The sequence below is a fragment of the Malaclemys terrapin genome, chromosome 4, assembly GCF_027887155.1.
Source record: "Malaclemys terrapin pileata isolate rMalTer1 chromosome 4, rMalTer1.hap1, whole genome shotgun sequence".
NCBI lineage: Eukaryota > Metazoa > Chordata > Testudines > Emydidae > Malaclemys > Malaclemys terrapin.
The window spans coordinates 136,629,949-136,774,127 of NC_071508.1; the positions used below are offsets into that span (position 1 = coordinate 136,629,949).

Here is a 144,179-nt window from a genome sequence, read left to right on the forward strand (position 1 = left end):
TGGGAGTTTTCAATGAGAAAGGACTTCCCGACTGGACACATTTCTAATGGGAAAATAAAGTGTAGTGACCATCAATAGAATAGAATTAATTGTGATATTCTTAGGGTACAATGGATACAGAATAGAAAGAATCCTGTCATTTCAATATTGGATTTGAGTCAAATACTAGCCCCCTTCACTTTCCTTCTCCCTGTTCTGCCAGACCTCCAAATGATTGCAAATTAATGCCGTAGTCTCCAGACAGGGGAGTTTACACAGCAGACCACCTGGATTCTTTGTGCCAGGAGTAATTTGAGAGGAGGAAGGTGCATAGAGGCTGCCTCTGTATCTTGGCAGAAGACAGTTTGAACTAAAATACATGGACTATGTCCTCGCTTACTTGGAGCTCCTTAAATCAAAGCACTGTGATTCGATAGCAAAATACATAACTATGGGCTTTATCAATCATATCTACAAGTATGCATACAGCACTGACTAGAAACGCCTAAAGTCTTGTCTCAGCTTGCTTTGGGCCCAGTGTAAAACCTGTAAAGGAGTCTCAGGCAATAGACTTTTCTTCAACTGTTCCAAAGTCCTTGTGAGGACTCTCGAATGGATATCACCCATGGTGCAACTTGGGCCACACCCCTCCAATGCCCGCTTTTTGCTTCAGGAGGCCCTTCACCAGGTCAAGGCAGAGAAGACCTGCAGAATGTCAGCCCCACAGATGTTTGGGATGTATAGCTGTCGATTAATCGCAGTTAACTCACGTGATTAACTCAAAAAAATCAATCGCGATTAAAAAAATTAATCATAATTAATCGCACGGTTAAACAATAGAATACCCATTGAAATGTATTAAATATTTTTGGATAGTTTTCTACATTTTGAAATATATTGATTACAACACAGAATACAAAGTGTACAGTGCTAACTTTATATTATTATTTTTGATTGCAAATATTTGCACTGTAAAAATGATAAACAAAAGAAATAGTATTTTTCAGTTCACCTTATATAAGTACTGTAGTGCAATCTCTTTATCATGAACTTACAAATGTAGATTTTTTTATATAACTGCACTCAAAACCAAAACAATGTAAAACTTTAGAGCCTACAAGTACACTCAGTCCTACTTCTTGTTCAGCCAATCACTAAAACAAACAAGTTTGTTTACATTTACGGGAGATATTGCTGCTGGTTTCTTATTTACAATGTCACCTGAAAGTGAGAACAGGTGTTCACATGGCACTGTTGTAGCCAGTATTGCAAGGTATTTATGTGCCAGATATGCTAAATGTTCGTATGCCTCTTCAGATTTCGCCACCATTTCAGAGGACATGCTTCCATGCTGATGATGCTTGTTAAAAAAATAATGCATTCATTAAATTTATGACTGAACTCCTTGGGGGAGAAATGTACGTCTCCATTCTATTTTACCCACATTCTGCCATATATTTTATGTAATAGCAGTCTCAGATGATGACCCAGCACATATTTGTTTAAAGAACACTTTCAAAGCAGATTTGACAAAACGCAAAGAAGGTACCAATGTGAGATTTCTAAAAGGTGTGGAGCATGCTTTCAGAAGTCTTAAAAGAGCAACACTCCAATGCGGAAACTACAGAACCCGAACCAACAAAAAAGAAAATCAACCTTCTGCTGGTGGCATCTGACTCAGATGATGAAAATGAACATGTGTTGGTCCGCTCTGTTTTGGATCATTATCGAGCAGAACCCATCACAGCATGGACGCATGTCTTCTGGAATGGTGGTTAAAGCATGAAGGGACATATGAATCTTTAGTGCATCTGGCACGTAAATATCTTGCGACGCTGACTACAATGCTGCCATGCGAACGCCTGTTCTCACTTTCAGGTGACATTTAAATATTTAAATTAATGGTATTCTATTATTGTTTAACAGCCCAATTAATCATTCGATTAATAAACATTAATTTTTTTAATCAATTGACACCCCTAGTGGGATACCATGGTTGTGTCCAGTAGTTCCACTAGACTGTAGCATTTTAGGCATATGTCCACACAAAGCCAGAAGGTGAAATCGGGTCCATGTTGGTCAGTGGGAGTTTTGACATTAACTTCAATGGTCTACAATATCTCCCAGAATATGATCCTTAATTTCCACTATGCTTAATACACTTCATACATTGCCAGCTGAATCCTGATGTCCTAATGCAGAGCTAACCCAAGCAAAACTCAATAGATGGAGAAGAATTTCAAGGCGCTTTACGTGCTTCCTATATAGGGATCACTCCTACTTATTTGAAAAGTAGCTACTTTGAACACAGCAATAACACCACCTCATGCCTTTTCAATCTGCAGTTTTAAAGGAAATTTCCATGTCAAACCTGCATTTTCCTTCAGTATTTGTGTTTGTGATGTTACCAACTCCTGAAGGGGGAACAATTAACCTGGAACTGAGCCTTGTGCAATACTCGAAGGGACTGAGTTTTCAAGGGGGTCTGATGTGATATTGTGCTTATTTTTAATTGCTAGGTTTAGACACATGTTTCATTAATGATGTGGGCTTATGAACGTCACAGATTTTATTTTGCAAAGTTTACCTTCAAACCAAGAAATGAAATTCTGCATGGCATTGGAGATAACCAGTCTGAGACTGAGAATCAATTAGACAGAGCCAAGTGAGGGAGGGACTGTACTAAGCATAGCTGGATCATCCTGAGAAATTAAGCAAATACCCCAAGCCCTAGCAAATTTATGGTTGACACGATAAACCACAGAAGTAGCTTTTAGTGATTGTTCTTCCAGGACAGGTTTCTAATTGAGAGAACAAGCTCAAAGCCTGAACAGTGAAACACTCGATATCCCCTGAAGTCTGCTTGATAAGACCCTAAGATGTAGGGATGTCAGTGTTGCCAAAGGGATTTTGAATTTTTTTTCTTTGTAAATTGGACCTTATATACAAAAGATCTTGGCTGTGGATGAGTGGGTCTGTGAATGCCTGTAGTAAAGATGACCTTAGATAAGGGAGGCAATTAGGTTGGAATCCACAACTGTGATTTTCTGAAAGTATGGCTTGTTTTTACCTAACTCTGGGACTCAAAAGAGGAAATGATGCCATGGTATTGAAAGCTTGCAAGGAATTACTAGGACAGCCCCCAGCCAAGGCCGTTGATAAACTGCAGCAGCAATACAGTTTCTAAAGAAAGGAGAAAACATCTAGAGAAGCCTCAGGTTAGTCCATTCCCAATCAGAGCATGTCCCCACAATGCTTGAGAAGGTGAGATTGTAGAAAGTGAGCAGCAAACATTTACAGTTTATGACCGATGCTGGAGACAACGTCCTGACTGAAGAGTGGTGGAATGAACTTATGGGAAGACTGGAGAAAGATAATAACCTTGAAACCAGAGCAGCTGCAGGCTGAATCAAGAATGTACAGTAATGGTAGAATCAACCCACTGGGCAGGCAAAGGACTATCGCGTGAATGACAAGGTTCAACAGAAACCAAAGGAAATGTCCTGGGTTTGTTGAAATGACCTGTTGAGCATGTGTCTGAATCAACGAATAGGGGGAAGGTGTCTGTTCGGAGCTTCCTAAGACTGTGGTACATATGTCCAAGATAGTGTTCTTAGACACGATCTTTTGTGACAGATAAAACTACTCCTTTCAATATAGTCATCCTAAAGAAAAGGGGAACAGGAGGACAAAATGGGGGCAGGGCAGAAGAAAGACAGCTATCTTCCAGTCTATCTTCTTAGACAGTTTTGTGTTGTTCCTCAGTGGAGAGGGCAAAAACCTAGGCAATATGTGGAAACTCTCAACAAGTCTAATTTAATTTCATACATTTCAAGGCGCTCAGGGAATGGATATAACGTTTTGGCACAGAAGACAGAGACTTTGCAGGTCTGGAGCAGGTCAAAGGTCATTTTCTGTTTAGAATTTCTCCACACAAATCCCTTTCCTTGTCCAACCTGTGAAGAGAACTTTTTAAAATGCAGCATTTATGCTATATGCACTCCATCTACTGAAGCAAGAGACCAGGAGTTCATTGGAGGTAGAGGATTCACTTCAAGACTTGCACTGAAATGACGGAAAAATGCTCTAAAGGACACGAAGAATTATCGGGGTTGGCCCCCAGGTAGTGTAAGGTGGGTTAGTCCCCTTTGACATCAATGGAGCTATGCTGATTTACATCAGATTAAGTTTGGGCCAATGAGGGGAAATAAAGCTATAGAACTTTGTCTGTACTGGGCTATCTCGATTATCACTTCAAAAGTTTTTTTTCTCTTACTTAATTGGCCTCTCAGAGTTGGTAAGACAACTCCCACCTGTTCATGCTCTCTGTATGTGTGTATATATATCTCCTCAATATTTATTCCACTCTGTATGCATCCGAAGAAGTGGGCTGTAGTCCACGAAAGCTTATGCTCTAATAAATTTGTTAGTCTCTAAGGTGCCACAAGTACTCCTGTTCTTTCTGTGACAGCACTCTGTCGAAAGTTAAACATGAACGCTCTTGTAGACATGGGCAGATACCTGACTTTTCAATTCATTTCAAGTTCCAAAAAAATAGTATTCATTTTGGATCCACCCAAAAATGAAATTTTTGGTGAAAGTTCTGGAAAAAAAATTAATTTCAGGCAGAACAAAACATTTCATTCTCATTTTAGCTGTTTTTACTCAAGGAAATTTGGAAACAAAGGGTAAGATTCACAAGGGAACTTGGGTGCCATTCATAAAACAGAGGAGGAAGATTTTGTTGGTGGTATCCTTCTTCCATTCAGTAGTCAGTGCACTCACCTCGGATGTGGGAGATGCAGGTTCAGATCTCTGTTCTGGAGAAGGAACTTGAACCAGGTCTTCCCCTTCCCAGGTGAGTGCCCTAAGCACCAGGCTATTGCTTGTCAGGGAGTGCTCAATCTCTCCTTTTGAAGATGTTCCACTTTGTAATTAATTAAATATTAATTGGAGCAGGAACTGTAACCCGGGAGTCCCTACCCACCAGGTTAGAGAGTCATCCTCACTCTTTCTCTCTGGCCAAAAAATATTTAATCATGAATCTAGCCCAAACAATCCACACATTTCGTTTCAGAAAGGTCAAAATGAACTCTTTTGACATTTCTGATCACTATTTTTCTTTTACTGAAACAATTTGCTGAAATCAACACAAATTTTGCAAAATATTTCAGTTGACTCAACTCTGCATTTTTCTGTGAAAAAAAATTTCAACCACAAATTTTTACCCAGCTCCCCACCTTGCTTTGGCAGCAGCTCGCCAGTAGCATGGCCTCCACAATAACTAAGAAAGCTCAATAAACCCTGCAGGATTAAGCTCTGACCCTGGGCCAAAGACACCTTACCATCATAGTGTGGAACATTATAACTTCCAATAAGGAAGCAACTAAAAGGGTATCATCATAGCGAATCAGCAATTTGATCTATCCAGGCTTCCAAGGAAGGAGCTCACCCAACATTAGACTCAAGGTGAATGAAGTTGGTGCAAACTGAAAAGAAAGAGAATCCATTCCCAAATGGAAATGACATTTAAGAAACTTGCAGAACTCAGGCACCAAGGAAGACTGAAACTAGGATCAGGTCTGCTTTGCCAGGTGTCTTTTAATCTGTTGGTGTATTCCAGGTCTCTCCCCCAGCCCCTATGAAAACAGATCCTCATTAAGTGGTCTAACATCAGAAAATCCACTAAAACACTTACAGCAAATGAACAATATTCTTGTTATTCTTAATTATTGTGCATATTACAGTAACACCTAGATATCCCATTGTGCTAGGCACTGTACAAACACATAGTAGGAAACAGCCTTTGCCCCAAAGAGCTTACAGTCTAAATGGACAAGGAACCAGCAAAGGGAGGTGCAGTGTGACATAACAAACAAGCAACATGGCCACAGTGATGACAGCAACATGAGAAAGGTGTATGAGAGAGGGGAACTATCAAATGATATATATGTTTCACGTACATTTGTTATATGCACATTTTGGCTGGATTGTCAAAGAATTCTAAAGGGGTTAGGCAGTAAAACCCCAATAAATGTCAATCGGATTTGGGCGTCTAACCCACTTAGGGTCCTTGGAAAATCCCGCCCTTTCTACACACACTTGCCCCATTGTTTGTTCTTGTTTTAATTTAAATGTACATAGGGCTGCATTCTGTTCTCAGCTACCCCACAGTATCTCTATGGTAATCGATCCATAGCAATGAAGTTATTATACAGGGGTAACTGAGAGCAGAATCTGGTCCTTTGAATCTGGAATATGAACAGCGCCTAGAATGGGTGTTTTCCCCTCCTGTGTCTAGTCACATTGCAGGATTGGGCTAGGCAGCGCTGGAGCTGACTTTGTAGGATTGGACTTGGCTGGGGAAGAGCTGACTTCACAGGGGAACAGGCCAGGCAGCAATCAAGCTGGTGGAGCTGATTTCGTGGAACAGGAGCAGGCGGCCGGAGTGAGCTCTTGTCCTATGGCCTTTGCTGGCCTGAGGGCACACAGCAAAGGCCTATTCCAATGCGCAGCTGCCAGGTGCAATCCTACAAAATGAGCTCCACTCTCAAGCTCAATCCCGCAGAGGCAGCTCTGAACCGGGCTCAGAATCTCTGGGACAAAGTGAAAGTCCCGCACACAACCTCTGTGGTTTCAGACAATGTTCATCTGGTCCTCTTGCTGCATTTGGGCTCTCTACCTAATCAACGTCAGCTCAAGAAGAGTCATTTTCCCCACCCTATACCTTTGACAATATCTCCCCCTTTCACAAATACATTTCCATGCGTCATCTCATGTCATTTCCAAAAACAGAACACAAACTCCAAACAATACAACAGGAAACACTGCACAGAATTGCACTGGGGCAACACGATAATTGAAAAAGCAACAGAGGGTCCTGTGGCACCTTTAAGACTAACAGAAGTATTGGGAGCATAAGCTTTCGTGGGTAAGGACCTCACTTCTTCAGATGCAAGAAGTGAGGTTCTTACCCATGAAAGCTTATGCTCCCAATACTTCTGTTAGTCTCAAAGGTGCCACAGGACCCTCTGTTGCTTTTTACAGATTCAGACTAACATGGCTACCCCTCTGATATGATAATTGAAGTAAGTGAAGTCTCTCAGAGGTAGCTTTCTTGTCCTTTCTTCTGGCTGGAGCTAACTCTTATCTTTCCCGTTAAGCATTCCAGCTCTGGGGCTTATACACAGGTACATAGGACATGCCACAGCGGATCAGACCAGTGATCCATCTCATCCAATATCCTGGCTCTGACAGTGGCTACTACCAGCTGCTGCAGAGGAACGTAAAAATTATCCCCATGGATAATTACAGAATAACCTGTCCATATGTGGAAGTTAATGGTGAGGGGCTGCCATAACTTATTGCAGGGGTTGAATAAGCCCCCTGCTGCTCTTAGGATCTGGGCACTGAAGAAGTTCGAAAACCACTTATGTCCCCAACTTCACCCCAGCTGTGCCTGAACAGATCTGGCTTTTGGGTTTAAGTGTCTTGGGTTTTGTAGTTGGTAATAAAATGCTGAGTTCAGTGTTGAAATGTTCACTGCACTGGGTGACTGTATAGACAATAGGAGTACTTGTGGCACCTTAGAGACTGACAAATTTATTAGAGCATAAGCTTTCGTGGACTACAGCCCACTTCTTCGGATGCATATAGAGTGGAATAAATATTGAGGAGATATATATACACACATACAGAGAGCATGAACACGTGGGAGTTGTCTCACCAACTCTGAGAGGCCAATTAAGTAAGAGAAAAAAAACTTTTGAAGTGATAATCAAGTTAGCCCAGTACTGTACTTTTTTCTCTTACTTAATTGGCCTCTCAGAGTTGGTAAGACAACTCCCACGTGTTCATGCTCTCTGTATGTGTGTATATATATATCTCCTCAATATTTATTCCACTCTATATGCATCCGAAGAAGTGGGCTGTAGTCCACGAAAGCTTATGCTCTAATAAATTTGTCAGTCTCTAAGGTGCCACAAGTACTCCTGTTCTTTTTGCGGATACAGACTAACACGGCTGCTACTCTGAAACCTGTATAAACAATGTACCATAAGAGAAATTCATTCTTAAAAAAATCCCCAAACTCTTTTAAATGCAACTTGGGATTCATCCTGCTCACATTGAAATCGATGGCAAAGCTGCCACTGATTGCAAGGGGAGCAAAATTAGGCCTTTGGTTTTTGAGATGAAATATATAATTACACTGTGCAGAAAATGAAATATTCCATGACAGCTTCAGAGTTTAAAAGAAATAGATCTTAGCAGATGCTGATCTGCAAGATAAACAAATTAATTCAATTCAATTCAGCCTCCACTACAATTGTACTCCTTTGTTCTTTGATTTAAAGTGCCAAATACAGCACGTATATGGCATACATGACAAAAAACACATGCCAGGACAGACATAAATCTGCAAACAGAAAACATATCCAGTTGTCCTGTAGCTCTGTTGTGTTTGTCTATCATCCTTTAACCTTTAGAACCTTGGCTTTTATCCAGGCTGGAGAGCTACAAAAAAAAAAAAAAAAAAAAAAGAATAAAAAAAAAGCAGCACTCCATTTTCAAAGCTTTAACAGCTTGTAAGTGAAATGATTGCCTTTGATGCTGAAATCTCTCAGGATTACATTAGTGTATTAGGTTGTACTAAGGAAGCAGATTTAGCTTTGTTAGTTTAAAATCTCAGACTCCAAATGGAAAAAAAGCATGTATTATTAAAAAATATTCAATGCAATTTTTGCTCCCTTGCTCTGTGCCTGTTGTGGAATCACTCACTCAGTCATAAGCATACACACGTAGTCATGATATGAGAAATATCTCTTCGTTATTGCAATATGAAAGGCTAAGCTCATTGAGTTAAGATAAATGCAGGAGCTGGATCCTCAGCTGGTGTGAATTGCTGTCACTCCACTGAAGCTAATAGAGCTACTTCGGTTTACACCAGCTGAGGTCTAGCACTGGAAGTGATATTTGTTTCTTAACAAAGATTGCATTTCTGCAGCCAATGCAAATTCCTCTTAAGACTTCTGTGATGGGTAAGGTGGCAAGGTCAATACCACAAGATTTCCTTATTTGGGCAAAGTTAGGGGTCTTCTTGATCACCAAGTCAATGTGTGTGGGTTCACCCCACACCCAATAACTACAACTGTCACACATGCAGACACTCTGCAGTCTGACTTCTGGAAATGTGCCAGACCAGGTCAAAATCCTTCCACAGACAAGTAAACTTCCTCCAGAAACACAAAGCCTTTAACATGGCATTTGGTCAGTGCTCTGTGCTAGCATTTGACATGCGTATAGTATAGTACCTCGCAACCACAGCAGCTCATCTGTATGTCTCCTACTTTGCCCATATTTAAGGCCCTAATAACAGAGTAAGTTCTGCCATGCTGCTGGCAGTGACTCAAGTTGATTTTATATACAGAGCCTATTGTTGTTCTCCTTCCTGTAACCCCATCTATTGTCTGTCTTTGGACTGTAAGGGCCTCAGAGCTGGGATTTTCCTCAAGTGACTGGGAAGGGCCGGGCACATAATGGGTATTACCATATATAAATAATTAATAATTAAGATCTGGTTCATAAAAAGTGGGAGTAACAGTACTGGAATTAGGTTCATATAAAAAATAGATAAAGGCTCTCTTGTGAAGATGACCAGCTTTCCAGGAAAAGAATGTATTTAAACAACAGCGTTTCATTTACAGGTCTTAGGGAAAAGCAGCTCTGTGACTCCTCTGACTTATTTCAAGTTTAGAGCAGGATATAATTCAGATCCTTTAATAATTAAAAGGCTTGTGAGTCTTCTTAGCCTCACAAAGAAGACACAGATAAGCAGCTTTCAGAGTACTAGAACTCAGACTGCTGTTATAAGGGGCATTTGTGCAATATTCTTCCAGTGTTTAATAATGAATTGTACAATTTCATACCCAAAAAAGAATATTAATACAGTTGAAAGGCATAGATAAATTTCTTAACATTTTAGTTTGAGGCCTTTAAATGTCTTTAATTGTGAATTTTAATCTATTATGAACCAAGATCGTATATGCTTTGAATATGTGAATACACTGATAAATTCAAAATAAAACAGCTACACAGTTTAATTCTGCACACAAGATGCGAACAAATTCAAAGTCAAGAATGAAACACAAAACCCATGTGGAATGCAATTCCTGGTTCAAAGAAAGGGATGGATATAAACAAATTTCTTGGCTTCTTTCAGTCCTCGAATTTCCTAGGACCTGGTGTTTCAATGCTGGCTTTAAATGCTAATTTTATATATAAAATATTAAAAATCACAGGAAATTTACAAGGACTAGTCTGATCTAAAGCCTTTGTAATCTGAATACAGATGGCCGGCTGATGTGCTAATATTGTATCAGTTTATAATACCTCAGTGCTGTGCCATATCAGATGCTGCTGCAATGGATCTTAATACCGCCGTGTTGCATGAAAGGGTCGTTACCCTTTTGTGATCTAAAATAATATTGTAGCTTGAAAAACAGGTTAAAGGGGAGGAAATATTTTGTGCTTAACCTGCACAGATGGCTTCCATCAATTCCACGATATAATTCTAGTAACGCTGTGTTATGTTATATAATAAAAACCCATGTTTCTTTGGGAATAAAATGAGACAAGTTGTGAAGTGAACAGGATATTTGTTGCATTCTGCTACTTTCTTGAAAACAAGCTGTTTGCATTTGTCCTTCGTGTATCTTGTTCAAAACACTTCTGCCTGAAAAATGTCAGTAGCATTTAAAGCCCTTATGCAAGAGACAAGTAAAATGATTAGCCCTAAAGCTTGCTGGGCCTGATTTTCAGAAGTGTTGAGGTTCCCACGGCTCCCACTGGACTTCAGCGAGATTAGTGGGCGCTTCCTTTTTTTTTTAATTTAAAAAACCTCCTTGCTATGCATACAAAAATGTAAATGCATGATCTGGTACTCAATCAGGTGCAGAAATAGCCTGTGCATCTAGGATAAATGGTCAGCATCAATCCTAAGTTCATAGAATCACAGAATCATAGAATATCAGGGTTGGAAGGGACCTCAGGAAGTCATCTAGTCCAACCCCCTGCTCAAAGCAGGACCAATTCCCAACTAAATCATCCCAGCCAGGGCTTTGTCAAGCCTGACCTTAAAAACCTCTAAGGAAGGAGATTCCATCACCTCCCTAGGTAACCCATTCCAGTGCTTCACCACCCTCCTAGTGAAAAAGTTTTTTCCTAATATCCAACCTAAATCTCCCCAACTGCAACTTGAGACCATTGCTCCTTGTTCTGTCATCAGGTACCACTGAGAACAGTCTAGATTTATCCTCTTTGGAACCCTCTTTCAGGTAGTTGAAAGCAGCTATCAGATCCGCCCTCATTCTTCTCTTCTGCAGACTAAATAATCCCAGTTCCCTCAGCTCTCCTCATAAGTCATGTGCTCCAGCCCCCTAATCATTTTTGTTGCCCTCCACTGGACTCTCTCCAATTTTTCCACATACTTCTTGTAGTGTGGGGCCCAAAACTGGACACAGTACTCCAGATGAGGCCTCACCAATATCGAATAGAGGGGAATGATCACGTCCCTCGATCTGCTGGCAATGCTCCTACTTATACAGCCCAAAATGCCATTAGCCTTGTTGGCAACAAGGGCACACTGTTCTTGTATTAGGACTTGAAGCTGATCAGATAAAATGGTGTTTTAGACTCCTGTCCTGTGAAGAGTTATGCATGTGCTAAACTTTAAGCATATGCTTGGTCTCACTGAATAATGTGACAAAGTTTAGCATAGAATCGGGGTCTTAGAGCACAACACATTTTACCAGAAAATAATTCTAGTTCACCAAAGTGAGGTTTTTTAATTTACTATTTAAAAAATATAGTGAATATCTGGGGCTTTTCTCCCCTGAATGACCATAGAAATGTGATCCAAGCTATGTTACTTTATCAGAAAGAGCATTTGATCTCATTCATGGGCCACCTTAGTGATGAGGACTCTGACATGACGTAGCATTTGGGAAGATTAAAAAAAAAATGAAGCAGCAGAGGTTTTCTCTAGTTTTATTCTCATGGATTATACCTAACAGGAAAATTTAAAGAAACTGAACTAACAGGTACAAGGCCACATGCTTCAGTTCTGAGGGGCAGGAAAATACAACACTGGAATCAAAATTCATTGAAAGTATACAAAAAAATAGAAAGGAAAGATGTCCCCCTGTAGCATGCCCTTGGATCTGGTTAGAAAGAAGTTTGTTGTGTACCATAGTGGACATAATAATTTTAGAACACCAGTATTCGGAGCGTCAAGCCATGGAAATCCTTTCGGGGCAGCAGTCCAGCACTCAGACCCAGCATAGGTATTTGAAAGTGGCAAAGGAGACGCAGAGCTTCTCAACTCACTCACAATTACATGACACTAGCCTCAGTGGAATTACTCCTGATTTACACCAGTAAGGAAGTGAGATCAGAATCAGGCCCAGGGCACATGTGAATACCTCCCACACCAAAGAAAAAAGAAAGAGGCAGTTGAAATCAGAAAGGGACCACATGCTGCATCACATGTATAACTGGAGCCACCTACTACAAGGACTAGAGAACTAGAACCCAGGTCTGCAGATGATTGATGCTTCCACACCACCACAACAGAGTTCCCATCCATGTGCTGTAAACCCTGTGGGGACTAAGCATCACAGGAAGTACAGCCCATGGAAGACCCGATTGGCAGCAGCCTTCCATGATCTCTGATTCGTCCAGGTGTACTATTTAAAAGCAGAGGGAATTCCAGGAAACTGTCTGCAACCTGGCAGCCCCTGTTGCGTAACAGACCCTGCTCTTGGGTCCTGCTTTGGTCTCTGGCTGTGTTTTCTGGCTCTGACCTTTGGCTCGACTCCTGACTCTGGCTGTGGTCCTGTGGCTAGACTCCTGGTTTCTGACTCTGGCTCTGAGTCCTGGCTTGACTCGTAGTGCTGACTCCTGCTCTGACCACTAGGCCTAACTCCTGATCCTACCCACTAGGCCAGACTGACCTCATCCCCTCGTCTTTATTGACCCAAACCGCACCCTCAATTATCATGGTGATCCTGAACCTGCGCGCAGAAGGTGCTTCTACCAGGCCATGTTTGATGGGGCATCATGCTAATTAGCATGTTGCCACATGACAATGGCACACACAGGGAGGCACTATTCTGCGCCAACCTACACTCTGCACCCCACACAGCGCAATAATGTAAGACCTACTGAGAGCTCTGTAAGGACTACTGAAAGGTTCCAGGAGGTAAGAAGGGGATCTATGAGGTCTCAGTTTCTTTATCCCTTGTAAGAAGGTTTGTAGCACACAATGATACCTTACTCCAGACTCTGGTAAAGTGGAAATCAACACTAGCTAAGCAAACTCTGATCATCCTACTTAGAGACTTGAATTAAAAAGCTTTGTCAGGCAGTCTTGAACGATCGACAAAGGACAAGGCATTAGGGATCAGTCATGTATCACTAGAAGGCAGGTCACTTGACCTTAAATTTCATCTCCTTTTTATGTTTACTGTCCCTCCCTGACTTTTGCAGTGAGCAGCGCTGTATTAGTAACTGCGGTACATTTACACACCCTTTCTCCAGAGGAAAATGGCTGAGTCTCATATTAGTGTTCAGTTGTGTGCCAAATTCTGTGCCAGAGTATGCACGGTCACGCCGCTCTGACCTCTGCCACAGCTAATGCTCATACAGCACTTGGGAAATCTAAAGCCCTCGGTAAGGTGGCACTTACTATTCTGATGTATTATTATTTTCAAAGTGCTCACCGGGGAAACCAGGGTCCCATTATACAGGAAACCAATAGCATAAGAAAAGGGATGAAGATAAAGAGAAATACACTCGAAGGTGAAAAACCACAAAATAGTCCGGAGCACACAGAGCGGGCCAGGGAGTTGGCCTGTGCTCCCTCTTTGTACTCTCTCCATTTCTGGGCCAGCTATGCAGCAGTTTGGTTCCCTGCCCTAAGTTAAACCAGCTGCTCCAGCCCCCAGGGGCTGAACCAACCACCAGAGATGGGGTAGAGAATTTCTAGTCATGCTCTGGCCATAGCCCCTACAATAATAGCAGGCAACAACTTTGTCCACTCTGAGTCCGTCTACATTGGGGTGATTCTCCCAGGGCCAGGGGAGGGAGGGGTTTACACCAGCTCTGTGTCCTGAACCTGCTGACAGTGCAGTCTGGGGCATGATCTGTGCCAATGTATGCAATGACCTACAATCATAAAGTGCCCAGTTTTCAATGAGGGCTCAAGTGGAGATCACCATTTGAAACTCAGGCCCTAAAACTTACCTTAATATATATCAATGTTACACAGCCAGGGTGGTCCAAAACTGCAGGGTGGGATTTTCAAAAGCACTTAAGTGACTTTGCAGCACAAGTCCCATTGGCATTTATTGTTATATTTTAAAAGGAAGAGGAACTGGAGGTGACTTAGGGCTTGTATGCACTTAAAACGCTACAGCAGTGCTGCTGTAGCACTTCAGTATTGACACTACCTCCGCCGATGGGAGACATTCTCCCATTGGTGTAGATAATCCACCTCCCAGAGAGGCGGTAACTAGGGGAATGGAAGAATTCTTTCATTGACCTAGCACTGTCTACATGGGGATTTAGGTCGGTTTAACGACACCACTCAAAGGTGTGGATTTTTTACATCACAGAGCAACGTAGTTATGCTGGCCTCATTTTCTACTGTAACCAGGCCTTATTGTCCTCACTTTTAACCCACACATAAATCTGAAGCCCTTGTTTTATTACCAAGAGGAATTTCCTAAAATAAAACGTGCAAGAAGCAGCCCATTAAAAGTGTATGAGGATGTTATTAAAGAAGCAAACCTTCTGGTTATCAGCACCGCAAGTGCATTCTTCTGGGGTCAGGTGGTAGTGGGGAAACCAGTGCCTCTTTCAGCAATCCCACAGAGATGTTTGCAGAACGACTGCCATTTGTCATAAGAACATTTCTTAAATTGTTCCGAGCACTTTCAAGTGCCTGATAGTGACGTGCCCAGTTATTTTACTGATTAATGCACGAGTGAAAGTATTAGTCAAATACCACCTCCATACAACGGGTAGCCCCAACAAAGGAACCAGAATTGCCTCCTGTGTGGTGGTGGTGGGGGCATTGCAGCATGTTTTATTCAAGGCTGTGCCATTTTGCCAGCAATTCTATTAGTAGTTTTGGCCCTTGAAACTGTTCCCTTTCCTCACACGAGCTGGTGGAGCAGCTGCAGCCAGCCAGTTGGAGGGAGCTCATCCTTTCCCATGGAGAATCAGCATAGCAACCACTGTGTGCTCAAAGCAACCGAAGGAGGTAAAAACAACTGGTTTCAAGCAGTAGCCAAGAGCAAGGCTGGTGCACCTGCCAGAGGTTCACGGGGAAGTAGTTTTAAAGATGGCAGATGGTTTGTCCCGCCTGCAAGTCATTGACAGTGACTCAGGCGCTTCTCGGCCAGATGGAGCCAGTTACTCCTTTTGGAATGGGTTTAGAAGCCCTTGAAACTACAGAAGTGACATGGAAGGATGGAGGAAAGCTGTATGAAATAATCCCCAGGAGATTGTATTAACAGCTAACTCCCGTTATGTTAATTGCCCTCATGTTGTCCTGTCCTGTCCACAGACCACAAGGTTTATCAGAAATCAGAATTCCATTTCAGAACAATGTCACACAAAAGCAATAATCATGCAGGGGTGGTGGGGGGATATTATCAGTCAGATCAAACAGAACATTCACACTTACAGTCAAAGGAACATGTAATCTACACGTGTAATCCAGAGCGGTGCCAAAGGCTCATAGCACAACACTGAACCACACAGAAGTTACCTTGTTCAGTATTTCACTACAAACCTGAAACTCAAGCCATGTTTGTGGAAAGATCCACTAAGGTTCCAATACTTTTCAAGTGGAGCTGAATCAAGGTTTTTTTTAATGTTTTATCGATTGGTTTACTTTTGTATGAAATCATATGATTCTGATGTAAAATCAGGTGAACCGCTGCTTTTTTATCCAAAGTTTCTCTTTCAATCTGAGGGATCACAACCCAAGACGTCATTTGCTTTTTGCTGAGCACTGAACAGTGTAGCCATCACTGCACATTCCCAAACCCATTTTCACACGAACCCATGAAGAGCAAAAATCGCTGATTTCTGCAATGGAGAGTCTGAAAATTGTTACTTAGACCACCATTGGTATTGAAGATTTTAAAAGATACCAAAGCCAGCACAAGATATTGAGTATCTGGAACACTACAGAAATATATTGTTTAAAAAAAAAAATCAGTGCATTCCCTATGACAAGAAATACACTTAGAAACATTTATGAGACAGATCTGGAAGCTCTGAATATGAGAGCACTGAAAAATGGGACCAGTTGCTGGCTTTTCCTTTTTCCCACATTCTTTATTTGGAGAGTGGTTAAAAGGTTCTCTAGTGATATGTTTTTAATTAAAGAATGTGACCACTAAAAAGGATTAAACAAACCAACAATTGACTTGCCCTGGCAGTGCAGGAATTTGTGTAAGCATCACGATTGGTACTATCTTTTTATTGTTTATGAGACAGTGAAATTCTCATAACTGACAGCCTATCAAAATCAAAGGGAGCTGTTGTGAATAATAGATTTTTTAGTTCAGTGACTAAAAAATGGTTTGGGGCTGACATAAGATGAATTTTTTTTTTTAAATCCTTTTTGCAAACCAAAAAAGTCAAAAAATTTCATTTCAGGTCAAACAAAATGTTTTGTTTGACCGAAAACAAAATGTTTCATTTTCAATTGAAGTACAATTCAAAAAGAAAAGTAATTTCAAATTGGAAAATCAAAATGTTTTGTTTAGAAAATGTCAAAACAAAACATTTTGATTTTTTTCAGAATTTTTGTTTGTTTGTTTCCTGACTGAAACCATTCGGCAAGTTTGATATGAATTCCTGAAATGTTGTGGTCGACCCAAATCTGTTTTTTTCTGCTAGAAAATTTTGCCCAGCTCCAAAGGAAGCCTTTCCATTAAATCCAATCGGCTTTGATTCAGGCCTTAAGTGACTGTCCTGGTTTTCAAAGGCTCCTAGAAATGCTGAGGTGCTGCTGAGTTTATATTTGTTTCATCAATTGTTTTAACAGTGAGCATCATACAAAACATTAATGGCTCAACCCTCCTTCCCTGAGCCAAACCCAAAGTAGCTGGGCTCGACATGAGCAAGCATGACAAGACTGGGGAAGGAAGTTATCTTCCCGAGAGGTCATGGATCCACTCTGCAACTTAGCCTGAGCCTCTATCTTCTCCCACTTGCACACCTTAGCTCTTCTGGGGACAGTAGCCAACAATTGTGTGTAGCGACAGATCCTTCTGCTGCCACAACCCATTAGAGGAGGAGGTGCAAGCAGGTTCTGGGGAGCTGAGTAAAATTCTGATCCCTTAGAAGTCAGTGGAAGTTTTCACTCCGGTGGAATGGAATTTAGCTCAGGGTGCTTAGGCTCTCAAACTGTCTCTGTCAGCACCTCACAACCCTATCAATTCTGCTGAAGTCATGGAGGAAAAGGCATGATTGCCCCTAGACACTAAAAACTACTATACTACTCTTTCATCTGTGCATTTATCAGCATAAAATGTAGGACGGGCTGTACCGTAAGAGGTAATGCTACAAAGGCCAATTCACACCTGCTAACACCAGGCAAGCAGCAGCAGGTGTGTCATTTAAACTGATTTTACAACTGGGTGTGCCTTTAACCTATGTATAGAGCCACAACAATACTTTGCATTGTTCCTAGCAATTGTCCTAATTAAGGAAAGATACTATTTATCAAGCGGTTGAGTAAGTGGATTCTTCTAAGGCGGGGTGGCCAACCTGTGGCTCCGGAGCCACATGCGGCGCTTCAGAAGTTAATATGCGGCTCCTTGTATAGGCACCGACTCCGGGGCTGGAGCTACAGGTGCCAACTTTCCAATGTGCTGTGGGGTGCTCACTGCTCAACCCCTGGCTCTGCCACAGGCCCTACCCCCACTCCACCCCTTCCTGCCTCCTCCCCTCAGCCTGCCGTGCCCTCGCTCCTTCCCCCCCCCCCCCGAGCCTCCTGCATGCCACAAAACAGCTGATCGGGAGGTGCGGGGAGGGAGGGGCAGGTGCTGATCAGCAGGGCTGCCGGTGGTTGGGAGGCGCTGGGAGTGGGGTGGGGAGCTGCTGATGTATTACTGTGGCTCTTTGACAATGTACATTGGTAAATTCTGGCCCCTCCTCAGGCTCAGGTTGGCCACCCCTGTTCTACTGTATTGGTATTCCCCTTTTATTGAATGGCCTCCAAGTCCTGGTTCTATTGGAGTCAATGGTAACTTTACCTTTGTTGTTAGTAGGACCAGGATTATGTACTGAGACATAAGACTGAAGGGCAAGTGACTGACCACCAGAGAAATGTATTACACCTCTAGAAAGGAACTAGGTAACTTGTCTCAGAATGGTCAAGTCTAGTAGATCAGGCATTAGACTGGGATCCAGGACACCTGGGTTCTAGTCCCACTGCTACTACTGACCTGTGTGATCTGGGATAGGTCACTTCCTCTCTCCCTGCCTTTTCCCTCTGTATTATGGTCAGGATTGTCTCTAATTATGTGTATGTTCAATGTCTAGTACCATGGGCCCCATGTCCCAGTGGGTGCCTCTAGGTCCAAACTTAATACAAATAATAATGATAAAAATAGGGGGAAATGGTAGCCATGTATTTAAAAGACACTGATGACATCTTAGGACATAACTAATGGCCAGTCTAATAGTTACATTTTGCCCAGTTTTGCAACTGCGTATATTTTTATTCCCATTGGCCGATACATACGTCCCATAGCCACACCATAAATGTTAAAATATATTTAATACGACAACTCTGCTTGATTAAGGTTTCCTTCTTTAATTATAAATGTAGCAGATGTAACTGTATAACGGAATGATGGTCAATCTCATTTTGAGCAGTAGATTATATGAAATGTGAATGAGTTGTGTTATCCGGGTTTTATAATAACCATTTACAAATTTAGAGGGACTACCTGTTTTGTTTTTAAGTGTTTACTCTGCAAGGACCAAAGCTGCACGTGTGGCAACCTAAAAAAAAAACGGTATTTAAAATGCAGATGTGAATTTAAAGATTGCATTAGCAACACTCACTCCTTGCTGTTGGTACTTTGCCCAGACTTGGCAGATGTAAATCTAATTTGCCTTAATTATGCTTTTCTAAAAGAATGCTGATTAGAGAAGCTGTACACAAGTCTCTAGAGTTGCCTTTTTATACATATGAATCATCTACCATTTTGAAACAACAAAAACCTTTCCCATGTGTTTTCAAACCTTCCCACTTATTTTATAAAAACACTGCAGGAATTAACAGTTAAGAAAATAAGAGAAGACATTTTAATTTTTCTCAGAACCTTAATTTCTACTGGTGAAGAGCAAAATGAAGGCACTTGAAAATAAAACAAGGGATTATTAAGATGCACCTGTTGGATACAAAACTGCATCACATAGAGTATGGCTTGTTGTATCTTATCCACCCTCTGCCATTACTGATGTTTGTGTTCAATAGTGTGTTTGTTGCAGATATAATATAAATGCAAACAGCACAAGCCCCAGAAATATTCCCCATGGAATTAACCCCCCACATTTAGAAACTGTGTAGCCTCAAACACACGGCCAAAAAGATTAGGGGCCAAATCCTCAATTGGTGTAAATTGGTGTCACTCCACTGAAGTGAATAGCTCCACCAACTGAGGATCTGGCCCCTAAGTAGCTAAAGTGGCTAAGGATCCAAATCAGAAACTATACTGAGGAAATGAAATAAGACACATTTTCTGTCCCTCTCCCCAAAACAGTGGTCTTACATCTTTGTATGTACGATGTATGATTATTTGGCGGGGGAGATAATGTGCATGCGAAACAATCAAGTGGCATGTGGTTCTTTAGTTTTTATTTTTTTGCTTAAAATGGAATTAGAATATATTTTCATAACTTCTTTTCTAATTGTGTTCAAAATTGGGAGGGTTGGATGCGCCAAACAAGCAGGTGGCAAACTTGGAGCGCTAACTTGATAGAACTTTAAACTAGAAGAATTCAAATTGGTAAGAAGACATTAGTTTTAAGTTTCACTTGCATCTGAAGAAGTGAGGTTCTTACCCACAAAAGCTTATGCTCTCAATACTTCTGTTAGTCTTAAAGGTGCCACAGGACCCTCTGTTGCTTTTTACAGATTCAGACTAACACGGCTATCCCTCTGATAGTTTTAAGTAGAGAGTATAATTAACCATTGGAATAGCTTGCCGAGGGATGTGGTAAATATTCCATCGCTTGAAGTCTTTATATCAAAGTAAGAGCTTGTCTACCTAAACAATTAGACCATGACAAGCTGGGGTATGAATCTACCCAGCACTAGCTTTCCATGAACTCACTGTCCGTGTGGACTCTGCTGACGTTAACAGTTCGTTAACGCACTTTGAACTGGTCCCATTTCAGAGGACTAGATCAGACAGTATTAACTAACTGGCAGTATGTGTCAGCAGGATCCACCTAGACAGTCCATAGCAAGTTAGCGCAGGGGAGATTCACATTCCAGCTTGCCATGAACTAAATGTTTGTGTAGCCAAACCCTGTAGTTCAGCCACAATGCCAAGTCAGGGTGAGCTGAGGGCACTAAGCACCTATCAGGTTTAGGCTCAAAATTACATAGATTACCGAGCAAGTGAAAACAGACCTGGAGCAGGGAAGGGAAAGAGAAGAGATGAAAGAGAAAGGGCCAAATTTCTGCTAGTGTAACTACTGAAGTCATTGGATCTCCACCAATTTACACCATTGGAGAATCTGGCCCAAACTAAGGAAAAGAAAAATTTATCTTGAGGAAGCACTATTTATAGACAATTCAAATAGATAATTTTTAAAACATAATCAACTGTGAGAAAGGGCATAGCATGTCGGAAGTGAGATAAGTGACAGAAATCAAGCAGAACGAAGTGATCTTAGAAGTGGATTAGGAGCCTGATTCGAAGCCCATTGAAAGTTTTTGACGTCAGTGTGTTTTGGATTAGGCCTTAGCAGAAGAAAAAGGAGGCATTTTCAGAAACAGGAGTAGACATTTATAGCTTCTTTAAAACCAACCTGCAAATCAGGTGTGGGGTTTAAAGACAGATAACTAAATGCATCATCACAAAATGATGCCTGTGCAGGAAAGCAACATGGATGTCTACATTATAGCTCCTTTCATAATTCAAATAACCAACTCTTTCATCACTATCAAAAGAGAGTACTTTTGGGGAGGTGACAGTTTTATATCAGAAAGAACATTACTTAGAGTAACTGTGGTTCTTTGAGATGTGTTGTCCAAATGGATTCCATTCTTGGTGTATACATATGCCTCATGTGCGCAGGACTGGATTCTTTTGGCCAGCAGCATCCACTGTACCTGCCCCTTAGATGTCCCTCATGCCCCTCACCTGAGGGAAGAGTGGAGCAGGCCCAACCATTGCTCAGTTCCTTTGTCAATATACAATTCCAGAGGAGGAGGACTCCATAATAGCGGGAAAAGAGAACAGGTCGTGAAATCCACATGGACATCTTGAAGAATCAGTTGCTGTGAGGTAAGTAACTGCTCTTTTTTCTTCAAGTGATTGTCCGCATGGATTTCACTCTTAGTAGTGAATAAGCAGTTGTTGGTTTGTTTGGAGGTGAGTAGTAGGAATTCTACTTAAACAATAACTACATGACATCCAATCTGGACGCCTCTGCCAAAGAGCAGGATCTTGTGAAGGCATGGACTGAGCTGCACGTAGCTGCCATAGAGATTTCAGAAATAGAGACATTGTTTCTAGTGGAATGAGCTCTAATGTGGCTATATGGATCTAACTTGGCTAGATCCATAGCACGTTATACAGTTGGAGACCCACGTAGATAATCTATCTGCCCCAAAATTCTCTCTGCAAAGGGCACAAATGTGTTCCTCAATGTTTGTGTCCTGTCAGTGTAAAAAGACAGTGCCCATTCTATCTCAAGTGTAGCTTCCCTGAGTTTGAGTGAGGTGTGGGGAAGAATATTGGGGGATGAATAAACTGATTCAGATGGAATTCTGAAACAACTTTGAGCGTGCACTTGGACTGAGGTCTGAGAGTGACTGTGTCCTTATGAAAAACTACATAAGGGGACCCAAAGTGAGGGCCTGAATCACCCCTATCTATTGAGCTGGGGTAATGGCCAGTAAAAAGGTCTTGCTGCCACGGGTGGCCAGAAGGAACTGAGGGACGGCCCATCCCCTCCGCCCTTTATGCCCTCAGATGAAGGGGCCATGAGGGCATCTAGGGTGCAGGGGCAGCCCCAACAAATACTGCTGGCCACAATAAGTCAATCTCCCATGTATGTGGCACATGTGCACCAAAAATGGAATCTATGTGGACAATCACTAAGAAAACTTTATAATTTTGAATCTGTCCCTACATTGGGGACATGCAAATGTAATGGAAGAATTTTATAGCTGTTTTATTAAAGTAGGTGAAAGCTTTAGTTATGAAAAGCAACTCTCTCAACAATTTGATGCAACATATATATCCAGTAACAAGTCCAATTACTATAAGTGTATGTTAAGCCTAAGACTTGCCATGCAACCATCACCAAAGTGACTGAGCTATCTGATCAAACTTATTTGTCTGTGTTGGTTAAAGTAAAAGGCTTATTCAACATTTATTAAAATTGAGAGAAAACTTCAGTAAATACGTTCATTTTCAGGTGGATGCAATGAACAGCTGCTTGCTAAGATGTCGGTTTACAATAGCTTTACTTTCATGCAGAAGCTATTAATTTGCATAAAACTTACAGCCTCTGGATTCATGGCCACTCTAGATTCTTTATAGTCTTTGGTTTGTTGACTTTTCTTTTTCCATTTTCACATAATAGACTCTTTAGAAAAGTCCTTAATATGCAAGTTCAATTTCCTGAGCAATCACATTAACCAATAAAGCACCTGAGGCTACAATTCAAGAAGCTCTATGCATCTTTTACAGCCTGAGTTCATATGGTAACGTTATCAATGATCAAAACAGTGCACATCCTTTTGCTGTTGTCTTTGCAAAAAACAACACTCCCAGAATTGATCTAATGAGATGAACGAAGACTGGAACAAGGAAGGAGAGTCAAATCTCAGTAGAAAGCAGCTGCTCGCCCCTCGGGTCAAAGCAGAATCTGATGTGAAACTGAAGCCCAGCAATGAAGACTGAGAGACTTGGCTAGGAGATCAAAGCCCAAGTACTCTGATTGCCACATGGGTATATGGCAAGTAGTGTAGAAATAGTATTATAGCGGTGGCAATGAGTGGTGTTATAGCTAAGGCTGTGTCAGCATTTCTGTTATAAGGCCCAGATCCAACTCTTTTTGAAGTCAATAGAAAGGATGCCACTGATTTTACTGGGAATCAGATATGGTTCTAAATCATATTTTTCAGGGGGTTGTAATTTGGCCACACAAATTGCTGTCATCTGATGCTTGGGAAACAGGCTAATGCACCTTGGATTAAACATTTTTGAGAGAAGGTTTAGAAAAAATATTTTGTCTCTGCATAAAGTTAATAAATAAAAGTGATTTTGTACAGTTTCAGTCTCTTACATCCTTGTGCTTGCATTTTTGTATTTTAATATTTTGCAGGCCATTGTATTATATGCTGTAAACAAGGCCCTTTTGACATTTTGCACACACTTTACAAGAGTATTTTCAGATGTACATATATTTATTAGTAGTATTAGCTCCACATTACACAGATCGACAGGCTATTGTGTAATAACTTTGAAGGAATCAAACACACATTGTGGGGACAGCAGTCTGTAAAAAAGGCATTAAAATCTATATCAGGTACAATAATTATTTATTATTTGTATTCCAGTAGTACCTAATTGCCTCAACTGAGACCAAGCCCAATTGTGCTACGCGATCTACAGATTCATAGGAGGAGGATGAATGCCCTGAGGAGCTTACAATTTAAAATATGAAAGGCAGACAAAGTGAATCTACTGCTCATGACAACTCCAGGAACCCAAGTCCTCTGTTGATCCACAGAACAGCTACAACACAGGCAGCAACAATACAAATGTGCTTTCACCCTAATGTGGTTAGACTTACATCTAGGGACAAGTGGATAGTTCATTCTCCATGACCTCTCAATACTTAAGCTCTCTTCTATGATAGCCAGCAATGCTGCTAGTAAATACCAACATCAATGGTAACTTCTGTGATTTAGACACCTATTTAGAATGGAACTAGTGCCACCAGCTAACTTCACATCAGTCACTGGGTACAATTACTCACTAGTAGTCTGCAATGCATTTGAACCAGTTAACTTATATACACAAGGCTGCACATCCTACTGCAAGTCTTCACAGAATGTCATTACGTTCTCGTCCACTTAGCACATATAATATTACTATGGTAATTAATGTTAATAGAGTGAATAACAAGAATCGATGCACAATCAAGTGGCAAGATTTGATTCTTTTCCATTCATGCACTTAGCACATTTACATGACAACTGGCCTACATCAGATCTATGATAGAACAGATATTTTATAATCATATCCATCTGTATTAAGAGATAGGATACATGCACACCACTCCCACTGACTTCAATGGGAATTGAGCATTAAGGGTAAAATTTGACCCTAAGTAATCCAGTGATTATCCCTAAAACAAATAAGGAAGCATTTGTACCAATGTCAACTCAGACATTTTTAGATATTTGAAAATGAACACCATTTAGGTCATTTGCAAATGTCTCACTTTGTGCATGCTTATGAAATAAAACGTCACCATATTTAGAAATATATGACGTTTCTTCCCATTGGGTCTGTGCCTGAGGGAGCAGTTCTCTCTGTGGCAGTGTGTACAAAGGGTTAGGAATGTGGGCAGGTAAGTCTGTGACTACCCAGGTCTACTGGCCAAAACCCTGTTTGTAGGGACAGCAGCAAATACTACGGTGGAGAAGCAGCCATCAGTACTATAGGTCATACTGCGGTAGCAGCTACATTGTTGCTCTGCGGCTTTGAGGGATGGTGGTAAAGGATTTCCACCAAAACAGAGATCCTTTGCATAAAACATATTTACTACACTTTGTACAGGGGACCAAGATTTGTTCCTGAGACTCAGGGTGAAATCCCAGCCCCACTGAAGTCAATGGGAGTTTTGCGATGGATTTCACTGGGGCCAGGATTTCACGCTACATTTTAATTTTAAAATCCAGAGAGATTCTATCTGTGATCAGTTTTTTGGGATGCATCTCCCCCTCTTGCTTCAATAACAAAGTTTTCTCTACCCATATCTCAGTGGTCCATAGAACAAACAGGAAGGCATTTGTCAAGTTAGAAAATCATGGTGCTCATTTTTATTTTTCTAGCAGCCCCAGAGCAACATTGCTTTGGAACCACATGAAGCTGAAGATAACGCCCATTGTCTTAGGGAAGTGCTCATCAAAAGCAAATTTCATGGAGTCCTGTAAAGGTACTTCTACAACTTCAATCAGCTCTCCCTCTTCAGGCTGGCCTCCACCTTCTCCAGTTTTCATCTGATCTGTTACCTCTGCATAAAATAAGGTTTGCTTAGAACCTGTCACGCCAACTCCGGACCTGAAAAAAAAAAAAAACAGAAGAGGAAAAACTTCACATTTATTTAAGAAAAATGTTATTTTGTACCGAGGAAACTGGGACCCTGGTCCTCAATTAGTGCCCCTGAGCAATACCAAAATAAAAATAATTCATTATTAATGAATTTTAAGTATTCAAAGTGACAATGTAGAACCTCTTTTTATTCATAAAAAGTTAACTAAAATTGTCATGCAGAAATATTAGTGCACTTTTGAATTCAGTTCCACTTTAGCACAGATATGTCTACAACTATATTCTGTGGCTGCACTGAATGTTTATTTTGAAAGGAGGAATAATTGATATAACAAATGGAAGATTCTTCAATTGACTTCAGTGGGAATTGGTTTGGGCCCTGATCTATAGAAACCTGCAAACAATAGGGTGAAGCTCCCCAGGGGTATTTGCATGTTACATTTGTTTGCTTATTTTTATAAGAAATTTTAGATTTCTGATGCTTAAGAAGATTAGGTCTATTCACAGCTGGAGTCCTCTATTCACATACTGGATAGGTGCAAGAATGGAGTGACAGTGTGAGATTCTTTTCTCCACCCCGCCTAACCCTTTTGACTTGACCCAAATGGACCACCCTAAGAATGAATGCATCTAAAGTAATTCAGCCTCTCAGCTAAATTTGTTATCATGGATTTACTTTAGGATATCTTAGATTATGCAGTCTTTCTTCAGCTAGACCACTTGCTGTGCGTTATACTTCTTATTTGTTAATCCTCTATTTCTTAAGAATTATTTCATTTAGATTTTTTTAAAATAAGAGATAAGTACATAATCCACTCACTTGGTCCTTCCAGGAAAATAGTCACATTGCAATTGCAACTTCTGCATTTCCTGGGATAACCAATGACTTTTAAGGCATATTGGGGGCTGATCCAAAGTCCACTGAAGCTCTGGATCAGGCCATGAATGCTGAATATTATTGTACATAGGATTCAAAGATTTGTAGTAGATTAAAAATTATTTATTCAATACATATAGTTTTATTATAGTTCTAATAAAATAAAAATCTTATAACATATAAACCCTTTTTACTCAATCTCTAGATAACTAAATCTCCCAGTTAGTCCAAGGTAAATCATATCCCTAGCAGGAATTCAAGCCAGGCTGTATTCTTTCAATCTTCTAAAACAAATCTAATTATTTTGGCTGGACAATATTAATTAGTCAGTTTGTTGCTATATCAATAGCCACAATTTTTTTTCTTAATGAAAACAGAATTGGAGTCAACAAGCGGGATTCTCTTCCTAACTCTCCCACTGATGTACTGTGTGACCTTGGGCAAGGCACTTCAACTGTCTGTGCCTCAGTTTCTGCATCTATAAAAAGTGGACAATGAAACTTACTTATCTTTGTGAAAAGCTTACAAGAGACTAGGATGAAGGGTGCTATGTAAGTATTCGATCTATTCTCTGCTTTCTCTGTGATTGTACTATTCTTCTGATACATTCCTTGGCCAAAGATAACGTGACCTAGTGGGAGGTAGCAAGAGAAGAGGCTAATGGGCTTCCCCCTTTCTCTCCCGCCTCTTACTGAAGAATGTGACCTGCTTTCTCAGTAAAACTGAATTACTATTTACTGTCCCTAATGACCTGGTTTTTGCAGCCACTGTCCTTAGCGTTTGTATCCTATTATGGTGGCTATCACTGCAGGATTGTCAATTAAAAAAAGCTATCCAGCACTGACAATGATTCACAGACTTGATGCACCACTAGCACAAGATCAAATGCCTTCTCTGGACTCCCCCCTGCCCTTTGCACCCTTTTCCCTTCTCTAATGGGAAGCTGCTCGGAAGAATAACCCCATCAGGCATGCTGCCACTCATCTCAGTTGCAAGTGACGATCCAACGGGCAGAAGACACAATAGAAATGCAGTCTTTGAAAGCAGCAGGATTTACACACTGGGCCCACCATGCTGGTTTAATCATTCTAATCTCATTATAAAAGTAAGGTAGACCCATTTTTCATGAAGTTGCTACCAGCACCCAGTTTTCTAAAGTTGGAATGCCATTTTTTATGCTAATATGCTATCAGTGTTCTCTCTGCTGTAATGACGATGACACACTTCTATATATTTTCTTGGTACTAATAAGCATTAATGCATGGTATTAAAAAGCAACACAGGAGATGAATCACTGATTAAGAACAAACAGGGTTATTTCAGAGGCCACCACAGGCAAGCCCTTTAAATCCTAGGAGGAGTCCAAGTTGTCTGTAAACATGCTGGCCCCAGTTTATTCACCTTGTTTCATAGGTGTAGCTTTGGGAGGGCAAGTAAGGGGGTTGTGGGCCCCTCCCCTCAAACTGCAAGCCTCGAGCAGGCATGGAATTTGCACCCCCATGCGCGGCCCCATTGGCCTGACTGGAGCTGTCTCCCCAAATATAGAAGTCAAACTATGCCTTGGCTTGCTTTCCACCACTGAGCTCCACCCTAAGTGCTATCAACTTTTCCCAATCCTACCTCAGTCTGTATAACAAAATCGTAACTTAAAAGACTTATTTGCCATGGAATATTACATTGTTTTTATATCACATTTATTTCAATTATTGGCCCTCATTTTCCTATCTCCTTCTATTATCTGTTATCTGTGTGTTGTTTGCATGAGGGGCACTCTGTTTTTGAGTCTATAAGAGGTGGGGATATTCTTTTTTCTTGCTGTTCTTTATATAGGGTATGATTTGTTTTTCATCTGTTATTTTTTGAGGAATTGTGTTTTTAATAATTACAAAAGCACACAGAGCCTGGGATTTGGTATTTTTAAGTAGAAACCTAAAGAAATGAAAATAAATGTTGGATTAATTTAGACTGTAAAATCTTCAGGGCAGGGAATGTCCCTTGTTAATCTCTGTATGTGCCATGGTAAATTACAGAACTACAGAGGTGTTTAATAATAAATGAATAAATACATAATAAAACATTGCTGGTGGCTATCTTGCCTTCTCATCTAGATTTGCTCTCACCTCAACTTGATTTACACAAATTCTTTTTAGGACCAATTCTAGCAATTTGTATCATATTATATTTCATCCAAAAAATAACAAGTGGGAAAAACAGTTTTGAGTAGAAAAATATATCCCCTTCCCTTTTAACCTGCTTCTGAAGTTCATGACCTTTTTCAAGAAACCAAACTGGTGCAGATCTGTAGATAGACAATGAAAGCATTAGATGTAACCTAGTCAGTTTGATATTATGCAAAGGGTCAGTCTGCAATCCACCAAGTTTAAAAACATATGACCCTTATATAAAAGACCCTTCCATACAAACTCTCTGCCTTAATTATTTACAGGGTAATCTCTTCCTATGCTACCCATGACCTTTTGCTTTTGAAATAGCTGCAGCTGTGGAAATCACTGAGTTCTCCCACCATGTATCTTTTCTTTAGCGTAAAAGAAAATTGTTTCCTGAGTCACAGCATCATGAGAGATTCAGTTTCTTGCCACAGGATCTCAAATAGCTTATTGATTTCACGTCAGGATATTATTACTTATATGATACTCCTCCTTAGTACAGGCTGAGCTCAAAATATCAAGACTGGCTGTTATTCTCAAACTTAAAGTGTTTTTAAATGATGTTTGGCCAGGATCTCATATCTTTCCTATACTGTAGTACCTGGAATTGCACACAGTTTGGGTCATATCTTGCCATTTATCTACGCATAGAGCTTGCCACTGAAATGAATGGAACGTTTGGGATAAATAAATTAATGGTAGGATATGGCCACAGCTTCATTTGTTTGTTCTTCTATTTGTATTCTCTCCAGTCCATTTTAAGACAAGCTTAAATTGCATTTTGAGTTATTAGTTTTAAAATAAATATCTGCCTCCAAATAAGCAATATACACGAACAAAGGATCTGATAAATGCTTTTCACTGCAGTTTATTTTACTCCTCTCTCTAAGACTTTATATTTGTAAATCTATTTATATTCTAATTCAACAGCTCCTCTCAATTTTAAACTGACTAACTTTGAATACTTTGTATAATATTACATTATCTTCGGTATAACATTAAATTGACTAGGTTATGCCTAATGCTTTCATTGTTAAATTATAGATCAGTCTCACTTTGGATTCCAAATAAGGTCATCTACTTCAGGAAGAGATCAAAAGAGAAAGCAATATATTTTGCTGCACAAAAAGGATCTATTTCCAGTATTTTCCCACTTACTATTTTTTGTCTAGATCAGTGGTGCCCAACCTTTTCTTGCCACGCCCTCCCTTAACAGTAATGGAATCTGTCCATGTCAGGGGTGGCCAACCTGTGGCTCCGGACCCACATGTGGCTTTTCAGAAGTTAATATGCAGCTCCTTGTATAGGCACCGACTCCCGGGGCTGGAGCTACAGGCGCCAACTTTCCAATGTGCTGGGGGGTGCTCACTGCTCAACCCCTGGCTCTGCCACAGGCCCTACCCCCACTCCACCCCTTCCTGCCTCCTCCCCTCAGCCTGCCATGCCCTTGCTCCTCCCCCCGCAGAGCCTCCTGCGCGCCATGAAACAGCTGATCGGGAGGTGGGGGGAGGGAGGGGGAGGCGCTGATCAGCAGGGCTGCCAGTGGTTGGGAGGCGCTGGGAGTGGGGTGGGGGGCTGCTGATGTATTACTGTGGCTCTTTGGCAATGTACATTGGTAAATTCTGGTTCCTCCTCAGGCTCAGGTTGGCCATCCCGGTTCATGTCTTCTCTCCCCCGCCACCCTCTCATCACTGCACACTTGGCTCAGCAGAGGAGCTTGGTATGGGGAGGAGCTGGGGCTAAAAGCAGAGCTGGCCTGGAGGCAGAGAGGGAATGAAGACAGAGCTGGGCTGGGGGTGGAGCAGAGGGAGGAGTGGAGCGGTGGCTGGGGCCAAAGCTGGGCTGGGTGGCGCTCTCTCTCCCCCCCCCCCCATAGGGGCTGGCCTGGGTCCCTCAAACATTCCTTTGTGCTCCCCTAAGGGGGGCGTGACCCACAGTTTGGGGACTACTTGTCTAGATGATTTGGCTTTATTATCTTCTGATTCAGTTAAGTGTCATCGTCTTCTCATGGATCTAGGCTAACTGCCCTTTATTAAAACAGATATTCCTGAATATTGACCACTGCCATCTTTTACAATATTTCCAACCTGTCTTGCATCCTCTTGTACTCTCCCTTTCCTTAGAGAACTATCAAAAAATCGCCACCAAAAATGTTTTATTTGCCTTGCTATTTCCCACAGAATTCCCAAATGCAACTCACTGGGCCTGTTATTTTGAAGCAGTTTTAACTGCCTCTTCTGCTCTGATGAAGTCATAAAGCATTTTAACATTCCCCTTTGAAAATGTATATTAGTCTCAGGGATGTGACCTTCAGCAGTTGTTTGTTTTTTTTGAGGGGGAGGGGGAAAGGTTCCAGTAAAAAAGGAAAGACTTCTTTAGGTTTCTAGTAATATCAAACTTCAGTCATTAACACTTTCCTGTTATCTATCCTCTTGCATGGCTGTTTGCACTTACTATACAAAATATTCCAATAATTTTGGGGTGCCTTTATTCTCTTTGATATTTTTATTTCAGTGACATCTGCCACCTTCCTGCTCTATATACTGTCCATACATTTTTTCTTCTTAGCCTTTTCCTATAATTTCAAATAAAAAAAATTGCTTTCCCCCGATCACACAGTGAGCCTCCTAAGAACAGAGATAAAAACTGTATTTAGTACTGATACACACAAACATATACCTTAACTTGCCGAGCACTAACGTGCTACACAATGTGAGACAAGTGCAAAGTGAGGGGTATACAAAAATTATGAATGCAGGAAACTTACAGTGCTGCAGGATTTGTTCTTGTGGTGTAAATTATTCTGTAACTTCAATTTCATAATCCTTTATTCCAATCTAAATAATTTTTGACAATAAAAGTGATAGGACACCAAATGTGTGTAGAATGTAAGAGACTTGGACTAAAAATGAATGTAGTCCCTTAAAATGAGTGCTATATACACCGATAAAATACTTTTTTTTGGGGGGGGGGGGGGGAGGACAACCAGTGTGGATGCTTATATGTAATAATGACATTATGCACTTAGGTTGTGTATATCGGTTAACAAGAACCCTGGGAAATCCAAGCATCCCTTCATGGGCTCTTTCTTAACCATCTAAGGGTACGTCTTCACTACCGGATCGGCGGGTAGTAATCGATCTATCGGGGATCAATTTATCGCATCTCGTCTAGACGCGATAAATCAATCCTCAACCGTGCTCCCCGTCAACTCCGGAACTCCACCAGAGCGAGAGGCAGAAGCGGAGTTGACGGGGGAGCCGCGGCCATCAATCCCGTGCTGTGAGGATCTGAGGTAAATCAATCTAAGATACGTCGACTTCAGCTACATTATTCTCGTAGCTGAAGTTGGGTATCTTAGATCGATTTTCCTCCCTCCCCCCAGTGTAGACCAGCCCTAAGTAAGTGAACAGCTCTGGATAAAGAGGTGGGTGAAAAGGAACTTTCAGGTTTTCAAACATTCCTTTTAGGCTGTGTCTACACTTACGGTGGCATATTGGGTACAGGAGCTATGTGCTGTAGTGAAAGGCAGGCTGTATCTACATTTATCACTGCGGTGTGTCCTGCTGCTGGAGCCCTTTCCCGGCTGCCTCCCCCCTGCCAGAGCCTTTCCCTACCACTGGAGCCTTTTACTGGGGGAGGGAAGGGGAAAGGCTCTAGCAGCAGGGAGACAGCAAGACACTACACTGCTAAAAATAACGGTGTAGATGTGGAAAGCGCTGCTTAGGCATGTAGAGCCGTGTAGGGTATATACCTTGGAGGTTCAGGCGTGTAGGGCCTGTGCTCACCTAGACCATTCCCTGTTGAAACATTTGCAATACTGCACAATAAACAAACTGGCTTTGTTAGCAATGATGAGATTCTGTATACAATTTCATTCATAAATCTGGTATGCAGTATATAAAAGCGGAACTACTAACTTTTTCTTAAACAGTGATTCATTTTAATTTTACAATCAAAGTGCTACATGTTCACATTCTTTGTAGTTTCAATGTACATAATTAAGGTGAAGTTCTCTATATGGAACTTATCTATTTATAAAATGCAACTTTTATTTGGATGCAGAATCTGTTATGTAGAGAATTCATACTGTCATGTTTACAAGCAAATACAGTATCTCAGTGGCCTTTGTACTGCATTCCAAATCTACTCAGACAAATTTTGTGCAATTTCCACTGTAATGTCTTAAGACCTTTACACAGTTCTAATGTTATAAGCAGCAGGTGCAGGAAAGAAAAAGAATAGATGCAATTAACACAAAATTATATTACACAGTACTATCCACAAACAGGTGTACTAGCAGGTGATCTTTCTAATCATAATACATTTTATTGTACAACAGCTATTCACCACAATGCAATAAGGTAAAAATGGATTCTATTCATCGGTTACTATGTAGAAGGAATAATGCCTTTGAAAATACTAAAATGCACAATACTAGCTCCATAGGATAAGGGCTGTGTTTTTTCTTTTACACCTTCTATTTACTGTAAATGTTCACATTTGGGAGGAATGTGGGGTGGGAGCGAACTTGTACCTAGTTCTTAAAGAACATTGGGCCCTTACATCAGAATCCCCATATACAGATTTCTGAGACCCTCCTGGCCAAGGTAATTGCTACCAAGAAGGTGACCTTCCAGGAGAGATACGACAGAGGGCATGATGCCAACGGGTCAAAGGGAGGGCCCGTGAGCCTTGACAGGACCAGGTTTAGATCCCATGGGGGAATGGGTTCATAAATTTGAGGGTAAAGTCTCTTTAAGTCCTTGAGGAAGCAAAGGACATTTAGTGTGAAAAGACTGACCTACCATCCACCAGAGGGTAGAAGGCTGAGATTGCCTCTAGGTGTACCTTGACTGATGAAATGGCTAGGCCCTATTGTTTCAGATGGAGCAAGTAGTCCAGCACAGACTGGAGAGGTGACCGAGTCGGTGAGAGGCGACCGAGCCAGTAAGAGGCCTTTTGGGGATAACCACAGAGAGAAACGCTTCCACTTGGCAAGGTGAGTAGCTCTAGGAGGTTTCCAACTACCTAGCAAGACCTGGCAGACTTGTTCTGAACAGGCCAGCTCTGCCAGATTTAACCATGGAGTTTCTGCACAGTCGGGTGGAGGGCCTTGAGCAATCAGCCTTGATCTTGTGAGATCAGGTCCAGGACGGGAGGGAGTGGCAACAGGATCGCTACTTATAGGGCAAATAACAGGCCGAATCAGTGTTGATGCAGCCATGCAGGGGCTATAAGAATAACCCTTGCTTTGTCTCGCTTGACTTTCAGTGGACCTTGTGCACAAGAGGAATGGGGGGGGGGGGAGAAACGTGTACAACAGGTGCTTTGCCTATAGGAGTAGGAAGGCATCTGTTGAGTGAGCCCGGGCTGCAACTGTGTAGCGAGCAAAACTGCTGACATTTCCTGTTCTGCGGTCTACAAGAGGACACTCCCACCTCTGAAAGATGGACCTGGTTATGTTATGAAGGGACCACTCATGGTGAGAAGAGAAAGATCTTCTGAGATGATCTGCCAAAGTGTTCCAGGCTCCCGGAAGGTGAGAAGCTTCAAGGTGGATGGAGTGCTTTGTGCAGCAATCGCACAAGCGAATGACCTCTTGACGCAGGATGGAGAAGTGTGCTTCTCCCTGCCTATTGATGTAAAACATGGCTGCTATGTTGTCTGTAAGTGCTCGCACAACCTTGCCTACAATCTGGGGTAAAAACACCTGGCATGCTAGGCAGACCACTCTGAGCTCTCTGACGTTTATATGCAAGGAGAGCTCCTTCTGGGACCACAGCCTTGAGTCCTGAGGTGCTGCAGGTAAACTCCCCACCCTAGATTGGATGCATCCGAGATTAGGAATACTGATGGCTGGGGAGTGACACATGGAATGTCCGATCCCACCAACTGGCTTACGTTCTGTGTGACAAATGGTGACAGCCCAGTGAGTACACCAAGGCCAGCCAAACTTGAAGGGATCTGAGGCGCAGTCTCACATGCTGCACCACGTAACTGCATGCCACCATGTGACCTAAACGTTTGAGGCAGAAACAGGCTGTTGTGATGGGGTGGGCCTTGACTTGATATATCAGAGCCAACATTATCTGGAAGCAAGCCACTGGGAGGAAGGCTCTGGCCCAGGTGTAATCAAGCACCACACTGATAAATATCTATCCTCTGGACAGGGATAAGAGTTGACTTCTGCTCACTTATCAATAGGCCCAGGGCTCAGAAGGTAGTCTGTAATAGACCAGTGCTGGCTCTCACCTGGGCCTTGGACCAGCCCTTGATCAGCCAGTCATCGAGGTAAGGGTAGACTCGTACCCCGCCCTTCTGAGGAAGGCCACCACCACCGCCATGCATTTTGCTGACAGGCCGAAGGGGAGGACAGTGAATTGGGAGTGTGCGGGCTTCACTAGGAACCTGAGGAACCCGGAAAATGGAGATGTGGAAATAGGCCTCTTTCAAGTTGAGGGAGGCACAACAGTCTCCTGGATCCAGGCAGGGAATGATTGAAGCCAGGAAGACCATACAGAACTTCAGCTTCTTGAGATAACTGTGAGGCGATGCAAGATGCAAGAGACCCCTTTGGCCTTCAGGATTAGGAAATAACGGGAGTAAAACCCTTTCCCTCTCAAGTTTTGAGGCACCTCCTTCACAGCCCCTATCCGAAGGAGGGCTTGCAACTTCTGGACTATAAGTTGCTCGTCAGAAGGGTCCCTGAAGAGGGATGGGGATGGAGGTGGGGAAAGGGGGAGGGAGGGAGAGAAGAAAACTGAAAGTTGAAACCTTCCTCCACTGTACTCAGCACCTAACGGTCTGAGGTGATGAGGGACAATACCAGGCTGAAGTAGGAGAGTCAGTCTGAAAACAAAGGGGGAGCAGGAGCCGGTGTGGGAACGGATATAGTGCCCTTGGGGACCCCTTCAAAAGTTCTGTTTGGAGCCACCAGGATATCTGTGTGGGCCCAGTAGAGAGGCTGAGGAGGAAGAGGGCGGTTGCCTGCACTTATAACCCCTGCTTTGTTTCTTAAACATGTCTTGGTGCAGTGGCGGAGCTGAGAAGTGGACTGGTTGTTGAGGTCTGAAGTGCTTCTTTGAGGAACCAGGGCACAGAGGCCCAGGGACTTGAGGGTGGCGCTAGAATCTTTCAGGTGATGGAGTTTTGCTTCCATCTGTTTGGAGGAGAGAAGTTCCCTTAAACAGAAAGGCCTGAATGGACTGCTGAACCTCCAGTGGTAGTCCCAAGGATTGGAGCCAACAGCACCTTTGCATGACTAGCCCCAATGCCATTATTCTAGCAGCTATGTCAGCTGCATCTGGAGAGAGGCCCTGCCTATAGTCTACCCTGCCTCCACCAGAGCAGATAAGTCCTGTCTGGACTCCTGGGACAGTCAGTCCTTGCATTCTGACACGGAGTCCCAGATGTTATAATCATACCTCCCAAGCAAGGCCTGCTGGTTGGAGATACAGAGCTGCAACCCACCAGTAGAATAAATCTTTCTACTAAATCGATACAGCTTCTTTCAATCCTTCGCCTTGCGAGTCGTGCCCTGCAGCACTTGCCTGTCTCTTTCATTGGCCACTGCGTCCACAAGGGACCCGAGAGGGGATGGGAATATAGGTACTCATACCCTTTGGTGGGAACAAAGTACTTTTTCTCTGGTCTTTTTGAAGTGGGGGCAGAGAGGGTGGAATCTGACATAGGGATCTGCCTGAATGCATAACAGCCTCAGGGGTAGGGCCACCTTTGACAGAGCTGCTGCAGCCAAGATGTCGATCAGGCTGTGAAAGGATTCTTTAAGCACCTCCACTTCCAGCCCTAGGTTAGACGCCATCCTTTTCAATAGCTCCTGATGAGCGCTGAAGTCATCCCGAGGCACCGAGCTCCTCAACCCCCACACAGCTTCGTCTGGGGAGGAGGCGGCCTGCACCAGGGGGTATTCCTCCTCTTCTTCTGCACTGCCCACATCACGTATCCCCAAGTCCTGTGCATTGGTACTGGGTTGGGTACTATAGTCAGGGTTAGGTGTTGGATGGTGTGTTGGAGGGGCCTTTCTCTCAGACACCACCGAGTATGAATGGCTGGAAAGTGGTCCCAGTACTGGAGGAAATCCCCAAAGATTCCAAAAAGGCCACAGGACCTGCATAGGCTACTGCCCACTCGGCCAAGTGCCTGGAGGGGTACCCACACCAGGATCTGACAGAATGTAGGCCTGTGGCACCTGGCATTGGCCACTGTCGGAAGACTGGATACTGGGCTAGATGGACCTTTTGTCTGACCCAATACGGCCATTCTTATGGGTACTGGTATCAGCCCCATGGCTGGGTGCATGACTCCATCTCTGACTCCCATGACAAGTCAGCTTGTGGGGCCATGGGGAGGCAGTACCCGTTACTTCCACTGGCTGGTGTCGAGGGTCCAGGGAATGGTGCCAGAGCAGGGAAGCCTTTGATGACATCCGCAGGGTTGGTTTCCCTCTGATCAGTTCTGGAGGACCCATGCTGGATAGAATCTCAGGGCAACATGCTCCCTTCTGCTTGCCATCCTCACTGGTGCTGGATCTTGCCCTGCCGGGGTCGGCAGTACCAGGAGTGCCATCAGGTCCCTGGCCATGGCGAATGCCTCCGGGGTGGATGGCACCATGATCCCACTGGTGCCACAATGTCCCCCCAAGGTCAGCAGTTGGTCCTGCACCAGATTACTGGCACTTATGAGCAGGGCAAAGTTGATGCTTGTGGGGCAGGGGCAGAGAAGTGGCCCAACACAGGTCGCACCCTGGTGCGCTCCCCATGCTTGTCCTTCCTCAGTTCCAGGGAATGTCCCCTTTTGGGCCGCTGCTTTTTGTAATTCTTTCTCAGCACCGGTGAAGGAGAATGGTGCCAAAAGACCTGTGCTGCTGGAGGAGCACTCCGCACCAATGCCAAGGTACTCGGTGCAGAGTCTGACCGGCTTGGCTGTGACGATGGGCTGAGTGAAACTTCCATCAGGAAGTCTCCCTGTCCTTTATTGTACAAGGCTTGAAATGGCGGCAGATCTGGCAACGCTCTCACACATAAGCTTCCTCCAGATACTTCAGACAGCTGGAGTGTTGGTTGCTCACCGGCATGGGCTTGCCGCAGGAGGCACTGGCTTTGAAGCCCAGAGACCAGGGCATGCCAGGCCCCAGGGACAGAGGATGCCCTCTAAACAAATGAGAGAGTCCAACTATTTACACAACTACTAAAAAAAATAAACAGAAGGCAACAAAACTTGAAAAGAAAGGAGGGAATAACAAGAACCACTCATGAACGTCTTGCCGAAGCAAGAGAAGCTGTTCCAGTGACCATCACGGGCTGTAAGAAGGAACTGAGAGGATGTAGGGCCAGCCGGGCCCCTTATACCAACGCATGAGCATGCAGCACTATAGGATGCTAGAGACAGCCCGATGGATACCATTGAGGGAAAAATCTCCAGTGACTGCATGCAGTGCGTGCGCACACCTACGATGGAATGGACATGAGCAAGCACTCGAAGAAGAACAATCAGTAATTTTTATCTTGTTCTGCTGAATTATTTAAATCTAAAGCACTCTACAAATATTCTCGGTGAAGACTTTGAAAATGTTAGAACTCATGGGAGTGCTAGAAGTTAATAGATATCTTGCAGTCAGGAAGAAAAATTCCATTATTTTTTCTTCAGTGCAATAAAACAAGCCTTGAGCATGGCACGGAGGGGGTTGAAGCCTAAAAAGCTAGTTCACAGATGAACTTCATAGAAGTTCAAGTTTGAAACCATAGTCAACCACCTGGGGACCGGGAGGAAACTTGTCACCATCTAATAAAAGGGAAAACACAAAAGACCTGGTCACTCATAGGACACAGAAAAACTGGTATTTCTTTTATAAGATGATAATCATACTGCTTTTTGCTGCATCCAATGGAATACAGGTCTTATTCTCTTACACACCTCTAAAGCTCCAATGATGGAGCTATAAATAATGACACACAAAAACACTATGTTAAAGTAACATTTTTAAGTTGCAAAGCCGAGCACTCAAAAAATAGTAAATAAGTGGGATGAGACACTTTGCGAGTGGGTTTCATAGATACCTGCTCTCTGCAGAGGAATGGTGAAACTCAGAAATCATGGATTTCATTCAAGGCTCTGAAGGGGACTGTATTCTAGTGCTCCAAACCAGCGGGGTGCTAAATTTCTCAAAGAAGAGGGCACCAGAAATTTTTTTAACATAGTCAAAACAACATATGTTTCACTAGCCTGGTTTTCAGAAACGGTTGAACCATTTTGGCTGGTGGGGGGGGGGAAGGGGGGGAAAAAAATCAGCCTGAGGCAGACACTCAGCATATAAAATTTCAGTCCAAATGCTTAAAGTTTGACAAAATTATAAGCAACTGAAAACAGAATCTTTATAATAGGAACTGTTGGGCAGTCTTAGTAATACATGGGACTACCAGCCCCAACTATAATACTCAGATACCATAAAGCTAGACTGATTATGCAATCTGCCCTGAGTAAGGGATGATACATAAATGCAAAGCCCCCAGAGCAGACCAGACAACAAATTATGTCTCTAAGAGCCATAATTCACTTTCTGTTACACTCATGCTCCTGGACTACAACAGATTACTTTCTCCTCTGTTCTGTATCAGCTGTGAGGTCCAGAGTAAAGGCTCTGCTCACAACCCCCTCACCCCCACCCTCCTAATCTCCTCCCACCTGTGCAAGTGTGGGAAGCCTAGGCAGGGGATTGAGGTTAAAATTTTATAACCTCTGACTACCTATGTAGGCCCATAGGGCAAGCTGCAGTCTCACCCCCAATAGCTGTCATACTGTTGAGTAAGAAGGTGTCACTCTTGCATAGTCACTTTTCTAGTCATAACTTTAAAATGTTCCTAATTTTATTGTACTAAAACAGTGGCTTCATTTATGAAAACAAATAAAACCTAGATTAGATTACTGTTCACTACTTAAATTCAAACTTTCACAAGAAGGAAATTCAGAATGAGCACTGACATGCGACTGTTTACTGTATGTCCAGACACCTTCCTCTTAGTTCACATCAAACTGATTTCACAACTGCACTCCTGTTGAGATGCTTCCCAGGAACAAAGCAGTGGGGACTGAAAATGCAAAGCTGTACAATGTGAAGAACTCTGCACAGTACTGACCTGAAATATCAGGTCAATAAATACTTAATGGAAAAATTATATAGATCACTGAGATGATAGACTATAATAATGGATCTGATCAATGTACTATATGTTAATCCCCAAATCACTGAAAGAACACATACTAACCATTCTAATGTCTTATGTCAGCATTTTGTATTGGCTATTATAGGGTTGATAAAGATACTATCTAGAATGCATTTCAACAATCTGAAGAACAGCTATTTTTTCAAACACTGATATTGGTAAGCTCAGTATTCTCCCCACTTCCTCCGGAGGTACTCAATGTCCCTGACAGAGGGGACCAATTCTCACACTCTGCCCTTACAGCCAATACTCAAGGCTCATGTTGGGCCACCATGCTGCAAGCTGAGGAAGAGTGAACAGGACCCAGACATGAATGCTGCAAAAGCCCTTCTCCCCAACAGGAGCTGAACATATTCCTTCTAAGGGAGCAAGAACACAGGATTTGGAATCAACTCTGTCTCCCATGTGGCAGTGCAGAGTTATAAAGAGTCCAACAACAGGTGAGTTTTTAATTGAAACAAACCACCAATACCCTATTTCAAGGTGCAAAATAAAAGCCAGAAAAATATCAGCTTTAGGGTCACAATCCTGCATTTTGATTTACAAAAGTGAATCACTCAGCCTGTGTGGAGGTCCACCAAGTGGGGCTCCAGGCAGGTGAACTGCTGTGCCAATGAGCACCACAATGTAGGACAGGGGCCTTAAAGATTAATCACCACACTAAATGTATTCTATTTGTGAGTCACACTGCAAGTAAAACCTGGACAACTCAACTAAAAAAAAAAAATTCTGTAAAATTAAAAGAAATTTGTTAACAGAGAATGTATGTTGTTTCAGCTAAATGTGAATTCTTACTATTGAGTCATAAACCCTAAAAATGGAGGGTTTACAATGGAAATAGGGTCACAACTTATTTTTTTAAAAGATTTTTTTAGATATCTGTGTCGGTACAGCACATCAATGTCACACAAAATACAAAATACTATGAACAGCTTTTGTTAATTCTAGAAAGCACTGTTTCTTTCAGTAAAAAAAAACCCTAATAGAGCTTCAAGGAGTTGCAAGAGACAACTCCTGTGATTCACCCCTCACCCCCCCTCCCGCCCCATCAGAAGCGTTGCTTGTTAATCCAGCAGGAAATAACATTTGCCAGGATTGACAGCTGTGGATTTGTATTCAATTCCCAAATTAAAAACCAATGACAGGGTCTAGTTCAATAGAGCTGTCAAGTAAAAATGAAGTAAGTAAAAAACCTGCAGCCATTCTCTTGTACATGTATTTTGGATAATGGTAACAGATGCCTTTAACAATGCTACAGCCTGGTAGGGAGATATAATGGCAATAAGGCTGTGAAAACATTTTCTTCTGAAATTATTTAATTCTTGACATTTCTTTAATTCTGAACAGCACAAATATATTCTCCTCTTATTTCTGATGTAATTTATTAAAATATTTTACACATGTAAAAATGTTCATAACAGCGCCAGCAATAAAGTGATATAAAATGTATCCTAATACATATTTCATATGGCCCTGATCTTGCGAACAGATCCAGTGGCACAAACCCTCATGCTGGGGTCCCATCAGTGTAGGCTCACAGCCCATGTTGTGCAGCTCAGTTTTTAATTAGAATAATGGAAATCTAATACAATAGGTCAGCTAACCTATCATCCTGTGAGTATAGGATTGTTTCTTACAATACACTTTCTAGCACTTCAACCACTCAACATTTAAGAGCCCCAAGCAATGGGTTTTCCACCAATTCCCTTGGGGTTCTCTATTCCCCAGTCTAATCGTTTTTACTAGCCCAATTTTCCTCAATTTGAATTTCATCTAATTAATCTCAGTTTATAGCCCTTATCTCCCTAAATAATTCTTCTCCTTTCGTGGTGTTTACACCCTTAAGCAATCGTGGATGGCTGTTTCTCCCAGCTCATTGATTTGGCAAGGAAATTAATTTACCCCTAAGCTATTCTAACAATTGTCATTTGAAAAAGATTAAATACAAAGCATCAACTTGGCTGCTATTTACCTGTACGAAGTGATTCTCTTCAGGTTTGTAATGGGAATGTCATAACCACACTCTTCTAAGACTTCGTTGCATGCAATTTCCTCCAAAGAAAGTCCTGGCTTGTCTACTAAACCAGCGCAGAGTTCATAGGTCACGCCTTCTGTAGCTGGTAAGGGATCCAATAGAGGACACCAGCTATCTTGGTCTTTACTTTGAAAGTCTTGAGGATGGTGCCGTTCCATTTCACACATGTAAACAGCTAAAAAAATGCAAAAGAAAAAACAACTGTGCGTGGAAAAGTCTACTATTACCCTTACTCCAAGTGAATTTCACCATGCAATTTATAACAAATCCAACTAATAGACACAATAAATCATGTAGGACTACATTCTAAAAGGTGTTCAGCTGCCTGCATTGGTGTGTGTGCAAAAATCACATTAAGACACAACTTTTGCACATTATCACTTTTACACACAAATGATGGGTTTTGTGTGGATAAATTCTATGATTTGCATACCAAAGTGACAGGCCACAATAACTACCCAGATAAGCGACTGGAGCATGCAATATTTCACACCTTTTGAAAATCTGTTTCCATAATATATCATAAAGGTACACACGTGCTATGAGATGTAAGTATTTGAAACTGCTTAATTGTGAAGCATTTACTACTGATGGGGTAATCCATAGTTGATTTTTAGTTAAAATGAGAAAAAAATGAAATAGCAGTGGAATTTTTGTTTTCTATTTCATTTCTGTGAAATGGTCCTTTGAATATTAGTTCTGCTTATATTGATATGGATGTCTCATACATACTACCAAAACTAAGTGCAACTGGTTGAACCCAAAAATCTATTGTTCAAAACAACTTCCATTTGTTGGCCAATGTACATATCAGTGTTTATTTTAATCTATGCATTTATCTCTGCTGGGAAGTTGGTCTGTACATTTTGTACCATGTGCACAATGATGAATCTTTCAGCCTGTCAACTCAGCTGTTATTTGGACAGGGTTATGAAAAGCATGTATGTTTGTTTGAAAAATCCTCTTTTGAACATATAGTTCTTTGCACAGATTCTTGAGTGGAATTTGCAAAGGACCTTTTGCATTAATCTAGAAACAGCTGTCACTGTAATACACTCCTAAAGGAAATACTAAGGGCCAGATTCTATAGCCTATAGTCAAAACTCTCACTGATCTCAGTGGACATTTTTCCTAAGTAAAGCCTGCAGGATTGGGTCCTAAAACACAGAGAAGCACTACCAAATATATAGAGCCATTCAAACTTTCTTTTACAGATGTAGCTCTATTTGTCTCTTCTTTGCAAAGTTTCCCATTTTCACCCCCTATCTTTTATTAACAAATTTGATACAGGAAAAAATATGATATTTAAATGTTATAAGATATCCAGCATGAAAACTGTTACTTTATTTAATAATCTGATATCCAGCATGAAAACTGCTGTTTTATCTAATAATCTGTGACATTTATTATACCTTAATAATGTTTAAAATATATTAATATATAATGTAAGTGTAACATGAGTTTCAAGTAAATGATAAACATGCACATTTTTTTTCTAAGTCTCATTCCAAATGTTAAAACTCTGTTACATAAGAGAGTACAAATTTAATGTTAGCAACTGAACTTGGTCCAATGTTTCATTGTCCCTTTTCATCTTTGGTTATAAAGGAATATTACTCCCGAAGAAGTAGCCCACTACTGAGGGTATTTGGTTTAAGTCAAGGAGATCCTGAAGACACATCCTTAACTGGTGTAAACTGCCATAGCTCCGAGAGGTATGACAATTTACCCGAGCTGAGGATCTGGCTTTATTTGTTGGATCTCACTGAGCAAATCTGGGGGAATTTTTAATGTGCTTGCTCCAACATCCCAAATCTGAGTTTGGCTCAGATGGTAAATATGGGAAAATATCCAAAACGTTTCTGGGAAAATGCCATGACATGGTTAGTGAGGTCAGATTCCACCAGTCTTGACTTCAGACAAAGCAGCTCCGATACACACAACCGCAGTTCAGCTCAGAATTACTCTAACAAATTTCACTGGTCCGTGATGTGCTTTTCATGGCAGTGAATTTGGTAGAGCCCTAACCATGAATCATTAATTATTAATGATTAATGATCCAGCACGTAGGCAAGATTTGTGGATTCTCTGAGTGGAAAGTCCTAACTATGTGAGTTCCTTCCAGTGCAGCCGTGGCACAGGGAAGAGAGTTGAACTGCCTTAGTCAAACCAGGTGATATTGTTACCCAAAACAAGCCCGTTCAAGTAACTGAAACAAAAGGTTTGCTTGCTCTCCAAGGAAAAAGAGGGGGGAGTCAGCAGTATAGATTTGGAGAGGCTCCTGGAATTTAGCAGATCAGGGAGGGAACTGGTTTGCTGTTTAAACTTTTGATTTCTTTTTGTTTTCACCAATTGTTTTGGGAGCCCTAAGATGTAAAACCTGGCTGGTGACAAGCCTTGGGTGCTATGTATTTTGAGTCACTGGAACAGCAAATACATACAACCCACTGAAAGGTTGTTATACGTTAACTTGAAAATCCCATGGTGTATGTTTAGTGCTACTAACCCAAGTCTTCTCCAGTTACATACTGTTTAATTGTATTTGGAAAGATGTGGTCCGTTGACTATCAAATTAATGATATCTAGAGTCTATCTCAACGGGGCATCTGTAAGGGACTAAAGTGGAAACCACTTCAGCATTCTTTTAGATTTTCATTTTAGCAAAAGAGTCAATTAGTCCTACCCTCTCGTCTGTCTGAGGAGGGGCAGACACATGTATACAACAGTCACACTTGTAGTAGACACACCTAGTGATTTAAACTGCTGCTGATCATTCACAAATTCTCAAATATCCATAGAAATGTGCCCTTCCCCTATCCTCTTTCTGTTGGGATTCTGACAGGGGAGCAAATAGGACACAGAGAATCATCACTTAATTTATGCATTTTTACAGACAGCATGGCAGATCAACCCCAGGCAATGGAAATCTAATCCTATCACATATACTCTGGTGGGAGTGGGTATGAGCAGTAGCTGAACTGGAATGTTTGACTGCCCATTTGCATAGAAGGCCAGCCATTCGGAGCACATTCAGGGCCCTCTCTGATCTCTGTGAACATAACATCAAAACAGCAGGCTTTTTGGGAGACTAGGCCCTCTAGAGCCAGCAGAATTTGACATTTCCATGGAGATGGCATATTGGAGGTATCCACTTGGCCAGAACACTTGTAGTATTTCATTTATTCAGTTCTCTATTCCCTTTGCTTATGGACCAACCTAATTTCATATTATCTAGCAGTTTAATTTGTTTCTCTTGCCATGAGAAATTCATCCTGAAAAGAATCTACATCTCTACCCCGATATAACGTGACCCAATATAACACTAATTCGAATAGAACGCGGTAAAGAAGCGCTCGGGGGGGGCGGGGCTGTGCGCTCCGGCGGATCAAAGCAAGTTCAATATAACGCGGTAAGATTTTTTGGCTCCCGAGGACAGTGTTATATCGGGGTAGAGGTGTATTTTATTACATTTTTTAATTTGCAAAAATAATTAACTTTATTATGCATTAGACCTGATTCAAAGACAAAATGTGTCCAGCTCTGTCTTGCATAGTATTAAAAGGCTAATGTGTACATGGAGCCTTGTGCCCTCTGCACAGGAGTGAATTTCGTAAAGTCATTTGAAAAAAAGCATCATGAAAGATATTTGCAGTTACAGCCGCCTAAGAATGCCTCAAAGAGAGTATTAGCCATACTAGCAGTTTCTATTTGGTTGCAAATAAAAGACATAAGGATTTTAAATAAGCATATAAATAAATCCTATTCCTTACAATAGGCAACAGAGTGCTGAATGAAAACATGAGCTACAAGTTACAATATTGTTGCATTACACTGAACTGCCTGTCAATCACTATAGGCAAGTGCGGATGGTAAGACACTGCACCAGAAAGTTTCCAATGACATCTACCAGAATGGTCTTGAAACAGTCTCTTAGCAACAGAGATAAAAAGAGAAATATCTTTTAGATTCTCTCTCTTTTTTTTTTTTTTGGTTAAAACCAACATGCTGAGGAAAAATACATCTTATTTTTAACCTCCAAAAAATAAATACTGGCAGAAGTTATAACAATTGATATAAAAACGCTAAAATTAATTTAAATAGATTATTTCTTAAGGTATCAACACCTCTTACAAGTAAGAGAGCCAATAATCTACCTATTACATTGGAGTATACCATAAAGCAAAAATATACTTGAGCATAATATATCAATATTCCCTAATTTTGAGGTTTCTTTTAAATTCCCAAGTATATATTGCCTCACATTAGATAAGATTATATATTTTTTTAAAATAAGGAACATAAAACTTAATGATTCAGGGCATAAGCCATCTGCTAATTACCATAGGTCAAGAAGAAACTTCCTAAAGGAGCAGCTTATTCCATAATTGCTCACTACAGGGCTGCTTGCAACTTCCCCTGAAGCATGGCAGTAGCTCAAGTCAAAGACAGACTAATGGACTATCTGGATCACTGGTTTCATCTAGTAAGGCAATTCCTATTCTGTGGAATTCTGATCTAGTGAATAGAGTGGGCTATAGGACAAAGGAATAGAATATGGAACAAAGATTTTATCACCACAACTATCCATACATCCCCCAACTTTTAACTGCTAAACCCTTAATAGCTTGCTTCACTTGGGAGCAAAAGTAAAGCTAAAGAAGAGGATTACCTGGGCGGAACTGCTTCACCACAACAAAGCATTGCCGAGAGGAATTAAATATCAGGATTGAGACACTACGGAAGAGGGGGAAAAAAACAGATCAATGCACTCTGAATAAACCAGTATGGATTAATGCAGTATTATTAACCTTACATTCCATGAATTTTATTTTTTAACTATATAGACATGTATGATGTACAATGCAACAAGGGCCTGATCCAAAATCCACTGATTTCAGTGGATTTAGAATCAGGCCCAAAAACACAGGTGACTTTATCCACTCTTAAGTCACTTTGCAGAAGAAAAAAAAAAAAAGACTAAGACTACAGTTATTAATTATAAAAGCAGGAAGAGCTTCCAAAATCAAGTTATTTCTGATATTAGGGACAGATATAGGCTGTAAACCTGGAATCAAATCTTCATGGTTGCACCCTAGCACTCGCAAGGAGCCCCACTGAAGTCAAGGACTAAAATTGCTTGTCTATGGCTTTAAAACAGACACCATCAACCTGAAATCTAGTTATTTGCAAAATTAAGTTATAAATCATTTCAGCTATTACCAGTTTTTTGTGGTTTCACAAATTTTTTAAAGATTTTTCTCCCCTGTTTCTATATGAAAACCTCACATACAAGTGACTAGCTCACGATACTGGGGAAACAAACTGACTCTTCACGGAGTACCGAAAAAGTAGAGAATTATTTTTCGGTCTCTACTATAATGGAAAGAAATTAATCTGAGGTTTTATTTGTAACACACGACAAGTTAGCAATCACACTTTCATCTGAAAATGTTAATTGGTGTCCCTTTAAAACTCAGAAAAGCAAGTTTATACCACTCTCATCATCATAGTGTCAGCCCTTCATTTGCAATGCCAAGGTGCAGTACATATCACTGGAAAGATAATTTACTATTCAATGAATCATACAGTTTTTCAATCCAGTGGGTTAAGTTAATGATGGAATATTTGCAGGCTGCAGTCAAGTATTCAACAATATTTGAAATGTAATTATGATGTATATAAATTTTTACTATGGATTTACTAACAAACACTTGCTACTGTGTTTTTTTTTTTAAACAACTACTAGGAATATAAATTACTAAAGGGACAACCAAGATACAAAATCTTTATGAAACTTCAGCAGTATTTTAAATTCCATCTTATGTCAAAATGATTATTTAGAGCATTTCTATAACAAGAGTAAGTTATCTATATAGAAATCTATTTTAAACTAGACCCTAATGTACATATTGGGGCACTAGATGCTGGAATTTGGCTGACCCCTGTGCAGGGACATAAGAGGGCAAAAACGACTCCTCACCCACACCGATTTTAATCCCATTTGGAAAGATAACATAACTCCAGCAACTAATGCACACCTCCAAATCTACAATGTTGTGCAACAAAGAAAAAAAATGTCGCCAATACTCCCAGTCATGAAGTCCAAACCTAGGCAAAGTGAACCTTTGTCACTGCTCTTAAAGTCCGTAACTGGGCAAACCCACCTGAAACATGCAAACCATTATGTAAACGCACATTTACAGGACATACATGGAAATGTTCAGCTGTCATTGGAGAAAGTTGATGATAGGCCTGCCGCCAGTGAGTGCTGTGCTCCCATTAGAAACCTGTGTTTGGCTCAGCTGAGGTGATACACAGAGACCTCTATTGGATACTGATGGCTCCTGCCCCAGATGTCATTTGCAGGGTAATTTAAACTGAGCAACACAACTTTTTTGTGCTATTGTGCATGACTGGATATTTTTTTCTATTTACAGATAGAGATTCTCTCTTTGGTTGAACATTAGGCTATTAGCCAAATATTGTGTAAAGACAGGAGGACTGAATTTAAGTCTGAAGCTGTTAAAGATTTCAGTTTGCTGGACTGTGGTATATTATGTATCAGGGGGTAGCCGTGTTAGTCTGTATCTACAAAAACAACAAGGAGTCTGGTGGCACCTTAAAGACTAACAGATTTATTTGGGCATAAGCTTTCGTGAGTAAAAACCTCACTTCTTCGGATTCCACAGCATTGTTCTTTGACCATTTTCAATTTCTCTTTCTTTTTTTGGATACTATTCTGTCCCTATAAGAGTAATTTTTTGTTTGTTTCTCTATTGAACTTCTGCGATAGACTGTACCTCAAAATAGCACCCTAAACCCCAATATTCACCACTGTTATATGATTATGTATTACAATATGTTTTGTACAAAGTATGTCTTGTGAGGTATCATTTGAAAGTTATAATCTGTTGAACATCACTGTTTGGTGAAAATGTATCACTGTATATGAAGTCATGAGATTTTGCTATATGTTTATTACTGAAACATGTTGTTAGACTGGGAAATGCCCATAGACCAGCTCTTCAGTAGCAACAAAGGAGTGTCCAATATCCAGCCAGGTGTTAAGCAACCATCACTGGCCATTTACGGCTCTTCATCAGCAGGGGAGTTGTAAACAAGAGATTTACAATTCTCATGAAAGACAGTTGCTTGAGCACATACACTATGGGGCTGTCTAACCCCCATGACACAGCAAGGATGTTTCAAGCACCTGGAAGAGAGTATAAAATAAGGGACAATGACATCAACACTTCACCTCTCTTCCCCCACCTACACTGAAGGCAACAAGATCATTTGGAAGACAAAGAAACATTTGGACTGGGGGCAGTGTTCCCAACTGGAAAGGTTACAGACTGTTTTAGGGTTTTTGGGTAAGAGAAACTTTATTACTTCAAATTTGATTTAGCTTGATAAAGTTTAGGAATTAGACTGTGTTTTTCTCTTTTATTTATTTTGTAACCAATTCTGAACTTTTATGCCTATATCACTTATAATCTATCTTTTATTAGTTAATAAACTTATTCTAGTGTTTTATCTAAGCCAGTGTGTTTTTGATTGAAGTTTGGGGAATCTACTTAGGTTACAAAGGCTGGTGAATGTCCACTTCCCTTTGACGGAATAACAAACTAATTAATGAGCTTTCATTGCTCAAGGTGGTCTTGAGCAGTGTAAAAGGCACATTTCTGGGGTGCAATGCTAAGGCTGGGGCTGGGGGGAGAATTTGCTGGTGTCGCCCTGTATACAGTTCATGAGTGGCTGGGGAGAGGATCTAGGTACTTTGCTGGGCATGCTGATGGCTGAATGAACAGAGCCTGTAGGGTTTGCTGTTCACTAGCATAGTAGTGTAGGAGACAGCCTGGGCTGGAGAGTTAAAGGGGGCACAGTGGTTCCATAGTCCAGACTGCACCCTGGGGCATGTCACAACTTCCCTTTTATATTGTGGCTACAAAACAGTGTAAGTCACCTGAGAAGTTGAATCAACAATGTAAAGTTAGACGGGATAGTGGAGACCCCTTGAAGGCTAGACTAGCTTCTGAGGTTGTATAGCCTTCCTTACACCCCTAATACACGTCCAACCTTGACTTTGGTTGGGCCTCCTTAGCATCTGGAGAGGAAGATATCATATTAAATAACTTGCATCTACTTAGAAGGATCAGCTATTAGACATTTTCCTAAGATTCAATCATCTGAGATATCTATGGAACAGATGGGAAACTTAAAAACAATCTGTCAAAATTAAGGAACAAGATCAAATTAAACTGGAATGGAATAATACCAAGTTATTACAATTGTCTGTCTCTCACACCATCTTGAGACAAAAAGGCACAGAGATGCCACAGATTTGTAGAACATTTTTCTTCATTACTTTTAATTTTCTCAGAGACTGACAAAATTCTGAACACAATGTTTAATGTTTATAGCTTTTTTTAAATTATGGCAGATGAATTCTAATGTTTCCTTACACAGCTTGGGAGTCACAACCTAATAGGTTAAGATTTAAATCTCTCAGAGATGGATGCGTTTGCTACAATGCGAGTGCAATTTGGTATCATTTTTTTAAAAATCCATCAAACCTCATCCTTGAGACTTTCACAGCTTATGATGAGGCTTGTACCTTTTTACTTGTGAAATTCCATGCTGCTAAAATCATGGGATCAGGTATTTGAAAAATCCACTAAGTGGGGGCCAGGTCATCCAACTGGATTTCCATGGGTAGATCCCTGAGCCCACAAAGAGCCCCCACTGAATTCAGTGGGACTCCATATGGGTGCAGCAGCCAGGTGTGTGGATTCAGATGCAGAATCTGGCCCTCTAAGGGTACAAAAACATCCTTATGTTCCTGAATTTTAAATCAGTTAAGCATGCAGAGAGAGAGAGAGAGAGCATATTTATTTTAAAAAATTACTCTGAAGATTTTTTTGGATGGTGTATGTATATATATATATATATATATATATATATATATATATACACACACACACACATATACACACACACACACACACACACACACACACTGTGGAATGGGCCTAATGTGTTGTAAAGGCAGAATTGTAATAGTCTTTGATTGACCAAATACTGTAACACATTTATATGCATGTTTGATGTTTCATAGAAATTTCTTAAAATAGCATTACAGTTATCCTTGGTTTAAAATAGTATATATACACACACAATATAGACTTTAAATGATAAAAGTAAAAACAGTAAAAATGGAAATGTACACAGCAAACCTTGTGATTAATGGTTGGCAGCATAATACATACAAAATTTACCCAACCCAAGATTTATGTTATGAGAGCAATGACACAGACCCACAAGAACAGGAAAATTGTAGACTTTCCTTGAAATGTATGAGGTCTGCACAGAATTTAATCTGATAATGACATAACATAGACATCTAGTCTAACAATAGATTTTGTGTGCACACATGGAAAAAAGATGCACTGAATTTATTTTTGTTGTTGTTCCTTCCCTGGAAAATTTAATGGTCATTCCCAAGGAAAACTCATTCCAGGTATAAGATGGTAGCTCCAGAACCAGTCTCCATTTTAAAACAAGTTACAGAGTGAACATATGACTAATATACTGCCCTCGCTCACCCTGTGGAAGGAGCCTACAGGAAAAGAAAACTCCTCAAAATGCTCCCAGGATCATTCCAGGAGCAGGCTAGTGTTTGCTTCCCCTCAGAATGAGATACCAAGCCCCACAGATCACCTTGGATCTGAAGGAGGGTTAGGATTCTTCACAGTAACTGTGACTGCAGCTGCCCTAAGGACTAAACTTAGCAGGGAGGAATGGCAGAAAAGGTATCATAATCTAGTACAAGTGATGACCCCGCAGGGTTGGTGGGAGATCGCATGCCCCCTTCAGCTGCTCATGCCAAGTGTCCATTCCCCCTGTGGTTCCCAAGAAGCAAAGCTGTGCAGGCAGAAAATCATCTGCTCCATTTTTGTGCAGGGTTCACTGGGATGGTCTGGGCCACTGGTTTTATTTTTCCATAAATATATGAAAAATTAGTGGTGGCTTTATCATGATCTAGGTTCATTTGGTCCTATCTCTGCACAGGGGACTGGACTTAAAATAAATGATGACTTGGACTCAGTGTTTAAATATGGCATTTGTTCAGAGAGAGACCAATACTGACAGGCCACTAATGACACTTATATAGCACCATTCAGCCAAGAATCTCAAAGCTCATTTCAGTCCACCACTTAATACTCCTGAGAGCATTCTGTGCCAAAAAATTAAAAATGCTGCGCACAGTATGGAAATTTCTGCAAATTTTATTTGTCAAATAAATGTGGAGGCTCCAACATGGCATTGGGGAGCACAGGCCACTGGCTGCACAAAGGTGGGAGATCACTGTCCAGCTCTCCCCTCCAGGACACGGACTTAGCAGTGAGGCTGCACCCAACCCTGACATAGCGCAAGGACCGGGCCTGCCCCAGAAACACCCCGGGGCCCTACCCTTCTGTTCCAGGTGCACCAGGAGTGGGCAGGCAGGTTCAGCAAGGCAGGAGCCAAGTGTGGAGGGGCTTAGTGTGGGGTCTCCAGGTGTGGGTTGCGAGGCATCTGTATGGGGCAATCTGGGTGCAGGCAACTCAGTGGGGGATCCAGGTGTGGGGAGGATCTGGATGCACAGAGGCTTGCTGGGGGGTTCTGGGTGCAATGGTAATAGGACTCTGCAGGGGAGTCCAGGTGGTAGTGGTTTGGGCTCAGCCGGGGGGAGGGGGGGAATCTGGTGTGGGAGGATAGAGCTCAGCAGGGGTGCCTGGGGGGCTCAGTGGAGGGTCCAGATACTGAGGGAGTGGGGCTCAGTGGGGTGGGGATCCAGGTACAGCTGGTTGGGGCTCAGTGAGGTGGGGGTACAGGTGGCTCGTCAGGGTACTCCAGGTGCAGGGGGAGGGGGGCTCATCAAGGAGATTCTGAGTGCGGAGGGGTGAGGCACAGCGGGAGGGTCTGGGTGTGAGGGGGTCTGGATGCATGGTGGTTGGGTGGATGGGGGAGCAGCTCCCTGTACAGGGATCCCTCCCCTTGCAGCTGAGAGCAATGTGTGCAGGAAGTGTGCGTGTGGAGGGAATTTGAAGAGCTTCCTGCAGCCATGGGAGAAACCTGGGGGTGGGTCTGACCTGGCCCCAGATGCCATGCGGGGAAGAGGAAGTCCCATCCTCCCCAGCCAAGCCGGGACTAGCAGCTGATCCAACGCAGGGTAGGAGCCCACAGCTAGGTCTTCCCCAGTCCCGCCCTCTGCCCCACAGTGATTTACCTCTCTGCCGGCTGCCCTGGCCACCTGAAACATACTGCTGGGGAGGGTCGCATGACCACTCTTGTGTCTTCCCTTTGCTTCCCCGTCAGAAAGTCATTTTTCTGCAGGAAGCAAAGAAATCTGCTGGGGACATAAATTCTGCGCATGCTCAGTGGTGCAGAATTCTCCCAGGAGTAAAAATTTAAATTTCAACTCCTTTAGTTTCACACTCTGAGACAGGCAGGTATTTTGCTTCTTAGTTTTAAAAATGGGTAACTTGAATTACTTACCCCTGGTCACACAGGGCTGGGAACAGAACACAGGAATCTAAAGTCCCAGTCCCTTGGTATAACTCTTTTTAAAAAAAGATACTCCCAAATCTAAGACTCTCATTAATAGGAAGGATGGTCACTCTAAATGCACCTTTTATTGTACAAGAACGTCAGCTATACATTTTATAACTGTATTATTGGGATAGAAAACTTTTTGAGTTATCTATCACCTTAACAAAAAATCTGGCCCAACTCTAAATTCCCTGTAATGGTGGAAATTGACACATTTTATGACATTCCTAGACGTGGCATCTCCAAAGGCTATATTAAAAAAGGTACAGATCTACCGGGTCCGACACTAAGAGGAATACAAAGTCTGCTTAGTCCATTCCACTGAAATATTTTTTCAAATGCAAAACTCAAATTTGCTTTGCCAAATCCATTAGCATGTTTATTTCAGGATTGTCAGTATGTTTTTTTGGTATGGGCCCAATTTCACCATGTAGTAATTTGCTTCATAATCTGCTATCTTGATTACTTGGGTTATAGTTAATCCATAAGCAATTGCTAGCATTTACTAATTGCTTTTCATATGTTGGAAACAAAAACTTGAAAAATCTCTTAATGGAAGAAGGGCCTTTAATGGCCCCTAGGTAGCATATCAATGGGAACTTTAAATGCATATGTGCAAAAAATATATAATAAATAATAACAGCAGCTAAAAGCAGCAGGGTCAGCGATGGCTCATGTCTTCATAAGAATGAAACAGGATTCCCAGAGGCTGGAGACCAGGTTTCTATAGGAGCTTACACTAATACTATACTAAGTAGTTGATGAGGTAATAAGGGCAAAGAAACTGACCTTTCCTTAACTCTAATCATCAAGGCACCTCAATATCACATCCTGTAGACATCTAGGATAATCTGATCAATCTGGAATGATCCAAGCTCCCCCAGTACAAAAACATTAAAAGCAACCACTTACTAGTTTTCCTCCTCAGACACTCATGACTGTTTTACTAAAAGGTTAAGAATCCAGTAGACTTTTTAATTGATAATGAATATGATTCTTGCAGGCCACTTTCAAATAACATTCTGAAGCACCTGGTGAGGGCATTAGGCAGAATACATTATTTTGAGTATTACTGAGCATTGTGTGGGCACTCAGTTGGCATCGGTCTGAGAAGAGAACAAAAAAAATTGTCAGAACTGAAAATGCCTACGAAAAAAATACCAAGATGACATGCAGGAATAAATGGAGCAAAGAACAGAATCAATCAGAATCTCAATTCTCAAGTGATATTCAGTGTTAAGAATCTTCTTCGTACAGTACACAGAAAAAAGCCAAGCACAGCATGCAACCACAGAGATCTTTATAGAAATGACCTTTTATAGACTTGATCCTGGTGGAGCACTTCTGGATACAAAAAACTCATGTAAAATGTTTTTGCCTAGCTCGGCTTGAAAGGGAGCCAACATACCAGGACCAATAAACCAGATAAGAAAAAATGAAGGGGAAATAAAATATTTTAGTTTTGCTTCAAATATTTCAGTTTTAAAGCATGATCTTGTTTTTTCTTGAAGTTTCAAGACTTTGGCTTTCTTTGTTCACCCCCATATCAGAAAGTGGAGCTCAAATTCTCCATGTGTTCTTCCTATTGAGTCCATCTTTAAATGTAGTAAGAAATAAAGTAGCTTTGAGAAGTAAGCTACAGTAAGAGAGGAGATGAAGAGAAACTGCATAATTTTACCATTCAACTAAGAAATAGCTATAGATGCAATTTTAAAACTATTTCTTTAAAAATGAAATTAGAATTTCTATTGAGGTCTAACACAATCCCAAACCTGTCACATTCTTAAGTATTTTTCGGGGTACAGACTTCAAAGAAGCTCAGTTCATCTAGAATAACCTATCCAAAAAACATTTTCTTTGTGAACACAGAAAAGCGGGCAATTGCATGCAGACCCTAGGTTACTTCTCAACTCAACTTAATTCTTCCTTTCTTCAGAATAATATTTGGAATTTTCCCTGAAACTTATAACGGGATATCTTAAGTGCTATCTTCTTTCTTTTATCAGGCACCTAGAAGTTAAAGCCAGAGAAAACATAGTCTTTAAATTTTCAGAAGACTTAATAAAGCTGCAGCCTTTGATTTATCCTTCGATGCAACTCCTTTAGTTTCCCAGAACTTTAACTGTAATATAGATAGCCTTGAGATTGAATGCGTGTGTGTATGCATAATCTTTATTGGTTCATTTAAATCTTCCTTCAAAGCATTTTACATTTTTCAAAGGCCAACACCAATCCAAACAGCTGCTGAAAATGCAGCCTATCACAAAAGCAAAGCTATAAGCTTCTGACAAAAACATTCAGCCTTTCATACTAATCACAGATAAAGTGGATTTGGCAAAAGATAATTAGAGAGGTCTAAAAGACTAATGAATTCTGATGACATTTCCAAGCTATTTTCGAACATCGTTTAAACGTAGTTAATATTAAATAAACTCTGTATACAAAATGAGACAAGCACATTTACGAAAACAAACATTATTTTGGAAAAAATGAAAAGGAAGATTTGTCTCACTGTAAATCTAACTGCAACAGGAAGTTGCTCATGACACCATAAAGTAGGAAGCATATGTTTGGTTAATCACTAGGCTGGTGGGAGAATGAACTGTAGCAATTATTTAAGATGCGTTAACAATTCCATCAACATATACTTGAAATATAAATTTTAACTATAGTACCTACTTGTTAAGCACCAAGTTATACACAATTTTTTAAATCAGTCCATCTAAGAATGATTTTCAGTAGAATTTTTTAAAACATAAGCGGATGCTCACTACCACCCAATTCCCACATGATAAAGGAAAAAATATAGATACAGTCAATTTTACCTCATTACAGTGACTGAGCCTGACCTGAGGATGTAATCAGGTACTAGCCAAAGCATAGCAACCCTCCTGTAAAACTGCTGGCACATAAACAGAAGCCTTACCAAGCCTCAGCTGAAAACCAGGCCCTCAGTACACGTTATTTGAGAATATTACAGGCAAACAAATAATGTAATTATTATCTGAGCTGAAATATGTACTACCCACTTGAAACATGATAATGAAAATGCCTCTAGTCATAATCTGGCAAAACTGAGGGCATTAAATTACAGAGAAAAATATGATTTGTGGTATAGCAGCATGACATGGCACACAGCAGCACGTTAGCCAGCAAAAACATAAAACTGATGTATCATATTATTTTTCATGTTAAAATAAAGTCATTCTTATAGAAAAGGAAGACAAGTGAAATTTCACAATATATCATAATACATTCGTACATAACATAGGAAATACACATGGGATGAAACTGACTTCATTCACAGACAGCACCAGTGATCTAGCACAGGGAATAGGCAGAGGGATGGTAATCTGCTCCCATAATGTGCTCAGAGCATATGGCTGCAATGCAGTCTCCACAGCTGCTTGCTGCAGCCAATGGGCTGGAAAAAGTGACCACAATTCCTCCATGCCTAGGGTTACCATACGTCCGGATTTTCCCGGACATGTCCGGCTTTTTGGGCTCCAAATCCCCGTCCGGGGGGAAAGCCCAAAAAGCCGGACATGTCCGGGAAAATCGGGACATGCCGGGCCGGCCGTGCGGGTGCTCGGGGGCCGGGCTGGGGGCTGGGTCGGCGGAGCGGGGCCGGGCCCTTGGGGGCCGGGACTGGCCGGCGGAGCGGGGCTGGGCCAGGGGCTCCGGGGCCGGGCCGGCGGTGCGGTGCCGGGCCGGGGGCTCCGCCAGGGCCGGGCCGGGGGCTCGGGGGCCAGGCCAGCGGTGCCAGGCCGGGGGCCGGGCCGGCGGCTCGGGGGCCGGGCCAGCGGTGCCAGGCCGGGCCGGGGGCTCGGGGGATGGGCCGGCGGTGCCGGGGGCCGGGCTGGGGACCGGCGGTGCGGTGCCGGGGGTGCTCGGCCGGGGCCCAGGGGCCGGGCTGGGGACTGCAGTGCTGGGCGGGCCGGGCCCGGGGCTGGCACCCCAGGGCCGGGGCCAGCCTGGGCCGCGCCTCCTCCCCCCACACTCCCCCTTACCTGCTTCAGGCTTCCCGCGAATCAAATGTTCGCGGGAAGCAGTGGAGAGGGCGGAGACTTTGGGGGAAGGGGCGGAGTTGGGGCGGGGGCAGGGCCCCGTGGAGTGTCCTCCTTTGGGAGGCACAAAATATGGTAACCCTATCCATGCCACTTGTGTAGTTCTAGCGACCCATAATCTTGCCTGCCCTCACGGCATGAAAGGGGTGCAGAAATCTCCTATTGAAGCTGCTCCTCTGGCAGTGCCCCTTCTCTCTGCATTGCTCAAGGCCTCTGCAGAGCTTGGTGATGCAAAGGGGCCAGGTCAGACCCCCTTCACCGAGTTAAATTTAAAGCATGTTGTAGTGAACTGAGTACATATCTATTTTTTCCTCTTCCTGTCTAGAATAGCTTTAAGAGTATGTTTCAAGAACCTTTTTCTCTATACATGATAGCAGTTGAGAAGTACAGACAATTTCTGTGGGATCTGCAGGAGACTATAGAGTGTAATGCTGATTTCTTGGACTTCCTACAGACCTTGCAAATCCTTCCCTGCAAGCCCTTCAGTAAAACTGTATTTTTCAGCAGTCTTTACAACAGCTAAAGGATGGAGACTTTTTATTAAATATATCAAGTAAGATAGTGATTACTTTTGTAACTATAAAGTGAATTTATCCCCTACTGAATTCTAAAAGGTGGTGATATTTGTTCCCCTCTTTTAAAATATTCAGGAATGACTTCATAAGATTTTCCATCAAGAACATATATTTAATTCAGGGACTACTAATGAGCCACTGATCAATGACATTTGACTTGTGTTTAGGATTTAGGTAGAAGCCACAAGAGTACTGGTAAGAGAATGGTCTTTATTGCCTGTCTCTAGTCACATGACATTGTTCAGAGTTACAAAAGACTATAACCCAGTTACATGGCAATATCCACAGACTCCAGTGACTAACGTTACAGTGACTTCCAAGTTTTTCTTTTTACATGAAGTGTGCTTTATATTGATTTTTCATCTGTTTAAACTGGTGAACTTCCATCACCTTTGCTTTATACCAATTCACATCATAACCTGAAAGCTATTCTCTTACTTGTCAACCACTGCACTGTATGCTTATGTTCCAATTCTCATACACTATTTCTTGTTCCTGTTTTTATCACTGCGTATTGACCTTCATAAATTCTGTATATTGTTCTACAAAGTTGATGAACACAAAACTAAAGTATTACATTTCAAACTCTTAATGTATTAAGTATAGCAGTATTAGGGTGAGGGATGATCTAAATGGGAACACCAATCTAATTTTAGTGGGTCAAGATAATTTTAGTTTTATTACTTCAGTTTATTTTTACAGGCATTAATTATTAATTTGTATTATTTTAACTGTTTTCATTTCTGCGAGGAAGCCATTACACTTTTGTAAGAGGGACACTGTCAAGTCAATTTATGGATTTGGGAGCCTTACTTTACACACTTTGGGTGAAAATGCTGACCCCATTTACGTCAACAAGGCCAGAATTTCACTCCTAGTTTTGAAAATCTTGTCCTCCATTAACAATGAGCCTTACAAAAAACCCTGGGATGACTTTTAACTATAAAGATCTATAAGCAATGCTATTTTAGCAAAACAATGCAGATCCTGATATTTTAAAAAAGCAATTATTTCTGATACAGCCCCCACTAAAGAGTATCCTGAAATATAAACAAAAAATCCCATTTAAAAAAAACCTGTATATATGTTTTCCCCATCATTCTCCTGTTGATGCTTACAAGCATTTTTCCAGAAAAGAAACTGACTGACTGACAACACAGAGGAAAAGTGAAATGACTATGAACAATGTGCTGTCAAATGCACAAAGTTTAGATTAACTGGACAGGAATTGTCATTTACTGTATGTGCAGGGCCTACCACAATGGGGCCCAGATATAGTTGAGGCCCCTGAGCACTACCACAATATAAACGTTAAATAATAACAACTGAAAAAGAAATCAAAGACTTTTTTAACCTAACTTCTTTCGGTTACCATACACTTGGGTGTTTCTTCTAACTATAGGACCCAATCTTGCAATGAGATCTGCTAACATTGACCCCCTCTGCCTCACAAAGCCCTGTTACCTTCAAGGAAACTCCACAGGGGTTTGCACTAGCAGATCTTACTGTAGGATCAGAGCAATAGTAGATTACAATATTTTCAGATAGAAAGGTGGCTTTCAAGTTGATAGGTTTCTTTTAATAGTTGTCAGCAAGGAACTGAAATACTGAATAAATACTTGCATCAAATACACATATGGACACATTAAACTCATGCTTATCCTGATTTCAGCAGAAGCCTGTCAAGTTCTCTGGGGCCCCAGCTGAGCAAAACATTTAAGCACATGCTTAAGTCCAGCTCTATTCAGCAAGGAACTTTGCTTTAAGCACATACTTAAGTGCTTTTCTCAATAGGGATGGAATGACATCTGCCTATGTATTTGTACAATGCCTACTAGAATGAGGCCCTCATTCTGAATGGAGCCTTTGGGTTCACCCACAATATAAACAGAACAACTTCCTTTTATATTTAGTTCCAAATTGCTTTATTTATGTTATAGTAATGCCTAGAGACACTAAGGACTAGGGCCCCACTGTGCAAGGCAATGCACACACAGATAATCTAAATAAGTGGACTAACATTTAAAAGTGCCGAGCACTCAACAGCTTCCACTGACTCTGATGCAAAGTAATAAGTTTCCAGCACTTTTGAAAATCAGGCCCCAATTTTAGAGAGCACCTAAGCACTTGGCTAAACATCGTTCCTGAGCAATGATGCTTCCCTGAATCAGGGTCATTTTTAGGTGCCTACATATTGATTGGGTGCCTAATTTTACACTCTTTGGGTGAAATCCTGATCCCACAATAGTTAATAGGAGTTTTGCCATTAACGTCAATGGGGCCAGGATTTCACCCCAGTTTGAAAATGTCCTTCATTAACAATAATGAGCCTTACAAAAAACCTCAGGATGTCCTCTAACCAGGGCCGGTGCAACCCATTAGGCGACCTAGGTGGTCGCCTAGGGCACTAGCATTTGGGGGGCGGCATTTTCTTTGGTGGCGACCGCAGCGGCCAGATCTTCGGCCGCCCCAGTTGTCGTTGGCATTTAGGTGGAGGGAGCTGGGGCAGGGGGGCGCGGGGAGGACCGTCTGCAGCAAGTAAGGGGGGCGGGGTGGTACGCAGGGGAACCGCTCCCCACCCCAGCTCACCTCTGCTCCGCCTCCTCCCCTGAGCACACTGCCCTGCTCTGCTTCTCTCCCTCCCAGGCTCGCGGCGCCAAAGAGCTGATTGAGGTGGGAGAAGTGGAGCAGCGACGGCATGCTCGGGGAGGAGGTGGAGCAGAGGTGAGCTGGGGTGGGGAGCTGCCGCACGGCTCCCCGGGCAGGGGGTGGGGAGCTGCCACGGGGGGGGGGAGGGGGCACCTCAGGTTGGGGGGAGCTGCCGCAGGGCTTGGGGTGGGGGCGGAGCAGAGGTGACCTGGGGTGGGGAGCTGCCGCACGGCTCCCCAGGCCGGGGGGGTTGGGGAGCTGCCACGGGGGGGGCGCCTCAGGGCAGTGGGGGTGGGGAGCTGCCACAGGGCTAGGGGAGAAGGTGGAGCAGAGGTGAGCTGGGGTGGGGAGCTGCCGCAGGGCTCCCCGGGCAGGAGTAGGGTGGGGAGCTGCTGCAGGGGGGGCACCTCAGGGCAGGGGTGGGGGAGCTGCCGCAGGGCTCGGGAAGGGGAGAGGGCGCAAGGTGGAAGTTTCACCTAGGGCACGAAACATCCTTGCACCGGCCCTGCCTCTAACGACAAAGATCTATAGGCAATGCTATTTTAGCAACATAACACAGACACTGCTATAACATTTTGAGCTTATTTAAAAATGACTTCCTATAGTTTATAACTATTCTCTCCCCTCCCCCTTTTTACAGTTTTAGTCCTTCTCTGGGCATCTGCAAAACAGCTTTGTATGGTTTGAGATATTAGGATTCAAATCTAAATGTACAGACTAGCAAAGGGAACCACTACTACAAAAACAATTATCGGTTTAGTTACAATCTGGTTTTGTTGTATTTTTATTCAATTTTAGAATATTATAGGCTAATTTAAAAAGCACTTTTCACAATATTAGTGAAATGATAAAAAAAGAACATTTTCCCCCCCTCTCTTACACATAATTTACAACAAAATAGAGCACATTTATTTCATGCCACAAAAACAGAGACAACCAAACAATTACACATTAGCAACAAATCTTCAACTATAAAGAAAAGCTTAGCCATACAACCAGCACAAACATCCACAAACTGTTCTACTAAAATAAGGTAAAATAAGTTTTCAGTCAATTTACAGCATTTTGTACCCGTTTATGACTATAATCTATTTGATCATACTTGGTCTCATATTAATGGATAGGGCTTATGTAAGAAAACTGAAATCTTGCGAATAAAGGAAGCTTTTATTGTTCCTGTGAAATGATGTAAGTTGAATTTAAATTGTTTGTGAAATTAACATTATGCATTCTACATTCTACAGTTTAACGCAGTAATCACTAAGAAGTTAGGATGGCAGCTGTTGTACATGTTAAGCTAACAAATGTTACGTGACCAGAGATGACTGGCGTGACATGTGGCTGTAGCCCTTTTATACAGTCATGTTCCCAACTATTTAAAAAATGTCCACAAAAGGTCCTTTAAAAATAATATTCTCAAGAAGTTTGTGGAAAACTGGTCCTATAATATTTATCCCCATCCAGCTGTTTATCATTTTGTTAGTATACACAATCTAAGATTTACATTAAAAAATAATCATATAAGAAGCAATTGCCTTTGAGAAAAAAAATTATTAACACTATGACCTGAAGCTGGACTAGTTTGTCTGGAACCAGAGGGCAAGTATTACATGTCCAACAATCATCAGTCCAATTTTTTGTATCTATGATCATAAATCTACATACACACCCATAAGTAGAGAGAAATCTGTTTGTCCTCTAGATAGATTCCAACAGTCTGTGTGAACTGTAATATTCAAATATCAATCCCTTTTATCCTTATCCTCAAGTATTGCAAAGACTTTATTTTTGATGGATCCAGATATGTCTAATTTTCAATATTCTTTCTGTAACTTGTACCTTTGTATCCTCCATTTTGATAAAAATGAATATATGCAAAGGCCTGCTTGGTTGCTCCTACCGCTTCATTCATCTCTCAAGTAGCTACATATGATGCCATTTACTAGAAGGGTCCAACTGAGTCTAACACTGGACAATTTCCTGAAAGCAATTGTTTTACCTGATGATCTCACAACATCAAAGCAGTTTCCCATTTGACTTCCAGTAAGGTCAGTTCAGTAAAACATTTATTACTTTAAACAGAGCTGGGAAATTCGTTAGTCTAATTTTACCCTTATTTTTTATTCACGAATTTTTCAAATATCAGACCTGAATTTTTACAAACTTGTTGGAAATTACTCAATGAATGTTTAAGCAATGGACAGCTCATGAGTTGGGTCTGCTGCATGTATTCTCTATTTGTTATCCGCGTTATGTAAATTGGGTGGCAGGACTAGGGAATTTTTATGAGATTGTAATCTTTTCTTTTCAAGGTCACTTGAGGTAGGCCTTGCCTGATACATCATTGCTAGATTAATTAGGCTACTGTAATAATAGGACTTGATCAGACTTAAAATAGAATTTCTTACATCACATGTAAACCAAATAATTGCACATGGCATATTTTTTGAACAGCACTACATTAAAGCACACTAGGGACCTTTAGTGTGCACCAGCAGGGTCTACATCAGTGGTTCTCAAATATTGGTACTGGTGACCCCTTTCACATAGCAAGCCCCTGAGTGGGATCCCCCTTATAAATTAAAAACACTTTTAAAATATATTTAACACCATTATAAATGCTGGAGGCAAAGCGGAGCTTGGGGTGGAAGCTGATAGCTCATGACCCTCCAATGTAATAATCTCGCGATCCCTTGAGGGGTCCCGACCCCCAGTTTGAGAACCTCTGGTCTACATGGACCAAAAGTGTGCTTCAGAATTCACACCCCCAATAGCGTGCATTACCCCATTGTGTAAATCATTCTTTTTATTCTCTGTCTTAAACTGTGGGTCTGAGAGGGCATTTGATTGAAGGTGGCTAGTATTTGCAAGCATCACAGGAGAAGTGGGCCTTTAGGAGGAATCTAAATGAGGAGGAAAAGGGATCTGGCACACTGGGATTGTTGAAGATAATATTGAATGAAATATGACATGTAGATAAAAGAAAATAGACATGAGCTCATTTGTTCAGGTTTACCTGTCATGTGTCCTCATAAAGTCCCAAAACTTCTTAGTGCCATTCTAGAAAAAAAAAAAAAAAAGGAAAAAACAAAACAAAACAAAACTCATCAATACAATTAGTCCCCAATGAAAATTGGCTACCTGAAATCAAATATCATTTTAACAACAGCAACTTCCTTCCTTGACAAAACTGGCTGAATCTGGAATATATTTATTGATTTTTGACCACAACAGTAGTGTTGCAGGAACAACTATTTAATTTTCAACTAGAAACTGGAAAGGGCTAAGGAAGGGACTAAATGCTTACCTACCACTTTGTAAGAGCAAAGGCAAATATGTTGCAAACATGTGCCTAAAATAGGCACCTAACTCTATATTTAGGCACCTAAATCAAAGATGCCCGATTTTCAGAAGTACTAAGAACCCATATCTCCCAGTGACTATTCTGACTTAAGTACCCACATATGGCTTAAGGAGACTGGTTTTGGGCACCCAATGTTTGACAATCTGGGCTCTAGTTTCCAGTATAAGGATGTTCACTTACAAGGATATGCTACTGAATATTCTTATCCTGATTTATAGATGGCAAAAGCATGCACATAACAGCTAAAAATATTTGCAACAGAATAAAATCTCTGTATTGTTACCCTATGAAAACTGATAATCAACTAGCTACTATGCTACAATTCACTTGTTTACTTCCAAGATAATCTTGGGCCAAATTCAGTAGACCTGTGCTTCCAACATCACAGCTGAATTTTATCCCCTAAACTGTAATAATTTCCCCCACAGATTTAATTGGTATGTGGACACTTGTTTTACACATATAACTTCACATTGTATAGTCTGTGGTATATCTATTAAGACACCTCAGCTGAACTCAACAAAAAAATAAATCCTTTTCCATCACCTTAAGTATAAGTTCTCAGATGGTGTAAATCAGCAAAGCTCCACTGAAATCTAATGGAACTATTCCAGTTTGCATCAGCTGAAATGTGGCCTACAGATTTATTTCCTTAAATCACATTTTGGGTTTATATGATAAATTGGGAGCCACCTGAAGGAACCACCTCTTTTGGTAACTGCCTCTCTCTTTAATTGGACAGGCAAGAGGTAGACCTGTTGAGGACTTGTATATCTAAAAGATACTGTGATGGGGTGTACCTTGCCCTTCATGGCCCCCTGCTGGAGAACCTGTGGTCCTACTACACCCTGCCCCAGGAAGGAGCAAAGGAGGTGGGGCCTCCAGGCCTTCCTATAGAGGCCTTGTGGAAGCAGCCAATCAGAGCCCAGCAGGCTCGGCTAAAAGGAGCAGGTCAGCTCCTGGCTGGGGCCAGTGGGGTAAGAAAGTGTTCCTTTTCTCTGGCCACAGGAGATTGACTGGCTGCGCCCCCCCATCCCCGATGCATCAGTGACTAGGGACAGCGATGGTTGAGGCCTGGAGAAGGGTACTTACGCACATACTGTTTGCGGATCGCGCCACCACTGGAAGGATTTGAGGACTGGAGGAGTGAGTGAGACCAATTTGTCTAGGTGGTCTCAGTTCGGCCTGTATACCAGGGCTAGCTAAGCCTGAAGGGGATGGAGCTGTAGCCTGGCATGCTGTACCACATACGTGCAAGCAGCCATATGGCCGAGCAGTTTCAGGCAATTTCTTGCCATATTAGTGAAGAATCTTCGGAGATCCTCTATGATGGTGCCCGTGGCGAGGAAGCGAGATTCCGGGAGGAATGCCCTAGTCTGACCTGAGTCGAGGAGAGCTCTGATTAACTCTATCCTCTGAGTGGGGTTATGGTTGACTTTGCCACGTTCAGAATGAGGCCGAGCCTGTGGAATGTCGTCCGCACCAGGCTCACGTGGGCCTCTACGTGGGCCCGGGAGCGGCCCTTGATTAGCCAGTGGTCTAGGTATGGGAATACTTGCACTTGTCACTTCCTCAGGAAGGCTGCCATGACTGCCACACACTTGGTGAACATCCGGGGGGCCACCGAGAAGCCAAAGGAGAGGACCATGAACTGATAGTGGGTGTTTTTGACCACGAAACAGAGGAACTGTCTGTGGGATGGGATCATGGACACGTGAAAGTCCTCATCCTTCAAGTCGAGGGGGTATACCAGTCCCCTGGATCCAGGGAGGGAATAATGAAAAATGAAAGCCAGGAACTTCAACTGCTTCATGAATCTGTTTAGGTTTTGCAGGTCTAAAATAGGCCTGAGCCCACCCTTGGCCTTTGGGATTAGGAAAGACCGGGAGTAGAATTCCCTGCCCCTGAATTCAAGAGGGACCTCTTCTACTGCCCTGAGTTGTAGGAGCATTTGCACCTCCTGCACTAGAAGTTGCTCCTGAGAAGGGCCCCTGAAGAGGGACGGGGAAGGTGGGAGGAAACAGAATTGGAGAGAATATCCCAACTCTGCCATGCTCAAGACCCATTGGTCTGAGGTGATTTGAGCCCAGGCGTGGTAGAAATGGGGTACAGGATTCACAAAGGTAGGGGAAGGATTCGGGATCTGAACTGGTGCGTGACCCCCTTCAAAAGTCTGGTTTGGAGGCTGAGGGCTACTTTGCTGCACTTTGGCCCTGGGTTAGAGGAGGACTGAGAAGGCCTCAGTCTATTACTCCTACCCTGCTTTCTGCTATAGTCCTGCCTAGGAGGATCCAAGTACAAGCAAGGGGCGGGTTGCAGTTTAAATGGCTTTCTTTGATGGGCCGGCATATGAAGCCCCAGGGACTTCAGGGTTGCTCGCAAGTCTTTCAGGCTGTGGAGCCTAGTGTCTGTTTGCTCCAAGAAGAGTCCTAAACAGTCAAAAGGCAAGTCCTGAATAGTCTGTTGGACTTCGTGCGGGAGTCCCAACACTTGAAGCCATGAGCTCCATCTCATTGCTATCGCAGTTGCCATCATATGGCTTTCTGAGTCCACCAAGTCAAGGGAGGCCTGCAAGGAGGTCCTCACGACAACCTTGCCCTCCTCCAGGACAGCCACAAACTCCAAATGGGAATCTGCTGGAAGCAGTTCCTGAAACTTGGACAGCATATTCCAGAAATTATAGCTATAGCGGCTAAGGACTGCCTGCTGGTTGGCAATGTGAAGCTGGAGCCCCCCGGTACAATACACTTTCCTACCGAAGAGATCCAGCTTCTTCACCTTCTTGGATTCAGGAGTCAGCCCCAGTTGTCCCTGCCTTTCCTTCTGGTTGGCAGCCTCTACCACCAGAGTACTGGCTGAGGATGAGTAAACATACCCTTTGGAGGGCACAAAATATTTCCTCTCCACCCCTTTTGCCGTGGGGGGAAGAGAGGCGGGTTTTTACCACAACACCTTAGTGGTTTAATGTATAGTCTTAATGAGGGGCAAAGCCACCCCTGAAGGATCTTCAGGGACCAGAATGTTAACCATAGGGTTGGTCTCCTCGACACCTTCTTTGCCTGCATGCTCAAATTTTGAGCCACCCTCCTGGGCAACTCTTGGTACGCCCTGTTGTCCATGGTAGGCAGTGTGGTGGAAGTGCCCGCCACCACTTCATTTGGGGAGGATGAGAAAGATGCCCACAGGGGCACTGGGTCTTCCTTACCCTCTGGTTTGCAGGGATCCCCTTGCACTGAAATGCCATGCCGGGAGTGCTGCTGATTTCCAGGCCCGCACCCTTCTCGGTACTGGCCCTGGTGCCAGGCTCCGCAGCAGTGTCAGCCTGCGTACCCATCTCCTGCCCTTGCGGGTGGGGGGACAACCCTCAACTGAAACTTATCTAAATCTAACTAAGACTATTTGAACTAACACACTAAAATTTTAAACTATTTATAAGAAACAATGAGAAAAAGTCTAGAAGGGGATAACTTGCTGTTAGCAAGAGAGAAACTGCTCCAATGACCGTCAGTGGCGTTAAGAAGGAACTGAAGAGGCAGCGGTTCAGCAGGGACCTATATATACTGCCTTGAAGGCATGGATCCAGGGAGCTCCACAGCCAACCCACCGCGTACCACTAGGAGAAAATACTTCCAGCGACTGTGCATGCGGTGCGCGCACACCTACTTGGAATGGACATGAGCAATCACTCGAAGAAGAATTTCCTTTCTACAATTGCAGAGAATGTTGTAGTATGCCCTTTAGCGCATATGACAGGTGGGAGTGCAGATCTTAGGAAGTCATCCAGAGGCCAGAGTCATCTGCATGAAGCCCCTGGGCTTTTATATTTGCTCCCCAGCACCAGCCTTCCTCTGCCTCAAAAAGCAGTATACCTTAAATGGAGTCATCATGCCTTCATTTATGTCCCCCACTATTGTTGCTCACCTGAGGAATTCCTTTGAGGAAGGTAGATATTCAGATTATGGAGAGGGAGAAGAGAGCCTGAATTAATGTTTATGAAGCATTCATTTAAATTTAGGCAATTAATCTCTGTGGGATTGCAATCCTCCTGGCCTCAACTGCCCTCCTGTTCTTTTGCAAATTACAGCACCTGACTGCCATGAAACACAGAGTTGAGGAAAATTATACTGTGGAACTGGTACCATGTTCTCCTGTGCTCCCAACACAGATGCACCAAATCTGAATCCCTTCTGCTCGTATATGCCCCCATTTACAGTAATGGGATCTGGCCTATGAACTGTACATAACTTTAAACAGAAAATAAGAGACTCAGAAATAAAGGAGTTATCAGGACAGGAAGTCCATGTTTTCTGTGAAAATGACTAGCATTTGCCCACATACAGTTCATTATCTAGATGGCAAATACATTGAAAGGTTTACTTATTATTACTGACTTTTTAAGGTACAGTGTCACACCCATAAAAGGGTTAAACTAATTTACACTGAGTCCTTCAAGCTGCTGTTCATCATCATGCATTGATCAGATAGTGCTGTAAGTGTATCTTGTGGCTATATCTAAATAATAATCCATTTCATATATCCAACCTGCACCTGTCCAAATAAATAAATCAATAAACAAATGAAACATTCCAACATCCGATTGTTTACAGTGGCAGAAACTCAAATGAGCACCATTCACTCCTATTGTCCAAGTCTAAGGTAATTTGAAGTCAACTGTATGGAGTTGAGTTTCTATCGTGCCAAATGCCTGGCTCTCTGCTAACAGACTAGCATAAAGGCTGCTAATTATTAATAGCATGTAAACAGTTACCAATGGTTCCTATACTGCTCTATGTACTTTACAGTACATTAAATCTAACCAGCTTTGTCTAGCAGTAAGTAGTATCATTGTACTGATTTATTTCCTCTTTTTAACACAAGATATATAGTCACAGCATAAAATGATGCATAGTTTTATACATATAGAAGTCATCCTAAACAAGCTATTTGCTACACAGACTGCAGTTTTTAAAGTTGCACTGATGAAGCAGGTCACTCTATTCTTGCTTCTCCGCATGTGTGCAAATAACCCATTTTTGCCTTTGATGGTGTTCTACCACTGCTACTGTGGAGTTTGGGTGAACTGAGGGTATGTCTACACTATGAAATTAGGTCGAATTTATACAAGCCGGTTTTATAGATATCGGTTTTATACAGTCGATTGTGTGTCCCCCCACATAAAATGCTCTAAGTGCATGAAGTCGGCGGACCGCATCCACAGTACCGAGGCTAGCGTCGACTTCCAGAACCTTGCACTGTGGGTAGCTATCCCACAGTTCCTGCAGTCTCCGCCACCCATTGGAATTCTGGGTTGAGATCCCAATGCCTGATGATGCAAAACAGTGTCGCGGGGAGTTCTGGGTACATGTCGTCAGGCCCCTCCCCCTCCATCAGAACAATGGCAGACAATTGATTCATGCCTTTTTACCTGGGTTACCTGTGCAGACAACATACCACGGCAAGTATGGAGCCCGCTCAGCTCAGCTCACCGTCACCATATGTCATCTGGGTGCTGGCAGACTTGGGGCTGCATTGCTACACAGCAGCAGCCCCTTGCCTTTTGGCAGTATATGGTGTATCATGACGAGTATCCGTCATCGTCGTATTCCAGTTCAATCAGTCTGCTGCCAGCTTAATATGTAAAAAAATAGATGGACCAGATTTGTTCTGTATTCATTTGCTTCCCCCTCCCTCCGTGAAATCAACGGCCTGCTAAATCCAGGGTTTTGAGTTCAATCTTGGGGGGGGGGGGTGCATTCTGTGTGACAGCTGTTTGTGTTTCTCCCTGATGCACAGCCACCTTTGTTGATTTTAATTCCCTGTACCTGTATGCCATGTCGTCACTCGCCCCTCCCTCCATCAGTTTTGCGCCTTTTTTCAGACCAGACACCATAGCACTGGGATCATGGAACCCGCTCAGATCACCGCGGCAATTATGAGCACTATGAACACCATGCGCATTGTCCTGGAGTATATGCAGAGCCAGGACATGCCAAAGCAAAACCAGGACCAGCCGAGGAGGTGATTGCAGCGTGGCGACGAGAGTGATGAGGAAATTGACATGGACATAGACCTCTCACAAAGTATGGGCCCCAGCAATATGCAAATCATGGTGTTACTGGGGCAGGTTCATGGCGTGGAAACAAGCACAGATTGGTGGGACCGCATCCTGTTGCAGGTGTGGGACAATTCCCAGTGGCTGCGAAACTTTCGCATGCGTAAGGGCACTTTCATGGAACTTTGTGACTTGCTTTCCCCTGCCCGGAAGCGCCATAATACCAGGATGAGAGCAGCCTTCACAGTTGAGAAGCGAGTGGAGATAGCCCCGTGGAAGCTTGCAACGCCAGACAGCTATCGGTCAGTCGGGAATCAATTTGGAGTGGGCAAATCTACTATGGTGGCTGCTGTGATCCAAGTTGCCAGGGCAATCAAAGCCCTGCTGATATCTAGGGTAGTGACTCTGGGAAACGTGCAGGTCATAGTGGATGGCTTTGCTGCACTGGGATTCCCAAACTGTGGTGGGGCGATAGACAGAACCCATATCCCTATCTTGGCACCGGAGCACCAAGCCACCGAGTACATAAACCGCAAGGGGTACTTTTCAATGCTGCTGCAAGCCCTGGTAGATCACAAGGTACGTTTCACCAACATCAACATGGGATGGCCGGGGAAGGTACATGATGCTCGCGTCTTCAGGCACTCTGGTCTGTTTCGAAAGTTGGAGGAAGGGACTTTCTTCCCGGACCAGAAAATAACTGTTGGATGTTGAAATGTCTATTGTTATCCTTGGGGACCCGGCCTACCCCTTAATGCCATGGCTCATGAAGCCGTACACAGGCAGCCTGGACAGTAGTCAGGACCTGTTCAACTATAGGCTGAGCAACTGCCGAATGGTGGTGGAATGTGCATTTGGACGTTTAAAAGCGCGCTGGGGCAGCTTACTGACTCGGATAGACCTCAGCGAAACCAATATCCCCATAGTTATTGCTGCTTGCTGTGCGCTCCACAATATCTGTGAGAGTAAGGGGGAGCCATTTATGGCGGGGTGGGAGGTTGAGGCAAATCGCCTGGCCGCTGATTACGCGCAGCCAGACACCAGGGCTGTTAGAAGAGTACAGCAGGGCGCAGTGCGCATCAGAGAAGCTTTGAAAAACAGTTTTGTGACTGGTCAGGCTTGATGAACCCTCTGCCCTCCCGCCCCGGTTCACTCTACTTCCCTGTAAACCAACCACCCCATCCTCCCCTCCCCCCTTCGAGCACCGCTTGCAGAGGCAATAAAGTCATTGTTACTTCTCATTCATGCATTCTTTATTAATTCATCACACAACTAGGGGGATAATTGCCAAGGTAGCCAGGGATGGGTGGGGGAGGAGGGAAGGAAAAGGACACACTGCAGTTTAAAACTTTAACTCTTATGGAAGGCCAGCCTTCCGATGCTCGGTCAATCATCTGGGGTGGAGTGACTGGGTGGCCAGAGGTTCCCTACTGTGTTCTTGGGCGTCAGGGTGAGGAGGCAATGGGACTTGGGGAGGAGGGCTGTTGGTTACACAGGGGCTGTAGCGGCGGTCTCTGCTCCTGCTGCCTTTCCTGCAGCTCAACCATACGCTGGCGCATATCAGTTTGATGCTCCAGCAGCCGGAGCATCAACTCTTGCCTTCTGTCTGCAAGCTGACGCCACCTATCATCTTCAGCCCGCCACTTGCTCTGTTCAGCCTGCAATTCATCCCGCCACCTCTCCTCTCGTTCATACTGTGCTTTTCTGTAGTCTGACATTGACTGCCTCCATGCATTCTGCTGTGCTCTTTCAGTGTGGGAGGACATCTGGAGCTCCGTGAACATATCATCCCGAGTCCGCCGTTTTCTCCTTCTAATCTTCGCTAGCCTCTGCGAAGGAGAAACATATGCAGCTGGTGGAGGAGAAGGGAGAGGTGGTTAAAAAAAAAAAAGAGACATTTTAGAGAACAATGGGTACACTCTTTCACGTTAAATTTTGCTGTTCACGTTACACAGCACATGTGCTTTCGTTACAAGGTCGCATTTTTCCTCTTATATTGAGGGCCTGCTGGTTTGGTGTGAGAATTCGGCTTGTAGGCAGCCATGGTAAGCCACAGTCTTTTGGCTTTTTTAACCTTCATAAAATGTGGGAATGGTTTCAAACAGCAGCGCCCTCATTTCCCATACCAAGGGTTGGCCATTTAAAATGGGTTTGCAATGTAAAAGGAGGGGCTGGGGTTTCTGGGTTAACATGCAGCACAAACCCAACTACCTCCCCCTCCCACACACACCCAATTCTCTGGGATGATCACTTCACCCCTCCCCCCGCACAGCGTGGCTAACAGCGGGGAACATTTCTGTTCAGCCGAGCAGGAATGGGCACCTCTGAATGTCCCCTTAATAAAATCACCCCATTTCAACCAGGTGACCGTGAATGATATCACTCTCCTGAGGATAACAAAGAGAGATAAGGAATGGATGTTGTCTGCATGCCAGCAAACACCGGGACCATGCTCTGCCATGCTTTGTTATGCAATGATTCCAGACTACGTGCTACTGGCCTGGCGTGGTAAAGTGTCCTACCATGGCAGACGGGATAAGGCAGCCCTCCCCAGAAACCTTTTGCAAAGGCTTTGGGAGTACATGAAGGAGAGCTTTCTGGAGATATCCCTGGAGGATTTCCGCTCCATCCCCAAACACGTTAACAGACTTTTCAGTAGCTGTACTGGCCGCGATTGCCAGGGCAAATTAATCATTAAACACACTTGCTTTTAAACCATATGTAATATTTACAAAGGTACACTCATCAGAGGTCCCTTGTGTGCCCTCAGGGTCTGGGAGCACGCCTTGGGTGAGTTTGGGGGTTACTGGTTCCAGGTCCAGGGTGATAAACATATCCTGGCTGTTGGGGAAACCAGTTTCTCCGCTTCCTGGCTGTGAGCTATCTTCATTGTCATCATCATCATCTTCCGCGTACCCCGAACCCACTTCCCTGTTGCGCGTTTCTCCATTGACGGAGTCAAAGCACACGGTTGGGGTAGTGGTGGCTGCACCCCCTAGAATGGCATGCAGCTCAGCGTAGAAGCGGTATGTTTGCGGCTCTGCCCCAGATGTTCTGTTTGCCTTTCTGGCTTTGTGGTAGGCTTGCCTTAGCTCCTGAATTTTCACGTGGCACTGCTGTGCATCCCTGTTATGGCCTCTGTCCTTCATGGCCTTTGAGACTTTCTAATATTTTGCCATTTCGTTTACTGCTATGGAGTTCAGCTAGCACTGATTCGTCTCCCCATATGGCGAGCAGATCCCGTACCTCCCGTTCGGTCCATGCTGGAGCTCTTTTGCGATCCTGGGACTCCATCATGGTTACCTGTGCTGATGAGCTCTGCGTGGTCACCTGAGCTCTCCACACTGGGCAAACAGGAAATGAAATTCAAACATTTGCGGGGCTTTTCCTGTCTACCTGGTCAGTGCATCTGAGTTGAGAGTGCTGTCCAGAGCGGTCACAATGAAACACTGTGGGATAGCTCCCGGAGGCCAATAACGTCGAATTCCGTCCACACTACCCCAAATCCGACCTGCAAAGGCCGATTTTAGCGTTAATCCCCTCGTCGGAGGTGGAGTAAAGAAACCGGTTTAAAGGGCCCTTTAAGTCGAAAGAAAGGGCTTCGTCGTGTGGACGTGTCCAGGCTTAATTCGATTTAACGCTGCTAAAGTCGACCTAAACTTGTAGTGTAGACCAGGCCTTAAGCACGGATAACTATGTTCATTATCATTCCAACAGAATAATCTTTCCATTAAATTAAAAATACATCACACTTTCATTTTATTAAAACAGATACACACATTTATAAAATAGTGCCATTTACAAACCTTATCAAAGAATGTTCAAAATATCTCTCAATGATATAATTATATAGATTAATTATAACAGACTTGTGCAAGGTTTAAACACAGATGCTGTGAAAAAGGTGAATACATAAAATCTGAAATATATTTAAACAATTATTCTTAGAACAGGAACATAAGAATGGCCATACTGGCTCAGACCAATGGTCCATCTAGCCCAGTACCCTGTCTTCCAGCAGTGGCTGGTAAACATGTCTTACACAGAAAAGGATATAGTGTATGTTATGTTAGCCTTTACCTGTTTCAAGTGGCAGCTCTGACATTCCAACAACATCCTAGGATAATATATATTATGTGAATTGATAAATCACTAAGCACGAAGTAACCACATCCCTTTTCGGTATTCAGTGATCAGGCTCTATTGTGGCGCAATACTGCATTAGTCCACATGGTATGTTTAAGTCAAGAGTTGTATTTCAGGAAAGCCAGTATGTGAGACAATTTCAGTCTCATATTACTTGAGAGATTATTTACATAGGGAGAAACTAAATAGTCCGTTTTTTCCTGGAAAAGCAAGTCTGAAAGAGACCTTTAGCAGTGGGAAAACAACTGTTTAATATAAACCTATTGTTAATTAAGCTCCACAAGTTCAAAAACCAGGGCACAAATTTTGGTCAGTCTTTTACTTTTTTAAATCCCTTTCACGGGTGGAGGGGGGGAAAAAAATCAAAATATTAGTCCGTTTAGAGTTTACAAAAAGAAATAACTGGAATTAAGAGGTTATTTAAATCCTTTTAAGTATGTAATGGAATTTATGGCCTTAGACTTCATGACACAAAAGATATAGGCTGGGATTTTTGAGAGGGATTTCAGCATTTTAGCTGCCTAATTCCCAATGAAATTCCATGGGAGTAGTGCCTATCTATGTTAGTCTCCTTTGTGATTTCCAAACAAAATAAATGTTGCTTGCCTAACTATAGGTGTGGTTTGTTTTCTTTATTAAAAAAAAAAAAAGTTACCCAGAGGAAGAAATAAAGTATTCCTGGTTTCCAGGAGGATGAAGGGACAGGTGTGAACAGAGGAGAAAAGTAATGGTAAAAATCCATTCCAAGACTAAGGCAGAAACCACACCTGCTTTTGGCAAGCTCCCACTTAACCATACAATCTTGGCTTCTCATCTTATGCATTTGGAAAGGAGAATTTGAAGAACTAAGACCCCGAGCCAAAGCCCAGTGAAGTCAATGGAAACCTTTCTACTGACTTCAAGCAGCCTTTGAATCATGCCCTTCCCTGTTCCCTATTTTCACCTCAACTTTCATCCGTTTCCTTTCTCCCAACTCTCATGTTAGTATCATGCAGGCTCTAGAAGCATGTATAAACCCAAAAGAAATAGTCATCGGAATGGGAATTTAATCACATATTATCCTTGCTTAAATTCCCTGTCAACCCAGCACAGTACACAAGAAAAAACGGTTACCAACCCTTCTGAGATGTTTTACTTATGTCCATTCCATGTTCGGTGCGTGTGTGCCGCATGCACAGTCGCCAGAGATTTTTCTGTCAGTGGTATCCATTGAGCCAGCTCTAGCACTCTCTGGTGCCATGCGCTCATGCCTGGCATCATCTCTAGCCTGCTAGTGAGATGAAAGAGTATGCACCAATGACCAAGTCACTGCTCTACAAATATCCTGGATCAGGACCTAGGCTAGAAATGCCACTGAGGAAGCTTGAGCTCTCCTCGAGTGGGTAGTCAAGACAGAAGGAGGTATGGCACCTGCCTGCTCATAGCATGTGCAAATGCAGGAAGTGATCAAGGATGAAATTCTTTGGGCCGAAATTGACAGGCTTTTCATCCTATCTGCTATTGTCACAAAGAGCTGTTTGGACAGGGCCTCCAGGCACCAGCTTAACAAGCAGGTGCTTGGGGCGGCCAAGGGAGAGGGGCGGCACCTGCAGTAATTCGGGAGCGGCAGGTCCCTCACTCCCTCTAGGAGCGAAGGACCTGCCGCTGAACTGCAGCTGCTGATCGCGGCTTTTTTTTCCCCAATTGTCGCCGCTTGGGGCGGCAGAAATGCTGGAGCTGGCCCTGTGTGTGGAGCCTCCTGGCTGAGGTAATCGCTACCAGGAAGGCGACCTTCCTGGAGAGGTACAACAAGCAGGGCCGGATTAAGGCAGCGGCTTTAGTGCCAGCTCAAGGGGGGTGGGGTGGAGCCCTCAAAAATAAATCACAGGCAGCGATCTCCAACTCCAGACCACTAAAAGTCCCACCGTGCAGCAGGCACTCAGGCAGGGTGATAGCATGGAAGTGGCTGGCTCCTAGCACGTCTCTGCGGCCCCTGGAGGAGGAGTGGGGGTGGGAGGTGGCTCCGCATGCTGCCCCCGCCCCCAGCACCGTCCTCACAGCTACAGGGGCGGCGCTTGTGGGCGCAGGCAGCACATGGCAGCACTGTCCCCCCCTTCCCCTGCAGAGATGTGCTAGGAGCCAGCTGCTTCCGGGAGCAGCGTGGGGCTATGGCAGGCAGGTAGCCTGCCTGAGCCCTGCTGTGCCGCTGGCCGGGAGCCACCTGTGGTAAGCACCTCCCAACCGGAGCCCACACCTCGCACACACCCCCCTCCTCCACCCCAACTCCCTGTCCCAGATCAGAATCCCCCTCCTTTACCCAAACTCCCTCCCAAAGCCCGCACACACCCCCTCCTGCACCAATCTCCCTCCCAGGAAGAAGACTTGTATACAGGGGCACCACAAAATCTAATAGTCTCGGGCCCACAGGAGAGTTAATCGGGCCCTGACGACAAGGGGAACGATGCCAGCAACTCAAAGGGAGCGCCTGTGAGTCTTAACAGGACCAGGTTTAGATCCCACGATGGAACGGGTTCATGAATCTACACATATAGGCTCTCCAAGCCCTTGAAAAAAAAACAACAACCTACAATCCACCAGAGGGGGAAGGTGGAAATGGCCATTAGGTGTAACTTAATCGATGAAATGGCTAGGCCCTTCTGTTTCAGATGAAGCAGATACTCCGGCATAGACTGGAGAAGTTACCTAGGGGGTGAGGGGCCTCGTTGGGATGACCACACAGAGAAATGCTTCCACTTGGCAAGGTAAGTGGGTCTAGTAGATGGTTTCCTACTATCTAGCAATACCTGGCGGACTTGCTCTGAATAGGCCCGCGCCGCTGAGTTTAACCATAGAGCTTCTACATGGTGAGGTTAAGGGCCTTGAGGTTCGGATGTAACAATTGGCTGTGATCTTGTGAGATCAGGTCTGGGAGGAGAGCGAGTGGCGTCAGGGTTGCCAGCAAGTCCCTGGTCTCAATGAACGCCTCTGGTGTAGACAGTACCGTAATCCTGCTGGTGCCACATTGACCCTCCAGTGCCAAGGAATGGTCCAGGACTGAATTCAATGGTCCTGCCTATGAGGTGGAGTTGATGGTGCTGCCCTCGGAGTGGGGACAGACGAGTAGCCAGACTCAGGTCGCACTCCACTGCGCTCCCCATACTTGGCTCTCTTCAGAGTCGGGGACCGTTCCCTCACGGCCAGCTGCTTCTTATATTTCTTCTTCGGCACTGGTGAAGGAGAATGATGCCGAGAGTCTCTCCCAACAGCTCTCAACTGAGTGCCGAGTTGGACCAGCTTGACTCCAAGAGGGATGGAGCACCACCTCCATCAAGAGGGACTTCAACCTGGCCTCCCCGTCCTTGGTACAGGGCTTGAAGTCTTGACTGATTAGGGAACGGTCCCTGATATGACTCTCTCCCAGGCCCTTCAGACAACTTGAGTGCAGGTCACTCACAGACATAGACTTGCTGCAGGAGGTACAGGGCTTGAAACCCGGGGACCGGGGCATGCCCAGCACTGGGAGCAGATGAAACTCCAATAGGGCGAGAAGTGCCAACTAACTATATACACGTAATCTACAACAGTCCAAATGGAGAAAATAAAGAACTGGGATAGGGAAACCAGGGAAAATGACTAAACTAAGACCACTGAGTAAGAGTTTACTGAAGCAAGAGGAGCTCTTTCAGTGACTGTCATGTTCAGTAAGAAGGAACTGAAAAGGTGTGGAGCTGGACGGACCCTTATACTGGTGCATGAGCACATGGCACCAGAGGGCGCTCTAGCCAGCCTGATGGATACCATTGAGGGAAAAATATCCAGCAACTGTGCATGCGGCGCACGCACACCTAACGTGGAACGGACATGAGCAAGCACTCAACGAAGAACTTTGCCTTTAATGATAAAAATGTGTCCAGGTAATAAAATTTTATAAGTACACAGATTTTCCTCTCTCTACTACACCACCCTGTTACAATAGAAAAGTTCATACATGGAGCCAAATTCTGCTGTTATCCCTGGGCAACCCCACTGAAATTAATGGCATTGAACATCGGTTTAATAGACAGCAAAATGTGGCCTATTATATCAATAACATCTACACCAAAAGTTGTGCTGCATTTCTTTTTTGTAGCCTGAAATGTTTAGGAGCACTTGGGATATAACCAGATTGATCATGTTAGACCAGCATTTTCTTTTAGCACTTTAACAAGAACATTCTAAACCAAACTTGCACCAGTTTCAGTTAACTACAAGACTTAGAACACTTTTGAACACAGTAGGTCAGTTTTGTTGGGGAGCGAAGAAGAGGAGTGCTCATTGGAGCCTTGTGTGTTAGCCCTGTTGCTTACCTGCTTTGCTACACACTGGGTAAAATACATTTTTAAAATGTTTGGTTCAAGAAAATAAAATAATTCTGTACAGCTTTAATTTAAATTATTTTATACAGATTTCTTTTCTATCCCTCCCTGATATCTCAGCTGATAAACGTTGTTCATTTTATAATGTAACTTCTAGTGACACCTAGAACAGGGATAGGCAGCTGCTGTCCTTAACTTAACATTGTGTGCCCAAACTTGCAGTGAATCTGAAAATATGTAAAATATGGAATGAGTAAACACATTACACAGTGGGTTGAGTCAAGGATGGAGGGGCCAGAAAACCAGTACAGGTTGGTCATATCCAAAGGTGTTTGTTGGCCTATGTGACATGAGTTTGGTGGTTTCCACTGGACAAGTACCCACATCACAAACTCATGATCACAACTGCCATTAGTTGGCAGTCTTAGTACAGGCATCAAGGATTGACTGAGCCATGTAACCAAGAGATCAGTCTTGCAGCACAGTTGCTGGGCCGTATTGGGAAGCTTGCACTGATGCAGCTTATGCTCTCCTGTTCTGTGTGTAAAGGTAGAGATTCAGTCTTTAAGGCTGTAAACCTGGCAACTTCCACATAAACAAATATATAGTAAGAAAGTAAAAATTGGAATTTAAAGTTTACATTTCTTAGGGCAGATCTTCACTACGGGGGGGGGGGGGGGTCGATTTAAGATACGCAAATTCAGCTACGCGAATAGCGTAGCTGAATTCGACCTATCGGAGCCGACTTACCCCGCTGTGAGGACGGTGGCAAAAATCGACCTCTGCGGCTCCCCGTCGATGGCGCTTACTCCCACCTCCGCTGGTGGAGTAAGAGCATCGATTCAGGGATCGATTGTCACGTCCCGACGAGACGCGATAATTCAATCCCCGAGAGATCGATTTCTACCCGCCGATTCAGGCGGGTAGTGTAGACCTAGCCTTAGTCTTTTTGGAAGTTACGTCCTTATGTATAAATTTATAGCAGTATGTACAAAACAGGCATAATTAAAGGCAGCATTTAAAACATGTTAAATGCCATATAATTGCTAAATATTATTCGTGTCTATAATCTATAATATTATAAACCCTAAATATTTAGAGATGAGAGACCAAGTTCCTCCCTCATTTGCTCTGGTGGAAATCAAGTACACCACCACTGAAATCAAGAGTTATTCTAAATTTCCACTGGTTTGAAGAAGGGCAAAAATTGACAATGTGTTTTGGACAGACAGTGAAACAATTTTGTTTCAACCACATTTAGCCAAACTCTGAGTAATTACTTGGGGCTTCTATTTTATTGGATATACTTATGGTATTTAACAATCAAAAAAGCTATTGGATTGAAGGCACTTGACTATTAAAACCTGTGTTTAGTCACAGGAAGCTACTTCTTGCACAGACAAACAGAAAACTTCCACAGAACGTACTCTCCTACCCCAACATCAACAAGAAGGTTTCATACTCCATGCCTATTCAAACCTTGGCCTCTTTAAAAAGGCTGACAATCAGGGTTACAGATAGTGCTGCTTATGATGGTGGGATTTTCTGTATTGTGGACATATATCCAGAATAAACAGCTAAATTAATTTCACATAAACCAGAGAGAAATCTTCCAATGGCAATTGTTATCTATTGTTTGCATTATAGTAGCATCTACCGACCCAAAGATCGAGGCACTAAACAAATATAGTGGGATCAATTCCCACCCCAATGATCTTACACTCCACTTAGAAGACAGACACAAGTGGGTATAAACAGAGGGAGTGGAGGAGGGAAGGCAAATATATTCTGGTACAGATAACTTCTATGGACAAATTGTGAGTAGTGAGCTTCTTATGACAGAACCAGTAGTGGCCTTCTGGTCTCTACCAATCTGTCCTGGAATGGAAAATGTGGAAACGGCAGAAGAGCTAAACGTCTCTTTTGTTTCCACTTTCACCAAAAAGGTTAGTAGCGATCAGATATCTAACACAGTGAACACTGGTGAAAATGAAGTGGAATCTGAGGCTAAATTAGGGAAAGAACAAGTTAAAAATTAATTAGACAAGTTAGAGATTTTCAGGTCGGCAGGGCCTGATGAAACACATCCTAGAACATTCAAGGAACAGACTGAGAAGATACCTTACCGATTATCTTTGAAAACTCATGGAAGACAAGAGAGATTCCAGAGGCCTGGAAGAGGGCAAATATAGTGCCAATCTATAACAAGGATAATAAGGACTGTGACGGGTTCGGTCACAGAGACCCCCTTGAGGCTGTCACCTGACGTGCTGGAATTACCTCTGAGCCCATTTTCCACTGCCAGCTTGGGACTCCAGAACCCTGCCTTGTTGAACCAGACATGCTAGTCTGCTGCAACACAGACCCCGGGTCTGAACCACGCCCCCAAAGCTGCAGACTTAACTGAAAACAGCTTAGCAAGTACTCCTGTCTCCAGCACCCAGACACCCAGCTCCCAATGGGATCCAAACCCCACATAAAGCCGTTTTACTCTGTATAACGCTTATACAGGGTAAACTCATAAATTGTCCGCCCTCTGATAGAGAGATATGCACAGTGGTTTGCTCCCCCAGGTATTAATCCCTTATTCTGGGTTAATTAATAAACAAAAGTGATTTTATTAAGCATAAAAAGTAGGATTTAAGTGGTTTCAAGTAATAACAGACAGAACAAAGTAAGTTACCAAGCAAAATAAAACAGAACACACAAGTCTAAGCCTAATACATTTAAGAAACTGAATACAGGTAAATCTCACCCTCAGAGATGTTCCAATAAGCTTCTTTCACAGACTAGACTCCTTCTTAGTCTGGGCTAAATCCTTTCCCCTGGTACAGTTCTTGTTAGTTCCAGCTCAGGTGCTAACTAGGGGATTTCTCATGACTGGCCACCTCCTTTGTTCTGTTCCACCCCCTTTTATAGCTTTGGCACAAGGCGGGAATCTTTTGTTTCTCTGGATTCTCACCCCTCCTTCTAAATGAAAAAGCACCAGGTTTAAGATGGATTCCAGTATCATGTGACATGTTCACATGTCCTGTGAGACTTCATTACTCACTGGCTGGCACCCAGGTATAAAGGAAGGCTTACAAGTAAACAGAGCCATTTACAACCAATTGTCCTAGTTAATGGGAGCTATCAAGATTCCAAGCCGCCATTAATGGTCCACACTTTGCAGTTACAATAGGACCTCAGAGTAATACTTCATAGTTATAGCTTCAGATACAAGAATGATACATTCATACAAATAGGATGGACACACGCAGTAGATTAATAAACTTTGTAATGATACCTTATGAGGGACCTTTTGCATAAAGCATATTCCAGTTAAATAATATTTGCACTCATAAGCATATTTCCATAAACATATGGAGTGCAATGTCACAAGGACAACCTGTGGAATTACAGACCAGTCATCTTAACTTCAGTACCCAGAAAGATAATAGGGCAAATAATCAAGCAAGCAACTTGCAAACTTCTAAAAGGTGATAAGTAACAGTCAACATAGATTTATCAAGAACAAACCCTGTCAAACCAACCTAATAGCTTTCTTTGACAGAGTAACAAGCCTTGTGGATGGGGGGAAGCAGTAGATGTGGTATATCTAGGGCAGTGGTTTTCCACCTGTGGTTTTTGGACCCCTGGGGATAGTGGACTATGTCTAAGGGGTCCATGAAAGGTTGTTGTTGCCACAGAAGAAAGGGATCTGCACCTCCATTTGAAATTTGTTAGGGGTCCACAAATGAAAAAAAGATGAAAACCTCTGGCCTACAGAAGTTGTGGAATCACCATCATTGAAGGTTAAACAAACACCTGTCAGGAATGGTCTAGTTATTACATAGTCCTGCCTTGAGTGCAGGGGACTGGACTAGATGACGTACTGAGGTCCCTTCCAGTCTTACACATCTAGGATTATCTAATTCAGTGTGTTTATCTCAAATAGTTATTCAGACAATGATTTAAACTGCCATATTATTCCCTTAAGGCATAACTAACTTAACTTAAATATTTTGTACTGTCCAGGAGAGTGCTGGGCAGTACAGGACATACATTTCTGGAGGGAAATCTGGGACTGGGAGTGCATTGGGGTCACCCTGAAGTATAACCGAGACCGGTGAGAGCCAGAGTGTAACCTAAGCGTGGCTGGCAGACTGCAGTTCCACACAGACACTCAGAGTGTGGCTTGAATGCTGTCTATGCATGACACAGGTGGGAGCTATTGCCACAAGGCATTGTAAGGCACCCAAGATTGCCAAGCAAGGGAGACACAGCTGCTCATTAGTCTGGATTGAACCCTGGTATATCACAATGGGTTTCTGTATAATAAAACTACATAACACTTTCTTTCATCTTTGAATAGATTAATCACAACAGTCAAATATTTTTAGGTTTCAAACTTATTTGTTCCTTAAGATTTACACTTTGTATCATATGTCTATAGAGTTTTTGTCATTCATAAACACTGTTCAGCACAGGAATATGCACTGAGATTTGGGATAAACCCAAATCTCTCTACTTTTTATCTAAACAAATAATTCTGTGTTATGGAGTATTGATGTATAATTGAACTCTGTCTTTGCTTACTTTTAAGGGTTTAATTTGTGACATGAAGTGTGATGGCCCTTCACTATGTATAAAACATATTTTCTATAGTAGGAGTCTCTTCACTTCAAAACCTCAGGATGGATTCCCAGATAGCATAAATCAATGTAGCTCCATAGAAGTCAATGGAGCTATGTCAATTTATACCAAGTGAGAATCTGACTCCTCATCTTCTTTTGTTTCCTTTTGAAGACATGTATCAGAACTAGGAAACGGTTACACAATTATCAGTCCCGTAATTAAACAAGAAAATCAATTAAGTTAGTAATATTATTATAGAGCATGCTAAATCTGAAAGAACAATTCAATAACCAGATATATTGTTTACACTCTTCCATAACCAATTTCACATACTTAAAACTTGTTCCAGTATGTGTGATCTAAGTTTCTCCTTTTTACACTCGGAAAACCATACATGACATATTCATATGCTAGTTTTTTGAGGGATCTTATATTAAACAAGTACAGTACTCCTGACCTATCTAAAAAGATTTCAGAGTGACAGGAAACCTCTGACCAGAAACAGCATTAATCAGAGTTGCCAAGAGGCCTCCACCATTCCCAGTCTCCACTCACTTATCTATTTGCATCACCGGGGTGAATTAAGTCCCATTTTCAAAAGCAGTTTGCAGAATTAAGTAGTGATATCAAAGAACTATTTCCTACTAACAGGTTTCTAAAAATCAATAAACTTATTAGGAAGAATCAGGAATGTGTTTCTCAGAATTATGGAGTGACAAAGTTTTGGGTTCTTTTTAGTATGTACTGTAAAAGCCAGAAGAAAGGGGATTTCCAAAGTTTCTCTGATTCCATTAATCAAGTATTGAGAACCATTACTTAAAAAAAATCATACTACTAACAACAGAAAAATGTGTTTTAGATGCAAATTCCATACAGAAGAGCAAGCATGACAGAATGGTGGAACTGAGAAACCACTTGAAACAATGTCTTATAATTAAGAACATAAGAATGGCCATACTGGGTCAGACCAAAGGTCCATCTAGCCCAGTATCCTGTCTGCTGACAGTGGCCAATGCCAGATGTCCCAGAGAGAATAAACAGAACAGGTAATAATCATCAAGTGATCCATCCCGTTGCCCATTCCCAGCTTCTGGCAAACAGCAGCTAGGGACACCATCCCTGCCAATCCTAGTTAACAGCCATTGATGGACCGATCCTTCATGGATTTATCTAGTTCTTTTTTTAATCCTGTTATAGTCTTGGCCTTCACAACATCCTCTGGCAAGGAGTTCCACCGGTTGTGTGTTGTATGAAAAAATACTTCCTTTTGTTTGTTTTAAACCTGCTACCTATTAATTTCATTTGGTGCCCCTAGTTCTTGTGTTATGAGAAGGAGTAAATAACACTTCCTTATTTACTTTCTCCACACCAGTCATGATTTTATAGACCTCTATCATATCCCCCCTTAGTCGTCTCTTTTCCAAGCTGAAAAGTCCCAGTTTTATTAATCTCTCCTCATATGGCAGCCGTTCCATACCCCTCATCATTTTTGTTGCCCTTTTCTGAACCTTTTCCAAGTCCAATTTATCTTTTTCGAGATGGGGTGATCACATCTGCAGGCAGTATTCAAGATGTGGGCGTACCATAGATTGATATAGCGCCAATAGGATATTTTCTGTCTTATTATCTATCCCTTTCTTAATGATTCTCAACATTCTGTTCGCTTTTTTTGACTGCCGCTGCACATTGAGTGGGTGTTTTCAGAGAACTATCCACAATGACTCCAAGATCTCTTTCTTGAGTGGTAACAGCTAATTTAGACCCCATCATTTTATATGTATAGTTGGGATTATGTTTTCCAGTGTGCATTACTTTGCAGTTATCAACATTGAATTTCACCTATCATTTTGTCACCCAGTCACCCATTTTTGTGAGATCCCTTTGTAACTCTTCACAGTCTGCTTTGGACTTAATGATCTTGAGTAATTTTGTATGGTCTGCAAATTTCACCACCTCACTGATTACCCGTTTCCAGATCATTTATGAATATGTTGAACAATACTGCTCGCTGTACAGACCCCAGCGGACACCACTATTTACTTCTCTCCATTCTGAAAACTGACCATTTACTCTTACCCTTTGTTTCATATCTTTTAACCAGTTACCAATCCATGAGAGGACCTTCCCTCTTATCCCATGACAGTTTACTTTGCTTAAGGGCTTTTGGTGAGGGACCTTGTCAAAAACTTTCTGAAAAATATATGTACACTATATCCACTGGACCCCCCCCTTGTCCATATGCTTGTTGTCCGCCTCAAAGAATTCTAGTAGATTGGTGAGGCATGATTTCCCTTTACAGAAACCACGTTGACTCTTCCCCAACAAATTACGTTCTTCTATATGTCTGACAATATTGTTCTTTACTATAGTTTCAATCAGTTTGCCCGGTACTGAAGTCAGGCTTACTGGCCTGTAATTGCTGGGATCACCTCTGGAGCCCTTTTTAAAAATTGGCATCACATTAGCTATCTTCCAGTCATTTGGTACAGAAGCTGATTTAAATGATAGGTTACAGACTACAGTTAGTAGTTCTGCAATTTCACATTTGAGTTCCTTCAGAACTCTTGGGTGAATACCATCTGGTCCTGATGACTTATTACTGTTTAAAGTATCAGTTTGTTCCAAAACCTCCTCTAATGACACCTCAATCTGGGACAGTTCCTCAGATTTGTCACCTAAAAGGAATGGCTCAGGTTTGGGAATCTCACTCACATCCTCCACCATGAAGACTGATGCAAAGAATTCATTTAGTTTCTCCGCAATGGCCTTATCATCCTTGAGTGCTCCTTTAGCATCTTGATTGTCCACTGGCCCCACTGGTTGTTTAGCAGGCTTCCTGCTTCTGATGTACTTAAATTTTTTTTTGCTATTTCTTTCTGAGTCTTTGGCTAGCTATTCTTCAAATTCTTTCTTCCTAATTATAGTTTTACACTTCATTTGCCAGAGTTTATGCTCCTATTTTCCTCATTAGGATTTAACTTCCACTTTTTAAAGGATGTCTTTTTGCCACTCTCGGCTTCTTTTACTTTGTTGTTTAGCCACAGTGGCTCTTTTTTGGTTCTCTTACTGTGTTTTTTAATTTGGGGTATACATTTAAGTTGAGCCTCTATTATGGTGTCTTTAAAAAGTTTCCATGCAGCTTGCAGGGATTTTACTTTTGGTGCGGTACCTTTTAATTTCTGTTTCACCAACCTCCTCATTTTTGTGTAGTTCCCCTTTCTGAAATTAAATGCTACAGTGTTGGGCCGCTGTGGTGTTTTCCCCGCTACAGCGATGTCAAATTTAATTATATTATGGTCATTGTTACCAAGCGGTCCAGCTATATTCACCTCTTGGACCAGATCCTGTGCTCCACTTTGGACTAAATCAAGAATTGCCTCTCCTCTTGTAGGTTCCAGGACTAGCTGCTCCAAGAAGCAGTCATTTAAGGTGTCAAAAAACTTTATCTCTGCATCCCTTCCTGAGGTGATATGTATCCAGTCAATATGGGGATAGTTGAAATCCCCCAATATTATTGATTTTTTTATTTTAATAGCCTCTCTCATCTCCCTGAGCATTTCACCATCACTATCCCCATCCTTGTCAGGTGGTCTGGAATATATCCCTACTGCTATATTCTTATTATTCAAGCCTGGAATTACTATCCATAGAGATTCTATGGTACAGTTTGGTTCATCTAAGATTTTTACTTCATTTGATTCTACGTTTTCTTTCACATATAGTGCCACTCCCACACCAGCATGATCTGTTCTGTCCTTCCGATATATTTTGTACCCAGGTATTACTGTGTGTCCCATTGATTATCCTCATTCCACCAAGTTTCTGTGATGCCTAGTATATCAATATCCTCATTTAATATGAGGCACTCTAGTTTGCCCATCTTATTATTTAGACTTCTAGCATTAGTATATAAGCACTTTAAAAACTTGTCACTTTGTAGCTGTCTGCTATTACATGATGTAATTGAATGGGACTTTTTTTTCTTTTGACTGTTTCTCATCAGATCCTACCTGTATTTTATCATCTTCCATCCTCTCCCCCTTATTAGGACATAGGGAATCTCCATTTATAGATCCTTCCCAATTATATCAATCCCCAACTGTAACATTTAAACAACCTAAGCTGTAAACTATAAAGCGAATGCAGAGGAGTAACCTAGAGGTTTAACCAACTAACTGATGGTAATGCAGCAGTCTACATGAAATGAGCCTAGTTCACATCCAAATCACAAAAACTTCTGCGACTGCTGGCACTTATTGACAAATATAATGACAGATCAGGGATGGCATAGATCTTGGAGGCTGAACTATCCCTACAGGGATAGTTAGACTCACTGGCACTGCAGTTTTGGGCAAACTAACACTGTTGTGATCTGTGCAGTACCTATTTTGTTCATAAGTAATTTGAACAGGAGCTAAGGGTGCTCTGCTCATTGCTATATCAGACCCAATATGATGCCTGGATGTAATTCTGTATCTCACATTAGCCAGCTAAGTTACTTTTTAAAGAAGTCATAGTATACATCAGTAGAGACCTCATCAGAGGAACACAGAAAAAAAAAAAAAAAAAAAAAAAAACACACCACACAACCTGAGGTCAGAGACTATAATTTTTTACAACCCATATCAATTTTTCTCTTCAAAGTGAGAGTTTGGCGGGAGTTCATAATGAAACTGCAGCCAGATGGTTACAGTAGTAGAGTTTACTGTTCAAAGGTGCATTTTTTCACACTTTAGGAGGTAAAACAAACAGTTGAGAACACACATTGGTTTATTCAACTGCTAATGCAATAGCTGGGCCAAGCCACTTCATTCATTTCATACCTATCAACTGCCAGTACAACTAAGGTTTTTGATGTGTAAGTAAAGCTTCCCTTATAAACCATGGGAAGTTTGCTTTTCAGATACACAATTTATCTTGTGTGTGTCCCTTTCCAATAATGTAGTGGCTGAAGTTTAGTTTTGCATATGCCTACTATTGCTATCACTTAAATTTGAATGAAATAAAAACATGAGAATTGATCAGGGTCTTCTTTCTTACATTTATATGCTAAATTCAGTCACATTTGCAATATAATATTGTAATTAAAAGCAACTGCTCATTACATATAAAACATACTTAATTTCCAAGCATATTGGAATCTATATTAGGAGTGGGGATGTGGTGCTTGCACTAAGAAACATGATATATTCACAGGTCAAACTTATGACTTTTTTCACTACCATCATTTTACACCATCAGCTCAGCATATAAACTAAAGTTATAATCTGGGATACAGATGTGGCTCTTCTGGCACCATGTTAACACTGATAAATTCCAGCAAAAGTCACCAATTGCAAAGTCACATGGTTTGCTTTAGAAAACTGTAACGATATTGAATATATAGGACAGAGTTTAAATTGAATATTAAACATTATAGCATTTTGACTAATTTCCTAGCATTTAGAGCAGGGGTCGGCAACGTTTGGCACGCGGCTCGCCAGGGTAAGCACCCTAGCGGGCCGGGCCACTTTATTTACCTGCTGACGCGGCAGGTTCGGCCGATCGCAGCCCCCACTGGCCGCGGTTCACCGTCCCGGGGCCAATGGGGACAGCGGGAAGCGGCGCGGGATGTGCTTGCCACAGCTTCCCGCTGTCCCCGACACAGCTTCCCGCTGTCCCCATTGGCCCGGGACGGTGAACCGCGGCCAGTGGGGGCCATGATCGGCCGAACCTGCCGCGTCAGCAGGTAAATAAACTGGCCCGGCCCGCTAGGGTGCTTACCCTGGCGAGCCGCGTGCCAAACGTTGCCGACCCCTGATTTAGAGCTTGGTTGCAAATAGATTTTACCCAATTTTCATAGTCTTATAACTTTCCTATACATTTATGTTTTGGTGCTGACATTTTCCATAGTGATTTACACCCCCACCCCCAAAAAAGTCTGAGCAAAATGGAAGGCAAGGATGAAGGGAAAAATACACTCTTGTTTTAAAAATTTCTGACCACACATTTTAGAAAAAGCTAATTCAAAACAGCTAAAGTTTGAAACTTGGTCTGGACCAGGGCCAGCTCCAGCTTTTTTGCCGCCCCAAGTGGCGAAGCATGAAAAAAAAAAAAAAAAAAAAAGATAAAGCCGCGATCGGCAGCACTTTGGCAGCACCTCTACCGTACCACTTCATTTTTCGGTGGCAATTTGGCGGTGGGTCCTTCACTCCAAGAGGGACTGAGGGACCCGCCGCCGAATTGCCGCTGAAGACCTGGACGTGCCGCTCCTTTCCATTGGCTGCCCCAAGCACCTGCTTCCTTTGCTGGTGCCTGGAGCCGGCCCTGATCTGGACATCGCACTCGTGAGGAACAAATGTCTTTGCATAGTTTGAAATAAACAAAAGATTTAAGAGATAACCCTTTGAAATCTATGCACTGAACATGTGGCTTTGAACAGTGTTTCTATAAATTTACAGGGGCACACTAAAATACAAATCTATTGCATATGTATGGCACAGATAATTACATGTGTACTTGCTGAAGAACTTACAAGTTCTGCTGCTGAAAGGCTGTAGAGCAAAGGACTTACAGCTATTGCCTTCAGCACCTCTCTCTCCCCCATTCTATTCCTTTTTTCTTAACAATAAGCAAGAAATTAAACACAGCCTAGAATAATTTCAGTTTCAGTTTGCAAGATCATGGGCTCCAAACAAATAAAAAAAAAAACTCACAGAAAACCAGGAATTTTCAAAAATTAAAATTGTTCAATTAATGTAAAGTCAGTCCCATTACATGTTAAACGTCAGCCTTAACACTAACCTCAACTCTTACACTTGATGGGCCCGATTATGCAATTAGTTAAGCAAAAGATTAATTTCATTCAGTTCAATAGGACAATGCACATGCATAAAGTTAAGCATGTGCTTAAATGTTTGCAAGATCAGGGCCTACAAAGGGCTGAGATAAATGCTTTTATCAGACATTTGGTGTTTTGTGCTCAGTCTTCATGAAGATTGCCTGTAACCCATCTGGGTGAGCAGAAATGATAACCAGGAACTCTCACATTAAAAGCAAACCTTTTACCCCCTTCCTGCTATACAGAAAGAAGGCAGAGTACTGAATCTGTTCTGTGGTGTTTTTTTGTGTGTGTGGGTTTTTTTTGTTTTTAAAAGGTTCATAGATTCCAGGGCCAGAAGGGACCACAGCGATCATCTAGTTTGAACTCCGATCTAACATAGGCTATAAAACTTTCCTAAAATAATTCCTAGAGCATATGTTTTAGAAAAAACATCAAGCTGAATTTTAAAAATTGTTGGTAATGGAGAATCCTTGACAAATTGTTTCAATGGTTAATTACTCTCACTGGTAAAAATTTACACCTCATTTCCGGTCTGAATTAGTCATTGGATTGTCATAGCTTTCTTTGCTAGACTGACAAACCCGCTATCGAATATTTGTTCCCAATGTAGGTACTTATACACTGTAATCAAGTCATCCCTTAACTTTCTCTTCATTAAGCTAAATAGATTGAGCTCACTGAGTCTCACTATAAGGCAGGTTTTCTAATCCTTTAATCATTCTTGTGGATCTTCTCTAAACCTGCTCCAATTTATCAACATCCTTCTTGAATTGTGGACATGAGAACTAAACATAGTATTCCAGAGGTGGTCACTCTAGTGCAACTATAGAGGTAAAATAACATCTCTACTCCTACTCAAGATTCCAGTTTATGCATCCAAGGATCCAATTAGCACTTTTGGCCACAGCGTTCCACTGGGAGCTCATTTCAGCTGATTATCCACCATGACCCCCAAATCTTTTTCAGTCACCGCTTCCCAGGATAAAATGCCCCATTCTGTAATTATGGTCTATGTACTTTGTTCCTAGATGTATACATTTAGCCATATTAAAATGCATATAGTTTGCTGGTGTCCAGTTTACCAAACAATCCAGATTACTCTGGATTAGTAACCTGTTCTCTTCATTATTTACCATTCCCCCAAGTTTTGTGTCATCTCCAAACTTTATCAGTGATGATTTTGTTTTCTTTAGGTCATTGATAAAAAAGTTAAAAAGCATAGGACAAAGGACCCCACTAGAAATACAATCCATCAATGATTTCCCATTTAAAACTACATTTTGAGACACATAATTAGGTTGTTTTTAATCCATGTAACGTGTGCCATGTTAATTTTATTTTGTTCTAGGCGTATTTTTAATCAGAATGTTGTGTGGTACCAGGTCAAACACCTTTTTTAGGAATCGAAGTATATTACTTCAACACCATGATGCATCAACATTATTACCTTTATCAACCAAACTTGTAATCTCATAAAAAAATATATCAGGTTAGTTTGACAGGATCTATTTTCAGCTCATATTTTACCTACAATCATTTATATTCCTTTCATTTGGCTTTCAATTTCTGAAGGATCTCTGTTGGGCTTCATGAACTACATGTACCTTCCCATTTAACCATGCTCAATACTTTTTTTTCCTTGAGTTCTTGCAATTATATTATACAGGCACTGGTCACAACTCCCTAAATTGAAAACTGCCGACTCAACCTTAACAGGATCTTAAATCTTTTTATTTTATAGAAATCTTATGGAAATGGCAAACACAAAAACCAAGACACAGACTACAAACTGAGTATTTGAATTTTTCCTGGTGTCTTGATGAAAATAAATTGATATAGAGAGAACGAGTGTACAAAAATCACCCCTCTGGCAATTTTTTGCTCCTGGATTTTCTCACTTTTCTTTGCAGCCCCTTTGCAAGAAGTCTAACACACTCTGCACCCTGTTTTTCAGCTACATTATTGTTCTTCATGTGCCAATTGCTCAAATATGATTTATATATCAGTAATGTTTGTCTGTAGAGCATTATTTAGCTCTAACAAAACATATGTGCAACAAGTTGAACTCACCAGCATACAATAGACAGGAACTCACCCCTTCTAACTTATTCTTTAAGTTCCCATGACATTTACTATCCTTATTACTGACTAAAGCCATGAATCCCAACTGAGGCTGCTGTCAAGTACAGCTACTGAACAATCTCCCTCCCAGTTTTGTAAGCAAGCTAGCAGAGAGTTTATGCAAAAATCACAGCAGGCAAAAAATCCAAGTGACTAAAATGAAGGCAAAACCCAAAGGATGCAGCCTTCTTGCAGATTGAGAGCAACTCAGATCGATCTCCAGTTAAGTCCTTAAGGTGGTCTGTGTGGCTGTTTAGTCTATATTGATTGGCACTAATTGTATTACCCTCCCTTAATATTTATTGAGTCTATTATCTTGTGTAGGATCGATTCAGACTGATAGTCCTATAATTACCTAGGCCATCCACTTATCCTTTAAAAATATTAGCACATTAGCTTTCTTTCAGTCTTCTGGAACTTCCCCAGTGTTCCAAGACTTATTGAAAATCAATATAAATGGTCCTGTGAGCTTCTCAGCCATCTCTTTTTAAACTCTTGCATGAAAATTATTTGGACCTACTGACTTAAAAATGTCTAACTTTAATAGCTCCTGTTTAACAGTCTCCTAAGATAACACTCTTTCCATTCCACTAGTATCATGATACTGCTATATCATGATTTTTTCCAAATAGCAGAAATATTTATTGAACACCTCTGCCTTTTCTGCATTATTATTGATAATTCTGCCACTTCCATCTAGTAAGGGACAAATATAATTGAGAGTATTCTTTTTATTCCTAATATAAACTCCTTCTTTTTTCTTAATTCTTCTGGCCACCGACTTCTCCTTGTGTCGCTTTGCTTCCTTTATCAATTTTCTATGATTCTTAGCTTCTAATTTATATCCACTACTATCAACTTTCCCTTTCTTCCAATTGTTATAGCTATTATTTTTTTATAACTACCTTCACTTCCCCCAAACCAGTTTTTTTAATCAATACAGCCTTCTTTCTCAATTTGTGGGACTGTGGCTGTTTTAGGCATCTAATAAAGCAATTCCCAATCATCATTCATATTTTTCTGATTAAATTCTTTCTCCCAGCTAACTTAACTCATAATTGTTTTCAGCTTTGTGAAACTGGCCCTTTTAGAGCACCAAGTATATACATTATTACTCTGAATTTTATTGTTTATACATGATGAACGTGATCCAGTCCTGATCATTTTACCAAGGTTACTATTAATTTTTAGTTCTGTGATCAGTTCCTTTTTATCTGTCAAGATGAGGTCTTATATAGAATTCTCCTATGTTGGATACAATGCTTTTTCAGTTAGGAAATTGTCATCTATAATAGTCAGAAATTTTAGAAGTTTACTGTACATATGCTACATCCAGTGAGCATAGTAAAAATAAAGATGTAGGGTACAATTTTCAAAATCTCCTAATCACTTTCTTTCGGGGGTAGGTGACTTTTGAAAATTTTGCCCACAAAGAAGAAAATCTCCTGGGTTTCTGAGGCTCATTTTATATTCTTTGTAACAAGAACTTCTGTATCAATCTCTTCTGTTTCCACTGGCAGCATGCTCGTTTTGGATGCAGAACTAAAGAGAAAAAGGGTGTCCTTGGAGAATCTCAGAATAGTGATACCCAATGACAGACCGAGGAAATTATTTTACACCTGACATAATACATCTAGACTTCCACAGATAAAGTGTACAGTGAGAGACAACAGCAACTATCCACACAGAAGTAAATAAAGTCAAAGAGACCACATTGAAACAGAAGCCTAATGGGGTAATCTCTTCAGAGTGATGCACACAGTCAAACTCTCGCTCTGCACAAGTTACACCCTGGCAGCTTTATTCCATTTACGCACCTGAGGCTTCAGGAGTATAAGATAGAGAAGAAACTGTGGCTGCTGAAGGATAAGACCTCGTCTCAGTCTGATCCAGAGCCCCTTTAATTCAGAGACTTCTAGAGGCTTTGCGGGAGGTTCTCAGTGCATTTGAGTGCAGGTAGCTAAGAACAACCTGGCAAGCAGCAGACATGAGAATAGATTGTAGAGTGAGAGAATGAACCTTAAAATGATCAGTCCCAAGTCTACTACCACACAAATTTAATCTCTCCTTTCATTCCAATCTTTGCTGCCCAGAGTCAAGACCCTCATTCAAGAGAAGGGAAGAAACTGTCCTTTCATCATTACGCCCACTTACTGTGCCATACAAGTTTTACAGATCTGCAGTGGCTGGATCACATGAGGATGGAAGTAGGAAAACAGCACTGAGAACACAATAAAACCATGGCTTAAGCTGCCATTAACCCTTTAGGAAAATGTCAACAGCAACCATTTGCTAATATTTCTTACCCCTTTTATAGTCATTTTGCTAATGAATGCCACTGTGTCTTAAATATTGCCCATTTAGAATTCTTTGTTAACTGCTCTTTTGAGCAGTCTTTCCAGAAGTCCTAGCTTTCTCCTAACTGGTCTTCCTCTATTCATCTTCCATTAGCCCAGTCCATCAACTTAACCTAAAATGGGTCAACCAGCCCCTAAAAATCCAGGGCTTGCATTTTCCTTTGTCACCCTGTCAAGTTTCTTGGAGGCAGCCTAGTGTGGAGCTGTTGCACCTCTACTATCCCAAAATGTTTTGCATCCCCATCTCTCTCTGTTCTCCTTCCTTTATAGCTGGGCTTGTTTTGCGTATTGGTCCTGGGGGGGGGGGGGGGGTCGGGATGGGTGCGTGCCTGCATGTTTGGCAATTCTGGCAGCTGGTCTGGGGGGCGCTCAGCCCGATTGCCTGTAAGTGGGGACTCTCCTTTCCCCTCTGTTCAGCATGAGGCTTGTAAACCCCATTACATATCCACCCCTAAAGGCCAAGGCCCAGCCTTGACTGGCAAAGGCTACTTCTCTTGACAGAAAATCAGCATTGCGATGCAAACTTCCTGCCTGCTGTTGCAATCACATGCCTTCCGGATACAACAGGCACCATCTCATGATCCTCTTCCAGTATATTCAGCCTGCACAAGGGGGCATGATCTGTAACTAATGTGGATACATTCCCCAGGAGGTAGTGCAATAAGCTTTCTATTGCCCACTTGGTGGCCAAGCATTCCTTCTCTATCACCAAGTATACCCCATCGTGAGGAAAGAGTTTCTGGCTGATGTCCACTATTGGGTGTTCTACTCCATCTACCTCTTGGGAAAGGGCCACCCCTAGCCGTACATTCAATGCATCTGTTTGCAATACAAATTCCTTCTTGAAGTTTGTATCTGGGTATCCATAAGACCTATTTTGAGGTGGTGCCCTTACCTATGTTGGTTACTGAGGCTACCATGATGGCAAAATGCACTATGAACCAGTGATAGTAGCTAGCTAGACCTAGAATGGCCCGAACTTGCCTTTTGACGGTGTGAGTTTTATATGCCTGTAAGGCATGAACCTTATCCACTAACAGATGGATTTTCTCTCCACCGACCATGTAACAGGCTTCCTGTTTTCCTATCATGCACTGGCTGAGTTAGCTGTTAACCTGGCTTCCCTCAGTCACTGGAGAATGGCTGCTATTTTGTCCAGATGGGAATCTTTTCTATAAATTACCATGTCCTCCCAGTATGCCACTGCATATTGATTATGCTATTGGAGTAACTGGTCCATCAAACATTGTGTAACCTGAAGGGCAAGCAGCGTTCACCTTTCTGAAGTCTATACAGAAATGCAGTGAGTCATCTGGCTTTGGAACCAGCACAACAGTACTCATCAAGTCACTTTGGGATTCCTCTATTGTCACAAATGCTAACATAACCTTGAGTTCTCTCAACAGCCCTTGTCAATTTGTTGGGGACTGGTCAAAGCTCTTCACATATTACTTCACTTGGTTTCAGAGAAGCTCTATATGCATCCGAAGAAGTGGGCTGTAGTCCACGAAAGCTTATGCTCTAATAAATTTGTTAGTCTCTAAGGTGCCACAAGTACTCCTGTTCTTTTTACTTCACTTGGTTCCATATTATTGTGATGGTGAGAAAAGGACATCTCCCCAGGATGGGCTGAGAATATCTTTGTAAGAGTGGCCACCAGTTGGAGTATCTGTTCCTTTTGCTTCTGGTTTAAGTTCTCTCAAGGGGTATTGAGCTTTCTTTCAGGAAGTTGTTAATTTGGGGTTCCAGTTCTGGTTTCTCGGGACATGGCATGATGAAGAGATTTTCCCTGGCTTTAGCAAACTTATATGGTAAATTTGGGGAGGGCATGCCCCTTAGTTGTCTGATTAAATGGTCCATTTTTCCTACCTTCTTTATCACCTCATAAGGGCCTTGGCCATCAGCTTTGATTCAGAACTTGGAAAAAGCAGTAGAACTCTGTCACCTGGCTGGAAGGTGCACAGTTGTACCCCTTTATTATAATGTCACTGTCATTCCTGCATTTCTTTGAAGTTTTCTTTAGTGAAGGCCCCCATAGCCTCCAGTCTCACACATAACTAAGACATATTGTACAAGGTTTTCAGCTCTTGGACCCTAGTTTTCCTATAACTACTGCACCAGGTTTAGTATGCCTCTTGGCTATCACCTATATAGCAGTTCAAATGGTGAAAATCCTGTAGAAGCTTGGGGTACTTGCCTAATGGCAAAAAGTAGGGCCATGAGTAATTGACAGGGCCACTGTCAAGGAGTCCAGAGTAATAAATTTCCTAAGACTCCTCTTTAGCATTAGATTAAATCTTTCCACTAGGCCCGCTGTCTGAAGATGATACTCAGATGTACATAATATTTTAACCTTCAGTATACTACATACCTCTCTTGTATATGCTGGTGTCTGGAGGCACTTCTCTTGGAGGCCTATAAGGTTGATGCCTATTCATTCAAAGGAAGTCTCCACCAAGGGAAGAGGTACTAGTGGAGCCCATGGGACTCCTTTGGGGGCCGCTAATTGGCATTCAAGGCATGATGCACAGAAATTCTTGACTTCTTTAAGGACACCTGGCCAAAAATATCGGGACAGGATCCTAGACTGTATCTTATCCTTCCCAAGGTGTCCCACACATGGGATTATGTGTGCTAAATGTAGAAGCTCACAACAGTACCCCTAGGGCACTAGTAATTGGTGTGTTTCTCCTGCATCGGCTTGTCCTGGTCTATGTGAGATAACAAGTCACACTTAAGGGCAAAATGAGGGTACTACCATGCCTTCATGGGGTCTGTCACTGCCACTTGCTCAAAGCCTCAGTTTCTTTGTTCCATGCAAAAATCCTAGAAGCCTATTAGCCTCTCTGCTTCCAGTTTGAGAGGGAGTGTCTTGTTTTGGTTCTTCCCCATCTTCTGCATTGCCTGGATCAACTATAGCTTGTGGTCTCCACTATGTCTATGGAGGAGGTAGCCTCTCACCTCTCTTTCCTGTCTATCCACTTCTTTCTATGTAACTTTTTCCTTCTAGGCCAGTACTTAAATAGATTGGAGTCCTTAAAAGGGAACAAGAGCTCTAACGTTTCTGTTGAAGCATCTTCTTCAGGCTCCTGTGTTAAGGGAAACTTCTGTAAGAATTCTGGAAAATACAGCCAGGCTCAGGCTAATATCACTGGGTAGAGATAATCTGGAAACACATATACCTTCATATAACCTTGGCTCCTGTCAAAAGTCAATTTTACTATCATGCTGGGATACCACAGAATATCTCCATGGATGCATTTAGGGGCAACTTCCTCCTTTGCCAGCTTCCCTACTGTTCCCCGACAAACAACTGGTCACACCCCGTCTATGAGGGCCAGTGTTTCTGAGCCATTCACTTTCGCAGGGTTTTTGCCAGGCCCTATCCTCTCTGTCCACACCTGCCCGAAATTACATTCCACTGAGGGGCAGTTGCAAAACCTGTCCCTGCCACTGACAGGAGTAACACACGATCAAGTCTGTCCACTGTCTTCTACTGGCCTTGTAATTGTCTTTCTAAGATTCACTGAACCCTTGTTCCTATGTTGGTGTGGGGCATGTGGTTAGTGGGTTGTTTAAAGTTGTAGGCTTGCTGTCTCAAGGGAATCTTACCCATAGACCCTGAGAGGCACCCATAGACCCAATGATCAGTCAGGTGTCTGTGTTTTCTTGGGGTTTACCCAAAATGGGACCCCCTCCTTGGAACTCTGTCTGTTTCCTTCTCCCATATGTATGGAGCAGGTATTTCTGTAGCAGAGAAGTCATGGCTTGAGTAGTCATGGCGTTCCCCCATAAGGCAGGTTACATCCGCTAGGATTACCGGTCAGTGTCTACAAACAGTCTTAGCCCACCACTGGAAGAATCTCTACAAACTGCTCCATAACTGTGTGTTCTACTATCTGGGGTCCCGTTTGAAACTCTAGTTTTAACCAATGCTGGCAGAAGTCCTTTAATCTTTGGGTGATTGCCTGTGGCCATGCTTTGGAGGGAGAGGGGGGAGTATCTCTTATAGCAGAAACGCTTACAGTAGGTTTCTTCAACTAGACCTAGCTGGTACACTATGGCAGCCTTCACCTGTTCAAAGTCCTGACCTGCTGTTTCTTCAAGTCCCCAGTATGCTGCCCAGGCTTCAATAAGAAATGGAGGGAGCTGGATTTCCCACTGTGCCGGGGGCCATTGACAGGCCATGGTCACCCTTTCAAAAGTTACCAAGAAAGACTCCAGGTCATCATCTGTCGTCAACTATGAAAGCGGCAGGGTCGGCGTGGTTCCCTGAAGTACAGGGGACACATTCCCTGTGGCGGGACCCTGAGGAGTATCCGATATCAGGTCTGCCATCCAGTGCAACAACTGTTGCTGGTGCAATGCCATCTGTTCAAACAGTTGTTGTTGCCTCTGTTGTTGCTGTGCTTGTGAGTCAGCCAGCTATTGAAGGGGCTGATTCACCTCCCTAGCTCTCGAGTATATATCAGCAAAAAGTTAAGAGATTTTGTGTTGCGCTTCATTTATTTTTTTTAGCTTTCCTTTCTGCAGGGACCATTAAAGTCAACCCGCCTTCTGGTACCACTTTGTAAACTAGCTTTTGAGCAGTCTCTCCAGAAGTCCTAGCTTTCTCCTAACTGGTCTCCCTCTAATCATCTCCCATTAGCCTAGTCCATCAACTTAACTTAAAATGAGTCAATCAGCCCTTAAATTCCAGGGCTTGCATTTTTCCTTTGTCACCCTATCAGTTTCTTGGAGACAGCCTGGTGTGGGGCTGTTGCCTCTACTATCCCAGGCTGTTTTGCATCTCCAGGTGGGGATGCATGCCTATATGATTGGCAATTCTGGCAGCTCGGCTGGGGGATGGTCAGCCTGATTGCCTGTAAGTGGGGAAAGACACTCCTTTCCCTTCTGTCTATGCTCGGTATGGAGTTTGTAAACCCCATTACATCTTCCTCAGCTGAAGAGTAACCAGCAGGGAAGGAAACAATCCCTTCCATCCCCTGTTCTGTAATCTGTTTGAAAATATGATGGAGCTGCATTCAGCAGTCATGAGACAGGAGAGTGAGGATACTAGTTTCAACAGCAATATTACATTTTCATTGCAGCCAATAAACTCTGTCTTGATTTAATCGCTTCACTAAATTACCTGCAGCAGAATGTTCGATTGGGAAAAGCATGGTGCCTGTCTGTTTAGTCATGGATTATAAAAAACAGGATTAGGAAGCAGTATCTGTGATGTGTGGATTTCTCTTAGGCCACACAGTTTTGTAAATCCACTTGTAAAACAGCATGTGATATGTAAATTTATTTAATAAAGTGACTGTTTGCTAATTATTATTTAAGCCCTTAAGAGACAAAATGTTTTTGGATGCACAAATCAAGTCAATTCAGGAGTGCAGCTCAATGAAATATGCCTTGCATCAAATACAGATCTGGTTTTGGTCAACAAAGAACAAGTATTAACAAGATTAGAAAAGGTTATCAAGCAATATACAAACTCCTGTAGGCCCTTAGTGAGTTCTAGTGAAGTTGGGAACAAAGCCAGTTGCTGCACCTAGGTGTCTCCATGGTGCAAGGAAGGTAGAGAAGAAGCCCTGCTCTGCTTTAGAATCTCAAGGGAAGTCCAGCCAATCAATTCTACCCCATGTCTTTTTATAGTGAAGGCCTAGGAACCTCCAGCTAACACTGCAGCATTCTGTACATCTCCTCAACAACACAGGCTCCTGCACACACATCAAACCAGTCCGTTGCTCTCTCCACTTGCTTCCAAGGGACTAGAAAGTCAAGGTCTCGGTCCTTATCTTCCAGGCATTCAACGGCCTAAGCCCAGCATAACAAAAGAGCCTACAGCTCCACAATGAAGAGCATGCTCAACAACTCTGTTCTCAGGCACAATGGACATTTTTACTGTAAGGGTATAGGTCACCCATGAAGGAGACAAGAGATTTCTCTGGAGACCAACAGGGACAAACTCACCCAGGAACTAAGGACCATCACTAACCTTTAGCTCTTCCTGCAAGGCATACTTCTTTGACCTGCCTACTCTAACACACACATAGCACCATGTACATTTGAAAACAATTAAAACAAAATCCACACTGCATACACAGTTCTCCCCTGGGAGATGATGAGGGAGAAAACAAACCACATCAGACAGATATTCATCACATCCCTCAATGCAGTACTGGAAGGCACTCACCTAGTATAGAGATCTGGGCTGTACAACAGCCTATATAGAATAGAGGGGAAGATATCACATTGGCAAAATGGTCACTAGTTTTTAACTTCCCTCTTTTTCACTTTATCATTGTTTAATAAAAACAAAATGTTCTAGTTTTTCTTTCTTCTGATGAAACATTTTCCCTGATTAGGCTGTTGCCAGTCCTAAACTGCTGGGTCTGATAAGATGATCTTTAAATTTTCTCTCATTTAACAATGTTTACATTGGACCATTAATAGCTCTTTTATAATATTAATGCTGTCCCTACTAGTACATTAGAAACTCTTTAAACAGTAAGTAAGATCAGTGATAAATATCCAATAAGCAATTATTCTGATCATTCTTTTGGACTATGATGATAGGTTTTGAGAGAATGCTGCTTCAACTTGAGAGAATGTCAAGATTCTCATGGACCTGCCATTGACTTATCTAAGCAGTCCAACTCAGACAAGTTATTGATCAAGCTTCAAGGTGTATTAAGTCTTTTTTAAAACAAACATATGCCTTGCAGACAAAACACTCTAGCAGATGCTCCATTAAAAAAAAAATCACATACATGCGAAGAACTGAAAAATTTTGATTGGTGGAATCAAGAGTTTCCTAAAGTAGTGCTGAACAGCTCTTTTCATTGAAAGCTGTCTACAATAGTCCACTTATTAAATTAATCGCAATATTTTACGAATACCATGATCGTTATAATGCCAAAAGCTAAGAGTCCTAAGTGCAGCTGCATACATAAAAGACAACTATGACAGACCCGCCAGAAAACAACACTTCTACGCACACTGCTGCTCTATGTTGCTGCTTCAAGCTCAATGTTTTTAAGCAGTCATCAAACAATCAGAGATCTATACTAAAATCAAAAGAAAATTGAACTATAGTCAGCAGGTTTTTTTTTTTCCAATTTCTTTGCAATCAGCTAAAAGTAGCTTTAATAGCAGAAGCATCTGTATATCACATAGACTTCTGATAAAATAATTATTGATAGTAACACCGTTTAAGAAGTTATACTATTTATTTTATTTTCTCCAAGTGTTGAATTAAAGCTTACTTTGTTCTTAAGTGTAGTTTCTGGTCACCCCCTAAGGACGCTGATGATCCCAATGGCAATAATTCTGTTTACTTTCTGAAAAAGTAATCCACTAGCTAAACTGTTTTGGAGTTTGCCTCAGAAAGGATTAAGTAAAATCGTGGTCCCATTGAAATCAATGGCAAAAATTCCATTGACTTTAAAGAGGTTAAGATTTCAACAAATATATAAAAATATACAGTAGAAACTCAGGTTTTGGACTTTAGTGTATTACATGTCTGTTATACTACCTAGTATTTTTAATCAATATGAAGCTCAATAAAACATCCTATTTACGACTTTTCAAGTTAATTGTACTTATTACCTAATGATAAAATACCTACCAGGGATAAGTAAGTTTTAAAGGTTCGAGTTACAACTGGAGAAGATTTGTGAATTCCATAATTAGTTTCACACAGATTTTCAGAATACATTTACACATCTTTGGATGGAAGGGTAGGAGAGAAGTGATGCTTAATGATTATCCAGTATTAGAATTAAGCATAAAGTGATATAATTTGTAATGCAGATTATTAAGATACTTATGCTAAATGTTACCAAACTCTCAGTAATCTAATTTTGAACAAGCTACTTACCATCCTATTTCCTCCTCTAAATATGAGACTGTCTGACACTGAAGTCCTTATAGACTTTTTACTATTACAACATATTAGGAGTTTCTATACTATTTCTATTTTTCTTTAACCACAGCATGTGCAAAAATCCACTCACTGCTATGGTTACTGACAGGAATTGTTTTCTTAATTAAGAATGTGTATAAATGAAATAAATCACTTCACTTGCTGAAACTACAAAAACTGTGCATTAAACTTTACATGAGACTTTTGCAATTGCAGTATGGAGAAGGACTAGTGAATAGCATAATGGAATAGATGCTTTTCGTGATTACTAATAAAGTATTTAACAAATCACTGTTTTCATATTGTAGAAAGATGCTTCTGTATTAATTATGTTTATTAAATATATACATTGATCTTGACCAGCCTTACATACTACAGTATGCATCTTGCTTTGAAATAGAAAGCTCAGACTTTTAAACTCTCAGTAGAAGTGTTCTTTTCTATATACACTGAACCCTTTTTTTCCTATTCAGAAGATATCAATTGTATAGCCCTAAAACACATTGACATCCAGAGTACAATATTTTTTTAAGGGGGTTAGGGATGGGTTGAAAATGGAGAGAAGCAGGTTCTACAGAAAATACCTACAAGGTTATTTACTGTGTGTGACATATACAATATCCATATGTGTCTCTCACAGAGTACACACATACGAAATATTTTTATATACTGTATTACACAGAGTCAGAGAAACAGCTAGATATTTAAAACATACATAGATGTCAGAATTGGAAGGTTCAGATATCTTCAAAGCATCCTTGAATATATGCAAAGGGACTTTTGAAAAGCATATTAATTTGAGATTTTATTTTGCATTTTAAGGGTTTTTTTAATATATGTCCTTCATTCATGCAAATGTAAAAAACTCTAAAATATATAAAGGAATACAAAAAATATGAAAGCGGTACTTTTAACACAGGATTCTCAGCAGATGACAAGCCATTAAGCTTTCACCTTTGAGTAATTATGATGACTGTGATGTCTCTTTTGTATCTCCATTTTTTAATTAGAATCTTTAATGTGTTTAACAAGCAATTCTTCCATCAATCTTTGATGTGTTTTACTTGTAAAGCAATGACAGTTTGCAGTTCAGTCTCCTTAAAGTTCCAGAGAAACCATTTTCCACTCACTTGCTTTGAAAGCCATTAAAAAAACTTGATGAAGAACAGCAGCAGGGGGCTAATGGAAGCCAAGGCTTAGTAACAATCTTTAGATTTCCCCCTAAGACTTTCTCACAGGCACTTCTCACAAAGATCTTTAAGACCTTTCATCCTCCTGCCCTCCCCCACTATCAACAAAACCAGCACACAGTTAACAGACGCAACTAGCTCCATGTTTTCATATTTTCTTATTACCTTTACATTTAAAAAAGCTAAAAGTTCATCTGTTTTCCGTAACACAGACCAACTCTTCATCTTCCCATCTGAGAAAGCTGAAAATGTAGAACGATTCAAGCAGCAGCTTCTCCTAACTTACCACCTATCCTGAAGATATGGGTATGAAGCAACATCTGCTACCTAACAGAGAAATATAAATGACAACTTGAATTTGAGTGATTTGCTTATGTATATTCTGGTTGTTACTGAAGTATTTTGGGAAAAGGACAAAGGACAAAAGGCTCCCTATAAATGCAACATAATACTTTAAATACATAGATTTATTCCAAAGAAGCAATACTGTCAAATGATCTCTAAGTAGCCTAAACAAATGTTGAACCTGAAGCAAACTGGGAGTTCTTCAGATTGTGATTTGGTCCAAACGTAGTGATAGGGTTATGTTGGGCACTGAAACTAAACAGTACTAAAGCATACTTTATCTGTCTAAGTATGTTGTACTGTGTTCATAGCCATTGTATCTGAGTACCTTTTTCATGTTACTACTCTAATATTCCTGTTCGGAGTACAATTCTTCTTAGAATTTCCGGAAGAGAAAGACTGTTTAAGCTATTGCTCCACTCGAGATACAGTATATAACATTTTGGCAACAGGAATGGCTACTCTCCCTGCAACAGGACCTTGGAGCACATGCATGCATCCCAATGTGCCTGTTACCGCCCTTGGGTCCTTTAAAACTGGGAGCTATAGTTGTAGGGCACATGACTAGGAGCAAGCATATGACCTACAGAATGCCACATATAAGATTTCTTATCTCTAGGACAGGGGCACAGACATGAGAGACTCAAGGTCAGGGAAGTTCAGTCAGGGTTCCTCCCCTGTTAGTCACCCCTCCCTTGCTACTGTGAAGTGTGTGTCCTCTCCCCCCACCAACTTGGCAGAAGCTGGAAAAGTTTGAGGTGGTTAGTGCCCAGGATTTCAAGTTTATTTGCATCTGTTTTGGAACACTTGTTCGAAAGTAAAGCCAGCCCTGAGGAAAGGGTCCTGGATTGCACAGTTGTTCCCCAGTCGGTGAGTTGGCTCGCAGCTACACTCTCACATCATCTCAGTTTCTACCCTGGCTTAATGAGCCTGTAGTGCCTTCTACAATCTGGGAAAATATTGCATTTAGTGGGACAACTGCCTAGAAGTCTGGAAACAAGCTTTACTGATACCCTCTGTGGGTACCAAAGGCTTGCATATATTTCACACATTTCTTCTTCTTGATAAACTAATATATTACTCCAGTTTCAAATTTCAAGAACTTTTTCAGGCCTCAAATGAAAGTGGCAGAAGTACACCAATCAGCATCCATGTTTCTTAGAAGCTACGCAAAGAACATATTTGCCAGTCCATTGGCTTTGTCTAACTGGCTATATCATGAGCAGAGGAAATGGATCCAGCAAGAAGTAGCAACAAAAATAATAGTTTTGTGGCACAAAAAGCCCAGGAAGTGCCACCTAGTTATTCTGAGAAATAATTGTAGATATCTGCAACATGCCCCACCACTATGTTATGTAGATACCATGTACTGCAAACAAATTAAAAAGCATCAAAGCACCATCTAAAATAACCATGACTTCCATCTCTTCATCATTTTAGGCTGTCAAAATAAGTACCTGTGATATTATTATTGGTTTAGCATTAAGTGTTCTGTAGTTTGTTAAAAGTATCACTGAAGAATAAACATTTAATAAAGTCAAAATCAACAGCTGTATTCCCTCCTTTTCTGCATTATTTTTCAAACAAACTGGAATGTTTTGTTTTTTACGGAAGGGTGAATCTTTCCCACATTTATATTTAACATTTTCAGAGAAAGAATAGCCCTCACCTTTAGGAGTTTGCCCTCATTTCCCTATAATGTATTCATCACCACTCAGCACATCTGTCCTAGCAAATCCTATTTCCTGTTCTATTCATGAGGCTCAGCAACCTGGAGCTTTAATGATTGCTGCCACACTTTTCCCATGGCCTTCTCACCTCTCAGTCCCCCCCGCAAGTACCCAGCTCCCATTGTTTATCATCTGTTCTCCCCTGCTGCAAACTGCTGTCAGATGTTCACTTATCCCTAATCTTACTCACTGCCTTTGATATTCTTTCTAATCCAACAACCTGTCAACTGGGGCATCAGCCCATGTCCAGACCAGCTGCTCTGTCACAGGCCTTAAGGTTCCCTCTCAGCTTCATATGCAACATTTGAAGGATTTTGACAGAGAACGCACAATGTGAAACAGATAATTAATGTTGTTTTGATCAGCGATCATGGCTTTCGTGTGACACTAGTTGACCAGTAATGAAAAGTATGCTTTAGTTTGTTTAAACTTCAGTATTACTATATTAACAAGACCTTGGTCTATGTTTAAGAGACAACATGTTGAAAGCTAAGTTCTTGAAGATCAGGGAATGCTGCTTTATTTAGCTATAAATTATATAGAAAGATTAATTCACAAAAATTTAAGTCAGATAGTTATTTTACATATTCTGGGGAATAAAAAAATATAATGTCCCTGTTTGTGCTAAATCGTCATTTTCTACATAGCGTTTTCAAGCAAATAATTTAAAAACATGAGTTATGGCTGCAAAATGTAAAAAATGCATATTCAATATAACTAGCCATTTACATGTAATTTCTTATTATTAAAACTGTTTTCAAGGTATAATCACAATGTGCTATACTCATCTAATATAAAGCATTAAAATCTGTTTTTCTGTCTTTACATTTTACACGATATTCCCACTTAGAGAAGATTTTATAACTTCCAGAACATCCAAATCCACTGTAAAGGTTTGTACACTACTGCTCATCATCTGTATTAAAACGTACACCATATGTATACTACTACATGCTACACTGCTTCAGATGACAGAATTTTTTGTACTGGGAAATGATAAGTAGCCATTTTTACTTATATCTAACAAGACATGTATTTTTAATCTCAATTGAAAAATTACAGACATATACGGGTAGATTTCTCCGAGCTAGCTCAATTTATATATAAAAAAAAATCATGAGTCATAATTTAAACAAAACACAAATTGAAGATTGTACAAAAAATGCGACGAGAATACTACCAGAAGTATACAAAACACCAGTCTTTTTTTTACATAGCAACTGTAATAAAAATCTACATCAGATGTTGTAAAGTGGCTCGTTTTCTCTGGACCTGATTATTTCCATTCTGGGGCCTATGTACATGGGGACACTCAGGAAATTAATTCAAATTAACTAAAGGTGTAAATTTAAAGTGGATTAGTTAAACCTCATTAAACCCCTGTGTGCACTCTCTTTTAGCATTCAAGTGTCCTTAATTTGGTTTAATTTATGGTAGTCTACAGTACAGCCACTACAGTAGAACAGCTACAGTGCTGCAGGTGTGCCGCTATAGTGTAGATGTGTGTAGATGCTGTAGTGTGGCATAGTGTAGACCAGTGGTTCCCAAACTTTAACAGTCTGCGAACCCCTTTCACTAACTTGTGAAATCTCGTGAACCCCCTCCTAAAAATTAATATTTTCAGGGATTTAAGATTAAATTTCCTCAGTGTGATGGATGCCCCAACTGCCACTCTTCCTGGGGCTCGGGCTGCCGGCTCCCCTGCTGACGGGGCCAGGGCTCGGGCTGCCAGCCCCATGCGGAGCGCTGGGGTTTGGGCTGCCGGGTCCCCCACTGACCACCAGGACTCGGGCTGCCGGCCCCAACTGCCCGGCCCCGCTCTCCCTGAGGCTCGGGCTGCCAGCCCCATGCGGAGTGCTGGGGTTTGGGCTGCCGGCTCCCCCGCTGACCGCCAGGACTTGGGCTGCCAGCCCCAACTGCCTGGCCCCGCTCTTCCTGGGGCTTGGGGTGTCTGCCCTGCAACCAGGTCCCATCTGCTGTCTCCAATACCCGGGGTCCTCTGTCCGCCATTAGTGATTTTTTTCTGGCGAACCCCCTGTAACGTTCTGCAAACCCCAGTTTGGGAACCACTGGTGTAGACACTTCCTATGTTGATAGAAGTTTTTCCTTTCTTTGTAGTCAATCCACCTCTCTGAGACGTGATAGCTAGGTTGACAAAAGAATTATTCTGTTGATTTAGCTGTGCCTACACCAGGGCTTAGGTCTACCAAACTATGGTGCTAAGGACACATAATTTTTCACAGCCCTGAGCAACATAGCTAGGTCAGTCTAATTTTTAAGAATAGACCCAGCCTTAATTTGGAAGTGAATTAAGATAAACCCAATTAACACCACTTTAATTTTGAATGAGAGTGTACACACAGGAGTTTAATGCAATTTAACAAACCCACTTTGAATTCACACCTTTAGTTAATTTGGATAAATGTTTCTGCATGTACCCATTTAGACAAGCCCTTAGCAATCATTATTCTGAAGTGGAATAACCAGAGCCTAACCATAGCATATGGGTGAAATACATTTACTAGCACTCAACTGTGCAGTTATTTCACAGTTATTCTAAACTCTGGAGTCTGATTTGCATAAGTGCATAGCTGTTTCTCAATAACCAATATGCCAGCTCCTGTGCTCTGGGCTACTAATGGCCTTTGGACATTAAATCAGAACACCATTGTTTGCTTAATTAATTTCTAAAATGTAGAGATTTGTAAAAATTGTATACAGAGAATGTATAGTGCAGGCTTGAACCTGCATTACTGTAATTACTGGCACCTTTGCTTCTGGCTTCAATGAACGCAAAGTGAATTCCTGCTCTCTGATCAGCTGTTACCCTCATAACTCCACACCCATATGTCCACAACAAACAATTCTACCTCAGGTTTCTCACTGCCTTCCCAGCCTATTATTCCCAGCAATCTCTCAACTCTCGCATCCCCTAAAGATCCTGCTTCCTGAGGAAGCCTAAGTTATCTCACCACACTCACACAAGTACACTTATTTTTAATATTTTTATCAGCTTTATAATTTGAGATTGCTGCTCCGTTTGTAGCTAAGTAACATGAAAAATGATTATACTCCACTGTATGCAGATTGCAATCTCTTACATGTAGAGGTTGTCTCTTCTTACTGTTCTGTAAACTGCCTACCATTCTCTTGGGATTATACAACTAAACAGACACAATAGATGGAGTTCAGTTAATTTGTTTCATTCGGTTGCATACATGAAATCATTAGAAGCAAGATTCCCAATTTAAGATGATATTTACTGTTAAGAGTTTGTTAAAATTAAGATAAAGACTATGCTTAACCTAAAAAGCTGGAAATTTCTGTCACTGCTAACCAATCTCTACATTACCATCCATTACCTTCTAACTGTCTCTAAGCTATTTCACACTAGGAACAGGTGCAAAGCTGGTGGCCAAAGTGTGTTGAATGAAAATAAACCTTCATTACAGTACACACACACACAATACCTTGATGTTTCCCTTCTACTACTTCTCTGACTTTCCAAATTTTCTTCATATTTTCCCTTCAGCAACTCCCAACCACATCCCATGCTAAAATAATTTTGAAATTTGAATAGCATTATATCAGAAGTCTGTGGCAGTGCCATGAATAGATCCAGGTCCCCTCACTTCTACTCCCAATCCTGTGCCTTAACTTAAAGACCACCATTCATCTAAAATACAGTGTATGCTCATGCCGCTGTGAAAACTATAACTTCAAGGTTCCTTATGTTCATGCATAGAAAATGCTATATGATGTCATTTCAGCCAAAATGCTGTCTTATTATTATTTTGCATTTAATATTATCGTGAGTACAAGAAAGGGTGAAGGAATTCAGAAAAAGTCTGCAAAAGAAATAACACCATCATCCTTAACATGATTGCTTTGACAAATGAACACTTCCTAATAGTGGAGTCTTTGAAGATTTAACAGACCAGTGCTACTTGTTTGAACAGGTTACCTAAAATTCTGTTTATTATTTTCACAGTAACATTTTAACTGTCAAACTAGAAAAGAACCTTCTATGTTTACCAAAAAGCAGAATGAAGCTTCAGAAAACATTTTAGGCAGCTGGGAACACTCATGCTACTATATAAAAATTTCTAAATTTGGAATTAGTTGGTACAGTATAATAATAATAAATAATAACAACATCAACATGAACTTAGTGCTTTTCATCTTCAAAGTTCTCAGGCCATTAATGAGGCCCCAATCTTGCTTCCCCTGCATGGAGCTCCTTGCAGAATTGGGTCTTAATCCTCATGTCCCAGTGCGGGAAACTCATTTTCTGAAACACATCAGGGCAACTTTCTGCATCAGATATTTCTGGCCTTGGTTACACTACGAAAACAAGCAAGTTCAACAATGGCTTTTGAGCATGGCTGTGGCCCTACTGATTTAAAACTAAATGTGGTCTAGCCTGCATGGACAAGGCTATACCTGCAGGCTAAATTGTAATTTAAGTCATCTAGACCTCAAATTAAGTTTAACCACTGTTGTCTGACTTGATTGTTTTAGTTGTGGAGATAGGACCAGAAAGATTCAGGAATTTACAATTGAATCTCCAGCCAACTACTGTTATCTTTAGATGGAACAATTAAAGATCACTAGTGACATTCTGGAGGTACCTAGAGTTCATCAATATTTAAAGGTAATCCGTGATCAGAAACTTTATTTACAAGAATTCTTTATATTTTCTATTTGTGCAGGAAGACACTATTTGTGAGATGCAGAAGTTCCCAACTTCAAAATGTTCCCTCCTAATCTGTCCCTGTCTATTTGATCACCTCTTGCTTTTCCTTTCCCAACACTCCAACTCCTAGTCTTACATATATCTCCTCCACACACACGACTCCTCTTTATTCCTTAACGAGCCTCTCTAAGAGCAAGTTTTTACTACAAAATTAAGTCGACTTAAGTTACGTCAACGTACAGCCAACACACTTCCATTGACTTAACTGTGTGGGGCACTGACAGCTGGAGCCCTGCCTGCCCTGGGGCCCACAGAGACACTGCATCACCCTAACTACATCAACCTAAATGCTATGCCTCTCACAGAGGTGGAGTTATTAGGTTAGTGTAGCGGGCAACTTACATCAGTGGAAGCAACATAGTAATGTAGACACTTACAGAGTTAGGTCGACATAAGCTGCCTTACAGTTGACATAACTCCATAGTGTAGGCCAGGCCTAAAAACAAACAAAAGAAAGGATAAAAGGAATGAAGAGAAGTAGCTTGGCATTGCTAATTTCTGAAGGGACTGGGTTCTGCTGTATTTGCTACAGTCATGGACCTCACTAGGTCAATACTGAGACTGGAGTGACCACTACAGTACATTTAATTAGAGAAAAAAAATTGCTCTTTGTAAACCTATTTACTGAACAGATTCTGCAGGGGAAAACACAGTATGTTACAGTAGCAGATACTAATCTCATTTTATCAGGTGTACTCTTTGTATTGCTGAGGGCTCTAATTCTCAGGGATCTTTTGAAAGGTGGTTCATGTTTATATTGACATAATAAGGAAAAGGATTTCCTATTACCACTTCCATTGCTTCCCACATGCAGGTGCTGTAAAGTTGGCCGTAGATGGCAGTTTCATAACTTTTGATGATCTAGACAATCATCCAACTTTACTCCAATTACTGCAACAAAATGATTTTTTTACATGACATTACTCAAGAAGTGAGGTCCAAATTGATTAGTATTTAGTGAGAACTGCAAAGAAAATTAAATTGCTGCAGGCAGCAGTGTTTGGGCCCTTATCAGTACCAAACCAATGCCCAAGCACTGGCAATAGGGGGCACTATAATTCAGTCTTTCAGATGAGAAATAAAACCAAGGTTCCAAGTCTGACCACTGCATGCATGACCACTTGCAGTCTTTTACAAAACCCAATGGCACTTTTTGCAAGGGCAGGTGTATTTTGGCCTATTTCCAGTTTACAATGAAAGTACCAACTTCAATTTCAATCAGATATGGTATCTGCCTTCACTTCCAGTCCTAAACTATTATGTAGGTTGCTGTGCGCTGTTAAACAACAGCTGCATTCTACCCCAGAGGTGGCTGTATTTCAGTGGCGGGTGGATCAAGTGGTTCCTGTTTACACAGCAAATGTAAAGTGCTTGGGGATGAAAGGTGCTGTATATATGAGTAGATTCATATAAAAGACCATAATTAACATGCATTATAAGACTACTACTGCACTCTTCAGGACAATATTACTGCTGCCACATAAATACCACCAGCCATCATAATCACGAAAAACCTGCCTGAGAAGAAATTGCGATGGGACGCTCGTGCCTTGTTCAGCTATTAGGAACAACTAAAGTCACCTCTTCTGGTGTTTTGTCCAAGCTCATTCAGATGTCAGCTATTTCCAACCTTCCCCACCTCCTCCTGCTTTGAATTGACACAGCTGGGAGAACAACGAAAACACAGAGCCAGAGCCCAGTGTCCGCAGGAGGGGCGGGGGGGCGCAAGGGAGCCTGAGCTGCGTGGGGCCCGAGGGGCAGGGAAAGAGATTTGGGAGGGACCTAGTGCGAACGGGGCGCGGGTGAGGACTAGGAGCAAGGGGGCAGGTCCGCAGGAGGCTGCGGGGGGGGAGGGCACCATTCCGCCACGGGCCAGGCCGCATTTCCTGGCAGGGCAGCGCTCCGGCGCGCTCCTAGGCCCCGCTGTGGCCGGGGCTTCCGCACGCAACAGCTGCCACCCGCCCGCCGTGCCGCAGGAGCCGGGACTCACCTGCCGGTAGCGGAGCCGGTAGGGCCGCAGGTACTGGGAGGAGTCGCAGGGCGCCAGCGCCAGCTCCTCTATGGCCTCCATCTGCGGCAGGAGCGGCCGCGGGAACCGGGGCGTGACTGCGGGCAGCCTCCGGGCGCGCGGCCTGCAGACTAGCGCGGCAGCCTCCGCCAGAGGCAGGGAGTCAGCGCGGCATCGCGCGCAGCCCGCGCGCCAACCGTTATTGGGCTAAGGCGAAAGGAACGTGTCCCCCCCCCCCCTCCCGCCAACCGTTATTGGGCTAAGGCGAAAGGAACGTGTCCCCCCCCCCCCCTCCCGCCAACCGTTATTGGGCTAAGGCGAAAGGAACGTGTCCCCCCCCCCCCGCGGCAACCGTCCAGCTAACGGGGAAAGGCGCCCCCCCCCCCCCGTCCTCAACTGAGGGGGAACCGAGACCGCCCCAGCTAAGCGGCAAGGACCCCCTCCCCCACCAAACCGTCCAGCTAAGGGGGAAGGGGAGTTTTCGCTCACATTTCCCCACAGCCAGAGGGAACTGAAACCCCTCTCCCTCCCCCCGTGCACCCAAGCACATGTCTACACGGGGTGCTGAAATCCCTTTCCTCAGTGGGGTCAGGTCAATGGCAAAAATGTCATCGGCTTCAGTGGAGTCTGGATTTCAGCTGCTGGGTTTTCGAGGCCCCCTTCCTTCACTGGCTAGGGGCATGTCTACATTATGGACACAAAAAAGCAACAGAGGGTCCCGTGGCACCTTTAAGACTAACAGAAGTATTGGGTTAGGGTTTATGGACACAAGCTGCTGCGGTGTAGACCAGTGGTTCTCAAACTTTTTTTCCTGCAGACCACTTGAAAATTGCTCAGGGTCTCGACAGATCACTTAATGATCTTTCCAAATGTTTGTACCGTTAGCTAGCTATTGTAAAAAAAACCTTAACAAACTTTTTTGTTCCACAACTCACATTTTAATATCCATAGTCTTACCTTTCTAATGCAATGGATGTGCCCTCTCTCCCCCGCCATGGCGGCAGCCCCCTGAGCTGGGGCTGGGAAGGAGGCCATCTCTCGCCTCTTTCTCTGGCTGCCGCAGCCCCGCACATCCAAAATTTTCCCAACCCCCTCTTCTCACCCCACTACCCCCTATTCCCTCCAAGGCCACCACCTCACCCTACAAGTGCATCTTCTCCAGGGTCCAGGTGCCTAATTAGTGGAGCCACATCTGCATGGCTTCACTAATTAAATGGGAGGCTCTTTCTTCTCTCATGTATGGCCGCCCAGGTGCACACCTTAGAGGGAACTATCCACGGACCACCTGAATGGAGCTTTCAGACCACTAGTCATCCATGGACCACAGTTTGAGAACCACTTCCTGTGTCGCTGGAAGGGGTTGTTCCATGGATGTAGGACCTACATAGGCAATCCACCTCCCTGAGCAGCAGTAGCCACCTCCCTGATTCCTTAGGTCAGTTTAGCTCCAGCATGCAGGGGTGAATTTTTCACAACTTTGAGTGATGCAGCTAGGTCTAATTAATTGTTAACTACAGACAAGTCCTCACATGAGTACTCCCACTGAAATGACCTCATTTGCTTAAAATAAAATGTGTTTGTGAGTATTTATGGGAAATGGGATCAGGTCCCAAAGCTGCACCCCAATACACTACATGTTGCCTTCTGAAAAATACATCTCCACCCAAAGACACAACGTGTCACCTTCTCACAAACATCCCTTCAAAACACACACATTCCCATGCACCTCTGCTTACATGTCACAAAAACACAAAGATATATTTCTCTGCACGTTTTCCTTGGATATAATCCCCACGTCCCAGGCTATGCTGGTTTTGAACCTTCTAACATAGATATGTATCTTGATAATGAAGCTATTAAAAATTGCTTCTGTCTCTTGCTTTCCTTAATCTCTGAACAGACTTGTGAATATCCACATCCTATATGCAAAACAGGGTTGTAGTAGAGACCCAGGGGGGTTCAATCTTATACTCTTACGGTTCACAAAATGTCGTACTTATTTGTGAAGTAATTTTTTTAAATTGATGTTAAATTTCAGAACTTAATATTTTGGTATACAGCTTCGTTTTGTCACCTTTGTATAAAACTGTAGGCCCTGATCCTGCAAAGACTAGCACATGTGTCGTGTTTAACTTTGCACACAAAGGCCAAGAAAAAGAAAGCTGAGAGTCTCACAAAATAACATGACTTCAGGAGCTGGAGCTTTAAGAAAAAACTCCACATATTGCAAGACGTGTGGTAAAATTGCTGCCTACGACTAGTAAATTCATTATACTTCAATTACAAGATTTATTGTGCAAAAAATCCATTGCCAATTAGCCAAAAAGCTGCATCTTACAACTAAGTAAACTGTACATTTCATGTCTCTGACATATTTGCTTGAGCCTGTAATTAATTTTTGGGGGGGGGGGGGTTTACAGGTCCTCCTAGACAGAGCTTATTGCTTTTGTCATGAAATACAATTACTTTAAGTGTTACCCACACCAAAGCCAAAAGTTATGTTTTATCCATTAAGAATTAATTATGCAAGTGACCTAAAGTCAATTGTATAATTTGCTAGTTTACTTCAATGTCACAATCCACATATCCTACCTCATTTATTATATTTTTGCAAGTACAACACAGGCAGAAATATCTTAAATTCTTCACTGCAATGCAATGGTTAATATATACACATACAATCAACCAATAATAAATTCAAATTTTAATTTCCAATTTGTCAGCCTTTTTAAATGCTACAATGTTGTGATGGTGATTATGGAGTAATGACAAAACTATAAATAATACTACTTGGTACTTGTAGTATACAGTTATTTTATTTCAAAGTATTTTATAAACAGAAACAAATCTTTTTCCTTTACTGATATCTATTTTGTCTGATTTTTTCTTTCTAATTCTAAGCAGATATCATTGATCTTATGGCCTATATACTTTATAAGAGTGACCTATATTTACTCACTATTTTTGTTATTGTGCATTGGACTTGTAAGCTATTTCAGTAATATCACCTCCAGTTCATGTTATTTTAATTTATATAAGTATATTTATAAAACATACTATCTGGAGCCTGTGTGATTTTTTTTAAAATAGCTTACACTGGATGACTCTTGGTCCCCACTAAACTATATACCACCCTCAGACTCAACACCTGTTGGCAAAGCCCCGAGAAAAGAAAAGGGCCTTACACAATGCCTTTGAGGTCAACAGATGGGTTTCTGGTGCTTTGGGAATTACAGGCTTGTGTTCACTTACAAGACTAGGAGTCAGGAGAGCTGGATTATTACATTCCTAGTTCTGTCACAGTTTTGGGGCAGATCCTGAGCTGATGTACATGGTCATAGCACCATTTACCTCAATGGCACTATGACAATTTTACCAACTAAGGGTCTCCCACCCCGTGTGAATTTTGGACAATTTAGAATCCAGTTCTATTCTAATTGAATCTGTGGCAAAACTCTCATTGACTTCAATGATGCAGTGAAATGTCTCTCAGCCTCAGTTTGTTCATGTATAAAATGTAGATAATAAGCATTGTCTACTGTGTACGGCTGTTGTGAGGCTAAATTTGTTAATATTTATAAAGTGGTTAGGGTTCTTTAAATGGAATATGAGCAAAAATATTATAATTGCATTTGTACTTGCTTGAAGCTATTTAATTGAAAAACGTTTTTTGTGAACATTGAGTAATCTGTTTTGGAATAAAAAACTATAACTATTGCAAAAACTAAAATATCTTCATATTCACTGAAGTGTAAAAGGCAAGGTAATAAAATTTTATTGTTATTAAATATAAAATACCTTGTTGTTGCAGTATTTGCTGCATGTGAAATGGAAGTAACATAAACACCAATCTTCTCTAGTAGAAGAATAAACAGAAGTTTTATTAGATTCATAGATTCCAAAGAAGGGACCACTGTGATCATCTAGTCTGACTTCACTATTCCCATCTACCAAAAAACATTCTTATTAATCATCCGTCTCATGTTTTTTTAAACAGATCATCCTTAGATTTGAAGGTCTGCTAGTTTTACCAGGAGTTTGGCTATCAATACACAACAGAAGGCTAGGTTCTCTTTCATGTTTTTGATACTCCCAATACTGATTTAACAGCATTAGGTTTTTGAACAACAGAAGCTCACAATTTGTCATGGTTATTATCTCTGTGATTTATGTTCACTTTCCATACAACCTTAAGGCAGATGTCTGTGTGCACAACTATTCGGCAATCACCACATAACTCAAACTATTTTGTCAATATATTGATTGCACTAGGACAATATTCTGATATGCCAGCCATCTGTTTATTTTTGCCTTCTAATCTAATACTTTTTTGTTACATCATCTACAAAGTTTATTGCCATCTCATATAATAGTAAGAACCTTACCAATATGACTAAAATGAGAGGAGTCTTTGCTATCATAAAATTTACTTAGTGATAAATTATTTACCTTTTATATTACAGAGCAGTTACCGTCAATTCTAATAAAATCTTAATATTTTGTCACTCATATTATGGGACTGAATAGTATTAAATTTTAAAATATATATGTTGTAATGAATAAACAACAATGTATTATTAGTTGATTAACTTAGATTATATAATTTGAAAAACATTGGTTAAATTTATCCCCATAACTCCATTTGCATAGATGGAATTACACCAGACATGAATTTGTCCATATGTATCCCTTTGGTCAAAATAATCTACAGATCATTCAAAACTCTAGTGAACTGTAACTAATACTTTTATTTTAAAATTATTTCAATTTCCCCAGCCCAGTTGGAATATAAACACAGTTCTAATGTGCAGTAAGTTTACAGTAACACTGTTTACTGATATTAAAAGGTATAGAGTATATCTAAATCTGTTCAACCAATCAGATTACTCTGCGAAATAAACATTTCTGATCCTACTTTACTTTTGTTTTGTTTTAGAGAGAGATCATGTGTATAATGGATTGCTCATACCATTCTCAGTGCTGTACAGGAAGCTTTTGGAATTTTAAATTTTAAAATATATATTTATGACCTGTGATACTTCATAGACCAACTTCTGCAAACACACATGTTCTTAACTTTATGCGTGAAGCATTGAAGTAAATCATCTTTGATAATAAATGGAAGTTGAATGGGAAATATATTTGAGAAAATTCTCACTGAAAAGGCCATATGTTTTCTGGGGTTGTGGAATTGCTGTTGTAATCCAAAGAAAAGGAAGTCTTCTGATAAGGAAAGAGGCTTACGATGTTCTTCGTGAAGGTACTAACTGAGCTAAGGATCTAATGAATAGAGAGTGAGAAGCAGACCCTTACATAACATACTCAGAGTTATCATTATGTAGTCTGAAATCTGAGTGAGAAAATGAATAGAAAAATTTATGCAGTGTAGAAGAGCTCAGTATGGCTCGAAAGTTTGTCTCTCTCACCAACAGAAGTTGGTCCCATAAAAGATATTACCTCACGCATCTTGTCTCTACAAAAAAATATGACATGAGTGGCAGAACTGGTACAGAGCAGCTGGGCTTGGATTTCATTAAGCTTCTTCATTAAGGGCTAGATTGAGCCTTTGGGCTCACACATGGGTAGGGCCTGGCATGTGATGTTTCTAGCCCAGAAGCAGTGCTGGGGAGGAACTGTGACAAAGTAGACCTTGTCTACACTACACGGTTTTGTGGACAAAAGTCAGCTTTTATCGACAAAACAGTAGGAGTGTACGCACTGCACTGCTCCTCCCTCCGATTTAACTTTCCTGCTACGCTGACATAATAAAACCACCTCCAGTAGAGGAATAGAGCTTTTTGCTACGAAGTTAGAGTGACACCGTGTAAGTGTAGATGCTGCTTGCTTATGTTGCCCTAATTGGCCTCCAAGAGGTGTCCCACAATGCCCATCTTGACCACTCTGTTTCAACTCTGCTGACCTGCAGCCAGGTACACAGGCATACATCCCCCATCTTTAAAGCCCTGGGAACCCTGGGAATTTTTGAAATTCCACTTCCTGTTTGCTCAGCATTGATATAGCATCTTTCCAACTGACCATGCTGGCTTTCCGCAGCAAACATGCTCCTGCCTAGAGTACACCGGAGTTGTTGGATCTGCTGGGTCTGTGGGGAGAGGAGGCTGTGCAGTCGCAGCTCTGCTCCAGCTGTAGGAACTTTGAACTTATGAGCAGTTTGCTCATGGCATGGAGGAAAAGGGGCAGGAAAGGGACATGCAGCAGTGCCGAGCTAAGCTCAAGGAGCTGAGGCAGGCACACCAGAAAGCAAGGGAGGCCAACCATCGCCCTGGTGTGGCACCAAAGATATGCCGCTTCTACAAGGAGCTGCATGCCATCTTTGGCGGTGACCCCATCTCCACCACCAAGAGCCCCATGGATACTTCAGGGGGACTGGATGCAGTGGCCAGTGGAGTCAACCCTAAAGATGAAGTGGTGGACAAGGAAGTGGAGTTGGAGGAGGATATGGGACAGGCAACAGGGTCATGTGGTGGCATGGTAAGCCAGGACCTCTTTTTGACTCCGGAGGGGTCTAGCCAGTCCCAGTACTCGGGTTCTGGCATGCCTGAAGCAGGAGAGGGGAGCTCTGGAAAGTATTCATTTGATACTGCAGGGAGACATGAGGTATCAGTCTTCTTTATTTTGTTACATGGTACAAGTGGGAGAACGAATAGAAATTAACAACACTAGGACAGTTTGCATCTGCTTCTCATTGCCCTGTGCAGCTGCACAAGTGGGCGCCCTGCGGAAAAGTTTGTTAATGCACACAGGGATCTCCCGGGAATCCTCTATAGAGATCTCTAGGAACCTTTCCTGGAGGTATTCTGCAATCCTCTGCTGAAGGTTGCTTGGCAGAGCTCCTTTGTTTCTTCCCCTGCTGTAGGAAACTTTGCCACGCCAATCAGCAATTACTTCTGCAGGAACCAAAGCCGCACACAGGTGAGCAGCATACGGACCCGGTCTGAAGCTGCACACATGCAGGAGATGCATCCTTGGTTACCCTCAGGAGAGAGAGATCAGCTTTGATCACCCCACCTGTGGCAAACGGTGCCAATATTCAGAATAGAGTCCCTAGGCGCATGTACTGATCCCCTTCTGAAGCCACCCAGACCCTTTGTCATATCTTGCCCCTTCCCCCCGGGCCAAACTCACCATGTTTAGGGTACTTGCCATGTTGTGTGCTTGCAAAGGAAAAGTGAGAAAGAGGTGTGTGTAACTTTTATGATGCAAGGCTATGAGTGCACTCATAATACTGATACTGTGTATTGTTTCTTTTGATTCTGCAGATATGCCCTTGAGATCCAGCTCCTACACAGCAGCTGATGCCTCCATCAGATAAGGAAGCAAATGAGGAGGAGTAAGGAGAATGTGTTTAGAAAAGTGCTGCAATCATCTGATGCTGCAGGTAGCAAGCACAGAGCGTACAGAGAGACAATCAACAAAAAACTCAGAATGGATAGCCAGAAGAGGAGATGGGCAGAAGCAGGTAATAAAGCTGAGGACCAAACAGAGATGGTGAGGTCCCTGATTGTGCTGTATTTGGAACACATCTGTGCTCGACTCCCCCTGCAGCCCATACGGAACTGCATTCCAGGCCCTCCCCAAACTCCTCCCCGACATTCCTTACATGTTCCTGGCCCATCGCAGTACCCCTTGCACTCCACCCCTAGAGACATGTTTCATAAGAAGTGGAAATCTGTGTATTGCTGTTTAATAAAAATCTAGTCTTGAAATAGAATGATTCTTTATTTGTGTCCTACACATGGTGGTTGCTGCAGAAATTCATACAAAGTGGCAGTCAGCACATTTGCAGATTACAATTAACGCTCAGGCAGCAATCATTAGAAGGGTCATTCAAGGCAGCAAGTAAACAATGCCAGACTGAATGCATTACAGAAAGACACAATACTGGGGCACATTGTCAAAATGCTGTTTCAAAGTCTCCCTGATTCTAACAGCTCCCCCTTCCGTTTAGCCCCTCTAATAGCCCTGGTATCTGGTTGCTCCAAATCAGCTGCCAGGCAATCTACCCCAATGCTCCACCCCTGGGGAAAATTTTCCCCTTTAGCTGCACAAATGTGATGCAGAGCACAGCAGGTTGCTATGACTTTGGGAATATATTCCTCATTGAGGTCTAATCTGCCAAAAAGGCAACGCCAGCAACCCTTTAATCTGCCAAACGCACATTCAATGGTCATTCTGCAGCTGCTGAGCCTGTTGTTGAAGCGCTCCTTGCTGCTGTCAAGGTTTCCAGTTGTAAGACTTCATGAGCCATGGGAGTAAGGTGTAGGCTGGGTCTCCCAGGATCACTAAGGGCATTTCCACATCCCCTATTGGAATCTTCTGGTCTGGAAAGAAAGTCCCTGCATGCAGCTTTCTATATAGACCAGTGTTCCTGAAGATGTGTGCGTCATGCACCTTCCCTAACCACCCCATATTGATGTCAGTGAAACAACCTGGGTGATCCACCAGCAATACCATAGAGAAGTAGCCCTTTCTCTTGATGTACTTCATCACAAGATGGTCTGGGGCCAAAATTGGGATATGCGTGCCATCTATCACACTGCCGCAGTTAGGGAATCCTATTGCCGCAAAGCCATCCGTTATTTCCCGCACATTGTCCAGAGTCACAGTCCTTTATAGCAGAAGGCGATTAATGGCCCTGCATAGTTGCATCACCGCAACCCCCATGGTGGACTTTTCAACTCCAAACTGATTCACGACTGACCAGTAGTAGTCTGGAGTTGCTAGCTTTCACAGAGCGATCGCCACTCACGTTTCCACCACGAGGGCAGCTCTAATTTTGATGTCCTTGCACTGCAGTGGCCAGGTCCACACACAGTTCCAGAAAGGTGGCTTTGCGCATCTGAAAGTACTGCAGCCACTGCTTGTCATCTCATACCTGCATCACAATGCGAACCCACCACTCAGGGCTTGTTTCCTGATCCCGATGGCAATGGTCCACCGTGTGCAGCTGCTCTGCGAATGCCAACATCAGTCTTGAATTATTTCTTTCCATGGCACTCAGAAGGGCAGGCACCACAGATTCTTTTTCAGATTAGGGCTCATGAAATACTGCAGGATCAGCCATGTTGCATTCATAACGCTCATCACAATACTAGAGAGCAGTGCAGCATCCATGTTATCAGACAGAGATGGCAGCCATGAAGTTTACAGGGGCAGCTGAAAAATGTCATGAAACATAGTTGGAAGCCCATGGAATGTTGGGATGGAGAAAACTGCATGAGTCCACCTCCACGATGCACTGCAATACATTTCCAGAACTCCTAGTGGCAGAAGGTGGCAATTTGCACTGGGATACATACCCATGGCGCACTGCTCTCTCGATGGAGGAATAAAGGAAAAAAATGGATTGATCCTGAAGGGCTTGCACCTGAACCCCAAAAATGCCATCGATACAACAGCAGATATATTGATCATAGGTTAGAATAACTACTAGATTTAGCCCTCACCAGAGTGCCTTACTTACTCTATATATAGTAACTCTCAAAAGAGCTTAGCATCACAAGCACCTCTCTGTCATGTGGTCAGTAACATTTATTTGAACCCAGCAGAATAATCACAAGTAAACTTTGAGAGTGGTGTAGCATTTTAGTCTATGTAGAATATGCATTTGAGCTCCTGAATTCTAATTCCAACTTATTCCGTGGCCTTGACTAAGTCATTTGATGCCCTTAGGGAACTGATGGGCAGGATCCCCTGGAGGCTAATATGAGGGGGAAAGGAGTCCAGGAAAGCTGGCTGTATTTTAAAGAAGCCTTATTGAGGGTGCAGGAACAAATCATCCTGATGTGCAGAAAGAATAGCAAATATGGCAGGTGACCAGCTTGGCTTAACAGTGAAATCTTCAGTAAGCTTAAACGCAAAAAGGAAGCTTACAAGAAGTGGAAACTTGGTCAGATGACTAGGGAGGAGTATAAGAATATTGTTCAAGCATGCAGGGGTGTAATTAGGAAGGCCAAAACACAACTAGAGTTGCAGCTAGTAAGGGATATGAAGGTTAACAAGAAGGGTTTCTACAGGTATGTTAGCAACAATAAAAAGGTCAGGGAAAGCGTGGGACCCTTACTGAATGGGGGAGGCAACCTAGTGACAGATGATGTGGAAAAAGCTGAAGTACTCAATGCTTTTTTTGCCTCGGTCTTCACAGACAAGGTCAGCTCCCACACTGCTGTCCTGGGCACCATAGGCAATATGGGGAGGAGGTGAGCAGCCCTCAGTGGTGAAAGAACAGGTTAAGGACTATTTAGAAAAGCTAGACATGCACAAGTCCACGGAGCCAGATCTAATGCATCCGAGGGTGCTGAGGGAATTGGCTGATGTGATTGCAGGGCCATTGGCCATTATCTTTGAAAACTCGTGGTGATCGGGGGAGGTCCTGGACGATTGGAAAAAGGCAAATATAGTGCCCATCTTTTAAAAAGGGAAGAAGGAGAACCCGGGGAACTACAGACCGGTCAGCCTCACTTCAGTCCTTGGAAAAATCATGGAGCAGGTACTCAAGGAAACCATTTTGAAGCACTTGGCGGAGAGGAAGGTGATCAGGAACAGTCAACATGGATTCACCAAGGGCAAGTCATGCCTGACCAATCTGATTGCCTTCTATGAGGAGAGAACTGGTTCTGTGGATATGGGGAAAGTAGTGGACATGATATATCTTGACTTTAGCAAAGCTTTTGATACGGTCTCCCACAGTATTCTTGCCAGCAAGTTAAAAAAGTATGGATTGGATGAATGGACTATAAGGTGGATAGAAAGCTGGCTAGATTGTCAGGCTCAACGGGTAGTGATCAACCTCTCGATGTCTAGCTGGCAGCCGGTATCAAGCGGAGTGCCCCAGGGGTCGGTCCTGGGGCCGGTTTTATTCAACATCTTTATTAATGATCTGCATGAGGGGATGGATTGCACCCTCAGCAAGTTCACGGATGACACTAAGCTGGGGGGAGAGGTAGATACGCTGGAGGGTAGGGATAGGGTCCAGAGCAGGGGTCGGCAACCTTTCAGAAGTGGTGTGCCGAGTCTTCATTTATTCACTCTAATTTAAAGTTTCGCGTGCCAGTCATACATTTTACTTACATTAACGTTTTTAGAAGGTCTCTTTCTATAAGTCTATAATATATAACTAAACTATTGTTGTATGTAAAGTAAGTAAGTTTTTTTTAAATGTTTAAGAAGCTTCATTTAAAATTAAATTAAAATGCAGAGCCCCCCGGACCGGTGGCCAGGACCCGGACAGTGTGAGTGCCACTGAAAATCAGCTCGCGTGCCGCCTTCGGCACACGTGCCAGAGGTTGCCTACCCCTGGTTCAGAGTGACCTAGACAAATTGGAAGATTGGGCCAAAAGAAATCTCATGAGGTTCAAGAAGGACAAGTGCAGAGTCCTGCACTTAGGATGGAAGAATCCCATGCACCTCTACAGGCTGGGGACTGACTGGCTAGGCAGCAGTTCTGCAAGAAAGGACCTGGAGATTACAGTGGATGAGAAGCTGGATATGAGTCAGCAGTGTGCCCTTGTTGCCAAGATAGCTAATGGCATATTGGGCTGCATTAGTAGGAGCATTGCCAGCAGATCGAGAGAAGTGATTATTCCCCTCTATTCGGCTCTGTTGAGGCCACATCTGGAGTATTGCGTCCAGTTTTTGTCCCCCCACTACAGAAGGGATGTGGACAAATTGGAAAGAGTCCAGCGGAGGGCAACGAAAATGATTAGGGGGCTGGGGCACATGACTTACAAGGAGATGCTGAGGGAACTGGGGTTATTTAGTCTGCAGAAGAGAAGAGTGAGAGGGGATTTGATGGCAGCCTTCAACTACCTAAAAGGGGGTTTCAAAGAGGATGGAGCTCGGCTGTTCTCATTGGTGGCAGATGACAGAACAAGGAACAATGGTCTCAAGTTGCAGTGGGGAGGTCTAGGTTGGATATTAGGAAACACTATTTCACTAGGAGGGTGGTGAAGCACTGGAATGGGTTACCTAGGGAAGTTGGTGGAATCTCCATCCTTAGAAGTTTTTAAGGCTGGGCTTGACAAAGCCCTGGCTGGGACGATTTAGTTGGCGTTGGTCCTGCTTTGAGCAGGGTGTTGGACTAGATGACCTCCTCAGGTCTCTTTCAACCCTAATATTCTATGATTCTATGATATACCCAGTCCTAAGAGATACTGAGCTCCCTTTAACTCCCATTAGTATGAATGTCTTGCAGGACAGGACATTTAGCCATTCAGTTTCCCCACCTGTAAATGTATGCCTTAGTTTTCAGTTTGCACAAGCTACACCATAAATTGTTGACATGACTGTGAAATATGTACTCTGTGCTATCTGAGGATATGTTTCATTGTCAATCCTATTCCCAAAAATGTGTTCAGGAAGGGGTCAGAAATGACAGGTTGCCATTTCCAGTAAGAGCTACATTTCTTTTATTATTATCATATTTAAAAGCAAAGCATATGTATTATATGCTACACTCCTGCCCATTTCACATCTAACTTTCCAACTGTTGCCATAACTGCTTTCCCCAAAAGTTCTTTAATTTCCTGGGCCTACAAATTAAAAAAAAGCAAAAAGAAATAGGACAGACTGTGGCACTATTGTGTATATATAGGAGCTGTCTATTTGCAGGGCTAGCTTTAGGCCTATTTCCCCTATTCCCCCGAATCGGGCCCCGCGCCTAAGAGGACCCCGCACCCTAAAGAAGAGTACCTAACTTAGGCGCCTTTTTAATTTTTACTCACCCGGCGGCACTCCGGGTCTTCAGTGGCACTTCGGCAGAAATGTCCTTCACTTGCTCTGGGTCTTCGGTGGCATTTCAGCGGCGAGTCCTTCACTTACTCCGGGTCTTCGGCGACATTTCGGCGTTCGGTCCTTCAGTGCTGCCAAAGATCTGGAGCGAGTGAAGGACCCGCCGAAGTGCCACTGAAGACCCGGAGTGCCGCTGGGTGAGTTATCTCTGCCGGGGCCCCGTCAATACTATTCGAATCAGGCCCCACACTTCCTAAAGCCAGCCCTGCCTATTTGTTACCCAGCGTTTTAGTCCCAGTGCAGGCAAATATCTCACTGAAATCGAAAGGAGTTTTGCCCACATAAATGCTGGAGGATCAAAGAATTGAGTGATGTGACTGCATCAGAAACAAATAGGCAATGAAAGAGGGGTGCAGGAGTGTATTTGTCCTTGAGGGGATATCAACAAGATAGGAGCCACTGGGAGGAGAGGAAAGGAATCCTTGCTTCTCTCCTAGTAGTTGCACCTCTGGAACCAAGGGGGTTTTAAGAGGGACTTCAGAGGCACACTTGACACTCTCACCCTCTTGCAAAGCATGGTGTACGCTCTATTGATGCCATGTAAACCACATTGGTTGCCAGAAATACATCTAAACAATATTATTCTTTTGGTTAAGCCCAAAGTGTGCAGTTTCAGCAGAGACTCGGCTGTTGCCCCATCCCACTTTCTGAGCAAGGGCTCTGCATACCGTTGCTCTGCAGAGGGTCAGGTTGCATCATTATAAGAAGCGTTTGTTTTATGGCTGTTTGCTTTGGGGCATAATGGGTCTTGCTGCTGGGGAATGTTTCCCGCGCGAGCCTGGCGCTAGACATCCTGCTGCCTCTGCCCTTCTCCCGCCTCTGGCAGCTGCAGGGTCTTAGCGCACTCGCCCGTCTGCACCTGCCTGTGTGAGTGCCGTGAGTCAGCACAGCCCTCTGCTGTCTGCCTCAGCCCATTTGCTCAGGCAGCAGCCTGATGTTTACCTTGGACACAGAGGAATGTCCCTTTCTGCGCACCACTTCCCTCTTCTTGCTGCAGCTTAGCAAAGTGCCTGAGCTGCCCATTTCATTCATGCACAGTCACATTTTAACTGCAGCCCTTTTGTTAGTTTTTAACTCTAAGGGTGAAATAGGGTCTCACTACCTGTTGTCTCACTTGGCTGGCAGGCAAGCAATTACATCTGACCACCATGTCACTGTAATCCAGGCCGCCCTTGCATATCAATTGAGGCCTATGCAGTGCAGCTAACTCTGGTGATTTTTCTTAAAGCCTCAGCTCCTGGAATTATATGATTTTAGAAAGAAAGTACATTTCTAACCCATATGGGTGTGGAGAAAAGCTGGAAAACATAATCCCTAAAGAATCAAACCACAGAAGGTGAATACAAAGGCTAAGAACAATATATATTTTTAAAATCTCATGATTCTGGGTGGTCCTGACTCCTGATTTTTGAACACTTGAAGCTGGTATTATTGAAGCATCTCCCTGTGTTTGGGGTCTTCCGTGCATAACAAGAGGCATCTGCTAGAACAACTTTCTGGGAATCAAACACAACTTCTTTCCCTAGCTTATTTCAATAAAGGTGCTGCTCTAAAGCTTGTTTACTGAAGGTTACCCCTTAGGCTGCTGTTGAAAAGCAAGCCGAAAGCTGCCAATACCTAGATTTTAATTATTATTCTGTTCTGGGGCGTAACCACCCGGGTTATATCCGTAAAACTCAGGAATCATGCTTACGCAATTCCTCTGGCTTTGTAAATAGAAACCTGGAGCATCTTGGATTTGTTTTAGTGGTGGATTTGGTGATTTTTTAAAAATTGTATTTTAGTTTGTAATACCTGTTCCTTTCCCGTTACAAAGTACACAATCAGAAGTCAGCATTACAGCACATACCATTATAGTCCAACAATTTCATAGGTGTCCAGTCCTGCTTACATTAGTCACATAGCTAGTCCCAATCAGAAGGGTTCAGCAGGACTACTCGTGTCAATATTTGCAGAATCAGGTTCATAGGAACTGGACGCTTGAGTAAGGCAGGTAATATGTGTGGCCTTTGCCATGTATAACATTTTGAGCTGCGCCTGCTTTAGCTAGAAGAATATTGCAGCCTGATTTTATTTTTATGTTTGAGCAGTTTAAATTCATAGGATTTAGTCAGCATAGTCAAAATGTGCCTTTTTTAAATAAGAAAAGACTGTTTAGTTCCCAGTCCTGCAAAGATTTATGCATATGCTTAATCTCCAACACCAGTAGTGTCCTGCTGATTTCAAATGGACTACTCAAATGCATCAAGTTAAGCAAATATCTTTGCAGAATAGGGGCCTTAATTTGTCCATCAGCCCATTGGGGATGGGGAGCTGATGAAAAACTGATCACTATAGTGCATATCATCATTAAAATCCTTACACTAAATGAGTTAAGAAAGAAGAAAGAAGAAACTAAAAGCCATGCAATATAAAAATAAATATTGGCATGATTCAATCCTGCTCAAATTTGTCAGAAAAAAGGTCCTCAAAATAAATATATATTTCAAACAATCAATCAGATCATTTACAAGAAATTATTTCATAATACAGTATGACAAATTATTATTTGATACAACCTAGCTATAGAGAGGGAAAATATAAGAAGCAAAATCTGATTGCTGTATTTATCATGGCTAAGTTTTCTTGTTTTTTAAGGAATGAACAAAAACATAGCTTGTGAAAAACTAACAAGCAATATGCATGCAGAATTCAGATGCTGTTTTAATTATTTTAATGACTATTCAGCAAATGTAGCCTGCAGCTATCAGAAGAAAATGATTACATGGAAGACTTCAATTTTTCAAGAAACTCATCTTTAATGGGAGAGAAAAGAAAAAGATAAGAACAGCCTGTTTTTTTATTTTGTATTACAGCTAGAGGCTGGAATTAGGATCAGGGCCTCACTGTCCTGGGACCTGTTCATCACAGGTTAAAAGATGGTTTCTCCCCTTAAGAAATTACAGTCTAATTCAGACAAAGGTACAAAAGAATGTAACACACAGTAAGAAGGAAAAGACAGCTGAGTTTGTGTTTTCTAGGGTTGCCAACTTTTTAATCTCACAAAACCAAACTCTCCTGCCCTGCCCCTTCTAAGAGGTCCTTCCCACCACTCACTCCATTCCTCCTCCCACTGTCGCTCGCTCTCCCCCACCCTCACTCATTTTCACTGGGCTGGGACAGGAGGCTGGGGAGCAGGAGGGGGTGAGGGCTCTGGCTGGGAGTGTGGGCTTTGGGGTGGGGCCAGTAATGAGAGGTTCAAGGTGCAGGAGGGGGCTCTGGTCTGGAGCAGGGAGATGGGGTGCGGGAGGGGGTGAGGGCTCTGGCTGGGGGTGCAGGCTCTGGGGTGGGGCCAGGGATGAGGGGTTTGGGGTGCAGGAGGGGACTCCGGACTGGGCTCGAGGGATTTGGAGTGTGGGAGTGGGCTCAGGGCTGGGGCAGGGGGTGGGGATGCGGGGTGCAGACTCCAGGAGGGGGCTCAGGGCTGGGGCAGGGGGTAGGGATGCGGGGTGCAGACTCCAGGAGGGGGCTCAGGGCTGGGGCACAGATGCAGGCTCTAGGAGGGAGTTAGGATGCAGGAGGGGGTTCCGACCTGGGACAGGGGATTGGGGTGCGGGAGGGGGATCAGGGCGTGGGCTTCAGCCAGACGGTGCCTACCTCAGGCAGTTCCTGGTTTGCAGCGCAGCAGGGCTAAGGCAGGTCCCTGCCTGCCCTGGCTCCCCACAGCTCCTGACATGTCCTTGTGGCCCCTAGGCAGAGAGGCCAGGGGTCTATGCACGCTGCCCGTAAGCGTCGCCCCCGCAGCTCCCGTTGCCCATGGTTCCCAGGGTCGGGGTTGCCGGCTGGCCCCACAAGGTCCAGGGTCAAAGCTGCTGCCTGGCCCTGCACAGTCGTAGTCCGGAGGCCGGGGCTGCCGCCTGGCCCCAAAAGGTCAAAGTCTGGGGTTGGCATTAGGGCTGCCACCCGGGTGCCCTGCCACCCAGCCCCACACGGTCGGGTCCAGGGTTGGGGCTGCCGCCAGGCCCCACATAGCAGGGTCCAGGGTCCCTGCCACCTGGCCCCCTGCCCAGGGCTCTGCTCCTGGCTCCACTCTGTGGAGGGATCTCTGGGCGGGAAGTGTTGGTATAGTGGTCTGTGGAAGGGTTCTGGGTGGGGGGGACATGCTTGGTCCTCAACTTGTGGCCAAGCTAACACATTGTGGGCTGCATAGGTTGAGAATCAATGAGGAAGGTAATTCTATTCAGGGGAAGATTTTGATATTTTGAAATTTGGTTTTGTTCTGATTTGGAATAAAACCCCAAAATTCTGAAATTCTCCATGTAAGAGACTCAAACTCCAGCCCCAGGGCAGTTTTTCTGGATGCCTTTCAGCCATGGACCCTGGACACCCTAGAGAGCCCAGCTGTGGGACAGCTGGGGGGAGGGGTGCTTAGAAGCCTGAACTCCCTGTCAGCCCACCAGGTGGACTGCCAAGGAGCTGGGCAGGTGAAACCATCCTGGTTTCTGGAAAGAGTTTTATCAAAATTGAACCATCTCTGTGAAGCATTTAGATTTTGATGAATAAGCCAATTCTAACAAAAAAATGTTTCATCAGAATTTCTCTGACCACCTCTAGTGCACAGCAGGGTTTTCAGTCTCATACATTTTTTAAAAAATTAAAAATACATTCTAAGACATAAATATAAGAGCTCCCTACAGGTCACCTTCATAGTTATTAATTATATTATTATATTTATTATTTGTATTGAGGTAGTGCCTGGGAGCTCTAGTCAGGGCCAAGACGACGTAGTGCTAGGTGCGGTACAAATACAGAACAAACCCCCCCAAAGAGCTTAGCTGGCAATTTCCCGTCGGCATCATAGTAGAAGAGAGTCTAGAGGAGAGATCCGAATGAGGACAGGGTAAGGTCTCTTTAGACTATTTCCAGGAGTGTGTTCCACACACTAGGGATAGCAAGGAACTAAGTGCAAAGGTGCTTGCAGGAAAAGCTGATAAAGCAGACAATGGAAGCTGGCACCACAGGTGCAGTTGGGAGACAACAGGCAGGGCTGGCTCCAGGCACCAGCTTAACAAGCAGGTGCTTGGGGCAGCCAAGGGAGAGGGGCGGCAACTGCGGCAATTTGGGGGTGGCAGGTGCCTCACTCCCTGCCACTGAACTGCCGCCGCCGATCGCTTTTTTTTGTTTGTTTGTTTGTGGCGGCAGAAATGCTGGAGCCAGCCCTGACAACAGGATACAAGAACAGTTAATAGGAAGGGGCAAAATTGTGAAGGACTTGAAAGTAAACTTTGGAAGCTTGTATTTGATACCGTAGGGAAATGGAAGCCAGAGGAGGTACTTGGTAAGGAGGGGTACCATGGTCAGAATGATGGGCCTGGAAGATGATCGTAAGAGCCATATTTTGAATGGGCCTGTTAAAATAAGGTGAGAGTCAGGAAGGCTAGAGGGAGGAGACTGCAGCAGACAAGATGGGATGAAAATGATTGTGGTTTGGATGAGAGAATGTTGGCAGTGTGGCCATAAAGGAAAGGCAGGACATGTTTTGGAGATTTGGACGTGGTTTGGATTTGCAAAGCTGACACCCAAGTTATGAGCTCGAATGACAGGAAGAAAAGTAGTGTAGACAGTGATGGAGAACTGGAAAGGGATAGTTTGGGAGGGTTTGGGAGAGAAGAGAAGGAGTTCAGATTTGACCATGTTAAGTTTAAATTGGCAAGAAGGCATTCGGGAAGCGAGGTCAGACAGATGGGCCAAATATAAGACTAGTTTGAGACAAATTAAGAGTGATATGGAAGCTCTGTAAATCATCATCAAAGAGATGGTGCTAAAGCCATGTGAGCAGATAAGGTCACCTAGGACCTGGTCTGGGAATGAATCTGGGGTGTGTAGTGAAGAAGACTTGTCGGTAGGACCCTTGCTTCAGTTAGGGGAAAAGTTGGAAGGTGTTCAGTGAATGAGGCAGGGACTGCTGGAACAAAAGGGAGGGTCTCATGATTAAAGCAGTTGAATGCTGTGCTGGAGATTTGGATTCTATCCCTCTGCCTTGGAGTTCCTGTGTGATGTGGTGTTTCATGCTGGGCATGTCACTTAAACCAAACATTTCACTAATTGTGTGTTCCTCATTTTCTGGATACCTGACTTGAGATCCTGGGTCTGATTTGTAGGTGTGCTGAGTACTCTCAGCTGCAGATGAAGTTATTGGAAGCTGGACTTTGACAATACAAAGTGCTATGTGTCTGGCTGCCCTGGAACCTCTAGTGAGCCTGGTGCAGGGACAGGGAGCCTGGGGGCCCCTGAAAGTCTGAACTCCCCATCAGCCCACCAGGTGGGCTGTCAAGGAGCTGGGCAGGCAAGATGGGCAGGAGAAACCTGCCTGATTTCTGGAACAGTTTTATCCAGCCACTGGGGAGTCTGGGTCAGAAGGGGGGTGCACTCCCTCCAGGGGGGTAAATGTTTTTAAAGTTACAGGGTCACCAATCATTGCTTTTTTCTGGTACTAGTTTTGTTACCCTTCTGTGGCTTTAATAATAATGAGATCAGCTGCATGGAGAAGACATCTCTCCTTCACCAGATCCAGGTAATATACATTGTTTTAATAACAACTTCCAAAAAGTGACTAATATGGATTCTTACTTAGCATTATATATATATATATAATATATAATCCATGGTCTAAATATGTATGCTCATAAGAATATGTAACAGCTCACATAGGGCCAACCTTTGGCATAAGCAAGACAAGCAACCTCAGGAGGAGATGGTTTCAATGTACTGGATGCACAGGGCCGGCTCTAGGCACCAGCAAAACAAGCTGGTGCTTGGGGCGACACATTTTTAGGGGCGGTATGGCCGGCGCCAGAATGCCGCCGCTAAAAATGTGCCCCGGCTGCCCTAGCTCACCTCCGCTGCTGCTGCCACAGCGCGAGAAACAGCTGATTCGTGCGCCGCTGCTCGCCCGGGGGAGCAGCAGCACGCGAATCAGCTGTTTTGCACGCCGCGGCGGCTCGTGGTCTCCCCCTTCCTCCCAGGCTCTCAAACCTGGGAGGGAGGAGGAGATCCCGAGCGGCCGTTTCGCGCGCCGCTGCTCCCCCTCCCTCCCAGACTTGAGAGCCTGGGAGGGAGGGGGAGAAGCGGCACCCGCACCGCGGCCACTCGGAGTCTCCTCCTCCCTTCCAGGCTCTGAAACCTGGGAGGGAGAGGGAGACTCCGAGTGGTCGCGGCACGGCGCTGCTTCTCCCCCCTCCCTCCCTCCCGCCTAGGCTTGAGAGCCTGGGGGGAGGAGGCAGGGCTGGCGATTTGGGGAAGGGGCGGAGTTGAGGCGGGGCCGGGGGTGGGGTAATTAAATAAGGGGGAGGGTGGCCAAAATTGTTTTTGCTTTGGGCGGCAAAAATCCTAGATCCGGCCCTGTGGATGAATAATATATATTCATTTTAAACTACTGCCTAAAGGCCCGATTCTGCAGTCTCTGAAACTCTGGGTGGACATAAATGTCTGTGCTGATGGATCCATTTGCAGGGCAAGGGTCTAATTAAGTATTTATCTGACCAAGCCTTTCTGTTTTGTACCTAACTAGCCATTCCAGTCCTTCAGGTTAAACCAATAATATACAATTAGTCATTTCTCATAATAACAGTTTTATCTCTTGTTTTTACATGAGGAAGGAAAGGAAATCTTAAGTGACTGCCGCCATGCTGTCCTCAACTCACATTTGACCAGATTCTGATCTCATTTATCCCCACATCAGTCCAGAGTAACTCCTTGGAGTCAGTGAAGTTAGTGGAGATTTACACCAGTGAAAATGAGATTAGAATTGGGACTTGTTTTCTGGCCCTGTCATGACAGCGACAATAAAGGCCGGAGTGTCAGCCTCACTGACTTGCCTCGCTTTGCTCAGTGTGTCACAAAATGAACATAATTTAAGCTTTTTAAATTTTTATTTAACAGAAAGAAAACCTTGATGATTTTTTTTACAGGAATATAAACATTAAAAGTCATTTTTCTTTTACACATGAGTTAGGAAGCATAATTTACTTGAAAGGATCCTATTATATACTCAACATCGCATTTGTTTACCCAATTGAATAGAAGTGCATTCGCTTCAGTTTCAAAGTTAAGCCAATAAACATTCATCTTTATACGGTAGCAGCAGCGTTTGACAACTGGATTGGGCAACACCCATTTCAATTTGAGGTTATTTTATGGCACTGACAGAGGAAAAATTGCAAGTTCATTTTCACTCTCTTGCTGTACTTTTGACACAACTTGGATATTAGGCTAAAGATGAATGAAATCATTTATTATAATAATAAATACACGAGAAGTAATTCTTCCACTCTACACCATGCTGATTAGGCCACAACTGGAGTATTGTGTCCAGTTCTGGGTGGCACATTTCAGGAGGGATGTGGACAAATTGGAGAAAGTCCTGAGAAGAGCAACAAAAATGATTAAAGGTCTAGAAAACATGACCTATGAGAGAAGATTGAAAAAATTGGGTTTGTTTAGTCTGAAAAGAAGACTGAAAGGGGACCATGATAACAGTTTTCAAGTATAAAAGATTGTTACAAGGAGGAAGGAGAAAAATTGTTCTCCTTAACCTCTGGGGATAGGACAAGAAGCAAGGGGCTTAAATTGAAGCAAGGGAGGTTTAGGTTGGACATTAAGAAAAACTTCCTAACTGTCAGGGTGGTTAAGCACTGGAATAAATTGCCATGGGAGGTGGTGGAATCTCCATCACTGGAGATTTTTAAGAGCAGGTTAGACAAACCCCTGTCAAGGATGGTCTAGATAATACTTAGTCCTGCCATGAGTGCAAGGGACTGGACTACATGACTTTTCGAGGTCCCTTCCAGTCCTATGATTCTATTATTCTACGATTCTAATTGATCTCAGGTACTAATATGGCTCCCATTTCTGTAGTAACTGAGCACCTCACAATATTTAATACTTTTGTGAGGTAGGGAAATGCTATTATCCCAATCTATTGTGGGGGTGGGGGGAACTGAGGCACACAGCGGCTAACAGTGGGATTTGCAAAACACCAAGGCACCTAATTCCCATTCAAATCAGTATAAAGTCACACAGGAAATTGGTGGTTGTCCAGCAAATTGAACCTAGATCTCCCAATGGTGATTCTCCATTGGAACAAACTAGCAAGGGAAGTGATATTTTCTCTGTAGCTTGATGTCCTCAAATCAAGACTAGATACCTTTCAGGAAGCTATCCTTTAGTCCAGCATGAGTTTTTGTGCTCAATACTGGGACAACTGGGTGAAATTCTATGACCAGAGTTATGCAGTAGGTCAGACTAGATGATTTAATGATATGTAAATTCATAGATTGCAAGACTATAAGGGACTATTGTGATAATCTAGTCTGTCCTCAACTATAACACAGGCCATAGAACTTCCCCAAAATAATTCCTAGGGCAGATCTTTTAAGGAAAACATCCAATCTGGATTTAAAATTTGTCAGTGATGGAGACTCCTCCACTACCATCGCCACCACCAATGATTAATTACTCTCATTGTTAAAAATGTACGCCTTCTTTCCAATGTGAATTTGTCTAGCTTCAATTTCCAGACATTGGATTGTGCCAGAAGACATAGCCTATTATTAAATATTTGTTCCCCATGTAGGTACTTACAGACTGTAATCAAGCCACCCTGTAACCTTCTCTTTGTTAAGCTAAATAGGTTTGGTCTCGAGTCCACCACTATAAGGAATATTTTCTAATCCTTTAATCATTCTTGTGGCTCTTCTCTGAACCCTCTCCAATTTTTCAACATCCTTCTTGAATTGTGGACATCAGATTTGGACACAGTATTTGAGCAGTGGTCCCACTAGTGCCAAATACAGAGGTAAAATAACCTCTCTATTCCTACATAAGATTATCCATCCATAGATCACATCAGCTTTTTGGCCACAGTATCCCTTCTGGCCTTCAAACTATGAATCTATGAATAAAATAGCAGACTTATTAGTATCAAGTACGCTCTTTTAAAGACAAATAGATTTAATATGCATCATTTTTCTCAAATGTGTACTGTGCACCAGATGAGTGCTGGGAAAAGGTGCTAACAGCCAAAGTATTGCCACCATATAACATTAAAAAATCATAAGGCAGGCCACTAAAAATCATGAGATTGGTTTTAACATGATGAGATATTTAAAAAACAAACAAAATATTTTTTTATTTACCTTCTGGTTTTTGAGACTTTAAGTTTTCAAGTTTTTCTTCCACAAGCGTGAGGGCTAGAAGTGAATGCTTTTAAAAGAAAGCTGTGATTGTCATATAAATACATGAGCCCAAGAACTAGGGATTTAAAAGACACATAAAATATCCCAAGACTCATGATAAAGTGGTGAGAATTAGTAATATTGGATTATCTAATGCCTGGAGGATTTGGTGGGGTTGGGGCAGCTAAAGGCAAAGTGCTGACTTCGGCTGCATATTTGATTTTGAAAAATGCATAAATGCAGTCACAAGCTAAATTTCATCTGTCTTATGAGAGCCTACTTCTCACCTACACTCTTGCAATGCAATATTCCAGATCATTCAATTATGCAATATAGCAGCGTATACAAATGTACAATCCAATTCTGCAGATCTTACTCAAGCATAATTGCCACTGAAAATAATGGGAAGTTTTGTTGGAGTAAAGATTACAGAATCCATTCCTTTAACAGTTTCACATTAGTTAACTAGGCAACTGAGCATGAAAGTGTTAAGGCTTCTCTGGGAAAGCCATAATGGGAGAGAAGAGAAACATTTTTACCTCCTAAATCACTTGCAAATCAAGCACAACATTAAGTTCTGTGAGTTAGGTCATTTGTTTGTTTAATTTGAAAGATCTTTGTTAAAATAAGGAGTGTTGTCTGTTTCTTCCTTCAGACTGAAAACAAACATCAGCCTCTACAGTGGTGTAAGAGCGAATATTTGGTGCTAGGCAACTTGATTAAAGTGTATCCCTTTTAATAAGTGGTTCCTCCCTTATCCTGCCATTGTTGTCACACACAAAAAGGGGGGGAGGGGTGAGTTGGTTTGCCCTTTCCCATTGTATAGTCACATTTTCCGAGTTCAGCCAAAAGGATTGAAAAAGAGCTATTTTTTTTAACAGATTAACTTTGTCATTTTGCAAACCAGTGAGAATATTCTTAAGTCAAAGCAGTTTTTAACATTTTGCATATTGGAAAATTGCTGTATATAACATTTGGCCAAACTAAAAAGGAGGAAGATGATAATGATAACATTTAACCCCACCATATTCTTTATCTCCATTCTGTTACATCAGACCTTGCTATCAGAAATGAAGCTGAATTTTATTTGAAGTATTGGGAAAGTTTTTAAGAAGATGTGTTTTGTGGCTGGGCCATCTAGCACTGCTTGTGCACTAATAATAATATCAATTGTAACTCAATTGACTTTAATAGGGTAGCCTTAGCCTCTCAGGGTCAAATTTGTCATTGGCCTGCACTGCATCACCATCACTGTGCAAAGTGGGCATAAAACACCAAATCAGAAGTGCTCGGCACCTTGCATAGACCTTAGTGACAACACAAGGTGAAAGCCAATAGAGAATCAGGCGTCATCTTGGTCTGAAATGGCCCTTCATTCTTTCAAGATTTTTCTAACTTGTTTTGATTCACTATAGCCCAGCAACTCTGGGCCAGCTGATCGGTGCTTGGCCCAGGTCTAGAGTGAGGAAGGAGCAAATTTGGCACCTTTGCTACTCCCCAGTCCAGAGGCTGACAAATGCAAGCCCCAGTCCACAACACAAGTAGAGAAGTTCTGCCTCTAAAATCCTGGGTCATCTCTTGCTCTTCTCTCTTGAGCCTTTCAACCTCCCCTGGCACCTCAGGCTATCTGAGCATATATAATGTTGATAAGTTGAAATGTTGCTCTTTTTAGCCTTAAGACCTTCTCTTCCTAGCTTTAGAACCCCTTTTCTGCCATCAAAAAAGAAATACTAAGAGGGACTTCTCCTTAGTCAGGCTCCCCGAAATTGAGTTTCTAGGCCAAGCCATTTTGCAGATATGGGCCGCATCCTCAGCCCTATTCCATCTGCTTCATGCCACGTAAATCAGTCTTAAAGGGCCAGTTGTGGATTTCCCCATCCGTAGGGATACTTGGATGGCACAGGGTTGCTGTAGTAGCTTTTACACCACCACCTCCCAATCCTTGCGTAGCCAGTGAAAAGGAGATATGTCTGGAGACTGGGACACCTCCGTATATGGCCAAACATTGGCTGCAGGATTGGCTTCTGTGGGCTTCTGGCAGCCAACATAAGATACAGCAGCCTATAGGGCAAGGATTTTAGAGGGATAGAAAGGAATGGAGGCATTTTAGAGATGCTATAGAGGAAGAAGGGACAGGATCTGGCAAAACCCTGGACATGGGTTGAGAAATCGGACAATGAATTAAACTGGCCAGTTGATAGGGTGGTGTCAAGAGATCTGAGGGAGGATTTGGGAAGCCAGATGGTAATTCTGTTTTTTCCGTGCAGATGATAGAAGGACATCCAGAAAGAAATGCTGGAGACACAGGTCTAGCCAGAGTCAAAAGGTGAGGTAATGAAATGGACTTCCGTTCTTTGGGTTCAATACAAAAACAAAGCACCAAGCCATGATTAATTTTTAATATAACCAAAGAACCAATATTGGCCAACTCTCCCTGAAAAATCTAACAAGAATATTAAATTTTTGGCATTTCCAATGAAATGAGCTTGTCTGTGTATTTTAAATAACAGTGGTTCAAACATTGCCCTGCCTATGCTAGTGGTCCTACCACTGATGCCAGCAGAGGAGCTCCACTGGTGCAAGTGATGGTGTGAAGTGTTTCAGAAAAAAATACTAGTGTGAAGAAATCCTTAAAGTGTCACAGCAAGGCTAGTAAAGTTCATTCCAGCAACACCCAGACAAGGGAGGGTAAACATCTCAGCTCAGGGACTTGTCTGCATTAGCAAACTTCATAGCAGTAATTCAAAGCCAGTAAAACTCCACTGGTGGTAGAAGAGGTTGAAGCTGTGGTGTAAACAGGGCTCAGGCATTTTTAGGGTTAGGTAACATCGTGGTAAAAATATCTGACCCCTTCCTGCACTACAACTCGCCCATTGCTTCCACCAGAAGAATCACACCAGTGGGCAATTATATACCCTCCGACTCTTCCTAGAGACTATTCAGGGTCATCCTGTAAAGTTCTCTGAGCCCTGCAGAGCAGCAAAACAAGATGCAGAAAAGTGCTAGAAGCTAGAAAATAACGTTATGTTTTAATGATGTCTGTCTATTACTGGGTTTCTCCTTATACAGTATATTGCATACACAGTTCCAGGCTAGACATCAAATGTGCAAGTGTCCAATGAAATGATGCAACTCTCATTTTTATACAGAATGACTATCAAAATTCTTTCAACCTTTAAAAAAAATCACTTGGCCTAAGGCTAGAACTCCTAGTATAATCAGTAAGGTTTGCTCTATTACTACAATGCATCAAGAAATCCTGACTCCTGGCATTAAATAGTTAAGTTATGAACTATTGGATACTAGAGTAATAAAAACCTACTTGCTTTGATCTTGTAGTTAAAAAATGATTAAAGTATAGAATTGCATATGTCAGCATCAGACACCCCACCCCCCTAGACAGATGTAAAACTGTCGGGAAAAAGAAAAAGTTGAAAGACCATAAATATAATAATTCAGAAATCAAGCTTCTTTGTTTATTTCAACATCTTTGAAACTAAAGGTAAAGTTTTTTAAAGTCTATTTGGTAGACTAGGTCTAAGAAGCCTTTCCCAAGATAGTTCTTCCTGCATACAACCTGCAAGCTAAAAATTACTGAAAAGAACTAGATAGCTGCCTTGAAATATTTCCTATTAACCTAATAAATGAAACTAATCTAGAACAGAAAAAAAATCACAATTCACTTAATTTAAAACTCCCTGCTCAAAGTGACCTTTGCACACTCTCCCCTTCCATGTTGCAAAGAGAATGGACAATCGTGTGCAGTAATATAATACAGTTCACAAGGATTCACAGGGCATGAAAAGTGCTCTTCTCTAATTGTGACCATATTATTGTCTCCCAGGCACATGGCATTACAGGAGTACCATTTATTCATTTACCGTTGTGTTATGATCTGGTCCACTGATTTAGCTAACTGTTAAGGAAAACAGATTTATTGAGTAGGGCCTATGGGTCTGATCCTGCAATCTGCAATATGCAAGTCACACCCATACACCAAGGTGGAACCTTATTGAAGTCAAGGGGTCTCTTATGTTTGTGTTAGCATTTTCTAAGCAAGTATAAGAAACATCAGAAAATATATTAACTTAGTCTAAGACCAATGTCTCCGCATCTGCTCAGTCACGCTTTGAGGTGTTTTTGCAGGAATGGCAAAGCCAATGCAAAGGTGTATTTGATCTTGCAATGTCCTTGAATATCTTTGATCATTTGGATTCTTCATCGAATTACAGTCCTCCAACCTTATAGTCCCACTGTCTCGGAGGAAGGGAGAGTCTTATTTTACAGGAACTCAGTGATTCAGTGAAATCAAGCCTGCAGATCAGGAGGGATTTTAAGGTTTAAGGACCATACGTTTCAATATTGTTGAGTATAGTATCCTAAATTTCACATTTCTGATCAGAAGTCACTGCTGAGTTTTGTTAGGCAGTATGTAATTTTCCTGCAGTAAAGACAAGGAAAACACACAGCATCATCCCTGTGACACAAGTTACAATGAGACAAGAACACCATTACAAAAGTCAGCTTTTTGGGATCCTCTTTTATTTACACATAAATGAACTTTTTTTTTTTTTGTATATTTGCATTAGTCCCATGTTTGCATGTTCCTGCTGTTACTATCATTACCGTCACAGCTGGATGGTTGTCACTCTAGCATAAAATATTCTCCCTGTTATTTTTAAATAAGCAGTAGGATAAATGCTACTTTCTGGCTCTCTGTGTTTTGGTACATTTTATCCTACCCGATATCAAAATTGTGCATAATCCACCTGAGTTTGACAGTAAGAGAGAAACATGAGAATCACCATGGCTTTACAGCCAATAGAGATCAATTTTTTTATTCTAATAGGACCTATCTGCTATATGAGACGCTACCTTGAAGACTATGTTAGTCCTTGGACACGTCACATTAACCTCCCTGCACTATAGCTTCCCCATCTGTAAAATGGGAGCCATACTTACTTTCCTGAAAGGCATACAGAGGGGCTTAATTAAGTAGTTACAATTTGTAAAACATGATGAGATCCTCAGTTGAAAGGTGCTTTAAAAGTTTTATCAGAGTGTGATGGGGTATTCACACCCCACCCTGGGATGGAAGGGGTTAAAGGACTACATGGGGCCTAGCTAGCCCCGTCCCTCCAACCCTGCAGAGCATGATCCAAATGGATATAGGATTAAAAAGGGAGCAACCCAGCTCAGAAGGGGATGGCTGGGGGAGTGCAGACATACTCGGAAGGCTCCTACCAAAAAAAGCTGGAGAAACCTCCCCAAGGGGACAAAATTGTATGCAGAGCCCAGACATGGCTGGCAGGTTTTGGTTTCCTTCTTTTTTTTCCCTCCCTCCCCCCCCCCCCTTTATCTGAATCCAGAAGCAGTGGTAGGAAGGGACCCAGGGAAGGCAGCTCAGAAGGCCCCTCCCCTCCAGAGGCCAAATGCTGCTGACCTTTCTAGGGCCCTGAATCGGACCCTGGTGGATTGGGCAGGCCCAGGCTCCCCTACCACTGCCCCTGCAATGAGCAGACACTAACTGCTAGGCTCTTCTGCCCCCAGACGATCCCAAGACACAAGGGTTTAAATCACCAGGCTACTTCACCTCAAGGTCTTAGCTTTCAGTGCACGTGAATCATCATGAAGGCAAGATGGAATCCATTCGCTCTTCGAACATGTAGAGCTCTCGTGTTGGGACCACCTCAGTTGCTGTTCCAGGGAGAGCCAGGGCTCTGGAATCAGGACTGTCTTCTTCGGGGAGGGCAAGTGCGCTGTCTCCAGCATCATTGTTTGGTGTGGGCTACGCCATTTAGGGGCAGCTTGAGGAAAGAACTCAAGCACAGGCTTAAAATTAAGCGTGTGTTTAAAGTGGTCACCTGAGTCAGCAGGCTCTTCTGAGTTGGGCCTTAAGCTCTTGCAATGGATACGCAGGAGCACTGCTGGGGAGGCTGCTGAAGGTTGCAATGAATCAGGGCATCCCCTGGTCATGCCCCCTCTCGGCTTAGCAACATGCCTGAACACACGGATTGGGTGGGTGGAGTTATGATTGCCCACCTCCTCGCCCAATACCAAATAAATAAAATGGGTAAAAGTTATTCGTTCCCCAGAGAGAGGAAAGGATAAGGAGATCTCCAGGCCCTGTGGGCTGATTGGAGATGAGAAACATGCTTTCCTGGCTGAATACTATAGTACAACTAACCTGTACCCTCATTGTAAAATGAAATCTTTAGGCTTTGATTTTCAAGGAGGGCACCTGACTTCCCTTTGAAAATGCCAGCCTAATCCTCTGATCTATTCATTATTAATTTCAGACTGTCACAATGCCCATTGGGTGTTTTTACAGCATGATCACTTTATCACATACACGGCTTTATTTGTGACATAAATAAATAGGAGGCTCTTTAAATTGGAGGCAATAAAGGGCTTCTTGGAATACGCTGTGTGAAGTACTAAGCCCTTCCACTAATAATAACTGACTGTTTATTGTTTCCCGTTGGGATGCTTGGCATGGGGTTGTTGTAATAGTAACACGACACCTACATCTGACTGCTTGGGATAAAACCCATGGCAGGAAAAAGGGAAACACTAAATTTCTAGGAACATACAAAATTAGAAATAAATAAATAAAGAAGAAAAAGCCCATGTATACATGGCTAGGAGCATGTTTCACTCCTTAAGAGAATGACATTTCTCTGCCACCAAAAAGATATATATAAAAAAAAAGCCGTTCCAAATCAAACCCACAGCATTCCTTTCATAAAGACAAACAAGCTTTTCTTTAACTGTTATTTCCTGCATTTGTGATTTTCCTTGAAGGGTGTTTCAGCATCAGACTTTTCCAAAATAGGAAGAGAAATTTTGTTTTAATGGCCTTGGAGCCCCCTTGAAAAAAGTTACCCCTCCTTTCCAAGGCCAAGAGTGACTATCCTGTGAAATAACAATGACTGAGTTAGAGACTATTCCAACTGGAGCTGTCGAAACTTGAATAGTGAGAAGAACTTTTCTTAGGTAACATTTGTTAAAAATCTATCCATATTATAAGTACCATCTGTTCAAACTATTCTGTCTTTGGAGGGATTTTTAGGCTAAAGAATGAGCCTAGCCATGAGCAACAAGGAGTTTTTTGTTTGTATGGTATCAGAATAGGTCCCACATTATTAAGCATCATCTATTGTAGTGGTTTCCGATTTTTAAAGGGAACTCTACTAATTTACCAGCTAAGGGCCTGCTCCTCCTCCATTTACACCAAGGTAAATTACACTGAGTAAATTACATCAGAACAACTTTCCAAGGGATATGATGGATTCTCCACCACCTGGAGTCTTTAAATCAAGAATGGATGTCTTTACGCTCTAGTTCAACCACAGGTGATTGGGCTTGATGCAGGAATTACTGGGTAACATTTCCTGGATAAAATTCTCTGGCCTGTATTATGCAGCATGTTGGACTAGATGATCATAATGGTCCCTTCCGGCCTTAAAAAATCTACACATTTATGAATCGGTGAACTCCAATGATGTCAATAGGTTATCCCCCAGCCTACACTGGTGTAAGTGAGAGCAGATTCAGGGTATGTCTACTAAAGCTGGAAGGTGTGCAGCTCAAGCAGACATACACACACTAACTTTGATGGAGCTAGCACCCTAAAAATAGAAGTTGTAGCCACAGTGCTGCGAGCAGCTAGCTATTCCAAGCACCAACCCAAGGTCTCAGACAGAACCAGGCTCCCAGGAGCTAAAGCCTCCTGCCGCTGTGCTACACTTCTATTTTTAGTGCGCTAGCTCCATCAGCACTAGAGCGGGGATGTCTACCTAAGCTGCAGTTTATACCTTCTAGCTCTTGTGCAGACATATCCTCAGGCCCACAGATAGTTGGTGCACGTGTGCTGCTACACCTTCAGTTCATTTCAGTGCACTCTCATCCACATTGGAGCTTGGCCTGTTTCACACCCAGTCTCAACTGCTTTTCAGATGCTGGAGCATGGCACAACCTAAGTTCTATTGTGGGGACAATCCAGTGTGAGGGAAAAACACAAAACAAACAAAACTCAAGGTCCACACAGAGACTCGCCAGTAATATAGAGAGGGAAGCCTGACTCCGATCTCTCATCAGTTTCACTCAAATGTAACTCCATTGACTTCAACAGAGTTACTTTTGATTTACAATGGTGTGAGATCAGAATCAGGCCTGTTGAGTCTAACATTCAAAAGACTGAAATTTCAGAGGTGTTTCACATACCAGAGGCTAAGAGCCACTGACTGATCTACTTCTCTGTGCTACTCAGAGAGAAGCCTGAATTTTACCATGGATTAAAGTAGATAGAGTACTTTTGAAAGATTTCTTTATTTCTTCACACTCACGTGTTTTTCTCTATCAGCTGCAACTGTCTACAGTCTGCATTAAAGTAGATTCATAGATTCATAGATTCATAGATTATAGGACTGGAAGGGACCTCGAGAGGTCATCGAGTCCAGTCCCCTGCCCGCATGGCAGGACCAAATACTGTCTAGACCATCCCTGATAGACATTTATCTAACCTACTCTTAAATATCTCCAGAGACGGAGATTCCACAACCTCCCTAGGCAATTTGTTCCAGTGTTTAAC

At 42.5% G+C, this 144,179-nt stretch overlaps 1 protein-coding gene across 5 annotated transcripts; it reads right to left on the bottom strand.

Moving 5' to 3' along the window:
• Nucleotides 1-23,837: 23,837 nt before the first annotated feature.
• Nucleotides 23,838-112,781, bottom strand: NUDT14 (nudix hydrolase 14). Of its 5 annotated transcripts, none has more exons than XM_054027717.1 (5): nucleotides 112,545-112,781; nucleotides 63,821-63,864; nucleotides 46,588-46,652; nucleotides 41,856-42,093; nucleotides 23,838-25,604 (listed from the first exon to the last, which is right to left on the bottom strand). In XM_054027717.1, the coding sequence occupies exons 1-5, from the start codon at nucleotides 112,623-112,625 to the stop codon at nucleotides 25,364-25,366; spliced, it is 669 nt and encodes a 222-aa protein (XP_053883692.1). In that variant the 5' UTR covers nucleotides 112,626-112,781; the 3' UTR covers nucleotides 23,838-25,363. The 5 variants fall into 5 exon arrangements, with proteins under 5 accessions (XP_053883692.1, XP_053883691.1, XP_053883693.1 ...); XM_054027716.1 differs by lacking the exon at nucleotides 63,821-63,864 and adding an exon at nucleotides 110,932-110,990; XM_054027718.1 differs by lacking the exons at nucleotides 63,821-63,864; nucleotides 112,545-112,781 and adding exons at nucleotides 110,932-110,990; nucleotides 112,136-112,279.
• Nucleotides 112,782-144,179: the final 31,398 nt, after the last annotated feature.

What these genes read in the sequence shown, in the direction of transcription:
- NUDT14 (XM_054027716.1), bottom strand. Translation starts at nt 112,625, where the DNA reads ATGGAGGCCATAGAGGAGCTGGCGCTGGCGCCCTGCGACTCCTCCCAG. An exon ending in ACCGGCTCCGCTACCGGCAG is followed by an intron (nt 110,991 to 112,544) that starts GTGAGTCCCGGC and finishes GTTTGTTTTTAG; the next exon opens with GCCTGGCCTACACTATGGAG. An exon ending in GGTGAAGCAGTTCCGCCCAG is followed by an intron (nt 42,094 to 46,587) that starts GTAATCCTCTTC and finishes GCATTTTTTTAG; the next exon opens with CTGTTTACATGTGTGAAATG.